The sequence below is a fragment of the Lepus europaeus genome, chromosome 21 (genome assembly GCF_033115175.1).
Source record: "Lepus europaeus isolate LE1 chromosome 21, mLepTim1.pri, whole genome shotgun sequence".
Taxonomy (NCBI): Eukaryota; Metazoa; Chordata; class Mammalia; order Lagomorpha; family Leporidae; genus Lepus; species Lepus europaeus.
The window spans coordinates 17,881,007-18,024,710 of NC_084847.1; the positions used below are offsets into that span (position 1 = coordinate 17,881,007).

At 48.1% G+C, this 143,704-nt stretch overlaps 1 protein-coding gene and 1 pseudogene across 1 annotated transcript; one reads left to right on the forward strand and one right to left on the reverse strand.

The window, feature by feature from the left end:
* The first annotated feature begins 5,420 nt into the window (after positions 1-5,420).
* HS3ST2 (heparan sulfate-glucosamine 3-sulfotransferase 2) lies at positions 5,421-108,580 on the forward strand. The gene is made up of 2 exons (XM_062180045.1): positions 5,421-5,908; positions 107,962-108,580. Exons 1-2 carry the CDS (start codon positions 5,421-5,423, stop codon positions 108,578-108,580), a joined length of 1,107 nt encoding a protein of 368 aa, XP_062036029.1.
* LOC133750437 (peroxiredoxin-like 2C) lies at positions 105,418-106,097 on the reverse strand (annotated as a pseudogene).
* Positions 108,581-143,704: the final 35,124 nt, after the last annotated feature.

A 143,704-nucleotide genomic window follows, 5' to 3' on the forward strand; every position in this document is an offset into this window, starting at 1 on the left:
TTTTCTTAATGGAGAATGGGACTAGGAATGGGAAAGGGAGGAGGAGGTGGGGTGGGAGTGAGGGTGAGTGGGCAGGTAGGATAGGAATAATCACTATATTCCTAAAGTTATGAAATTTGTACTCATTAAAATAAATGGTTTCTTTGGGAAAAAAGACTTGATTAGGTCCAAAGATTAAAGAGAAAGAACATTTCCTTGTTTTATAATTTCAAATTCAAGGTCTTAAATGTAGGATATTAGAATGGGAAGGAAATTCAAGATAATGTTGAGGCAAAATAAAAATAGAGACTCAGAGGGAAAAAAGGAAGAGAAAACAATGTGTTCTGTGAGTGTTACTGTTTATGATCCCAGCTCTCCCACTGCCTTCTTAATTCTGTGAGCTACTGCAAAGTTCCTATCCTGTGTGAGCTATCTCAAACTTCTGTGTTGGTTTATATAACAATAGTCAGTTTTTGTTGCTTGCAATTCAGTAACCCTACTAGGTTAATAAATAAAGAGAAAATGGCAGTTAGGAGTGAGATGACAAATAATTAAGATACAAAGAGAAGCAGAGAAGATGAAGAAAATAGCTGGATCCTGTGACTATCTGAACTTTGAAAGGAATTAAGTCCTTGTCTTTGTGTATCCTTGTGTGTGTTTTTGTTGTTGTTGTTGTTTAAGATTTATTTACTTATTTGAACAGCATAGTTACAGAGAGGCAGAGGCAGAGAGAGAGGTCTTCCATCTGCTGGTTCACTCCCCAGATGGCCACAACAGCCATCCGAAGCCAAGAACTAGAAGCTTCTTCCAGGTCTCCCACATGGGTGCAGGGGCCCAAGGACTTGGGACATTTTTACTGCTTTCCCAGGCCATAGCAGAGAGCCGGATCAGAAGAGGAGCAGCTGGGTCTCGAACCGGCACCCATATGGGATGCCAGCACTGCAGGCGGCGTCTTTACCTGCTACGCCATAGTGCCGGTCTCTCTGCATATCCTTAAAAACAAGTATTGAGCTTGCAATTGCGGTATAACTGTTTTTGTTTTAGTATCAGTGAGGACTCTTTCAGCAGTAAGTGATGAAAAAATAACTAACCAGCTTCCAGGGACCATGCCTAGATGCAGCAGGGCTAGATTTAGGGGCCATGGAAGAGCATCAGGAATCTGAGTCTCCATCTTTTTTGCTTTCCTCTTTTGTTTGGCTTCATTCTCAGTCTCCCTTCTGGATGGCAGAGGTGATGAGTGGGAGATGATCAACTGAATAGGAGTGAAAATAATACTGCAACTTTGGCCGGCACCACAGCTCACATATACATACATTTATATACATAAAATATGCACCTTAAAAGCTTCTGGGACAGCGCCACAGCTCACTAGGCTAATCCTCCACCTGCGGCACTCTAGTCCCGGTCAGGGCACCAGATTCTGTCCAGGTTGCCCCTCTTCCAGTCCAGCTCTCTGCCCAGGAGTGCAGTGGAAGATGGCCCAAGTCCTTGGGCCCTGCACCCGCATGGGAGACCAGGAGAAGCACCTGGCTCCTGGCTTCGGATCAGCGCGGTGCACCGGCCGCGGCGGCCATTGGAGGGTGAACCAATGGCAAATGGAAGACCTTTCTCTCTGTCTCTCTCTCTCACTGTCCACTCTGCCTGTCAAAAAAAGGAAGGAAGGAAGGAAGGAAGGAAGGAAGGAAGGAAGGAAGGAAGGAAGGAAGGAAGGAAGAAAATAATACAGCAACTTCCAAGAAATGTCCTTAAAGAGATGTGGCATGTCTTTCTCTGTCCTTTGCGTCCCTACCAATGGTCAGAATGTGAATATTATACCTGGAGATGACTGAATCATCTCAGAATACATGATGACTTTAGAATAGAGGAAGCACATGGCAAAGCAACAAGACAGACCAAATATCACAGAGCATGCGTACCAGCCCTATACGATCTTCATCTGCACGTTCAGACAATGGAAAAACAAACACATATCTTGTTCCACTGTTACTTAACAAACTACATAATTCTACCTGACACCCTCAAAGGAGAATCATAATGATACTGCAAAACAATAGGTATGGGGGGGGTGATGGGCAGACATGTCCACTGTCTCACTCCCAAAAATTCTATCCAAGTCATGGTTATTATTCTCATGGGAATTTGAAGAGAAGAACCTGCCTGGCACAAGTGTACCTTGAATTTCAGAGTTGATGAATCCAAAGATTTAAAAAAATTTAAAAACTGAGCCAAGCACAGAATTATGAGAAACAACTGTATCCATGATTTTTTTCCTAAGAAAAAAGTACTTCCTAAAAAAAAGTGGAGAGAATTACTCTACATTTAACCCTGCAGTTTTAACAATGGAGTGCAGAAATAACAGGTTCACAATTTGAAAATGGCTGAAAATATATATTAGAACTCACTTCAGCATATTTGTTTTGACATTTTTATTAATAATTTGAGTGGGGAATTAATTAAATTGTAATCAAATGCAAAGATGATGTGATGCCAACAGAATGGTTCAGGCATTGGATGATGGAGTCGTTGAAACACAGAATTACATAACACCAGAACCCCACAAAGCTTCTCAGGTTAATCATAACTCCCATTTTACAGGTAAGAAAACTGGGGCTTAGAGCTGGCAACCCAGTTACCAAAGCACACCTGCAATCAAGGGCAAAACTATGTAACCATCTTTCTACTTTCTCTTTTTGAATAAATGAAAGCTACATCATGACTTGAGATTCAAACAGACATTTGAAAAAAAAACTGGGGCAGTGAACTGATGAGACAAGATGACATTTAATCAGGTCAACTGTGTAAGGACCTACATGTTAGGTCCCAAAAAGCCCACTGTCATGCACAGTATGGGGTAGATGTGCCTTAATCAGCAGTACTTATAAGAAACACTTAGAGATGTTACTTGGGGGCAAGCTTGCGATGTCAGCAGTGGGATGCAGGTGCAAGAGAGAGATAATGTGGCACTACCAGATAGAGCTTAAAGAAGGGAAGGCAGAGTCCTGTTAAAACTTTTTACTCCAGACCAGCAATTCCTCATTCTGTCTCATGTATCAAATTTTAGAAGAGACATAGACAAGTCAGTCCACATTTGGGAAAGAAGCCCAGGACAGAACTATGTGAATAATGGTCAAACAAGTTAGAAAGCTGCAAAGAACTGCAATGAGGAGTTTGATCATGGAGTCAGATTGCCTGGGTTTAATCCTAGCTCTGCCAATTATTTCTGATTATCATAACACCTATCTCCAAAGATAAACAATGTCAAGTGATTAGCATACCATGGTATAAATGAAGCCCTCAAAGGTGTTAGCTACTGTTGGAGTTAAGAAAGCAAAGTGTTACAGAGAGATTGGTAATGAGCTCATAGGTTATGGTGAATATTAAAGGAATCAACACGTGTCAAGTCCTTGTCATGAAGTTGATAGCTGTTATTACTTGCAGTTTGAGGGTTGGTCTAAGGTTTCTAGGGATAGGTCTGGGTTGGAGATAAAAATAGAGGGTGAAGCCAGCATCCCATATGAGCGTCGGTTTGAATTCTGGCTGCTCTGCATCGATCCAGCTCCCTGTTAAGGCATCTGGGAAGGCAGCAGCAGTTGGCTCAAGTACTTGGGCCTCTGCCACCTACTGGGGAGACCCGGATAGAGTCACAGCCCCCACCCCCACCCCCACCTCAACCATTCTGACCACTTGGAGAACGAACCAGTGAATGGACGATCTCTTTCTCTGTCCCTCTGCCTTTGTTTCTGTCACTCTGCCTTTGAAATAAACAACATACATCTTCCAAAACTTAAAAATGCTTTCTGGTTTGGCCTAAGATCTACAGAGCCTTTGGATCAAGTTATGCCCTAAAGAAGAAAGTTGGTTGTAGCTGGTGGCCCTGCAGACATCCCCTGGGGCTCTCACTCTGGCCTCACCTGGGCCCGAGTGACTTGCCAGGGCTGTTGAGGGACAACTCAACTGTGTTCTTGGCCACGGGCACTTAAGCTTGTCCTTATGCTGGGTTCTGATGCAAGATACTAGTGTGGCTCCTCAAGGCAGTGCTGGGGATGCCACTCAAGCCTGCTGGAGAACTGCCCTATGGACAATCACTCAGGAACCATTCAGAGTGGATTCGCTTCTGGAGGAGCCCTTTCTGCCCTTTGCGCCTCCCACTGCCACTGTGTGAAGACGGCCTGGGTATCCTGACCCTTAGGGGTCCTGTGGCACCCTGGACAGCTCCCTGGGGAGCGGTCCACCACCAGGGGGCAGCTTCTGAGGGAGGAACACACCTTGCGCACCCGCGGCTGCTCCAGGGCTCGCTCTCTGGCCAGGAGGAGGGAGAGAACGAGTGACAGGGACGCAGGGGGGGCGGTGGAGGCTTGGGGTGCGCTTGGCGGGTGCGAGCCGCCTGGGTGTGAGTCAGCGCGCGGTGGGGGGGCCGAGGCGCTCGGTGAATAGTCACGGAGTCTCTCACTCACGCTCAGCTCCTCCACCCATCCCGTCCACTGCGTGGCTACCGCGGTCCCGGCTGTGTGCGTCTGTTTCGCGTGATGGCGAGGGGAGGTGGGAGTGTCCCTGTCGGTGCTTCTGTAGCCAGGTTAGGGGCTTTCTCCTCCCCACCCACCGCTGTGCGGGGCGTTGGGGGTGTGTCCAGGTCAGGGCGCGCGTGCGGATGTGTAGGTCAGTGCGGTGGGGCCGAGTCCGGTTTGGATGTTGGCGCAATCTCGACCTGGGTTTCCAGCCCTGGGCGTCTGGAGGCCGGCGTGGTGGCAATGTCCAGCCTCCTGGCGGGGTACACTGTGCGCCTCGGCACCCTCCCCTCGCCGCCCCGGGCTGGCCAAGGCTCTTTAGGGAGCGGCCGGCGTGGGAAAGGGACAGAGGAAGTGTGTCCCCGGGAGGGAAGAGAGACAGGGGGCGCAGGGGGCGGGCCAGGTCCCCGGGCGCGGCGCGGGCTCGGGGGACCCGCGCGGCTGACGTCAGGCGACTCCTTAAATAGAGCCGGCAGCGCGCTCCGCTCGGCATTTCCCGAGGAGCCGGAACGCGGCCGGAGCCAGCGCCACCGTCCGGTCCGCCCGCCACTGGCACAGCCACGCCGCGGCCGAGCGTTCCGTGCGCGGCGCTCCGAGGATCCGGAATGGGGCTTCGGGCGCTGGGCGCGCTCCGGACGCGGCGCACGTAAGAGCCGAGGAGCGCCAGGAGCCGCCCCGCTGCCCGGAGCCCCGTCGCCTAGGACTGGGAGATGTGGGGAATACCGCCGCCTGTTCCCCGAGGAGCCGCCGCCCCCGGGATCCCCGGGTACGGTGCGCGCCCCGGCCAGCAGTGCCCGGAGAAGGCGGCGCGCCCTACGCCTGACCCGCGCGCCCCGGGCAGCGCCGCGCAAGCCCTCTAGGCGACCGCAGGGCCACAGCAGCTCCGCCGCAGGTGCCCCTCGGAAACCATGACCCCCGGCGCGGGCCCATGGAGCCATGGCCTATAGGGTCCTGGGCCGCGCGGGGCCACCTCAGCCGCGGAGGGCGCGCAGGCTGCTCTTCGCCTTCACGCTGTCGCTGTCCTGCACTTACCTGTGCTACAGCTTCCTGTGCTGCTGCGACGTCCTGGGCCGGAGCCGCCTCCTCGGCGCGCCTCGCTGCCTCCGCGGCCCCGGCGTGGGCGGCCAGAAACTTCTCCCGAAGTCCCGCCCTTGCGATCCCCCCGGGCCGACGCCCAGCGAGCCGAGCGCTCCCAGCGCGCCGGCCGCCGCCGCCGTGCCCGCCCCTCGCCTCTCGAGTTCCAACCACTCTGGGTCGCCGAAGCTGGGCACCAAGCGGCTGCCCCAAGCCCTTATCGTGGGCGTGAAGAAGGGGGGCACCCGGGCCGTGCTGGAGTTTATCCGCGTGCACCCGGACGTGCGGGCCTTGGGCACGGAGCCCCACTTCTTCGACAGGAACTACGGCCGCGGGCTGGACTGGTACAGGTAAGCAGCGCACGCCCCGCTGAGCGCGCCGGGTCTCCCACGGCCTTGGAGCTGTCGCCTGCGTTTTCTCTTCCCTGCTGGCCCACTCGTTTGTGTGGACTCACGCCGACTCGTGCGGGAGACTCTGGCAGGATTTACCTGGAACTTCCCGGTGATTAGCCAGACGCCCTTGCGCTGCAAAGGGCGTTCCCTGTAGTCATTGGCATGGCTGGATGGGAAGGCAGAGCCCTCACTGAGCGCTGAAGGGCTGGCTCCGTGACCAGCCTTCCCCGCGTGGAGCAGGGTGTCCGAGGAAGGGGCTGGCCAGAGCACACTGGCATCCCCACCCTAGGTAGGTCCTCCTGCTCCTTGGCACCTGAGGGACCCTGAGAAGCGGAAGTCAAGGCAGAGATCCTTAGGGGCAGGGCTGCGTTTGGATGAGGCCCCTAGTGTTCAGGCCAAATGAGAGCGCAGCCGCCCAGGTCTCCTGATGAGAAAGATCTCTTAGGGAATCCCAGGCCCAGTGCCCAGGTCTCTGCTGCTGTACCTGGGCTGAAATCCCCCGACCCTGGGCCAGTGGTCTTAGTGGGAAGAGACCTGGATTCAAGTCTTGGTTCTGTTGCTTAGTTTGAGCAAGTTCCATACTCTCCCAACCTCTGTTTTCTCATTCATTCCAATGGGCAGCAAAACAGACTTTCATCCTGGTTACCTCCAAGTGCTTTGCTCCAGAGGTGTAGAAAAGACATTTCTCATTGGGTGATGCTTGCAAAACAGTAGCTGGGGAATGGAATGGGGAATCCTGGTGGGCATCTCAGATGAGGGTTGACCAGGGTTCCCTGGGCAGCCAGTCACTCCCTAGTGCCCTTTGCGCCTGAGCTTACCTGAGCTGAGAGTGTCTGGACCCACATTGAGCCTCTGCTCCTCGTGGCACAGCTGCCTCCTGAGCCCTGCATGTGCAGAAGCCTAGGGCAGCTGGCCCGTGGCCATCCCTGCAGGTGGCGACATGTACAGACCACCCAGGACACAGGATGCTCACCACTGACCTGACCCCTAGAAGACGTCCTAGCATCATCTACGTAGTGAGAACTGTGGAGGGACACCACAGGCTAATTCTTAATTTTTGCAGAAGTCAACCCTGTAGGCAGTAGAGGTCATGTGCGTATTGGAGAAAGGCCAATTTCATTGGAAAGAAGACCCCCACTGAGCTTCTTCATGGGGGTCCTGGATTTGCAAGAAGAGAGCACTATAGAGGCTGACTTGGCATCTTTGCTAGGGATCCCCCGCCTGTAGTGGCTGTGGTTTGGGTAAAAGGTGTGGGGCATGCATCCCTCTCAGTAGGCAGGCACACAGGGGATAGGCCTGCGGGTGGCCCCTGCACCGTGATGCCTGGTGAAAGAGTGGTGCACAGTGGTGGGTTTGGTTCTGTGCCAAGGCTGTTGGCCCACCATGCTTTGCAAGCTATAACCCACAGACATCCAATGCAGGTATATGGATGGGAGAAGCAAGCACACTGGACAGCAGAGACTTGTCTGAGTGGGCCCGCCATGGCCACATTCACACGCATGCTGGGGCTTCCTGGACAGAAATGCTGAAGATCATTACAGAACCTTTAGCCAATGTGACGTGCCTTTCAAGTGCAAAGCAGCAAGGCTCTGAGCGTCCAGCTTTTAGATGTTGTGGTCTCCAGTAAACACCTATGCTCTGAACACAGCCCCCACCCCCTTCTCCTCCTTCCACCACCACCAAACAACATAGCTCAGGCTTGCTTCCCAGAGCCCGTGTCATTCAGGGATGGCTGCTTTTTATTTTTAACCTTGGCATGTGTGATTCTAAGCCAGCTTAGCTGTGAACCTTAGAGATGGGAGCCATGTCTTTCTTTCCTTTTTTTTTTTTTTTTTTTTTTTTTAGCACATTTGGATTCTGCTAAAATTCTCAGCTGAGTCTTGGTAGGTTTTATTTAACATCAAGCACGCTGACAGCTCCTGTTCTCTCTCTTTTCCTCCCTACTTTCCTCTTTTGTGTTTCTAAAAGGAAGATTGTCCAGAGGTCTGGTCATAATTGCCTTATCTCCATCACTTGCCTGGGAATGCTGGGAGCCTACAGCATCAGCACAGGGCTGTGTGGTTTGTGTTTCTTGCAGTTACAAATTGACACTCTCAGAGTCAAGGGTTTCAGTTGTGGATTGCCATTTCTGCACAAGTTACAACTGCCCCATTTAGATGCTATTTCCTTAATCTCCAGGACAGTCCTCTGTGTGTATTTTTTTTTAAGATTTATTTATTTATTTGAAAGTCTGGGTTAGGCAGAGAGAGGAGAGGCAGAGAGAAAGAAAGAGGTCTTCCATCTGATGATTCACTCCCTAGTTGGCCGCAATGGCCAGAGCTGCACCGATCCGAAGCCAGGAGCCAGGAGCTTCTTCCAGGTCTCCCAAGTGGTGCAGGGGCCCAAGGACTTGGGCCATCTTCTACTGCTTTCCCAGACCATAGCAGGGAGCTGCATCAGAAGAGGAGCAGCCGGGACTAGAACCAGCGCCCATATGGGATGCCGGCTTTTCAGGCCAGGGCGTTAACCCGCTGTGCCACAGCACCGGCCCCCTCTGTGTGTATTGACCCTTTATTATCACTCCAGTAATGAACATTAGTTGAAGAAATGATTGAGATTTCTGGGATCTGTCTCCTTTTCTTCCGGAATTCCATGAGTCAGGTATGACAGGTGACAGTGTGCTCCTCTGTCTGCCCACGACACTCATTATTTCACGGCTTGCTATCACAAAGCCAGTGTCCACCACATACACGTGGCCAAGGAGCTTTTGTATGCTCCATTGTGCTGGACTGGATCTCCCCAAAGTGTAGCTGCAGAGTTGCTGTTGGTGGCTCTTACTATGATCTGCCTTTGGTAAAGCGATAACTTTCTGGGTCAGGAGATCCAAATCCAGATAGACGATGAAAAAAATCAAAATTTTTACCCTCAACCCAAAGGAGAAATTTCTTCCCATGGGCAGATGGAGACTCAATGTTGAAGGCAAACAATATAGCCAGAAAAATGGCATCAGCCCAGCAGTATGGGACATAGAACTTGTATACACTTTATTGCCTCCAGCCTGAGTTTCCTTTTGGGAACCAGCCCAGCAGGCCACCCTCACAGAGCCCAGCCCTCTGCAGTAGGATCCCTCCCATCCGATACCTTTCTGGACTCAATCTCCAATGCCTCCCTCACCTGAGCAGTTGGCCTGGGGTCTCCTCTCCAAGTTTCCTCGCCAAGGTAGCAGCTGGCCCCACAGGGTAGATAGGACCCACTAGCTACCTGGGCAGGTAGACACAGTGAAACCAGGCTGATGAGGGAACCAGGATAGAACTGTGTCTGAAGAGCAGAGGTGGCCATCAATTGCTGTGTGATTTGAAAACAGGTGGCCTCTGTCGGCCCTGACTGTTTTGTCGTCAAATGGGATCTGTTGTCATTCTCCTGGAAGCATGTTTGAAAGAATAAATGGGACACTGTATGCGGAGGTGACCTGGACATTTCTTTGGCCTGTGGAGATATGGCAGTAATTTATCACCAACACCACTATTACAACTACCACCGCACCGCCAGCGCTCCTGTTGTCACTACTCAAACCATTAGTAAACAGTTTCTGTCCTTGCTGCTGCTACCAAATAGGGCTAAAGAATTACTTGCTAGAAAAATTGTTTTCTACTTTCCTCTTTTTTAAAAGATTTGTTTATTTATTTGAAAGTCAGAGTTAATAGAGAGAGAGGCAGAGAGAGAGAGAGGTCTTACATTCGCTGGTTCACTCCCCAGTTGGCCGCAACGACTGGAGCTCTGCCAATCCCAAGCCAGGAGCCAGGAGCTTCTTCTGGGTCTCCCGCATGGGTGCAGGAGCCCAGGGACTTGGACCATCTTCCACTGCCTTCCCAGGCCATAGTAGAGAGCTGAATTGGAAGTGGAGCAGACGGGACTTGAACCAGTGCCCACATGGGATGCTGGCACTACAGGCGGTGGCTTTACCCACTACACCACAGCACCCTCTCCGCATTTTTCTTTCCTTTCTGCTTCCTTCCCTCCCCCCCTTTCATTCCTTGTGCTTTGTTAAAAGTCACTTCGCCTGTCTGGGTGGCAGTCTGCTCATGTCTGCTCGTGCCTGACCTGCTTTACAGTCTTGTGAAAATCAAGTAAGACAATCGCTGTAAAAACATTTTCCCAAACTTAATGTCATATTCAGGATGTCATTGTGTTACCCAAGCTTGGATGCAAGGCAGGCTAGCCAGTGTCGCCTTTTACAGGGAGGTAGTTGTGCCGTGTCCAGTAGTTTTCACAGTCTCTGGGGAAGCTGAATTTTGTCTCAATTGCTTTCATTTTGCTAGTGTTTCAGGATACCAGGGGCGTGTGTGTGTGTGAGTGTGTGTGTGTGTGTGTGTGTAGAGGCAGTGAATCTTTTCCAAATGTATTAAAATGCCAGCCAGAGCAAGTTAATATGTGATAATTGACTGTGTACTCCGGTGTCCAAATTTTGATAGATGACCCTGTTCTGTATGTTTTAGACTCCACTTCACAACTCCAGTTATTTATTTGTTCAGCATCCATGGTGTTCTGGGTATGATGTAAGGAAAGAAGACACAGTATCTGCCCCAGAGGCAACAATCTAAATAAGAAAGAAAATAAAAAGCACAGAATGAGATCTCTCCCATAAGCAAACTCATTTCAATCAAGGAGTAAGATTCTAATAGCAAAACCAAACACAGGAAGAGCGAACTTCAGGAAGAAATAAAACCAAAGGCAGAAGGCAAATTTCTACAAAGTAGTTAATGCAAAGGCTTCACCTTCTTTTAACCCACTGGTCAAGGTGGGAAGCAGATTGACCTGTGCTCACTGTGCACAGGTGCACGTGTGGTGCAGACCCCAAGAGTGTATGCACACCTGTGATCACAGTGTCTATGCAGACTTGTGCTTGTTAAGGGAGTTTCCCTACCTTCATTCAGAAGAATGTCACACATGCTGATGAAATGCAACCCTTGAGTCCAAAATCCCCCATCCATCTTGTAAGCTCCCCGTCAGCCTCCCAGCACACTGGAGATATCATAGTTAGTTCCAGCACATACACAGTTCTTGTCAGGCATCGTGTAATATTTGGAATGGGCAAGCACAACTGTCGTTGCTCAAGGAGGTTGTTTGGAAGAGCTGGTTTTGCCTTCCCGTGGAGTTTTGAGGGACAGCGCGGGGAAGCTGGAGATGGAAAACAAGCTTTCCCCAAAGCCTTTGGTGTGTGGACGATGAGGTGCAGAAGACCCCCGATAGCCCCAGGGCTGGCTTGTCAGCCAACACTCATTGTTAAGGTTGTTTGAGACGTGATGCTGTGACAATAGCACTGACCAGAGATTCTAGGAGGCAAATTTTCCCCCCACAATTTAACACCTGGATGGTGTCAATGTCAGTGGGAGATGAGGCTTCAGCGACTCCTAGAACCCCTCCTCCCTTGTAGATGCTCTTTGTCTTCCAGATGTGGCCTCCCCAGCCAGCCTGAGCCCTGACCTGGACCTTGTAAAGAGCCAGCGACTCCACGACGAATGCCTGACCCAGCAGCAGGCCTCCCAGACCCTCTGCTGGGGTCCCTTCTGATTGGTCAAGGAGCTGTACTCATTGGAATGCCACCCATGCCATCTCTTTGAAAACATCTCTCTTAAAACTGGGGAAAGTGTGGGACTGATCCTCACCAGGAGGGGACAAGATGCGGGGCGGGGGGTGGGGTTTGCTCTCCATGGGCTGCAGAAGGAGGCCCCCACTGTACCTCCCACATAGGAGGAGGCACATGGCAAGAGCCTCTTAGGCTCTGGGCAGCCACTGCTCAACAGACTGCTGCTCCGTGGCCCGGGTGCTTGGCAGTGCTGCATGTATCTGGAGTGCAGGGCTGTAGGGCAGCCTTCTTCCCTTCGGTGAGACTTCCATGAATCATTTCTGAATGATTGAGTGGCAGAGTGGGTGTGGAGGGGGAGGAAGCACACAAGCTCCCCATTGATCCGGATCCACTGGAGGACTCTGTGTGTGAGGCTCAGCCATTTCTTGTGAGTACGGCCGGAGGGGTCTGAAAGGTCACACAGCCAGCCTAAACCTGTGAGGCTCACCGTTCCCACCAGAGCTAACGCCAGGGCGGGTTAATCCGTTTATTTGTCAAACGCCCACCATTTGCCAGGCTTGGTGCCAGGCTGCCGTAGGCCAGCTCTGCTGCCACTTTGTTCTCCTAATGGGCTGTGCTGATGGCTGAAGTGCTTTGTAGTCTGTGGGCAGCTTGACAGGGTGGGTAAAAGCCACCAGTGAGTGGAAGTAACTTAGCATTTCACAGGTAATTGGTGCCTGTCAAGCTGCACAGCTGGGCTGTTGGCCCAATGCTGTACTCGAAGGGGGCTTTCTCAGTGGGATAATGGGCCAGGTTGAGGGGCTGTGGGCTCTGATGGAGCCTGTTTGGTCAGTGGACAAGGGCCAGACGTGCTGGGTGGGTGACCTGGGATTAGAACATCACATGGATTTCCTGGCACAAGTCAACCAGGCATGTCTTCCCAAGTCGAGGAGCTGACAGTGTTTCCATGGCCACCAGCTCCCATGAGTACACCCCAAGAAGGAAGACCGGGGTGTCTGCTCTGGGTGGACCATTTTCTAGGTGGAGGCAAGCTCCCACATTCTTGGGGGGAGGGGCATGTTTTCCAAATTCCGGACATTCACGCACCATCTTCATGATATTTGCCAAAGCCTGGCATGACTTCTACTATTTTTTTTCTTAATATTAAAAAAAATTAAGTGATAATTCTTTTGAAAGTTTTATTTTTTTATTTATTTCAATTTCATTTGAAAGGCACACACAGAGAGACACAGGTAGAGACAGAGGCAGAGGGATCTTCCATCTACTGGTTCACTCCTCCCACTTCTTGGTCTGGGCCAAGCCAAATCCAGGAGCCTGGGATTCAATGTGGGTCACATGGGTGGCAGGGACCCCAGTATTTGAGCCAGCACTCCCTGCCCCCTCCGTGGTGTGCCTTAGCAGGAGGCTGGATCAGAAGCCGAGCAGGGACTCAGGTGACCCCAGTGATGCCTTAATCACTACACCAAACCCCTGCTTCTACTTTCTTAATATTTTGTTAAAACCAGCTCATTTAACATAATTTTTCATAAAGAGGTGGTTCATTATCCCTTCAATTTGTGTGTTGTAGAATCGATAGTGTATTCATTTCATGCAATTCAAAAGTGTACAAAGGGTATTCAGTGAAAATGGATCCTCTCCTTCCTGCCCTGTCTTTTGGCCCTGATATTTCTCTTCCCAGGAGCAGCCAGGGACACCTGGTTGGGTGCATCCTTCTAAAGGCAGAAGAATTTGTAGGCCTAACACATCCTATGCAAGTACAGTTAAAACAAATTTTTTTTCAAAAGCAACTTTATTTGAAAACCACCCTAAGTGGAAAGCCTTCATCATGCACCATATTTAGAAAGTAACCATAAAAATAGGTAGATCAAAAGCAAAACCATATGATTGAGTTTCTGCTGTACTGTGTGGCTGTGAGTGTTCCAAGCCTGCAGAATCAGACTAACAACAGTTAAAAAAAGAGGGATATTAACATGAAATGTTCTCCTTGATGTAACCAGGAGGAATGATAGTGAAGTGGAAATGATCATAAACTTTCTCAACGTGTGATTCAACAGTACTCAGTAGGTCTGTGTAGCACTGAAATGACCAAGACGGGGAACACATGGGATAGACATGTTGCTGGAGTTTGCAGAAAACCCAGCTTAGGTTTTAATGATGTTTCTAGCTTTTTGGATTCCTTTGATGTGTTAATGATTGGGAGAGACAAGCCAAGAAAAAATCAGAACAAATTTGAGCATTAAGAGGAGGGTTTTCGTTTGCAATATTTAGAAGGGAGTATACCTTCAGAAGAATGGGGTTTCCTAGAGAAAGGATTTAGCAGGCATAGAAAGGAAGAAAAATGAACCCACAGGGTCACTAGGGGTTTCTCATTATTTGCCTGGTGGAAAATCCACAGCCTCCCCACAACTATCGATTATCATATCTACCACAGTGGTTACACATCTGCAGGCGTCTTGGTGCCCCAGATGTCAGAGAGAAGGTTGTTTCCACTAGAGAATCAGTCACTGGTGGGAAAGGATTTCAAGGCTTTTGTTCTGTTTTATTTCAGTGTTCATGTGAGACAGGATGTGCCTTTTTAAAATCTCAGCATGTAGAGTCAGTGTTGTGGTGCAGCGGGTTAAGCGGCTGCTTCTAATGCTGACTCCTGTATCAGAGTGCCGGTTTGAGTCCGGGCTGCTCCACTTCCCCTCAAGCTCTCTGCTGATGCACCTGGGAAAGCAATGGAGGAAGGCTCAAATGCGTGGGCCCCTGTCCCCCACGTAGGAGACCCAGATGGATTTCCAGGATCCTGGCTTCAGTCCGGACCAACTCTGGCCATTGCAGCCTTTGGGGGTGAACCAGTGGATGAAAGATTCTCTCTCTCTCTCTCTCTCTCTCTCTCTCTCTCTCTCTCTCTCTCTCCCCCTCTTTCTCTGTCCTTATGGCTTTCAAATAGATTAAAACAAATCTCAAATGCCAAGTTGCTTTCCTTGCATTCTCTGATACGTGGAATGAGGCGTACACATGGGGCACGCAGTGTCAGTTTTGCTTTTCCGGGCAATTTCATCTCATTGAATCAAGAGCAGAAGACAGTGTAATTTCTTTTATAAATATGTATTTATTTGTTTTCATTTTATTCGAGAAACAAAGAGGCAGAGAGACAGACAGAGGGAAACCTTCCATCCACTTGTTTGTTCTCCAAATGCCTGCAACAGCCAGGGTTGGGACAGGCTGAAGCCAGGAGCTGGGAACTCCATATGGGTCTGCCACTTGAGTGGGAGGAGCCCAAGTAGTTAAGCCATCACCTGCTGCCTCGTAGGGTGTGCATTAGCAGGAAACTCAATCAGAAGTGGAGGAGCCAAGACTCAAACTTGTCAGGTATGAGATGAAGGCATCCCGAGTGGTGTCTTACTTGCTGCACCAAATGCCTGCCCAATGTAGTTTATTGTGTACTTTCTTTTAGTTGTACAAAAGGAGCCCCACCAAGGAATATGGTCCCAAATTCAATTAACATAGGCATGTTGGAGCTTTTCTGTGACAACAAGGCTCCCCCAGCGTTGACTTTGAGTGGGCAGGTAGTCATCAATGTGGATGGGGCAGTGACTCCCTGCCAGTTCAGTTCCCCGTGGCCTCACTGCTTACTGCTGGGCAGAGGAGCCCAGGATCTACCTGGAGGCTGGTGGGGAGATGAGCAGCCATTGAAGCTGTGCCTCATAGAGGAACTGGAATCCCAAAGAAACAACAAAAGAATGGGTCTTGTTGGAGAGAAAGAGAGTAGGGTGTGGATGGATGGACTCACTGGTGGGAAAGCAGGATATGAAAGCTTTGGTAGTCCCCCTTACCCGTGGGGCTACATTCCAAGGGTGTATCTGAGGCTACAGATAGTAATGAGCCCTATGCATTCATGATTTTTCCTATAATCCACACCTGTAATAAAGTTTAACTTACAAATTAGGCCCAGTAAGACATCAACGACAATAGCTAGTAATAAAATAGGACAATTATAACAAATAGTTTAATAAAAGCTATGTGATCTCTCTCTCTCTCTCTCTCTCTCTCTCTCTCTCTCTCAAAATCTTATTATGCTTTCATCTTTTAATTTAAAAGAAGCACTTTACGACTTCTCTTTGGCCTATGTGAATTGCCAGCATCCGTGCTCTTGCACGTTGGGGCCACTATTAAGTACAGTAGGGGTTATTTGAACACAACTGGTGCATTGCTGCAGCAGTCTGATAACTGAGACAGCTACTGAGTGACTCACGGACAGGTGAGGTGTACACTGTGGATTCTCTGGGCAAAAGTAAGATTCCTGTCCCACACAGGGTGTAGCAGGACAGTGTGAGATTCTGTCATACTACTCAAAACGGCATGCCATTTAAAACTTACAAGTTGTTTATTTCTGGAGTTTTCTACGTAGTACTTTCAGATCAGAACTGACCACGGGTAACAGAAATTGCAAAAAAGCGAAGCTATGGGTAACTACCGTAGGAGGAAGGACGCGGTTAAAAGCTCGTACTATGGCATCAGGAGTCTGTTAAATTCTCAGCCCCGCCACCTGGCAGATGTGTCCATCAGCCATCTGCTCTTTGCTTCTCTGTGCTTCTGTTCCCCTAGGTACACACTGAACCTGATCGTATTGACCACCACGTGGGTTTACAGCGAGGATTCGATAAACAATTACACACAGAAGTGCTGCGAACATTTCTGGCACGTGGAAGGTGTTCCGCTAGTGCTCATTGTCATTATTAGCCCTTGACGCCTTCGTCACACCCCGAATGACCTCGCTGCTGAGGACACAGAGGTGGTGAAACTCAGGTCCTGCCTCGTGGTTGGGGGGTGATGAGCGGTTCATGGAAAATGTGTCCACAAGGCAGGTGGGGCTGGCAACCGCAACAGGGACACAAGGGTAGTTGTAAGAGCACAGAGGGAGATGAAATCCAACACGGGGGATTTGGGAAAACTTCCTGGAGAAGGTGGTATGTTATTTGGGTCTTGGTGGGCAGAGGTGCTTTCTTTAGACAAAGACGTTGGACAAAGAGCTGATGAAGACTGTGGCTCTACGGAGATGCTGATTGATGGTAGGCACATTCATTCCACTGTCCCACTTCTGATGACTGTCGAATCACAAAGTAAGGTCGTGCAAGATCATGTGAGCTCTGCATGCATTTATTGACCCTCTGCCATGCGCTGGACACTGTGCTAAGTCCTGAAAAGTGAGCAGGAGACTGAGTGTTTTTCATTTCAAGAGCTGAAGGGGCACACAGCCCTGATGGTAAGAACTGCTAAAGGAGAGAAATCTTCCATCGTTTGTGGGGTCACTGAGGAAGGGACCCCATCAAAGGTGGGCCAGAGAAGTTTCAGGAGAGCTGACCCCCAAACCTTAGGTTGTTTACACTTGCTCTGTCTTCCACCTGGATTGTTTTTCCCCTGGAGCTCTCCAGACCGCGTCACCTTTTTATCATGCAGGTTCCTCAGAGAGTCCTTCATCAGCTCCCTGGTCTCATCTTCTTCATCACTCCCTCCCTCTCCTCACTACCTTGTTTCATTCACTTTCGGCTTCTCTTTGCAATTCGAAAGTATCTTGTTCACTTTTAGTTACTGTCTCTCCATCAGACTGAAAACTCCTTCTTGAGAGCGGGGATCTCATCTCTTTTATTTGTGGCTGCATTTCTAGAGCTCAGAATGGTGCAGTTGATTTCTGTGGAGCACCTGCCGTGTGCCAGGCAGTATTGTAGTCACCGTGGGGAGAGCAGTGAGACAGACAGACAGACAGAAACTCCTGCCCTCAAGGTGCTTACTCGCTATGAGTGGGGAGGAGATGGCCAACAAGCAGGTAAGGAAAACATGTCTATGGCAGAAGCTGATCAGGAGACGTAAAGGGAAGGAGGAGAGATTGGTACTTGGTGGGAGGAGGAGATAGAGATTTTAAATGGGGAGGTTAGGGGAGGCGTCAGTGAGGAAGTGGAATTTTAGCAAAGACCTGAAGGAGTTGAGGGGCAAGCATGCTGTGATCTGAAGGAAGAAGATCCTAGCAGAGGGAAAAACATAAAAACAGGAAGTCTAAGGACAGCAGGGCAGCTGGTGTGATGGAGGGAAACCAAGGGGCCAGCGTGGGTGGAGTACAGTGAGCAAGGAGATGGATGGACCAGGAACCAGACGGAGCAGGACCTTGTAGGTTGTTGCAAGAACTTTGGCTTTTACCCTGAGCACAGGCGGGGGTAGGGGGAGGTATTGGAGGGTTTTGAATGAAGGGGGTCCTATGGTCTGCCTTGCATTTTAAAAGGATCTCTTGGACGGCTGTGGAGGGAAGTAAGGAGGGAAGCAGGAATCTTGCAATGATAGTTGCAGGGGTGAGGGTGGAGGGAAGAGGGAGAGGTGGGCCATTGCTGGGGACCATCCGAAGGTTCAGTTGTGGGATTTGCATGGAGACAAAGTGTGAGAGAGAGGACTCAGGAAAGATGCTGATGGTGGTGAGGATGGTAATGGTGCCACTGCTGCTGCTGGCACTGACGATGGCATCTACCAAGGCCTTGTTATCATTCAGGCCCTCGGAAGTGACAGGCTGAGGTCTGAACCCAACACTTCCCAGTGCAGTGCCTGGACTGCCAGGCCAAAGAAAAGAACACTTTATTCTACTGTAGTCTGAAGCCTTCACACCCAAACAGGTGGGTGATGGCAGAGTCCCCTTTCCGGTGAGATTCTTTTCTGGGGCTCTTTTGCATAATGGCAGAGGTCTTAGGGAGCTCTTTGAGATGTGTTGAAGGCTGAATTAGCTCCGACTCCCACCCAGGAAAGGCACACGTCACTCCAGCCTCATCGATATGCGCGACGGCAAGGTAGCTGCCTTGATGACATTGCCAGATTTAAGGGGCTTGTGTGTGTGGTTTCCGTCAAACAGAATTGAACACCCTAATGCCTTTCTACAAGACAGTTGGGATCACAATCTCCCCTCTTCCCCAGAGCTGCTGAAGCAGGGGGAATTGTTCTCTGCTTTGGCAGCCTCTTTGCCGTGTGTTTCTGCTTTGATGGTTTTAATGAAGATATGAAATCATCTAACAGCTTTCATTTTGTTCGGGCGAGATGGCTTAAAGTGGAGGTAGCATTTCCTAGGATCAATCCCCATTTTCAGAAGTGGTTGGTTAAACTCGCTGCAGTTTATGGCCACTTCTCGCTGAAACAGTGTGGGATATGAATTATTAATTCCATGAAAAATGAGTTAAGTCATTGCAAAGCTCTGTGGTGGCACAATCCTCACTTTAGGTGCCCTTTCTCATATTTTCTCTAGAACAGACATCTCCGTTAGCTAGAAATTCTTGGGAAACCTGGCCAGATCTCTGCACCAGGAGACAGAAAACTCGACTCCATTCAGCTGTTCTTTCCTGCCAGGGTTGTAGAGGAGGAACCAGGCATCCATGGCTCTGGGAGGTTCTTCTAGCAAAGTGATTGACAGGTATCAAATTTGGACGTCATTCAGATGACAACTGTACAAGCAAGGCTGTCTCCAGACCATGAATTTCTGAGCCCCTCTACTCTTTCCTGGTGACCGGTGCCAGAAATGAAAAGTGTGGAGAGGGATAGAGAGACTGAGCTGTTCCGAATGTAGTATTGTGAGCTGGGAGCAGGGGCCAGGACATAGTTTCTATCCCGTGGAGAAGCAATTTAGAGCAATGAAGGAATTAGACTCAATAACCCCGAGGACTCTGTGGGATGTGCATGAAGGAGTGAAGCTGGCTGCAGGACCATAAGAATTAGAGACATTTGGACAAGCCTCATTTAGAGAGTGTACTTGTTCCACTTGGAGGAGACATCCAATAGTCACTTCCAACTGATTTTTTTTTTTTTTTGCCGTTCCTGTATTGTCACATCTCCCAGCTGTTTTGTTCCACCAGAAAAGCCTTAGATATGACATTCTTTCTTTAAAAATGTAAACTCTCAATTTATAATTGTCTCTCACTGATTCACAACTTCTTTGGAACATTTTTAGACCAAGTAGGACAAGTCTGTGGGCTAGGTGTTACCTGGAATCTTTCATGGTACAGGGTAGGCCTTAGAAACAGGCCCTGCTGGCTTATCATCCTGCTTCTTCGGTGTGTTCACTATAGGATAGGTGGCTTCCTGATTCTAAGCCTGGATTTCTTCTGTATGAGAAGAGGAGAGCAAGCTTTCCCGCCTAGTAGGATGTTACAGTGATTCGATGGAGTGAGAAAGTGTCAAGTTTTATCATTACTGTTGTGGGCTCCCCTTCCAGGATGATGTGTTCGGGAGGCGTGTCATCACTAAGCCATGGCCATGCCAGGAAGACAAGAGGCACTCACTGTCACAACGCAGGCCTTTGCCAACATGAGGAAAGCTGTGTTCTCGCCAGCTGACCAATGAGGAAGTAATGAATCTACAGCAAGGGTGACTCACTGTTGGAGAAACCCATCTGATGGCAGATGTGTGGACCCCAAGGAGGGAGCCGGAAATCTCCCTCGTTCTTTGTTGTCATTCAGGAATGGGCCCACAGAATGTAGGATTTTGAGTCTGTGATGCTGTCACTGTTCAATCCTGCTTCTCATGCGGTCCAGTCACTGCCGAGCTCACCAGGCCACCCTCAGAACCGCTCAGAGCCTCCTCCATCTATCTAATTGTTCTCTTGGCTTCAGCTACCTGGGCAGGGTAGAGGCACTCAGAGGTTCATGTTGCATGCACAGGAGGTGATGCCCTGATTGTTGTGCTTAGGTCTGGATGGATGTCCTGCCTGGAGAGTGGGATTATGCTAACAAGGAGAAGCTGAGAGATAAACAGAGGTGAACCGTAAAGATCAGCCTGGATGATTTCTGGTTAGCGGGCTTTGATTGGTAGATGGTACCTGCAGAGTGACAGTGATATTGGGATGGTGGGCAGAGAAAGCTGTAGGGAAAAGAAAGCGATAGAGCAGAGACAGCAGCTGCCCCTCAACTACATACCAAGTGATCTCAGTGACACAATTCCCTTTAAAATAGAGTGATGCTCTGAAGTGAAGGGAAGTCTACAGGGATTGGTTAAATGGGAAGGACTGAGAGCCTGGATGCGTGAGGTGTTGGCAGAGGATCTGGGAGATCATGCAGGCTTTGTCTTGCCTCTGGGTGATCTGTCTGTAAGCTTCCCCAGTCATGGGGCCGTCAAAATTCTTCCTAAAACCTAACACATTGTTTCCCAACCGTCAGTCATCTGTGTACCATCCTCATGGTCTGTTTTTGGGTATATGAAGGTCCTTCAGAAAATTCATGGAAAATGCAACTAAAAGACAAGATTATTTTGGTGCAAAAGTTATTGAAATCCATGCATACATTTTTATCATAGGCATTTTCTGTGAACGTGGGGAGGTTATAAACAAATAACTCTGTTTACTTTATGTCATATTTACGCTTACTCAGACCTTTTACTCAAACACATTTGCTTAAAAATGAAAGTCCTATCCCTATCCTCAATGAGAGTCCTCATCTCATGGCAGTAATGGAAAGTGGTCATAAAAACAAATGCAGGAACTGGCGCTGTGGTGCAGCGGGTTAACACCCTGGCCTGAAGCACAGGCATCCCATATGGGCGCCAGTTCGAGTCCCAGCAGCTCCACTTTTGATCCAGCTCTCTGCTATGGCGTGGGAAAGCAGTAGAAGATGGCCCAAGTCCTTGGGCCCCTGCTCCCATGTGGGAGACCCTGAAGAAACTCCTGGCTCCTGGCTTGGGATTGGCACAGCTCCGGCCATTGCAGTCATCTGGGGAGTGAACCAGCGGATGGAAGACCTCTCTCTCTCTCTCTCTCTCTCTGGCTTTCAAATAAATAAATAAGTCTTTAAAAAAATGCAGTGAGAGCCAAACAGTGCAGTTCCATTCCAGCCAGATACTCTGCCCGTGCCACGTGCAGGAGGCAGCCTCTTTCTGTTGAAGAGGGAGATGAAAAAGTATTAGAGAGGTGTTAGCAACATTTTAGCACCTAAGGCTTTCTCCACAATGTCATCGGAAGACCTGAATAGAATGAAAAAGGAGAGCTAATTGTTTCTTAGTGATGTGATTGGCTGGCCTTTAAAGTTGTGCCATGTACCATCTACATTTTTTTAATCACTAATGGTAAAACGCTGACCTAAACACCTAGGTTGCTCTTGCCTTGATGTCACTGTATCAGTTTTGTCATAACGTGGTTGTCATGGACCATCAACAGCTTGGGAGAGACTGGCTGACATTACAAAGTCTGGGTAGTTTAAAAAGCTGTGATTCCAATTTAAATTGCAAATTGATGGGGGCATCATGGGAAAGCGAATGCAGACGTGAAGAACTGGAGGAAAGGATCCAACATTGCAATATTTTTAGATCTTTTCCCCCATATCAGTTTTGCATAATTTGTATCTGGACTCGACGTTTGATAAGTTCCAATATCTGCTGTCTAATATATGACTGACCTGAGGGCTAGCGCAAACTTTCTTTACAATTCCAATTCAAATCACCTATGTTAAACCTTTGTTTATTGCTCCGTCTAAACACTGTGATTTGGATGAATCTCAAAGGCATTATGCCGAGTGAAAGAAAGGTTATATGCTGTATTTCCATTTATATGACACTCTCAAACAGACAAAACTCAAGCGATGAGGAACAAATCAGTGGTTGCCAGGGCTCAGAGAAGTGGGGAGGGGTGGCCATAAAAAGGCAGATGAAGGAGGCTTTTTTGAGGTGTTCTGTGGAGACTCTTGGGGACCTACCCCCTACCTTGATTGTGGTGGTGGGTACATGAATCTGTACATGTGTTAAAATACATAGAGCAAAACACCAATAAGTCTATTTTACTGTGGAATCTTTTTAAAGATAAAATTAAAGAAGCAAACTTCATTTTAGAAACCATCCCATGATTCTAGAACTCAGCAGCTGATGGACATCCTACATCTCTCAGTGCAGTATGATCGCTAGTGATCAGGCAGAGCCAGCCCTCAAATGCTGGCAGTTCACTGGCTCCCCCAACTTCCATCTTTTTGTAGTTAGAATCAAGGGCGTGGGTGGCATTTAAATATTTCCCAACCCACATCCACATTCCTGGAGGACGTTAAGGTTTGAAGCAAAGGCTGGGCAGTTTCCACTGGAGTCTTAGGTCCAGCCTGTGAGGCCAGGGTCATGGGCGGCATCTCAAAATCAAAGCGACTGTTGGTGGATGAGAAGATCTGGCTGAGGTCCTGGGGAGGGTTTTGGGGAAAGTAGGATGGGAAAGGATGGGTCATCATCCACAGTGGAAGAGCTAGCTAATGATTCTCCCAAACAAAATAATCCAGTCTACTGACAGCACTTATGAGCTTCTGTATCAGTTCATTTTCTGTTCTGGGGATGGGTACTTTATAAAGAAAAGAGGTTTATTCAGCTCACGGCTTGGGAGATTCAGAGTGCAAAGGGCAAGGCATGGGGTAGTTTCATAAACCCCAGGAGAACATCAGGTGCACCTGATGTCAGTCCCTCCAGCATCTCGGAGAACATCAGGTGCACCTGATGTCAGTCCCTCCAGCATCTCGGAGAACATCAGGTGCACCTGATGTCAGTCCCTCCAGCATCTCTTAGTCTGTGCTGGCCTTTCAGGGAAAGATGGTTTATGTTTCTTTTTTTTTTTTTTTAAATCTTTTTTTTTTTTTTTGACAGGCAGAGTGGACAGTGAGAGAGAGAGAGACAGACAGAAAGGTCTTCCTTTTGCCGTTGGTTCACCCTCCAATGGCCGCCGCGGTTGGCGCGCTGCAGCCGGCGCACCGCGCTGATCCGATGGCAGGAGCCAGGTGCTTCTCCTGGTCTCCCATGGGGTGCAGGATGGTTTATGTTTCTTGGCTTGATCGTTCTTCCATGAGCGTTGGTCTCTATGGGTCCTTGTAAATTTAGCTTTGGTTACTCACATTTACCTGTTTCAAAAATAATGACCACACTACATATGGAAACATCTCAGACCTGTTACTGTTATCATTATCTCTAATAGATACTTTTATTTGTTATGGTGATAAGAATAATTCATCTTGGGGCCAGTGCTGTAGCGTAGTAGGCTAAGCTTCCGCCTGCAGTGCCAGCATCCTATATGGGCACCAGTTCAAGTCCCGGCAGTTCCTCTTTGGATCCAGCTCCCTGTTAATGTGCCTGGGAAAGAGTGGAGGATGGCCCAAGTGCTTGGGCCTCTGCATCCGTGTGGGAAACCAAGAAGAAGCGAGATGGAAGACCTTTCTCTCTGTCTCTCCCTCTCTCTGTAACTGCCACTCAAATAAATAAATCTTTTTTAAAAACTGTCTTAAAAAAAGGAAGAAGAAGAAGGCCCAGCGTTATGGAGTAGTGGGTAAAGCCACTGCCTGCAGTGCTGGTATCCCATATGGGCGCCATTTCAAGCCCTGACTGCTCCGCTTCCGATCCAGCTCTCTGCTATGGCCTGAGAAAGCAGTGGAAGATGGCCCAAATGCTTGGGCCCCTGCACCCACATGGGAGACCTGGAGGAGGCTCCTGGCTCCTGGCTTTGGATTGGCACAGCTCCAGCCATTGCGGCCAGTTGGGGAGTGAACCAGTGGATGGAAGATGCCTCCCCCCCCCCGCCCCCCAGCCTCTCCTTCTCTCTCTGTGTAACTCTGACTTTCAAATAAATCTTTAAAAAAATAAGTGCATTGGAGGATGGCCCAAGTGCTTGGGCCCTGCACCCGCATGGGAGACCAAGAGAAGCACCTGGCTCCTGGCTTCGGATCAGCGCGGGGCGCTGGCCGCAGCACGCCGGCTGCAGCGGCCATTGGAGGGTGAACCAACGGTAAAGGAAGATCTTTCTCTCTCTGTCTCTCTCTCTCACTGTCCACTCTGCCTGTCAAAAAAAAAAAAGAAGAAAAGAAGAATAATTCATCTCTAAGTAAATAAATAAGCAAAGATATGCCCTCCTGGTGGAATTGAGCATAGCAGATGAAGAAAGAAAAATAAATACTCATATGAAAAGTCCTCAAGAAATACTGCTCAGTTGAGAAAAATAGCAAAGTGAGGTGGGCTTTGTGGTGCAGCAGGTTAAATAGCTCATGATGCCCACTTCCCATATCTGAATGCCAGTTTAATTCCCGGCCTCTCTGATCCATCTCCCTGCTAATGCCCTTGGGAGGAAGCGGGTGATGGGTCAAGTACTTGGGTCCCTGCCTTTCACGTAGGAGACACAGGTGGGGTCCATGGCTCCTGGCTTCAGCCTTGCCCAGCCCCAGCTGTTGTGAACATTTAGGGAATGAACCAGTGAGTGGAAGTCTCTGCCGCTCCCCCTTTCTTTCTGTTGCTCTGCCTTTTAAATAAATAAATGAATGAATAAACAATTTTTTTAAAAAAGGAAAAATAGCAAAGTGAAATATATATATATATAAATTATATCAAAAGGGGGAAGAAATGATCTATATTTAAATTTTCTTCATCATTCATAAATAAATTCTGAAAGATTATATAAGAAACTAATAATAGCAATTTCTTTGGAGGGGAGGTAAGTGAGTGGGGAACAGAGGTAGGAGAGAGACTTTTCACTGTGTACCTTGTATGCTTTTTGCTCTACGTGACTATATTCTCTGAAAAATTAAATTGGAAATTGTGCATCATGGAAAAATTAGGAAATTGACAAAAGAACTAAAAAGTTATCCAAAATTGTATCACTGTTCTAACTTTGCTTTGCCCTTCCAGGTAAATCATGTACTTTTATATACTATTTTATACTGCTGCAGATCAGTATATACAATATGTATCATAACTTTATATACCGTTTTATAACTTGCAATTTCATTTAACAGTCTGATATGTGTATCTTTCCATGCCAGTAAAGATGCATCTACAGAATCATTTGAGATGCCTGTAGAGCATTTCATTGTGTAGATATAATTTAACTATATTTGATTTTAGTTGTATGACCTATTTAAATAGCCTATTGGTGGACATTTATATTGTCCTTACATTTATTGTTAAAAAACTAAAGGACAGCAACCAGTATTTAGCCCTGATTTTTTCCTCTTAGGATAAATATCTTTCAGGAAATTTTTGTTTAAAAATAAACATGCTAAAAAAGTAGTATCAGAAAGTTTATGTGCAAATGGAATTTAAAGTTAACTTTATTTTGCTGCAAGTAATTAAAAACCATGCCTATTTTCATACTATGCATTTTCATGAGCTTTTGGAATCTCCTGTGCATGGATTTCAACAATTTTGCCCCAAAATAGACTTATCTTTTAACCTCACTCACATGAAGTGTTCAAAGTTTCCCTGTTTTGCCAGCTTCTCCCTGTTTCTCCGACAGTGTGACTGAGGAAGGAATACTTCACCAGCGGAGTCTAAAAAGGATTTTTCTCACAATCTTTTCAACCTCAACTATGAATAACTCACTTGATCCTTGCCAACCTAATGCATAAACACTAGCTCCTTTAAACTTGAAATATTTTATTGATATTTAAAAATATTTATTGTTTGTTTGTTTTCTGGAAGTTTTAGTTCACTATTTCCCTGTTGGATTTTTTTTTTCATTTTTCTCCTTTTAAAATGTTGTGTTTATTTTATTTGGAAGAGAGAAAGAAAGAGAACTCCCTTCCACTGGTTCACCGCCCCACCCAAATGTCTGCAACAGCTGAGCCTGGGCCAGATTGAAACCAGGAACCAAGAACTCAGTCTGGGTCTCCCATTTGCATCCCGGGATCCAACTAGCTAAGCCATCACCTACTGCTTCCCAGGGTGAACATTAGCACCTGTAAGTTGGAGTGGGGGGGTCTCCCACCCAGACACTCCATTATGGAGTCCCAGCGGCAACATTAAACTGAAGGCCATATGTCCGCCACTTCTTTTCATTGTTTTTAAAAGATTTATTTATTTGAAAGGAAAAGTTACAGAGAGGGAGAGAGAGAGGTCTTCTATCTGCTGGTTTACTCCCCAGATAGCCACAATGGCCAGTGCTGGGCCAGGCCAGATCTAGGAGCCAGGAGCTTCTTCCAGATCTCCCAGGTGGACACAGGGGCCCAAGCACTTTGGGCCATCTTCTGCTGCTTTTCCCAGGCACATTAGCAGGGACCTGGATAAGAAGTGGAGCCGCCAGAACTCCAACCGGCCCTTGTATGGGATGCCAGCATTGCGTAGGCGGTGGCTTTATGCCCCGTGCTACACCACTGGCCTGCTTTTACACATTAAGTTAGTATCTTTATATCTGACCAAAGATTTAACAAGTAGTAGCATTGAGCTGTGATTTCTTTTTTTTAAATTTATTTATTTGAAAATTTTTTATTTTTTATTTTTATTTATTTTTTTATTTTTATTTTTTATTTATTTATTTGAAAGTCAGAGTTACATATAAAAAGAATGAGAGGCAGAGAGAGGTCTTCATCCACTGGTTCACTCCTCAATTGGCCGCAATAGCCAGAGCTGTGCTGATGCGAAGCCAGGATCCAGGAGCTTCCTCTGGGTCTCCCATGTGGGTGCAGAGGCCCAAGCACTTGGGCCATCTTCTGCTGCTTTCCCAGGCCATAGCAGAGAGCTGGATGAGAAGTGGAGCAGCCAGGACTTGAACTGGTGCCCATATGGGATGCCAGCACTGCAGGCACTGGCTTGACCTGCTACGCCCCTTGAGCTGTGATTTCAAACCCACCTCTGCCCCCACACTTTGTTCTTGTGATATTAACATCTATCAAAACAATATGTCTGCATAGTAAACAGTGACATGACATCCTAAGGCTCATCACAGAACAGCCCTCTGTCTGAGTTTCCTACATTCTGATTCGTGCTTAATGAAAGCAGCCAATGTTCGATTCTTGGGCTCTCTCTGCTTCTGTGTGCTTCCACATTCCCAAATAACATGTTTAGATTGCTATGTCTTGCATATTGCAAAAAGGATAACCTTGGGAGTTAAAAATTGCACCTGCCAATCACTCAGGGAAAAGAAGAATTTCACAGCCGTGGTTGTATACCGTGTAAAAAATCACAATAATGTGTACTTGTTGAACTACTTGTTGAAACTAGTCAGATGTAGCCAAAGCGAGACTCGGTAGCAACTTGGCTTCTTTCTTAAATGAAGAAAATGAATTGACTAAGGGTTCAGCCCCAAGTGTTAGAGGAGTGATTAAAGCAAGCATAAAAAAATCAAGGACATCGCTTGGAAAAATAGGAAGAGAAATTAGTGAATGGAGGAAAGCAGTAATATTGATTTTTGAAAAGTAAAATTTCTCAGAAAAATCAATTAAAATAGGCAAACATCTATGGTATCTAGTCAGAAAAAAAAAATAGACAAAATTAAGAATGAGAAAGAGGGCAATCACAAGATATTTTCCAAATGTGTAAAGGGCTCAAGTATCTTTACAGTATAGAAAAAGAATGAGATAAAATCTAACTTTTAATACTCATAGAATACTGTCTGTGTGCTAGAGGTATCTTCTTAGCATGTTTTAAAATAATTTGTAGTCTTGGCCGGCGCCGTGCTCACTAGGCTAATCCTCCACCTGCGGCGTCGGCACCCAGGTTCTAGTCCCGGTCGGGGCACCGGATTCTGTCCCGGTTGCTCCTCTTCCAGTCCAGCTCTCTGCTGTGGCCCAGGAGGGCAGTGAATGATGGCCCAAGTCCTTGGGCCCTGCACCCACATGGAGACGAGGAGGAAGCACCTGGCTCCTGGCTTCGGATCAGCGCAGTGCGCCAGCCGTGGCAGCCATTTGGGGGGTGAATCAAAGGAAGGAAGACCTTTCTCTCTGTCTCTCTCTCTCCCTCTCTCACTGTCCACTCTACCTGTCAAAAAAATAAATAATTTGTAGTCTCATAGAGACATGGCATTCTGAGATCTTGTGGGTATCACTTCTCCCAGACACCGCTGATAAATTACAGAAGTGGTGGACAGGCATTGTGGCTCAGTGGGTTACGCTGCCATGTGGGACGCCTGCACTCCACATTGGAGTGCCTAGTTTCAGTACTGGCTACCCTGCTTCTGATCCAGCTCCTGCTATCGCACCTGGGAAGCCACAGCAGATGGCCCAAGTACTTGACTCTGTGCCACCTACATGGGAGTTCCTGGCTTCTGGCTTCAGCCTGGCCCAGACCCAGCTGTTACTGCCATTGGGCAATGATCCGGTGAGTGTAAGATATTCATTCTCTCCCTCTCTCTCCCTCTCTCGCTCTCCCCCCCTCCCTCCTGGCTGGGAGCAAAGGAAAGGGAAGCCCCTAGTGATCACAGAGGAGCATTGAGGGCTGAAGGCCAAGGCCATTACTGAAGGCTTTGCCTCTGTCAGTTACTAAGTTGTGCAACATGTATTCCATTTTTATTCACTGTGGAAATTTATTTTTAAAGGCATACAGATTTCATGTATTTCCTATATACAGATTTAGGGACACAGTGACATTTCCCACCCTACCCTCCCTCTTGCCCACACTCCCACCCTTCCACCTCCTCCCTCTCCTATTCCCCCTCTTATTTTTTTTAAGGGAAAGAGTTTATTGGGGGAAACCCGACAGACCGGAGGGAAGGGGCGAAGAAGGAGAAAGAGGGAGAAGGAGAGCATAAGAGAGAGATACAGAGACAGAGATCAGGAGACAGAGAGAAAGAGAGGCATGTGTTCAGGAACAGGTCATTTTAAAACTTTGCCAGGGTTTGGCAGGGAAGTAGGAGCAGTGAATCCCATTAGGATGGAGGTGGAGCTTGGCACCGATGGTTGGCCATCTGGTTTCCAGCAATGGCCGCAGGGGCTAGAGCCTAGGATAATGTCAGGACTGTGCCATTTTGCTAACATTCCCCCCTGTTGTTTTTTATAAAGCAGAAGTTGTATAGGATTACATTAGCCCCCAAAGTCCAGCAGGGGTAGAGGGACGATGATCTGTCTTTAGAACTACTTCCTGCTGACATGGGGTGACAAGGTACTCTTTGCTGGCATGGGGTGATGTCTCAAGCCGCTGTCTCCTGGGTGGGGAGCCAAGTATATCCCTGTAGCAGCATTTGGTTGACTGCCTATTTGCTGAAGTTCTTGGTTCATTCCATTATCACCTCCTGTAAACACTTAAAAAGACACTGTAGTATAAAGGACAGTGTGAGAACAGCCATCAATGGTCCTAGTAGTGGCAATGGTAGAGGAATTTGGGGGGGGTGGTTCTGGATCCTTGTGAAGACTGTTTGATGGACGTGGTTTAAAGCTGATCCCAACCAAGACCAGCAGAAAAGCCACTCATCTTTTGCAGGTAGAGGGGTCTGTCTGTAGAGAAATTCTGAACAATCATACAACATTAAGTCACGGAGAGGACCATCAATACATACAGGTTGGGAGTAGAGCCACTGATGTACGAGTAGAAGCCATGATTACAAAGGAATAAGGCTCCAAGTGGGTTAGACAGGGTCTAGAACAAAGGACAGAGTCGTGATTAGAGGACCTAAGAAAGGTGCTGTCTAAGCCACGAATAAGTTTTCCAATTGAGAGGCAAATAGAAACTGACAGAAGGGGCCTGATAATAATCTGGTGGGCTTTAAGGCCTTGTCAGTTATGAGGCCCAGACCTATCTATCTTTTCACATGGGGTACATCCTAAGGGAAGTATGAACCTCCTTGGGGAAGGCACCCTGTTGACTTCCATTATCTAACTGGCCTGGGAGGAGAGCTGGCCAGGTAAAGGCAGGTGTAAATTCTAACAGGAAATTTACAGTTCTGCCTGCAATGTTACTGACCCTATTTAGCCATCCCTCTTTAATTTTTACAATGATGATTTACTTTCAGTTTACTTTATATTCATCAGATTAACCATACACTAAGTAAAGAGATCAAAAAGTAGGGAGAAGAATAAAAAACACAGTTCCTCAACAGTAGTGACAAGGGTTGTAAACAATCGAATCTCAAAATGTCAATTGCACTCCTCTTCATTACATTTTAGGTACTCTATTAGTTACCACAGATCAGGGAAAAACATAAGATATTTGTCTTGGCCGGCGCCGCGGCTCACTAGGCTAATCCTCCGCCTTGCGGCGCCGGCACACCGGGTTCTAGTCCCGGTTGGGGCACCGATCCTGTCCCGGTTGCCCCTCTTCCAGGCCAGCTCTCTGCTGTGGCCCGGGAGTGCAGTGGAGGATGGCCCAAGTCCTTGGGCCCTGCACCCCGTGGGAGACCAGGAGAAGCACCTGGCTCCTGCCATCGGATCAGCGCGGTGCGCCGGCCGCAGTGCGCCTACCGCGGCGGCCATTGGAGGGTGAACCAACGGCAAAAAGGAAGACCTTTCTCTCTGTCTCTCTCCCTCTCACTGTCCACTCTGCCTGTCAAAAAAAAAAAAAGATATTTGTCTTGTGGGAGCTGGCTTATTTCACTAAGTATAATGGTTTCCAGTTGCATCCATTTTGTTGCAAAAAACAAGATTTTTTTTTTTACAGCTGAGTAGTATTCCATAGTGTGTGTGTGTGTGTGTATAATTTCTTTGTCCAGTCATCAGTGATGGTCACTTGGGTTGATTCCATATCTTAGCTATTGTGACGTGAGATGCAATGAACATGGGTGTACAGATAACTCCTTCACATGCTGATTTCATTTTGTTTGGGTAAATTCCCAGGAGTGCAATTGTTGGATCCTATGGTAGGTCCACTGCCAGCTTTCTGAGGTATCTCCACACTATCTTCCACAATAGCTATACTAGCTCACATTCCTACCAACAGTGGATTAGGGCACCTTTCCCCCCACATCCTAACCAGCATTTATTGTTTCAATTTTAAATATTGCATTTGGTGGTACACTTGAGCTTCATAACCACATCGACAACCTAAGTCTTCATTGGTTCTAGTCTTCATCTTTTTCCCAGTAATTTATACCTTTCTTTAGTTGTGTGTTTTTATTTCTCACAGTCAGTTGATAGACTTTTATACATAACTTTTTCAAAATTTCTTTATTTGAAAGGCAGAGAGATAGAGACAGAGAAACAGAGATCTCTTATCTGCTGGTTCACTCCCCAGATGCCTGTAACAGCTAAGGCTGAACCAAAAGCCAGGAACCTGGAACTCAATCCAAGTTTCCTGTGTGGATGGCAGGGACCTACGTACTCGAGCCATACCTGCTGTCTCCTGGGGGTGCATTAACAGAAAGCGGGAATCAGAGGTGGGACAGGATACTCCAGAATGGAATGTAGGCATCCCAGTATCTTGGCCACTGTGGCAAATACCTGCTCCATAACGTCTTTGTTTTTCCATTAGTGTTTTCACCTGAGCCCTTGGCAAGTTTAAGAATCTTCCTACTTTACTCAGACATGAGGAGTAATTTAGCTGAATTGTAATTTTTTAGGACAAAATATTTTTAAAGCATCTCTAAAAACATGAATCTCTTCTTGCAGGGCATCTGTGTGTGTGACAGAGAAGGGTGATGTCAGATGAATTCATACTTTTTGTATGCAAGTGAAGTGTTTGTTTTCTTCTCACTACTTAGATGGTTCTATGATTTTCTCTATTATTTAAATTAAAAATCAGTGACTCTGAAGCCAGTCTGCTCTGGGTTCATCTCTGGACTCCTCTACCTATTAGCTGTGTCCCCTTTTTCAATTTAATTAACTGCCTTGCAACTCATTTTCCCATGTGTGAGGCAAGGGTCACAATTATCTTGGCCTCTTAGGGATACTGTGAGGATTTAATGAATTAGAAAGTACTCAGTGCTTGGAAGACCAAGCCCAGAGCAAGGACTATATTGAAACTTTCTACTTTGGCATTATTATGGCTACTTCTGTTAAGCATTTAGGTCTTACTTTGCTTTTATTTTCCTTTGTTCCTATAACTAGTCAAGGATTTCAGCACCCATGAGAGCATTTTCCAAAGGGACTTAGATAATTTGGACAGTAATCCTATCATCTGCTTCCCTGTCTCCTTTTGAAGCACTTGGTAGATGAGTGTCTCTCTTTGCTTGGCAGATCTGTTCATCCCAGGGAGTCACTGATGATCAGTATTTGGTAGGATCTTGGCTCTTTGTGGCTTCTGGTTTTGAGGGCAGCTCCCAGGAAACCCTAAGATTGAAATTTGCACCACTCATCTCCACCACTGATTGTCCCGTAGCTGCCCCTTCTTCCATCTTCTCTTCTTTGAATTCAGGAGTGCTCATGGCTCCTGCTGAAGTCTCCACACATGCACCTGCTGTTACACCATGGGCTTTGACTCACAGACTGATAGGGTCTTTCTTTAGCATGGTCTCATCTTTATTATATCTTGTTTTTTAAAAAAAATTCTTGAAAATCCTGACATGAGTTAAATGCATGCCCAGTTCCAGTTTTCTCCCTTGTTTGTCACTGCCAAAAGAGACTAGGAAAGCTGAGTGGAGGAAGCTGAAGGTGCCGGGAGCCCCTTTAAGCTTATATCATCTTTGAATAATCCCCTTTGACCTCCTGAAAATGCTAAATTTCTTTGCATTGTTTCTCCTGTTTTTTTTTTGTTTGTTTGTTTTGTTTTGTTTTGTTTTTGGTCCTTCCCTCTGACACATTGTTGAGCATTCAGCCTCCTCTTTCCAGAGAAGAGTGTGCATCTGTTGAGAACAGCAGGGCTTGTTCTTTTCTTCCAGAGTTCCTGAGATCAGACTCTCCACAACATGGCACATACATGAGTCTTCTCTGGACTGCATGAGGTATTGGCAGCATTGATTTCCCTAAAAAAACAGCTGGATACAAGAACGTGTGTACTTCTGTAGAATTGGAGGGGTCAACTGGATTTGTGTATCCTAAGTGGAGAACCTGCCATTAACTGGGTGGTTGGTTTTAAGTGATATGGGATGATACACACTCATGTTACATCCCTCAGGTGCATGGTGAAAATGTTATTTCCTTTTCAATTTCTGTTCCCTCATTCTGAGTCAAGGATAAAGGCTCAGCTTGGTGCTATTCGATCTTTAACACCTCTCTAACACATTCATTGGAATTTGATCTTTTAGACTTTTCTGTGCATTTATTTTTACATTGACCTGTGGCAAGAGATACTGATTTTGCATTTATGATTGCAACAATGTTCCAAGGAGAAACTAAAAAGCTAGATATATGTAAGCAAAACAATATGAGTGGAGTATAAAGAAAAGTATAAAATAAACAACAGGCAAGAATTGTTGGAGTTTTGTGTGAAGAGCTAAATTTGCAGGAAATGGATGCAATCATCCTTTGTCAAGCCCAAGAGTCTTGGACAAAAGTCTGCCCGTGCATTTGGGGCTCAGGATGAAATTTTCCGTGGGATTTTGAGGGACCCCTTTTGGATCCCTCTGGAACATGGTTGGAGCTGACCACTGGACACCATCATTCAGGTGCATCCAAGGAGCACTTTGGACAGTTGGGAGAGGCCTCTCTCAGCAGCTGCAGAATGAGCCCTTCAAAATCATAGACAGGCCAGGGCTGTGGCTCACTAGGCTAATCCTCTGCCTGCGGCACCGGCACACCGGGTTCTAGTCCCGGTCAGGGCGCCGGATTCTGTCCTGGTTGCTCCTCTTCCAGGCCAGCTCTCTGCTGTGGCCTGGGAAGGCAGTGGAGGATGGCCCAGGTCCTTGCGCCCTGCACCCGCATGGGAGACCAGGAGAAGCACCTGGCTCCTGGCTTCGGATCAGTGCGGTACACCGGCTGCAGCAGCCATTGCCATTGGGGGATGAACCAACGGCAAAGGAAGACCTTTCTCTCTGTCTCTCTCTCACTGTCCACTCTGCCTGTCAAAAAAAAAAAAAAACAACCACAGACGACAGATTGCCCCCTTGGCTTTGATGTCCTTGTTTAGTGCAGCCCAGGTGTGTTGGAGCTGACTAGTTTGGGCCAGAGTCCTGGCTGGGGAGAAAATCGTTATGAAAAGCTATCGATTAGGTGTCTACAGCTGCTGGAACTCAGCCGCCGACGCTCCTGGAGCCGCATTTGTGAAAGGGCAGGGAATCATGGAGAAGGGCAAGGGTGTGATGGAGTGAGGAGGCAATTTGTCGAGAGGACTGCGGTGCGAGAAGGCAGGCGGCCGCTGGAAGGCAGCTCTTCCTCGTGCAGGGCGGTGGCCAGGGCTGTGCAGCTGTCTTCCAGGTGGTCCTTCCTTCTTGCAACCTGGGAAAGTCTAGGCAATGCTGTTTCTCCTTGAGAAATCCTGCTTGGCTGTCATGACCTTCCGTTTCCTGGCCTTGTAGTCCTGGCTCTGCTGAATGCTGTCCACGGTTTACAGCTACAGACACCCCCACCCCACCGCAGAGTGCACAGAGTTCAGCCTGCACAGCGGTAGCTGACCCTGGCTCCCTTCCCTGTGACCTGTGTTAAACCGTGATTAGTATGGCACATCCCTGCCTTGGCCTTGGCAACCCTGTATGACCCGGTCCCTCTCTGTACGGAGCATCCTTAAACACCTGAGCATTGCTGCTAAACAAAGCAATGGGCTTTGTCTCTGGACTTGTGTCTCCTTGACTTAGAAAAGTGTGTGGCGTGGAAAGCTTGATAAATCTCTGTCGAATGTGCGCACTAGAGTCGGCACCACACGGGCAGGGCAGGACTCAGCATAGCTCACAGGCACCCACTCAAAGCCCATTGGAATATTAACTCACAGTGGCAAATACACGAAAGAATGAAACCTGCTTAAGAAATCTGGAAGGAGCTCTTGACAGGAACAAAAGTATAGGTAGTGAAGGAGGAGTATAACAATGTTCCCGCCTGCCTATAGCTTCAGAATAGTTGTAATTTTGAATGGCCTGTCAATCATATCTGATAAATTAAATCACACCTTAGACTGCTTTTCTCAGCGTTGTTTTCTTCCTAGCACAAAAGCTGCCACATAGGTAACTTCTGTGAGTTATGTGAAATTTCCCTTCCTGGGTAGCTGTAATTTGACTCCCTTTTCTTCAATTCAATGCAGCATTTTGCACCTTTTTTATATCTTGGGATGAACAAGCCCCTCCCCCCTTCACCTAAAGATTTTGATACATCCCCCACCTGCTGCTTTTGCTACTGAGAATGAATGCCTTTTGCTTCTTACTTCCATTTTGTTCATAAATTTCTCCGCCATTATGATGAAAGCTCTATTCCCACACCACCCTCCACAAATCCGTAAATACACACATGTAGCATTTTGTGGGGGAACTCATTTTATTCCAGTGGAAGTTGAGAGCCTGCAAATCCGTGCAATAAGAATGTGATCTTTGCAAAACGCAGTATACGCCTTTTCACGTCACCTTTTGAATGTAAAAGTCAGTAGAAATTTTCAGGAAAAATATTTAAACTCCAAGTTGTGAAAAATTAGACAAAAAGTTGTCTTTAACTACTTTCCTGCAAATGTTAATGACCATGCCAACGTTTAGCTTGTGCAGGAAGCTAGAGCTGTGGTTGCAGCGCACGTGTCATCTTTGACGTTAAATCGATTCTGACTTGGTTTTGATGATGACAAGGCACGTGACTTACAAAGGGAAGTTTAAGCAGATGGACTCCATAGGTAGCCTTGCCTGAGGAGTGTGGCCTTGGGTCAAAGAACCCAAGATGCCTCCAAGACCCTGGAAGTTAAATTCGTTCCGTGTCATTTTCTTTGTACTCATGTTAGGGAGGTCACCTCCAGCCCAGTCTGCACATTCTTTGCTCTGCCAAGAAACTTCCTTATTTCACTACTGTCATCCACTTTTGCAATTTAACCAAAAGGAGCTTCAGAATGGGAATTCTTTGATGGTGTCAGGTGCATCTGAGGGGGGAAAACAAGCTGCTTGCTGCACTGGGAAGTAGAAACAATTTTATCCAACTGCGTGCTAGAGAGAATGACAGAGTTCTCACTCTCCCCATGGCCTGCAGCACCAGTGGCTCTAGAGGAGATGCCAACATTCCACCAGGTGCTCTGCTGGGATTTTTTTCCACTGTTCCAAGCTATGACACAGCTCAGCAGCCTCGCTGACTTTTTTTTTTTTCCTTTCTCAACTGCTCTGTTTATGTTATTACACATTTTATTTATTTATTTATTTATTTACTTACTTGCTTGCTTACTTACTTATTTTCATTTTCTTGGAAAGGGAGAGAGCCAGAGAGAGAGAGAGAGAGAGACAGACAGTGTGCTCATGCACATACCAAGACAGGACGAGGGGTGCAGCAGGGAGAGAGAGAGGGGAAGAGAGAGAGAGAGAGAGAGAGAGAGAGAGAGAGATCTTCCACTCACTGATTCATTCTCTAAATGCCTGCAACCACCATGATGCGCCAGGCCAAAGCCAGGAGCCTGGAACCCAAGCACTTGAGCCGTCACCTTCTGCCTGGCCAGGCGCACGTTAGCAGGAAGCTGGACTCAGAAGCAGAGCCAGGACTGGAAGTCAGGCACCCTGATGTGGGATGTAGCATCTCAAGAGGTAACTTACTAGCTGCCCCAAATAATAGCACCTATGTTGACATTCTTTAGTGATCATCCTTACAGTGTTGACTTAGCCCAGAATTATCCATGTTTTATTTTCTTCCCTAATGATACAAGAACCTTTGCACACTAATGAACATTCATGGAAAATGGAATTAAAAGACAATGATTTTGGTACAAAAACAAATCTTGAAATCTATGCATAGTTCTCTTCTTAATTTGTATTTTTCGTGAATTTTTGAGGACCCCTCAGATGCATGAATTTTGTATTTTTTGGTAGCAAAATAAGCTTACCTTTAAATTTTATTTTCCATGAACTTTTTGAAGTACCCTCATTCTTTAGTTATACCATGTATGTACTAGCCCAATTCAGATTATCATTATTAATGTCTTTTAAAATTGTATTTGTTTATCCTATTTATTTGAGAGTCAGAGAGATAAAGACAGATATAGAGAGTTGGAGAAGGAGAAAGAGAAATAGACACAGAGATAGAAAGAAAGAAAGCTCTCATCCACTGGTTCACTCTCCAAATGCCCACAAGAGCCAGGGCTGGACCAGGCTGAAGCTGGGAGCCAGGAACTCAATCCAGGTCTCCCATGTGGATGGAGGGGACCCAGGTCCTTGAACCATCACCTGCTGCCTCCCTGGTGTGCATTAGCAGGAAGCTAAGCCAAGACTGAAACCCAAGCTCTCCTATATAGGGTACAAGCATCCCATGACGCCTCTTAACCTCGGCGCCAAAGGCCTGCTCCTGTTTTCTAAAAACAACGACCATGTTCTCATTTGTAGTTTCATTCAGAAATTTTCCTTATCATTTTGCTCACTGCTGTTTTTTTCACCTACTTCTCTTCCTGAGTACAGCTTCTTCTTGTAGAGTCATTGGTAGAGTCTGTCCATTTTTTAAAATGAAAACGTCTCTGTTTTCCCTTCTCTTTAAGCGAGTGTTAAGCTCTGCCCAGGATTCTCTGTTGGCAGGTTTTCCCCCTCAGCTCCTGGAAGAGATCATTCCAGCATCTTCTGGACTTTCTTACTGCTATTGAGAAACCTGCTCTGAATCTTAACCATCCACTTCTCCTTTCTGCTTGCTTTTTACGGTATCTCTGCTGTTCTATAATTTCACAACAGGGGATCCACATATGGATTTATTTTATTTATTCATTTATTCTCATTTTTCAAGAATACAATACCTATTGTTTTTAACAATAGTTGCTATGTCATACTGTGTATCTCTTGAGCCTGTAGCTACCTGAAATCTTGCATCCTTTCTACCAACATCCCCACAAACCCTCCCACCTCCGCAACACACACACTGTGTCCTAGCCTCTCATAACCACCATTCTACTTACTGTTATTTTTTTTTAATCAGAAGACAGTTTACTTCCAGATTGTAAGGATTAATGCCTTTTATAAATTCTGGAAAATTCTCAACCATTATCCCTTTGAATATTTTCCCTACTTCTTCCTTCTAGAACCTCTGTTAGGCACATGTTGCCCCCTCTAATGCATTTCTCCCATCTCTTAACATTCGCTCCTGTTTTCCTCCCTTTAATTGTTCTGAGCTGAACAGGAGAAAATTTCCTCTGTATTTTTTCATCTGTTTAAGGGTATGTATTTTTAACAAGAAAAAGATTTAGTTTGGAAAGGTTAGAACTTTCACCACAAAAGTAGAATTGGCCTATTTCTTCTCCCCCACTTCCCTTTTTATTTTATTTTTTTAAGATGTATTTATTTGAGAGGCAGAGTTACAGACAGAGAGTAGGACAGAGAGAAAGAGTTCTTGCATCCACTGGTTCACTCCCCAGATGGCTGCAATGGCTGAAGCTGGGCTGATCTGAAGCCAGGAGCCAGGAGCTTCCCCTGAGTCTCCCACGTGGGTGCAGAGGCCCGAGCACTTGGGCCATCTTCTACTGCTTTCCCAGGCCACTAGCAGAGAGCTGGATGGGAAGTGGAACAGGTAGGACTTGAACAGGCATCCACATGGCTATGTAACCTATTATGCACAGCACTGCCCTCCCCCACCTCCTTTAATGAGCAGTTGTTGTTTTTTTCCATCAGTGTTTCTTTTAATCCCTTCAATTATGTTAAGCATTCTTATTTTATAATTTGTTTAAGTTGCCTTATTATTGCAAGTTTGGGGGAGACCTAGCCCCTTTTTGTCTTGTCCTCTCAGTGTCCATTACGATGGGTCATTTCCTGGAATATTCTGTAAGTTTCAGACTTGGAGCTATATTTGCAGGCTTCTTTGTGCCTGTGAGTGACACGTGTCCTAGAAGCTACTGAGTGCCTTCACATTTGCTTCTGCTGTCCTGGGACAAAGCTTTGTGTTCATTTCTTGCCTTGGTAATCTCTGTACCATGCTAGACACACGCTCAGAGTTTCAGTGTTGTAGACTGAGTTTTCCTCCCAGAGGCCTGAGTAAATACAGAGCTTCCTTTAAGTTGCCCTGAGCTAGTGGGAAGAATTTCTCAAGTTGTTCTGCAAAACAGCAAGAGTCTCTTTCCCCTAACTCACTAGCCGTACGTTCTAGAGCTACACAGCAGAGTGGGCATCTACAGTTCACAGTAATGTGTTAAACCTATGGTTCCAGGCTGGTGCCACGGCTCACTAGGCTAATCCTCCGCCTGTGTCGCCGGCATCCTGGGTTCTAGTCCCAGTTGGGGCTGCCGGATTCTGTCCCGGTTGCTCCTCTTCCAGTCCAGCTCTCTGCTGTGGCCCGGGAGTGCAGTGGAGGATGGCGCAAGTGCTTGGGCCCTGCAACCGCATGGGAGACCAAGAGGAAGTGCCTGGCTCCTGGCTTTGGATCAGTGCAGCGCACCAGCCGTGGCGGCCATTTTGGGGGGGTGAACCAATGGAAGGAAGACCTTTCTCTCTGTCTCTCTCTCTCTCTCTCTCTCTTACTGTCTAACTCTGCCTGTCCAAAAAAAAAAAGAAAGAAAAGAAAAAGAAAAAAAAAAAAAACCTATGGTTCCAAACATAAAGAAAAGGTAAGAAAATGGAAATGCGAAATGTGCTAATTCCTTGATTTAATCAACTTACACTGTATACTTGTGTTGAAATATTGTACTGTACCCCTTAAAAATTTAGTTAAGATGTAAGAATAAATTAAAGAAAAGCAAATAATAAAAATAAATAACTCAAATATTTGGCTAATGAAAAAAACTGTATATTCTGTATGAATTTAACTGTAACTAGAGATACTGAAATTAACGCAATTCGAGATGCCATTCACACCTATTAGATTAGCAAAAATTGGAAAAATGCCACATTGTTGGGGCGATGAGAGGGTCGAGGAACTCTTACACACTGCTAATAGGGAGGTGGACCAGGGCAGTTCTGAAGAGCGATCAGAATTTCTGTCCAATTAAACATATTGGGCCTCAGTGTTCCACTCCTTTGGGCACGCAGCCCAATGACGTCCTCACGAAGCTCTGTAAGAAAAAGACACGGACAAGGGATAATTGTCGCTATGCTGGTGGGCAGGGGGAGATCACCTCCATGTTCATTCCTGGCAAAATGGATTGGTCAGTGCAATGCACAGCATGGAGTTCCTGCAGCACGTAGAACAGAAGTTTAGATGAGCACAAAGCAACATGGATAGATCATAAAGCATAGTGCCTACTGGGAAACACAAGAAAGGAGTGAGATGTTAGCACAATACCATATTTGGGTAGATTTAAACAATATTTCTTTTTATTTGAAAGGCTGAGAGACAGACACAGGGAGATCTTCCATCTGCTGGTTTACTCCCTAAATGCCCACAACAACTGTGGCTGGATCAGTCCAAAGCCAGGGGCTTGGGACTCACTGCAGGTCTCCCATGCAGGAAGCAGGAACCCAAGTGCTGAGCCATCACCTGCTGCCTTCCAGAGTGTGCACTAGCAAGAAGCTAGTTTGGAAGTGGAAGGGCTGGGATTTGAACCAAGCACTCTGATATGAAACATGAGTGCATCAAATAGAGCCACCAGAGGCTTGCTTCTCATTTAACTAAATTTTTTTTTAAAAAATCACATACAAAACAATGGACATTTTACAAGAACAGATTCAAGCCAGAAGATACACATTAGATATGAGTGGATTGCCTGTGGGAGAAGGGAATGAGGAAAAAATGAATACATTGCTTAATAAATATGTAAGACACGAGCACACACCCAGACCAATGATGGTGACAGGCCTTAGAGTTAGGAGTAAAATTAACTCTCAATACCTAATGTTAAAAAAAAAATAAGAAGAGGCCGGCGCCATGGCTCCATAGGCTAATCCTCTGCCTTGCAGCGCCAGCACACGGGGTTCTAGTCCTGGTCGGGGCACCGGATTCTGTCCCGGTTGCCCCTCTTCCAGTTCAGCTCTCTGCTGTGGCCCGGGAGTGCAGTGGAGGATGGCCCAGGTGCTTGGGCCCTGCACCCCATGGGAGACCAGGAGAAGCACCTGGCTCCTGGCTTCGGATCAGCGCGGTGTGCCGGCTGCAGCGCGCCAGCCGCAGCGGCCATTGGAGGGTGAACCAATGGCAAAAGGAAGACCTTTCTCTCTGTCTCTCTCTCTCACTGTCCACTCTGCCTGTCAAAAAAATAAGAAGAAGAAGAAGAAAGAAATATGTGTTCAGTTGAGAGTCTTTCTCCTTGAATTTGTGCCTGATCAGGTCGGCCTTGTGCCTTCTCTGGAGTCCTGGAATTCTTACTTTCTTTGGTGTTCCTCTCCCTCAAGTCACTGGAAAGCTCTTTAATTGCAGTTGGTGTAATCTATCCATTGTCTTGTGGCTGCCACATGAGGCAGTTGAAAGAGCATGGATTTGGGGGCAGGTGAGCCTCTGGCCTTGGTCAGGTCACTTCCTCTTTTTTTTTTAATATTTATTTATTTATTTGAAAGTCAGAGTTACACAGAGAGAGGAGAGGCAGAGAGAGAGAGAGAGAGGTCTTCCACCCAATGGTTCACTACCCAATTGGCTACAAATGGCCAGAGCTGAGCCAACCTGAAGCCAGAAGCCAGAAGCTAGGAGCTTCTTCCTGGTCTCCCATGTGGGTGCAAGGGCCCAAGGACTTTGACCATCTTCTACTGCTTTCCCAGGCCACAGCAGAAAGCTGGATCGGAAGTGGAGCAGCTGGATCTCAAATCGGCACCCATATGGGATGCTGGTGCTTCAGGCCAGGGCTTTAACCCACTGTGCCACAGCACCACCCCCATCACTTCCTCCTTCTCAGTTTCCTCATTTGGAGACAAGCAGAGAGACCTCTGAGAACAGTGACGAGGACCAAATGAGAAGCCATAAACCATGTCCAGGGCAGCACCTGCTAGGGTGTGGATGGTGGGTGTTCTAATGGGTCATGTGTTGGAGGCTTGGGCCCCAGGGTGGTGTGCCCCTTTAAGAAGTGGGACTTTAGGCCGGCGCTGCGGCTCACTAGGCTAATCCTCCACCTGTGGTGCCAGTACCCCGGGTTCTAGTCCCGGTTGGGGCGCCAGTTCTGTCCCGGTTGCTCCTCTTCCAGTCCAGCTCTCTGCTGTGGCCCAGGAAGGCAGTGGAGGATGGCCCAAGTGCTTGGGCCTTACACCCACATGGGAGGCCAGGAGGAGGCACCTGGATCCTGGCTTCAAATCGGCGCAGCGCACCGGCCATAGCGGCCATTTGGTGGGTGAACCAACGGAAGGATGACCTCTCTCTCTGTCTCTTTCACACTGTCTAACTCTGCCTGTCAAAAAAAAAAAAAGTGGGACTTCATGGGAGGTCCCTGAGTCATGGGAGATGCTACCCTTGGAAGTGATCAAGGTCTTTTCTCAGGGGCCCTGCGTTAATTCTTGTTATCAAAGCCTGAGCCTGGCCCCACCCAGCCTCTCTCTGCTCCTCTGCCCCATACATGCTCCCACCATCACCACACACCATGATGTGATGCAGCCAAGCTGGCCCTTGCACGAACTGAGCTGACTGATGTAAGCCCCATGCCCTTGAACTTCCAGCACGGTGATAGACTTAGCCTGCTCTGCGTATCTTGTTATGGTGACAAAAGCTGGCTAATGCAGTGCCTGTTGCAGATCATAAATGCTAGCATCCTTCCCCTGATTGGATTTCCGATAGCCCCCAACTCATTACAGGTGTTCTGTCAAGGTTTTATGAACAGAAGTTAACTGATGTTCACCATAGGTTGCAGCAAAAAAAAGATCATGGCTTTGGCGCTAGCGAAAAAGGAACTTCCATGCAGCAATTTTTAGAAGCGTCAGGTTTGCTTCCGAGTGTGGTTGTGAAATCGCCTCCTTTGAATACCTTTAGAAAGGCATTCTCCACCCGCCTCCGCCATCCCACTCCCTAGCTCCGTTTTCTCTGCCTTCAGTCGCAAGGACTCTGTGACTTCTCACTCACCTTCCTCCCTGCTGGGGTCGTGGAGAAGTACTCTTGGTGTTCAAGTTGATTTCTCTCTCCCTTTTGTTCTCTGCTGTCTGTTAGAGACCAGAACTTAACGTGGGGCTGTGTGATTATCCCCATGCCTGCTGCCAAGTGGAGAAACCCTGACACTGTACCACGGACTGTGGTGATTTCTGGAGGCCTTTAGATTGATTGCATTCATCTTAACAGCGGGTTACACGCGCTGGAAAATTATCCAGCTGCTTTCTAAAATCTTGCATTCAACCTGAGAGTCTTTAATAGCTTTCACATTTTGCACATTCTAAATCCAGCAGATTTTGGACAATGCCACTGACTCGCTGTGCTTTGGGCTGCTGTTTTAACCTCTCTATGCCTTGTTTTTCGCATCTAGGAAAAGGGACTGATCTTTGGCATGGTGTATTTAAACACCCGGAGGGATGGGAAGCATGTAATGGGCTCTAAATAGCAGTTCTAGCAGATGTAGTCTCATTCATCTACAGGAGTCCCAGCTTCCCACCCTTCCCACAGGAAGACATTCATGTTGTCTTCCCCACTGCCAGCCAACAGGAGCTCTCAGACGTATGCGCTCACCTCTTGGAAACAACCCATCCTCTCTCTCTATAAAATAAGCAGGCATTTGCAGCAGTGGTTGGGTTTCTGCTTGGGATTCTTGCATCCTATATAGGAGTGCCTGGGTTTGACTTCCACCTCCACTCCCAACTCCATCTTCCTGCTAGTGCACAGCCTGGGAGACAGTGGTGATGGCTCAAGCGGTTGCATTCCTATAGCCCATGTGGAATCCCTGGATCGGGTTCCAGGTTTCTGAGCATTTGGGGAGTGAGACAGCAGATGAGTAAATAAAAGATAAGTAAATAAAAATATACAAATAAAATAACCCAGCACACTCAGAGATTAAGACTATAAATTAGGGGGGAGACAAATCTATTACTAAAATGTTTGATGTACAGAAATGTTACAGCTCATCTTTTATGTGGAAATGCCATGCACTTTATCATCTGGTTCTCGTTTAGACTGGCTGAATAGGCTAGGTTATACTGCAGTAACATATCAGTGGGTCAGCACAGCAAAGGCATATTTTTTATAGAAAGCTTTTATTTAATAAATATAAATTTCAAAAGTACAACTTTTGGATTATAGTGGTTCTTCCCCCCACACCTGCCCTCCCACCCCAAACCATCCCACCTCCGACTCCCTCTCCTATCCCATTCTTTATTAAGATTCATTTTTAAATTATCTTTGTATACAGAAGATCAACTCTATACTAAGTAAATATTTCAACAAATTGCACCCACACAGACACACAAAGTATAAAGTACTGTTTGAAGACTAATTTAATTGTTAATTTGCATAGTACAACACATTAAGGATAGAGGTCCTACATGTGGAGCAGGTGCACAGTGACTCCTGTTGTTGATTTAACAATTGACACTCTTATTTATGATGTCAGTGATCACCCAAGGCTCTTGCCATGAGCTTCCAAGAATATGGAAACCTCTTGAGTTCACAAACTCCAACATTATTTAGACAGGGCCATAATCAAGTGGAGGTTCTTTCTTCCCTTCAGAGAAAGGTACCTCCTCCTTTGATGGCCTCTTCTTTCCAATGGATCTCACTCACAGAGATCCTTCATTTTAGGTCATTTTTTACACAGTGTCTTGGCTTTCCATGCCTGAAATGCTCTCATGGGCTTTTTAGCCAGATGAATGCCTTAAGGGCTGATTCTGAGGCCAGAGTGCTGTTTAGGGCATTTGTCATTCTATGAGTCTGCTGTGTGGCCTGCTTTCCATGTTGGATCATTCTCTCCTTTTTAATTCTATCTATTATTATTAACAGACACTGGTCTTATTTATGTGATCCCTTTGACACTTAATCCTGTCTTTATTATCAGTTATGAACTTAAACTGATCACTTTAATTAGTAAGATGGCATTGGTACCTGCCAACTTAATGAGATTTGGAGTCCCATGGCAAGTTTTTAGCTTTATCCTTAGGGGTAAGTCTGAGGGAACGTAAAAGGCATATCCTTCAGATATGTAGCTTGTGATACTGTGGTCACTTGGGGACCCCACTGATAGAAGATTGCTCTTGCAATGTGCTTCCGGGGCCAGTGCTGTGGCGCCGCGAGTTAAAGCTCTGGCCTGCAGTGCCAGCATCCCATATGGGCGCTGGTTGGAGTCTCAGCTGCTCCTCTTCCCATCCAGCTTCCTGCTAATGTGCCTTGGAAAATAGCAGAGGATGGCCCAAGTCCTTGGGCCCCTGCACCCATGTGGGAGACCCAGAAGAAACTCCTGGCCCCGACTTTGGATCGGTTCAGCTATGGCTATTGCGGCCCTTTGGGGAGTGAACCAGTGGATGGAATACCTCTCTCTCTGTGTAACTCCCTCTCTCTGTAACTCTTTCAAATACATAAAGTAAATATTTTTAAAAAAAGAAATAAATGTGCTTCCAGGATCGCCATACAGTTCCAAAGGGAAAAGGATCACTAATGCAGTGGATCTTAACATTCCTATCTCGAACAACCTCAGGAGGCAGGGTTGATTCAGAACACAAGCAATGCTATTATGGTCCATTGTTCAGATCTGCTTCCTCTGGCCCGTCCCTGTTCTTGGCTTGTGCTTGATAACCTTACAGCACACAATTCAGCAGAAGAGACAGGATTTCCTCAGATAGTCCATGCAGTCTCCTGGTTGAGTGACATGAGCACCCTGAAGTGTTAACTGTGACCAGGGGAATATATCACATTATTGGCTTGGTGTAGGGCATCCCCACTCCTGGCACTGGTTATGGAAGTATGAGTTTTCCTATTCAACAAAATATAGGATGCCTCAATAAAGTTGAATTTCACATACATAACAAAATTTTTTACTGTAAATAAGTCCCTAATACTGTATGGGACATTCTTACATTAAAAATGCATTGTTTGTCTGAAATTCAAATCTAACTGGATATTCTATATTTTTATTTGATAAAACTGGCAAGCCTAGATGCAAGCCCTTTTCCAAACCACTTGTAGGGAAAGGGAGGCTCCTCCAAGGCCAGATTGGGATTGTGTGGCATGAATCACTATTACTCACTCTGGCAGCTATAGGCTAGTTCGTAAAGAAAAGAGGTTTATTTGGCTCATGATTGTGGAAGTTTACAGTCCAAGATCAGGAGAACCCCCCACTGGTTTGGCCTTTTGGTGATGATGTTCTTGTTTGCAGAGTCTTCAGGTGGGACACAGAATCACATGGCAAGAGACAGAGTGCACCTGTCTGTAGCTGTCTCCTTATAAAGCCACTGACATTCAATCGTGGGGGCTCCTCCCTAATGACCCAATTTAATCCAATCACTTTCTACAGGATCCACCTCTAAACAGCATGATTGGGTTAAGTTTCCATCCTGTTATGACTCTTTTTTTTTTAAAGATTTATTTATTTTATTTGAAATTCAGTTAGAGAGAGAGAGAAGGAGAGGCAGAGAGAGAGAGAGAGAGAGGGCTTCCATCCGCTGGTTCACTCCCCAATTGGCCTCAATGGCCAGAGCTGCACCGATCCGAAGCCAGGAGCCAGGAGCTTCTTCCAGGTCTACCACATGGGTGTAGGGGCCCAAGGACTTGGGACATCTTCTACTGCTTTCCCAGGCCATAGCAGAGAGCTGGATCAGAAGTGGAGCAGCCGGGACTCGAACCAGTGCCCATATGGGATGCTGGCACTGTAGGCAGTGGCCTTACCCGCTTTGCCACAGCACTGGCCCCTGTTATGACTCTTAGGATAAAACTTTGGAGGGTGGGCGCTGAGGCGTAACAGGTAAAGCTGCCACCTACAGTGCCAGCATCCCATATGGGCACCATTTCAAGTCCCAGGTGCTCCACTTCCTATCCATCTTTCTGCTATGGCCTGGGGAAACAGTAGAAGATGGCCCAAGTCCTTGGGTCCTGCACTCACATGGGAGACCTGGAAGAAGCTCCTGGCTCCTGGCTTTGGATCAGCACAGCTCTCTTCTTTGTGACCATCTGGGGAGTGAACCAGAGGATGGAAGATATTCTCTCTCTCTTTCTCTCTCTCTCTCTCTGCCCCCCTCTCTCTCTGCCTCTGCCTCTCTATAACTCTGCCTTTCAAATAAATAAATAAATCTTAAAAAAAAAAGAATAAAACTTTGGGACTAAACTTCTACCTGGGTTTGGGAGTTACTCACTCACTGCTGTACAACGCACAACCTCGAGATTTAGCTGCTTGAGCCAGTGATCTATTATCTCTCATAAAGGGACAGTTCTTGCTGAGCGTCTCTCCTTGAGTTGCAGTCAAATTTCGGCTGTGGTGCATCCTGAGGAAGTTCTACTGGGGAATGGCTAAGATGGCTCAGTCACAGGGCTAGCAGCTACGCTGGCTGTAGGCTCTGAGCTCGGCTGGGGCTGTCAACCAGAGTGACCATGCATGGCCTTTCCATATGGCTTGGGGCTTCTTGCAGCAGGGAAGCTGGGTTCTGAGAAGGAATATATCACAAAAGCGCATATTCTCAGCTGTCCAGGCAGAAGCTGCAAGTCTTCTTGTGGCTTCGTCTCAGAAGTCCCAGCACATCATTTTTTGCCTGGTTAGTCAAGCAAGTTACTGAGGCCAGTCTAGATGCAAGGGAAGAGAATGGGACCTCATCTCTTATGTGAAGTGCAATATGCGTGTCCAGGGAGAGAAGGGGCTACTAGGGCAATCTGGGTGACTGTCAGCCACATACATTTCATGTACATGATGTAATCTAACCCTCACGTCGACTGTATTTGGTAAACACTGGTATAGCTTTGTTTTATGATGAGAAACCCAAGTCTCAGTGGAGATGATGTACTTGCCCCAGATTCAGCAGCTAGTAGAAGAAGACAAGAACTGGAACTCAGCTCTGCTGTTTCCAAGTCAGTGTTACTTTTTCCTCTACTGTAGCCCAGCTGTCTCTGCTTTTGGAGTAACAAAGCTATTACAGCTAAGTTTAAGCACAAAGATGAAAATGTATCCTTTTGAAGGAGGTGGCTCTCAGAGTCTGTATTCTTCTAATTTTCTCACCTCCTCTTTATTGTATCATATTTCCCTGGTCTTCTCTAGGATAAGTCAAGATAAAAGGTGAAGAACTTCTGAGACTAATGTCATTTTAAGCCCATTGTGGTGTTCGTGACTGTGATAGCTTGGCTTAGTATTCTATTAATATTCATCCCCAACTGTCTTCCATAGGGGCATCGTGTTGCCTTACTCCAATAATGTTGGCTTTGGCTTTGTGACATACTTCATCCGTAAGGGTGTTAGCTGATCTGACATGATCAAAGGCTGGGAATGTGCGTTGTGTAGCTGGACTCACTCTCTTGTGCTTCTGTACTCACTCATGAGAAGAATCTGCTCCAGGTGTCCAACTGGTTTGAAAAGGATGAGAGACACATGAAACAGTCCTGGGCCCAAACTGAAGCTTAGACCTCAGGCCAGCTGAGCCCAGTTCGAGCTCAGCCTAAACCACGGTTCTCAGCCAACAGTGATTTTACCTCTCAGAGAACATTTGGTTATGTCTGGAGGCATTTTTGGTTGTCAAAACTAGGAGCTATGGGCTTCAAGTGGCTAGTGCTTCAAGGATGTTGCTAAACATCCTACCAAGATGACAGTCCCACGAAGAAGAATTGTCTGGCCCCAAACAACAATAGCTGTGAGACTGAGAGACCCTACTTGTAGACACATGAGCAAACGTAGGCTTGTAGTGCAGTCTTATTGTGGCACATACATACATAAATAAATGGCACTTATAATGGCAAATGTGAAAGGCATGTTTTATGAGACAAGCTCAATAAATTATCCCCACCTCGCCCCAGTCTCCTTGCTGGCTCTGCTCCTAGACATCTCCTCCGGCAAAGCACAGCACCAAAGGTCAGCTCAGATTCTTCCTGGTCCTTAGTAGCTTCAGAGAGGAAGGCAACACCTTAGACCCCTAAGAGCCCTTCATCATTCCCCCAGGATCCATGTCATCCTCTTTCTTGCCCTCTGACGCCCTCCGTGACTCGCTGCCTCGCAGGGCGTGCACCACCCTGCCCCGTCACATTCAATTTAAAGACTTGTCTCCAGCTGGTTGTTCGTGCTGGTTTTCTCCTGCAGAAAAGCTCAGCCTTTTTCTCTCATCATTCCAGGCCAGACTCTCCAGCCCCCTGAGACCCCAAACCCTCGATGGCAACCTATCCCCTCCAGAGAGCCCAATTCATCCTGTGCTTTCTCAGAAAAGATGAAAATAGTCCTTTGGGTCCTTCACAAAATCCCCCCATCCCTTCGGATCTTCTTACGTGGTCTTAGTTCACAAACTGAAAAAAGAATCCAGTTCTGACTAATCTGCATGAAAGAATTTATAGAAACATTTTGTATCTATGAACATGCAATTTCATTTTATATCAGTTTGCTTTTTTTCACCCACTTTGGAGGCTCTTTTAAAACTGAGCTATAATTTTGCACATAGGAAAATTCATGGATCTGAAGGGCATAGCTTGATAAGTTATTTTACATCTTTATACACCTGTGTAACCACTACTCATTTCAAGATCTACAACATTCTACCACCCTAGCAAGTCCCCTTGTGGCACATTCCATGCAATCAGTACCCCGAGAAAGGTAAACCCTAAACCACTAAAGAGTTGCTTTGCCTGTTCTTGGACTCTCAAAGAGGTAGACTCATGCAGTCTATCTCACAGGATGTACTCGGTTGTGTCTAGCTTCTTTCCGTCAACACGTTGAAATTCATCCATTGTTGTTGGGTATGTCAATTAGAAGGTTCTGAATGACTTCTTCCCCAGAGAGGAGGAAAAATTGGTAGCATTTCTACCCCCTGCTATTTCATGAAGCCATGCATGGTAAAAGAGAAAATTAAGGACTTCTTGGAAAGATAGTAGTTTTCACCCAAGCATCTACATCTTCCCCCTCCACATCCTCTCACGCCCCAACTCAACCGACTCTGCATCGGTTCTTAGATGTAGGTTGATCATTCCAATCCCAAAATCCAAGATCCAAGACTTTCTGAGGACTGATATGATGCCACAGGTGAAAAATTCCACACCTGACTTCATGGATGAACTGTAGTTAAAATGCAGGTGCACTAAAACCATTGTATAAAATTACCTTCAGTCTATGTGTATAAAGTGTATATGAAACATAAATGGATTTGGTGTTTAGACTTGGGTCTTGTCCCCCAAGATAGCTCATTAAGAATGGGCAAATGTTCCAAAACCAGAAGAAATCCAAAGCATGAAACACTTCTGGTGTCAAGCACTGTAGATAAGGAATACTCAACCGGCACGAAGAGTAGCTTCGCCTGAATAGTGAAAACATCATAGAGTTTCTGATAGCCCAGTACAGGTGAAGCCAGACTGGGCTGAAGGTATCATGGACAGCAGCCTCACTCTCTCTAATCTGGCTGAAGCATAAACAGCTCTGGGACAGGCAGAGACACCCGAAGCAGAAGACAGCTGGTGGCTGGGCTTCATTTGAGACTGGAAGGCTGCCGTGAGCAAACTCTGTTGTTGGCATCTCCCCAGCACTGGCAGCCAAAACAAACAAAGACCCACTGCGACACGGTGTCCTCAGGGGCCAGTTGTCTGGTCAAGCACACACTTAGTGCTCTGAGCAGGTTGGCGCATGTGGAGTCAATTTTGGTGATTTGTCTTTTCATCGAAGAGCATCCATTTCATCCAACTTTTAACTCTATGAGCATGGACCCACGTGGTCTCATAACTGTATTTTGAACCAGCTGATGGCTGGATGGAATATGATTTTAATAGTGTTTGATGTGGGGACCGGCACTGTGATATAGTGAGCTAAGCCTCTGCTGGCGTTGGCATCCCATGTGGGCACCTGTTCATGTCCTGGCTGCTCCTCTTCCAATCCAGCTCTCCTCTATGTCCTGGGAAAGCAATGGAGGATGGCTCAAATGCTTGGGCTCCTGCACTCACATGGGAGATCCAGAAAAAGCTCCTGGCTCCTGGCTTTGGATCGACCCAGCTCTGGCCATTGTGACCATTTGGGGAGTGAAACTCCTCCCTCTCTCTGTAATGCTACTTCTCAAATAAATAAAGACTTTTAAAAAATAATAAATAAATAAGTAGTGTTGGATGTGGATAGTGAACTTGCTGAGCCCTTCCCGTCTCTGCCCATGGGGGAACAGCAACATGGTTGGGTGCAGAGGACTGGGATGTAGGCTTCTAGAACCCCAGAACTTGACATGGTCTTCAATGCTTAACACCACGGAGGTGAAGTTTGAGGCCAGAATGACCTTTTTATTCCCTTTAAGTAAGCTTTTTCCCCTGTGTATTTATAGAAGTCTTTGCCTTGAAGTTAACACCTTACCAGAACACTTGCTATGGATTTTTTTCTAATATAATTTGTACTCTTTTAAAATACAGATTGAAGTTTTCCTTTAATCCAGCAACTTTTTCTCATATTGAATATCACTTTGTTTTGGTATATTATTCACAGGTATACATTTTCTTGTTTTATGTGAAAGAGTGCTCCCATCCACTGGTTCACTCCCCAGATATCCCCAACAGCCAGGTCTGGGCCAGTTGGAAGCTGGGATTCAATTCAGGTCTCCTGTGTGGGTGAAAGGGACCCAATTACTTGAGCCATCATCTGCTGCCTCCCGGGGTGCACATTAGCAAGAAGCAGACTCAGGAGCAGAGCTAGGACTTGAACCCAGCAACTCTGATGTGGGCCATGGGTGTCCCAAGGAGCATCTTGACTGTTAGGTCAAACCCCTGCCCCTCAGGAATGCATTTTCCATGTGCTCCATCACACTGTCACCACTGTCTCCCATCTCTCACCATTTCATCTCCATCCTTTGCATCCTGCAGAACTTTCTCAAGTGTCCCCATCACGAACGAGATGCTCTTCTGCCTTGTTCACTTAGCTGTTGCGGTATCAAGTGCATTTGTGAGTAGTTTAATTTCTTCTGGCTTCTAAGCCATAATCAATTCCATCTCTTCTTCCCATCTCGTGTGTTTGAGTTTCAAGGATTCTGCATTTTAAAAAATTGTTTTTGAAAGTACAAAGCACATTGCTATTGGAACTGACTTCTATTTCCTACAGTAAATCGTTCTCAAAGCACATTTTTCCTCTGCCTGTTTTCTGACACAGACATTTTTCATAGGCTTCACTGTTTTTTTTCTCTTTTTAGTGTTTCTAATTGATGAGAGTTCCAGACAGGGCTGGCGCTTCCTTCCAGGCAGGGGGCAACGGCTTCTTCTGATGATTTCCCCCACGTGGAACTTGAGCTGGAGGATTCCACACCAGTTCAGGGATTGAGAGAGGGAAGGTGGGGTCACAAGCGATCCCAGCCCTGGGCTGGGACGTCGCCAACTCCAGCAAGCCCATTGTGGCAGGCCTCACATTCTCCAAGTGTGCAGACCTTGTCCCATCTGGCAGCTTCCAGCCACGTCCACTGCCTTGGGAAAGTCCCCCTTCCCAGCCACCGCCCCCGTGACTCTGCTGCTTTCTGGAAGTTCTCCACCCCGCCCCCAACGCTTGAGCTCGGGGAGACCCAGCAGCAGAGGGGTCTCTGCTCTTCTCCCGCCTCCAAGGTTCCCCTCAAAATCAGGCGCTGCTTAGAGGCTTGGGACTCTCCTGTATGCAAATAACTTAAAAAACAAACCCAGACGGGCACAAGCAAAATGGGAATATATTTTCTCTCGTATAGCAGGGGGTGGTTCTGGCTCCTGGGCTATCAGCAACAACACATTCATTCATGTTTCTCCCTCTCTCTTTCTCCATTCATCATTGACTTGATTCTCAGCATCCTGTTGGTGGTGTAGTACCTGCTGCAGCCTCAGCCCTGTATCCTCCCATTCCAAGTGTAACACAGAGTGCATTTCCCTTACCCCCACGTTCCCAGAAAAAGCCTGGCTGTGACTCATTGGCTCTGGTGGGGCCACGTGCTCCTCCTCGAACAATTTATCACACGGAGAGGTGGGATATTCTGCCGGATTTAGGCACGGGTCATATGCTCACATTTCTTTAGGATTTGGATTTGCCTGCACCCAAATCCTGAAAAGAAATGTTGGAGTATACTCCTGCTGTATGAGGATGAATGGTGGCACGAGGAATGAATGTGTATTATAGAAGACTCCTCCACTTGATTCTGCAAGAGCACCCTGCTTCCTAAGCATGTTCAGCTGTGAACCGACTTAGAGGACTGTCGTGTAAGGTTGGGTCGGGTGTGTGCTACAGAACCACGCTCACCCAAGGGGTCCCAAGTCCCATCATAGGCGCTAGGGATTTGCATACCTTTTCCAGTTTTCTAGCTGCTGGAAGTAGCGTTTTGAGGAAGGTGCCCCTTTTGCCGGTTGTATAATGGCACCACGTAGACTGGGGCTAAGCAGTAGTCGTCTCACGATGCTTTTGCTCGGTGGTATGGTCGGTGGTATGCTCGGCAGGTGCCATGCCTTTTCCTGAGCCGCAGGTCCTGATGCAGTTTCTTCAGATTGTAAGTTTCTAAGTCCTCAGTATTCTGGCATATCACATGAAGAGAGGCAACTTCATCTCATCAACAATGCTTTGTTCACTGGAATATGAAGACACTTCAGGAAGTTCGTGGAGGGTTGGTTGTGTGGCGCTGTGCTTGGGATGCCCGAATCCCCTATCAGAGTGCCTGGTCCGAGTACCGGCTCCTCCACTTCCAATTCAGCTTCCTATTACTGTGCTCCCTGGGAAAGCAGCAGAAGATGGCTCAAGTACTTGGGCCCCTGCCACCCATGTGGGAGACCCAGGTGGAGTTCTCATCTCCTGGCTTTGGCCTGGCCCAGCACTGGCTTTTGAAGGCATTTGGGGAGTGAACCAGCAGATAGAAGATATCTCTCTCTCTCTCTCTGTCTCTATCTTCTTTTGTCTTTCAAATATAATTAAAATAATTCTTTTAAAGGAGAAAAGACAATCCTATAGCTTGGCATCTATTGTGATATTCTACTATGGAAATGCCCAATACTGGCTTATTGTTTTTTTTAAAAAAATCATGGAAAATGAAATGAAAAGATAAATTTATTTGGGTGCAAAATAAAGTTGAAGTTTATGCTTAGAAAGGTCTTCAAAAATTTTCAAAAATGTTTATTATGAAAAAAAATGTGTCTGGCTTTAAAAATTTCTTTACGCCAAAATAAATTGATCTTTCTCTTTTCCTTGAACTTTTGGAAGTACCCCCATGTAGAATACATGAAGCACTGTCCTAGATGTTTTCTATACAGATGCTCTTTGGTTTACGTGGGAATTCCATCCCTATTTGACCCATTGTACGTTGAAAATATCTTAAGTCAAAAATGCACTTGGGACCGGTGCTGTGGTGTAGTGGGTAAAGCCGCAGCCTGCAGTTCATCCCATATGGGTGCTGGTTCGGGACTGCTCCACTGCTGATCCAGCTCTCTGCTATGGCCTGGGAAAGCAGTAGAAGATGGCCCAAGTCCTTGGGGCCCTGCACCCACCATGGGAGACCTGGAAGAAGTTCCTGGTGTCTCCTGGTTTCTGATCAGCGCAGCTTTGGCTGTTGTGGCCATCTGGGGAGTGAACCAGTGGATGAAAGATCTCTCTCTCTCTCTCTCTCTCTCTCTCTCTCTCTCTCTGTCTCTTTCTGCCTCTGCCTCTTTGTAACTCTGCCTTTCAAATAAATAAAGAAAATCTTTACAAATGAAAAGCACTGACTCCACCCCAAACCCTACTGAACATTCTCACTGAGCAATGGGCTGTGGGGCCTTCCATGTTCCGCCCATGGCCGCGGGGCTAACCGGGAGCAGCATCATTGCCATTGCCCAGCATGTTGCAAGAGGACTGACCGCACATGACCAGCCTGAGAGAAGAGCAAAATTCAAAGCTCAGTTTCTACTGAACACGCGTCACCTTCGCATCATCATCGCATTGTGGAGTCATAAGTGGAACCGCCCTATGCTGGGACCGTCTTCACACCACGCTCTTGAATTCCTGCCACGACCCCAGAGGCGCCATGGCTGTCACCCCCGTTTTATAAATGAGAAGCAGGAGGCGCAGGGAGGCTGAGTGAGGCTTTGTTACAAAGAAGAATCGGATCTCATTTCCGTGACGGTATATGGGATTTCCTGGTGCTCCGTGTAGTGATGAAAATGATGTCATCAGCACCCACAGTTATCATTTTGTATACACAAAAAGTAGAAACTGTTTCACAGGATATTTCTTGTGTCTTTCCACACATAGTATCCAGCCACCATCTTTTTTCTTCAAGCCAGAGGGCTGCTGATGGTTTCTTAAAAAAAAAAAAAAATCTTCCTTGTTATTTCCACCATAGCCTCTTGATGAGTCTTTGAGATGATTTTAAAGCATAAACAGTGGAAAATGCATTAATATAATTTCCTTTTTAGCCCCATTTCAAAATGAAAGGGAAATGTGTTTGGGGAAAAATTCACTTACATGTTTGGCCAAGTGCCCAAACTCTGAAAAGAGCCTGACCCACAGAACAAAGTTTAACTCTCTAAATAAAAGCCCCATACCTCAGATTCTGTGCCAGGGAGAGCTCTTACAGTGACTGGTTTGCTAATGATAGCCCAGACATCAATAATGGAATGTGAAAGACAATCTTCTAATCAATTTTTTTTCCTGCTGGTTTAGATTAAAGCACAGAAAATGCCCAAATACTCCATCTGCTTCCTCTAAGATTTCTGGTAGGCTGGAGCCCAATTATGGCTGCCTTATCCATTTTTAATAATCTACTTATGATCATGCAAACACAGGGTGTGATTATACCCACATCAGCTTCTGTTTCAGAGCTTCCATTTCCATTCATAATTAATAAGCCGCTCGGTGCCTCGGAGGGGGCTGAAGGAGACAGTCTTCAGCAGGACGGCTTTTTTAGTTGTTGTTCATTCATTCACTTTACAAACCAGCCCTGATGTCTACCAAGTGCCAGGCGCCTTGCTAGACACCAGAGATGAAAGAACACAGGCTCTTGGACCTTCCAGGAGGATACAGAGCGCCGCTTGTTTCTGAACCAGGCATTCAGCTGCTGAGCCAACTAAGATGCTTTTCATTCCCAAATGATGAAGTATGGGATAATTAGATCTCTGTTATTACAAATATAATTTCAGAAAGGTCTATTTTGGAACCCATTTGTTTTGTTTGAGAGAATGTGAGATATTCTGGGGGTGAGGGCTGCTATTAAATTTAGTAAGGAGGTTGGAATAGAAAGAGCCAGACGTAAAACCAAACAGCCTCAGATTCGAGTCCTTGCTTTGCACTGTGTCACCTTCAACAAGTCCCTTCACCTTTCTGAATATTTCTGCAGCGTAGGATGAGGCACACAGCGCCCTTCCTGGCATTCTGGGGGATCGTGTTCATGAACTCACTGTATGGATTCCAAAACACTACACCAGTGTAATAAAGAATATGCAGTCTTGAGGGCCAGAAATGGGGCAAAACTACTTTGTCCTTATTTTTCTGATCCTGTTTCCTTGCACAACTCCTCAGGCAAATGTTACGCATGCTGTGGAAAGATCAGAGCCTTCATATTAGAGACCAGTATGAAGTATCTTTGCAATACTCACAGTACAAGTTATTGCTCCTATTTGCAAACAATGAAAACTGCTGCTAATAATTCTTAGCACAGAGGGGATACTTTGAGAAAGATATTGGGACTTGCCAATTTGCAGAAGGCTAGCAAACTGAATTTAGTACATGTTCTGTTATTATTTGCTGCAGATGTAATTGAATCAATAATTTACTACTCATTCTCATTTTCAGTCTTATGGCCTCCAGTCTTCCTTGCATCTTTGATGGGACTTGGGTTAAGAATCCACCAGGCTGCACCCTTCCCGTTCCAAAGTTTTCCTCTCTGGGTTGGAGTGGTCCTCTCCTGCCCTGGTTGGCTTCTTAGCCCACTTTAAACGAAGCCCCCATCTCTACATTCAAAATTCCAACTGCTAGCTTGAAAGAAAATTCCAGCAATCTGTAACCTATGATTTATAGCTGAATGAAACCTACAGACATTAATCTCCAGCAGTAACTGAACAGCACCAAATGAGGGTGGCAGGCCATAAATGCTGTATTTCTGAGGCGGGAGAGAGTCACTTTGATCTGATCTGGTGCAGGAGGGTTTCTCAAAGGAAGTGGTGTTGGAACTGAGACCTGGTAAAGAGGTAGGATCCAGGCAGGGAGTGAGTGAGTGGCAGTGGGTGAAGGCAGAGTGGGAGAGCCCTAACCACAGGTGCTGCAGCTGCACCTGACCTGCTCCCAGCTGATGGCCAGCCACACTGCTCTCTCTCTCTAACACCTTGGTACTCGCTATTTCCCCAGGTAGCCAAGTGGTTTGCTCCCCAATTGCAAATCTCTGCTTGGAGGTCAGAGAGACCCTCCCTGCCTGCTCTATGGAACATTGCAACTGCCCTGACCTGTGCACACAGCAGAATGCCCGTTTTATTCCCATACTTCCTTTTTCTTTATACATTCTTCGGAGGGGGTCTGTCTCCCCCTCTAGGCAGGTGTTCATCTGTTTTCTTCACTGCTGCAGCCCCCAGCACCTGGAACCATTTCAGGCTATTGTAGATCCCCAAGAAATCTTTCTGGAAGAAATGAATGAAATAGCCACAGTCGTGTATGGTTAAGTTACACATGCAAGCAACATGATATATGAAATATCATATATATTATATGTATTTATATAATATTAACATATTAAAATAGAAATACATCTCAAATATAGAGAAATGTGTATAGAAATATATGAAAATGATACATAACTATATATTCATATACAAGTACATTTATTTGACTACATGTATTTTATGTGAAAATTTATATAAACTATTAAAATATACTTAGTATTTAATGATATGTTAATAATAATTGATGTATATTAAATATACTTATTCACACAAACACATGTCATGTGTCATAGTCCTGATGTATGATTTGTTTTCTGGACTTCGGAGCCGTAGCCACTCTGAGGGTCTGCAGACTTCCAGCTGTTCCCTGACCCTGGTCTGCACTTAGAGCCCAGGGACAGCTGCCCTGGTTGTGACTGAACCAGACCTGAACCCAGCTGGCCACTGGTGCACACAGCAGGGAGACCCTGTGTCTGCTGGGGAGGTGGCTGTTGCTTCTGAGGGGCCTGGAGGGCCAGAGCTGGGCCCTGCGGTGGCAGTGGGTAGTCGAGGTGACAGAGCTGCAGGTGTCTCCATCCCCAGGACCTGCAGCCTTGGTCCTGTGCTGTCCTCTGAGTGCTAAGTGGTGCCCTGTCCGGAAATACTGGCACTCAGACTCCCAGAGCACTGTACCCAAAGGAAGATGATTGGCAGTCCAGAGGCAAGGAGGGAGCATTGTTGTAGGAGTCACAGATGAATGGAATTTAAAACAATGAAGTACAAGCCTCTTGACTGTTGCTTCCAAGATGTCACATAGCACAAGCCGTTGCAGACCGAGCCCTTGCTCGCCACATACCAGCCTCTGTTTCTTGCACCTGCCAAGCTGCCTTCCTGCCTCAGGGCCTTTGCACCTGTTTCCTGGAGTGCTCTACTCCCCAGTCTTGGCTTCCCCTCATCATCCAAACCTGAGCCTCCTATATTCTCCTGGAGAGACTGTCCCTGCCTAAAATAACTGCCTCGGCCTGTTCCCTTCCTTCACAGAAAGAAGTAAATACACTTGTTAGATGTTCACTGCCCGCCTCCATGCCCACCCTGAGCCCTGGGAGAGAGGGTGTGTTTTCTCTGGCTCATTTACCAGTCTCCCTGCCTGGTGCGGCCCCCTGTCTGGAATCGGTACTCAGCACACATTTGTCAAATGAATATATGAATGAGTGCACCAATGGGCCAGCGAGGCATTCCTGTTCTAGGATCTAAAGACAGCCGTGTGGGTGTGTGTCTCGTTCTCTAGGCAGGCTTCTCCTCGGTCTCTCTGAGGAAAAGCAGCAGCAGAGGTCGCAAACTGGCTGACCATGGGCTAGATGGAGCCTGTGGCGTTGTTGCAAGGCTTTGATTGGCCTCCCGTGGTGCTTTCAAAGCAGGCTAACCAGGCACCTAGTGTATTTGCAGTCCCAGCTGTTCGGCATCAATTGTCTGATACCATCCTCGCTCATCTGACACAGTTCTGGAATCCGCATGGGGGTGGCAGCATTTGCAGCCTGGTCCTGGACTGTTGGATGGTTTGGACTCAGAGCAAACCTGCAGTGGCTTCTGCTGCGCTCCTTGGGGTTCTGTTTGCAGAAGCCTGGCTGGAGAGCCAGACATCCCCTCTGGGACTCAGCCAGGCTGCCTGGGTCAGGGTACGTCTGTGACCTCCCCAGGCTCAGTGGATTTTCGGGGTATGGCTGGTGGCTTTCATCTCTGCAGAGAAATTAAGCCCGGTTGACAGCCTGGAAGGAAGAAGAATGGGGCAGAGGATAAAGGCTTGAAATATCTCCCACAGGGATGTAGGAGGCAGCACCTGCGAGCAGAAACCAGGTGTGTTTGGCTCACCATTAGTGTTCTCGGCGTCTCGCGCAGCTTACAATACAGTGGATGCTAAGGAAACCCACCCAAACTTGAACACACCTGCAAAGACTGTTCTTCTCAATGAAGTCACATTTACAAGTTCTAGAGGCTAGGATCTGATTTCCTGGGGGAGCTGTTATTCATCTAACTACATCCAATTGTGTCCCTGGCACTAAAAATAGCAAATGACCTATAGGAATTCTAGGGGTGAGCGTTTGGTGCAGCAGTTAAGCTACTTTTTGGGATACCTGCATTCCATAAGGGAGTGCCTGGGTTCAGCTCCCAGCGGTTCCACTTGGGATCCAGCTCCCTGCTAACGTGCACCGTGGGAGGCAGCAGCTGATGGCTCAAGTGCTTAGGTCCCTGTCACCCGTGTGGGAGACCAGGCTGGAGTTCTGGGCTCCTGGCTTTGATCTAGCCCAACCCTGGCTTTGCGGGGTGCGTCTGAGGATGCTCCCGAGTCCTGCCTTCTGAGATGTGACGTCAGCGGACGTTATTCCTGGTTGGTCCCCACTCATGGATGTGCTCACAGAGATGGCCATCTTACTCACTGCTGTCATTCCACACATGTCTGTGAGTCAGAGCCCCTCTTCCTCCAAGAAGCCCTCCCAAATCTCAGACCTCCCAGCCTAGGAGCCTTGTGAAGGAGCCAATTTTTGGGTGCCCTTAAAATCCTCAGCTCCTGCCAAGCACCTCTGATTCAGCAAACTGTCTTTGCTTGCGAGACACAAGCAAGTGCTTAGACGTCCCGGCAGTGAGAGCGCCAGTGTGGCCCTTTTAGCTCGAGCCATGGTTCTCCAGGTCATCCAAGGAGCTATTGGTGCCACACTTCCATCTCATCCTCTGAAGCCCTCAACACGCAGTGTGCAGTGTTCCTTCCCATGCTGAGTTGGGCAGGTTCCTCCCTGGAAACCCCTGGGCTGGAGCTTATGCGGCCAGCCTAACCTCCAATGCACAGGAAAGACTCTTAGTCAGTAGGTAGGGTGGAAACTGACGTCTCAAGGCAACGTACAGACTTCAAACCCACAAACACAGAGGGCCTGGCTGCCATCCAACACGCTGCCCTTCAGTGGAGGCCGCTGCAACATGGGCAGCGTGACCTTTATGCTGCTTCTGGAGACGGTGACGTGATGGATGCCTGGCCCCCGCTGACTGTCTTAATCAAGGATCATCTGGTTACAAATAGCAGAAACACATTCCAATTCGATAAAGCAGAAAGAAGGGATTTGTTATGAAGCTACAAGGACATTTCACAGAACCAAGTATAGGAAGTGTGGCAGGAAGGACTCTGTGAGGAGCGGTAGCCAGGAACCAAGTCAATAATTAGCCATTTGAGCAAATGGCCGACATGAACAGGCATCTCTGGGTCTCAGCCCCGAGTTCCCAGGGGAGATTAGCTTGAGCCAAGTGTCCGTGGCTGGTCCAGCCTAGCTGAAGGTGGGGTGGGTAATTCAGCATGAATGTGGCTGCGGAGACTGTTGCTGCAGGTGGAGGGGCTGCTCACACACGGGGAGATTCAGACGGAGCAGACAACCCGGACAGAGCTCTCCGAGAGACAGAAATCACAAACTGACGAGTGTCCTAGGAACATGGTCCCCAAGACACCGAGAGGAACAAATAAAAGCCTGAGTGCTCCAGTGTTGTTTCTTTGAAAAGACAAAATAGTCATGATCCTGGCTAGACAAGAAGATAAAGAAAGAAAACTCAAGTGCACAATAGCAGAAAGAGAAAACAGCAGAGTTTTAAATGAATATTACTTTTATTAAAAGGTGCAGCCTCATTTACGAAGGTGGTTTTCTGGAAAAGAAATTGACTCGAGAACAGGTAGAAAAACAGAAAATAGTCTAACAACCATGGGAGTATTTAAAAAATAATGCTGCCTCCCCCCAAAAGCTGGTAAACCAAAAAGATTTTATGTATGAGTTCAATCAAACCTTCAAGGAATGAGGCTCTTGATGCTGTTCCAGACATATAAAAAAAAGAGTATTTCCCTATTTATTTTACTAGCAAGTAACTGGATTCCCCTGATAACATACCCTGAATACTGATGCAGAAAACCTGAGTACCGTAGAAGCAAATAGTATTCAGTTAAATGGGTAAAGAGAAATACATCTTTAGAGAATTTGGGAGGTGAGGAGAAACGCATTGTCACCAACTGGAATTTCTCCCAAAAAGGCCAAGAATGTTGTGTGACTAGAATACAGTTAAAACACCGTAGTAACTCCATGGAGGAGAAAACACACAATCAATTGGGTGGCTTAAAGTAGGCTTTGATGAAATCAGCAGTCGTTTCTGAAAACAAAATACTGAATCAGGACCAGAGCAGAGTCTTTCATGTGGTGAAAAATATTAGCCCATGAAGAATGTTAGCCTGCGCCGGCGCCGCAGCTCACTAGGCTAATCCTCCGCCTTGCGGCGCCGGCACACCGGGTTCTAGTCCCGGTCGGGGCACCGATCCTGTCCCGGTTGCCCCTCTTCCAGGCCAGCTCTCTGCTGTGGCCCGGGAAGGCAGTGGAGGATGGCCCAAGTGCTTGGGCCCTGCACCCCATGGGAGACCAGGAGAAGCACCTGGCTCCTGCCATCGGATCAGCACGGTGCGCCGGCCGCAGCGCACTACCGCGGCGGCCATTGGAGGGTGAACCAACGGCAAAAAGGAAGACCTTTCTCTCTGTCTCTCTCTCACTGTCCACTCTGCCTGTCAAAAAAAAAAAAAAAAAGAATGTTAGCCTGCCCCACTCCTGGCCCTGTGCTTAGGGCCTCAGGTAACACCACTGCAACCAGGTAGCTTTGTTCTGGAAAGGACAGCCAATGCAACAAGACAAGAAAAAAGAACAGACTCAAATCCTGGAGAGATGATGATTAGCAGGTGACGGTGTTGTCTATTGGCAAAACCAAGGAAAAGGCCACCGACAAACTGTTAGAATGAGTAGAGGTTGGCAGAGGGGAAATTGTATACACACACACACACACACTCACAGTGCAAGGCAGGGAAGGGCTTACAAGAAGACCAAGAATGTTAAATATTTAAACATATGAAAGAATCCTCATGAAGAACACTATGAAACTTTCCTAGCTAATGTAAACAGAAGACCTGAATGAGCAGAGAGTATGGCAAGCATCTAGAGGTCAATTCTCTTTGAAATTAACCTATTTTTTATTCAAGTAAATGGAAATCCCCATTACACAGAAACTGTTACTTCTAAAGTTCATCTAGAGATTGGAGAAATACTGGAGAACATTTTGAACGTGAAGAGTAAGATTATTAAAATATAAGCTTATGATAATTATAAATATTACAGTACTAGATGAAAGATGAATGGAATAGACTGGGAAATCCATAAAAAGTATTTGATTTAATGTAGAGTAAGATGGCATTTGAATCACCAGGAAAGACTCATTCAACAAACACTGCTATATTTATAGAATAATTCTTCCTTCATAATATACCAAAATAAGTCTCAAAATTATGCAGATTTACATTTGAAAAATACAGCTGGGGTGGGGCAGGTGTTTGACAGTTAAGATGCTGTTTGAGACACCTGCATCAGAGTGCCTGAGTTCAGGTCCCGGCTCTGCTCCATCCCAGCCTTCTGCTAATGCACACCCTGAGAGGCAGCAGGTGATGGCTCAAATACTTGGGTCCCTGCCATCCAATGGAGGAGACCTAGACTAAGTTCAAGGCTCCTGGCTTTGGCCAGGCCCAAGAAAGAATCAGTTGATAGAAGATTCTCTCTCTCTCTCTCTCTCTCTCTCTCTCTCTCTCTCTGCCTCCCAACCCCTGTACCCTTAAATAAATAAGATTTTTAAAATATATTTTTTAAAGATTTATTTTATTTATTTGAAAGACAAAGTTACAGAGAGAGGTAGAGACAGAGAGAGAGGTCTTCCATCCACTGGTTCACTCCCCAGATGGCTGCAACGGCTGGAGCTGCGCTGGTCAGAAGCCAGGAGCCGGGAGCTTCTTCCAGGTCTCCCATGCGGGTGCAGGGGCCCAAGGACCTGGGCCATCTTCCACTGCTCTCCCAGGCCCTAGCAGAGAGCTGGATCAGAAGAGGAGGAGTCTGGACTAGAACCGGTACCCATATGGGATGCTGGCACTTCAGGCCAGGGCTTTAACCCACTGTGCTACAGCACCGGCCCCTTAAATAAATAAGATTTTTTTAAAAAGAAAGAAACCCATTTTATAGCTAAGGAATGGTGCAGATTTTCTAAGTTTGTCACCTAAGACAGAAAAAAAATAAAGGAAAACACTAAGTAATTGGGCAAAATAAAAATGTAAAACATTTTTACATTTAAAACAATCATAAAGACAAAAGCCAACAGTAAAAAGGACCATGGGACAGGCCACACATCAAGTCCAGGTTTGAATATTTTTAAATGTAAAAATCTATTATGTATAAATAAGAAAGAAATACCATAATTGCAAACTGGGCAGTGAGTGTGAACAAGTGATGTTTAAAAGCAGAATTCGGGGCCGGCACTATGGCTCACTTGGTTAATCCTCTGCCTGCGGCGCCGGCATCCCATATAGGTGCCTGGTTCTAGTCCCAGCTGCTCCTCTTCCAGTCCAGCTCTCTGCTGTGGCCCGGGAGGGCAATGGAGGATGGCCCAAGTGCTTGGGCCCTGCACCCACATGGGAGACCGGGAGGAAGCACCTGGCTCCTGGCTTTGGATTGGTGTAGCTCCGGCTGTAGTGACCATTTTGGGGGTGAACCAATGGAAAGAAGACCTTTCTTTATGTCTGTCTCTCTCTCACACTGTCTAACTCTGTCAAATAAATAAAAAAAAAAAAGAAAAGAAAAGAAAAGAAATAGCAGAATTCAAGGGCCTGGTTTTGTGGCACAGGGAGTTAAGCTGCCTCCTGTGATACTGCCAGCATCCCATAACTGAGCACCCATATCCGAGTCCCAGCATGTGGGAGAACCAGATGGAGTTCTGGGCTCCCAGCTTTGACTTGGCCCATCGGCAGCCATTGTGGCCATCTGGGGAGTGAGTCAGTAGATGGAAGGCCCCTCTCTCTGTTCCTCCCTCTCTCTCTCTGTCAATCTGCCTCTCAAATAAATACATACATTTTTAAAGAAGCAAATGGACAATCAACAAATGAAGTTGGTGTGGTCAGTGTCAATGGGTACAACTGTGTTGGAAGGAAATTTAACTGTTAGAGTCTCCCCTGAACCCAAAATCTGCTTTTTGAAAACAAGGAAATAAACTGTATGTGCATATTTAACTTCGAGGTTTGTTTGTTTGTAGGATTTATTTTATTTACTTGAGAAGCACAGTTAGAGAGAGAGAGGCACCAAAGCCAGGAGCCAGGAACTTCTCCAGGATCTCCCATTTGGATGCAGGGGCCCAAGCACTTAGGCCATCCTCCACTGCTTTCCCAGGAACATTAGCAGGGAGCTGGATTGGAAGTGGAGCAGCCAGGTCTTGAACCAGTGCCCATATGGGATGCCAGTGCCAGCTTTAACATGCTACGCCACAGCGCCAGCTCCTCAAGACTTTTTTTTAAAGGATAATTTATATAGTTTTGTTTGAATTATTTAGAAATGCAAACAAATACATATTTGATATAGGAGATAATACAGAATACAACTGTTGAAAAAGACGAAATAAATGAATGTAAACTATTAACACCTAATATTGTTCATCCTATGCAAGTGTGAAATGCTACAGAATGAGACCTTCATTGGGTTTGATTTTTAAAGAGTAGTATACATGCCCAAATCCCACGTGCAAATGGGAACATGGAAAGTCTGTTAAGATAATGGAACACACGGTTAGTAGTGCTTATCTCTGCCTGGTGGGAGTCTATGTTTATTTTTTCTCCTTTCTCTTCTCCAATGGGTTACATCAGCCAGAAAGTGCCAAGTCAGGAGATATTTAAAAGTCAATGACAGTTAAGTTTCAGATCCATTTCGGAGCTTGGGCCCTGCCCAGGACTGTTGTCAATTGATTTGTTTCTTTTTGGAGTTAATTTTGCTGCGGCAGCAGTCTGAGGTCCCCTGAGCTGGGGGCGCCTGTTTAACTCCCAGTCCTCTGTGTCCCTCGCCAGATTTATTCAGCAGTTTATCTAGTGCTTTTCCTAATTGAATAAAGCTCATAATTTCATTTTGAAAATACATGGGCCCATTAGTGTCAGTAATTAAACATTAACAAGTATGAAGATGGCCCATTAATGAAATAGCCGCTTCAGGAGGCTCCGCCGGCAGAGTCTGCAGGGGAATCATTCGCAAACGCTGTCCCTTGTGGACGCGGGATGGACCTGGTTGTGAAGCCTGTACTGAAGTTAGCATTTTCCTAACAGGTATATTCAACAGCAAGGACTGCCAAAGGGCTTTATGTTCCTAGAACAGCCCAGAATTCCAGGGAAGTGCAGGAGGAGGTCTTTAACATCAGCCCTTGGAGGCAAGAGCGACTTCTGGCTGAGGACACACCTTTGCGTAGAAGGCCTGCCCTTACAGGTTCAAGGCCTGGCTTTAGTTAGCATCAGACAGCATGAGTTCCAGTCCAGCCTGGCCACTGTCTAGCTCTGTCATCTTGGGCAGGTTATTGCAGATTGCTTAGCTGGCCCAAGACTCATTTCTTTGATTCACGATGGTACAACAAGGAGCTGGCATTGTGGCACAGCGGGTTAAGCCGCTGCTTGTGACACAAGCGTTCTGTATCTGAGTTCCGAGTTGAGTTCTGGCTGCTTTGCTTCTGATCCAGTTTCCTGCCAGTGTGTGCCTGGGAGGGCAGCAGCAGATGGTCCAAGTGTCTGGGCTCTTGCCATCCACATGGGAGGCCTGGATGGAATTCTTGACTACTGGCTTTGGCTGGGCTCATTCCTGACTGTTGTGGCCATTTGGAGAGTAAACCAGAGGATGAAAGATTCTCTCTCTCTCTCTCTCTCTCTCTCTGCCCTCCAAATTAATTAATTAAAAAAAATTATAGAGACAGTCTTGTATAAAACCTCAAGATTTTCAACCTCCTAATAATGTAGGCCCTGGGAGCAGAAGGAGCCCTCTGACGTCACCTGTAATCTGGCCCAGGTTGAAAGCAAACCTCGGAGTCTGCATCTTGTGTGGGCTGCTGACTCTCAAAAAAAATTGTATTTTTTCATCTTTATATCTAATGTTCACCTGGTATGAAATGTTATGAAAAATGTATCCTTGATTATTTTGTTTTTAATCAGTTTTAACAGAATCCTTGTACCTTATTGAGGGGTGGAGTGCACTGTCTCAGCCATGTGTAAAGTGTAAATGCTGCAGGCCCATTTTCTTACCTGTTTCTTTGTGTGTGGAGCCCATCAACCCCTCTCCTCCAGTACAAGGATACAGGATGTGATATGTCATGAATGATGGCCATGCCACTGTGCAGTGGAGCACTTGACCTTGTTTCTTCTGTCTGGCTGTGCCCTGGAACTGTTCATCCGACCACCCTCCATCCCCCTCCCCCCAGCCTCTATAATCACTCTCCTAAGCTCAGGTGGACATTTTTTTAAAAAAATTTCTACATATGAGAGATAGCATGCAATATTTATCTTTCCATGTCTGATGTTTCATTTAACATAATGACTGCCAGCTACTTCGGGAACTGTGCACCTGCGTTTCTCCCGCCTGGAACACTGGCTCCTCACCTCCCTTATGTCTCAACTCAGACATCCACTATGGATTGAAGGGTTTCGGCCACCTCTGCAGAATCTTAACCTCCCTGAATCTTCCTTCCCCACTCCCCTATTTTATTGCTTCCTGCTTAGGACTTGCAACAATCTATGACAGTTTCATTGTTAGATTCTTGGTTTATTCTTGTTTACATTCAGTCTCTTACAACAGCGCAACCTCCCCTAGGGCAGAGATTTTGTTTCTTCCATTCTATGTTTCTCTGAGCTCAGGAGAGTACCTAGTACAGAGAGGATGATTGATAAATATTTGATGAATGAATGAACCTGGCCCAGTGCCCTGCCATCCACAGGGATCTGGGACCAGGGGAGCAATGTCCCAAGGAAGCTAGCAAGACTCCGAGAGCAGCCGCTGGTGGTGCCTGCATGGCAGCCGGAAAGCTGTGTGGCTCAGGCGCTGACGCTGGCAGGGACAAGGAGTCACTTCCAGGCCAGGGCGGACTCACCTGGAAGGTGTGAGCTAGGCTGCAAGGGCCCACTGGGGAAGGGACGGCTTACAAGCCTTTCTTTGGGTGCCAGTGTGACAAGTATGGATGGTTCCTTGCGTCTGTGGACAGTGTTTCCTGTTGTTGCAAACAAGATCTGGATACTTGAGAAGCCAAGAGCATAGCAAACACCCTGATTTGAAAATTTCAGAACTTGGCGTGTAAACCTGCTGTCTGCACAGAAGGGGGACAATCTTGAGATTTGTCAACATAGCCCTGGGATGTCAAAATGCAGCCCTAGAGATAAACCCAAGTAAAAGACTATTTAATAATCTACCCTTCACTTTTTTTTTTTTTTTTTGGACAGGCAGAGTGGACAGTGAGAGAGAGAGACAGAGAGAAAGGTCATCCTTTTTTGTTGGTTCACCCCGCAATGGCCGCTGCGGCCAGTGCACTGCACTGATCCACAGGCAGGAGCCAGGTGCTTCTCCTGGTCTCCCATGCAGGTGCAGGGCCCAATCACTTGGGCCATCCTCCACTGCACTCCCTGGCCACAGCAGAGAGCTGGACTGGAAGAGGAGCAACTGGGACAGAATCCAGCGCCCCAACCAGGACTAGAACCTGGAGTGCCGGCACCACAGGCAGAGGATTAGCCTATTGAGCCATGGCACCGGCCTCCTTCACTTCTCATATCAACCCTAAAGAGGAGTATTCCAGACTTCTTTTCCAGGAAACACATCCTGATTTTTATTGTCACTTTACCCTGAGTTTTATCTCCTATATCAAATACAGCAAATGCTACTCTTGGGCAATATTTGGCCCAGAGCAGTTTTATTTGGCTCATCCGGCATTGCAAGAAAAAAAATTATTTGGTGCCAATTTAAAATCAAAATGCTCCAAAAGATTACATTTCTGGCTTATCTTGGAAAATAGGCAAATTGGGCAACCCTAGACCCATATTCCTGCTTGGTAGCCATCAGATGGGGAAAAACTGGTTTTTCTTTTTAAATGAAACTCAGGCACGGTTTTGTCCTCCATCAGCTCCATCCAGCCCACTCCCCTCATCTGTGTGAATACGGCTAAGATGTGGAAGATGAGCAGAGAGCAGCCCTGAGCCCCTGGGTACAAGATTCTCCCAGCATCATCCCAACGAGCCCTAAGCAAGCTTCCCTCCTACTGAGGGCCTTTGTGTTGGTTAATGGGGAAGAGCTGTTTATTCAAAGGGAGGTTAAAAATTTCATGGAAAGTAGAATTTAAAAATAAATTTTTCTTGGTGCAAGAGATTGTAAATCCATGCATAAATTTTTCCCCAAATGTTTTGAAGACCTCTCACATAATGACTTCCAGACTTTCTGTCAGTAATACTGAGCTCTCTGGCTAAAAGTGTGGGCCCTGTGGCCAGAAAATCCTGCTAATTTCGAGCTCGACCACTCCCCAGCTGTGTGACCGTGAACAAGTCTCTTAACTTTCCCAGGCCTCAGCTTCCTCCCGTAGGAAGTGGAGGTGACACCGTTTCTGCCCCATTGGGTTCCATCTGAGGATTGGATTGCTTAGGCAAAGCCTTCAGAAAAGTACGTGGCGTGCAAACAGTGGCCAAAAGCGTTTGCTGGGAAGAGGATGCTGTGGCGTCAAGGAAACAGTTGAATTTTGAGCTAGCAAAGTGGAAGTCAAAGCCTGGCTCTTCTCTGAGCTCAGCTTTAGCGGATGTGGAAGCAGAACTCATTCCATGGAGACAAAAGAACTTCCCAATCACCAAGACCAGAGTCTAGAACACAGCATACATTAGTTTTTATTTATTTATTTGAGAGGAGGCGGGTTCACTTCCCAGTTGCCCACAATGGCTAAGGTTGGGTCAAGACTGAAACCAAGAGCCGGGAACTCAACCCAGGTCTCCTTCATGGGCGGCAGGAACCTAAATACTTGAGCCGTTGCTGCTGCATCCCAAGATGTGCATTAGCAGGAAGATGGAATAGGGAACAGAGGTGAGACTTGAACCAGCACTCCAGTATGGGATGTCAGCTTCCAACTGGTGGTGTTAGCACTGCACTTTCTAAGGCCTGTGTTAGCAGGAAGCTGAAATTGGCAACCAGAGCTTGGAATCAAACCCGCTCCAACATGGGATGTGGGCATCTTAACGAGTGTCTTACCCATCAGACCAAATGCCCACCCCAGTGTACACTTAAATCTTATTTCACTTTAATGGTAAGTTTCTTGGGCCATTTTCTCTTGACCTCTGCTCGTACCCAATTAAATCAGTTGTGTGACAGATAACATAGAGTCGAAGAGAGAACACAGTGGGAGATGGCCTTTTGTTCCTAGCACAGATAATTGTGAATACATAGTCACTTTCTTTCTTCTGCAACCTTTTTCAAGTGACCATTCTGGAATACTCTGGACAGAAACTTGTTTAGCTTAATTAAGCCTAGTTAGTCTACTCTAGCAGTCTGACAACACAAAATCCGTGTGTTTCAGGCTGCTTTGGTTGTGTAACAAACTACTCCCCAAATGTGGGGGCCCCATGCAGCAAGCGTTGATTAAGCCCAACAACTCTACCTGTTGGCAACTTAGCCTGAGGTCATCTGGGCAATTCTGGTCTGAACCAGGTTTAACTGAGGTTGGCTGGGTTCACACATGCACCAACCACTAGTTGACTAGGGCTGGCTGATGTGTGGTGACTCTGTCCAGCATATCTAAGGGGACAGGGGCCCCATGTGGTCTCCCTTCCTCCAGCAGGGCATCTGGGCAGGCCCAATGTCAGCCACAAGGTTCCAGAAGCTTTGAGGCACAAGAGCTTTTCAAGTGCGTGTCACATTTGCTACGGTCTTATTGGACAAAGCAAGTCTCATAGCCAGGTTTTGAGTCAGTGGGGAGGACATTAACTGAAGGACTTAATAGAGGATGGGGAGTCACTGTAGCCATTTTTGTGAACCACGGACCACAAGCTAAGCTAGAAAACTGCTTCTCACCTTCCACCCTGGAGGTATTAGTCACAGCGAGGCCTGTACTCTTCTCTCCCCAAGCCCGATTCATAGGGATCCTTATTCAGTCTCCTAATCCATGCTCTGCAGCATGGCCTGACTTGACCAGAGGAGCTTGGGCAATGGGCCCACACGGCTGAGTCTGTGTCTCTTGGATGCCAAACTGTGCCAGGGCCATATGCTGTCTGGGAGAAGGGATTATTCACTGAGAGCATCATTGCTCAGAACTGGGCGAGCATCTGCTGGGGCAGGAACCTGTCACAGTCAAGACAAGACCTGGGACCCAAAGTACCTCCAGGCTGCAATAAGTGGAACCAGCAGAACCAATGACAAATCTCCTGGTTGTCCCCAGATTTCTGGATCTTGTGTCTCTTGGCCACTAGCGCCAAAGAGGAATGGTGCTTCCGAGTCCCTGAGATCCTGAGAAGAGACTCACCAGGGTTTAAACCCCAAGACGTTATCAGAATCTGCCTGGTGCTTCTATGCAGAGGGGAGACAGAGTGGCCTCCATTACCCTTCCTGGCTCCGCCAGGGCTAGGTTGTTGCAGGAGAAAGGACTCTGACCTGTAGCTGAGTGTGTGGAGACTCATGGTCAATACTGACTCACATCCAAGAAAGGGAGTGGGAGGCCAAGGCTGCAGAAGCCCACCCTAAAGGGGCAGTCCTCATAGCATCCACATTGATGCAGAGAGCATGCACTATGGATGCCAGGCGCCATATTGAACACTTAAGTCCTGCAAGGTTGGCATTTGTATTGTTGCTACCTTTTAAAAAGGGAAATTGCAACGCAGGGAGATGAAGTCACCTGTGCTGGCTCATGGAGAGGGGAATGGTCACGCTATAGGCTATCTGTGTCATTCCAGGCCCAACACTTGTAATCACTAAACCAGGATGCCTAAGGTGGGCAGGGAGGGGGAGTGGCATGGTCATGAGGGGTGAAGGGAGAGCTAGGAAAGCTGCAATTAGAAAGAGAGGGGAGCGAGGATGAACGATTACTATGGTGTGATTCTTGCGTAAGGTAGACCCCTTTGAAGGGGCTGGGGTCCTGGAGCTTTGGTGTAGGGAATTAGGCTTGTCTTGGAGGGAAAACAAAAATCAGCCTTTGTGAAGCCCATGGTCTGTCCGTGCAGCAGGCTGGCCCAGGTTCCCTGCCTCCTGGCCTCCACAGACTTCCAACGCCTCACCGTGTGCTGAGAGCTGGGACGAGGAAGAGGGCAATGCGTAATATCGCATCCCTTTCTTCCCTTCACAAGTTCAAAACCAGTGAGTGAAGAGTCAGGAAAGCAGTGATGGATATTCGTCAGCTCTATCACTGGGGAACATCGACTTTTCCTGTAGTCAGTGGGACCTGTGTTAGGTTGCCGAGTTATGCCTGGTCCCCAACATGGCTGGGCCACTGCTTTCAGGAGCTGAACCAGCCAGCCGGTGCCACTCCATCTACACAGACCGCGTGGGTTCTGGTTACACATACAACCTCAGTGCTCCGTCACAGTCAACCCAGATAGTCCCAGACTCAGGCTCTATCTTCTGAGCAAACAGCCAGTCAGTGTGATTGTTTCTTTGGATTCCAGCAGACTGTGCCGTGTGTTTCAGCGCCTTCTTGGCCACCTTTGGTGCCTTCAGATACCTAACACCCTGCTGGCAGGACTGCTGATGCAGGGAGCTCTGCTGGCTCCGGAACCAGGACAGAGCTCCCTGGGGGAAGATGATTGAACTCCTCTGTGGACTGTGTTCTTGCTGTGTGTACTGAGCATCCTGCACCTTGCTCCTGGGTGGGTGAAGGCAGATGGTGGATGAGTGTGGGTGGGAGGGAGGTTGAGCGCGCTCTGCTGGATTGGCAGCCCGGTTGGGAATCAACCCCAGGGATCTGACATTGAGTGCACATGGCCCGAGTGAGCTGGCCCCATTTTCCGTGAGATTAGCTGTGTCCAAGGCATGGTGAAGGAAGGAGAGGAGCCCAGAGCTAATGAGCTGAGTTCGTGGCAGCATTAATGCGGCTGCACACCCAGCAGGCACTGCTATCCATCAGTCTGTCAGCCTCTCCAGGGGCCGCTGGAGTGTAAATTAATCTGGAGGTAGCAACTCCATTGCCAAATTCTTCCTCCAAATATGTTTGTGTCTGAAATCTTTCCCTGGCCTTTCAGAGAGGGGAAGGCAGCCACTTCTGTTTTCTGTCATCAAAGCCTGAGGACTTTTCATGACCGTGAACCCCATGCAGGACACAGGGGCCACTGGCCTTGGAGGGAGACCTGTGATTGCCCTGGACTGGATGAGACGTGGTCAGGAAGAGCAATGAGCCTCTGCAGGTCCACAAAGCCCCATGCAGCACAGAGCCCAGACTCTGGGGCTATTTGAGGACACTCTGCCAAGCTAAGTATTAGGGAGTAATCAGAGACGTGAGGAGAGCCTCGACTTTTCTGAGTTCCTCTATCTTGATGTATCTGCTTCCCCTAAAACTGTGGAAAGAAGTCTTGACGTCACAATGTGTAGACTGAGTGTGTTGATTTTGCCAGCCTGGCATCCACTCCCCTCTTTGGCTAGAAGCAGATCTTGATTTTTGTTTAGGAAGCACCTGTGTGCTGTGCGGTTCTGGTTGTATAAGTGTTTAAGGCTGCTCTCCTCCTGCACATGTCCTGAGCTGGTCAATCAGGGAATGCCATGCCCTTGGACTTTGTGATTTTTTTTCAGGGATGGCATGAGAGTCAAACTGGGTCAAGCCAAAATTCCCTAAAATTTGCTACAGGGAGGGAACTCTGTTAGGAAAAGTCTCCTCCTATGGGATCTCAAACTGTGATTCTGTTACCCAGTTGCCAGTGGACACATTTGCTAGTCACATGGAGGGAGCAGTGTACAGAGTAAAGCTAACACAGAAGACAGCAGAGCTAAGTGAAGACAGAGAACTTCGAGGCCCCGGTTTGACTCCCAGATCCAAAGCATTTGACTCAGTGAATCATTGGACTTCCAACGTGTCCGTGACAATAAATCCCCTCACTGTTGGAGCTGAGTTTCTGTCACTTGCAGCCAAGGGTCTGACCTCAGCTCAAACCCTAGCTCTGCCATCAACTAGTTCTGTGATCTTGCAAAAGAACTTATCATGTCTAAAATCATTTTCCTCATTTGAAGAACAGAGATAATATTGGCGCATGTCTTGTGGGGCCGAGGGGAGGTTAAGAACATCTGACTATTTCTTGACATTAGACAGGTGCTCAGTGAAATGCTGGTGCCTGTTCCCTCCCTTCCCTGAGGCAGAGGGAGACTTGAGAGCCACACTCCACCCCTCACTGGGTGGTGTAGACACTGGCGCCACTGGGAGGAGACATGGGAGATCCACATGAACACAGCAAGCTCCAAGTGCTGCCCTCAGGGCTTGCTTCTTACACTGTCTCTCTGTTTTGGTCCCCATCTCCTCTCAATCACCAGACTCCTCCATTTCCCTACAGAAGGTACCAGAATGTCCCGCCATGTTGGAATGGCAAGGAGCAAAGGAAAGAGAGAACATTGAGGCTACAGGAAGCTGACTTCATAGGAACAGGTGATGTTAACGACAGGCTCCTAACTTCTCAGCTGATGGAACAGAAAGGCTTCCAGTGACCTGCAGAAGCTAAAGGATACACTTCATAGCATCTGAGAAACGTATGCCAAAGGTTTTTAGATAATTGGAATTTCTAACATGGCAAGCATTGTGATGCAGTGAGTTAAGCTGCCTCTTCGAATGCCTGCCTCTCATCTGGGAATGCCTGGGTCAAATCCCACTTCCACTTCCAATCCAGATCCTGCGAACGTATCTCAAAAGGCAGTAGATGATGACTCAAGTTCTTGTGTCCGGGTTAGCCATGTGGGAGACCTAGATGGAGTTCCAGACTCCTGCCCCAGCTGTCGCAGCCATTTGGGGAGCGAACCAGCAGATGAAAGAAGAAAGATCTCTCTCCCTCTCTCTCTCTCTCTCCCTCTCGCTCTCACTCTCACTTTCGCTCTAGCTCTTGCTCTTGCTCCAACTTTCAGATAAACAAGCAAACAAACATTGCAATTGTGAGATTGGGAAAGGCAAGAACTTTGGGTTCTCTTCTCCCATCATCACTCAAGTGCCTGGCATTTAACAGGTTCTTAAAGAAAAGGAAAGAAGCAAATGCCAGCGGCCTAGGCACATGGACTACAAACTGGGTGCAGCATCAGCATTTTATTTAATCTTAATCATGTTTTTTTTTTCTTTTTCTTTTTTTTTTTTTTTTGTAGTTGTTGATGTTGTTTGAAAAACATTTGCCAACATTTTATAACTGGGAAATTTCACATAAAAATGTTTATCTCTGATTTTACATCTAAAAAAAATAGCATATGCAGGATTTCCTAAGAGAGTCCTGGGGATCAACATGGTGGTGAACTTGGCTGTGTTAAGATTCCCAGACCGCAGCAACGCTCCTGCAATCCATATGCTCCATCTGGGGAAGATTCAGACCACTTAATAGCGCTTGTAGAATATTATAAGCTGCAACCAGACACCAAGTCCTGAGCACATCGACCCCTGAGAATCACAGGATGAAAGAAAATGAGAGCAAAGAAACTCAAATAATGTCCTGTTAGCAACTGCGCCCAGACCATCAGCTTGTCAACTCAACCTGGAGGGTTGACAACACTCTCACAGAGAGAGCCTGACAAATTGGAGAGACCAGGAATGAAAGGAAATGAAAAAGAATTACTGGTCCAAGGAGCACAAGTTGAAGGAATAGGAGCTGTTTTGCCAGGACAAGAGAGTTATCTAAGATAGACGTTGGTGTTTGAAAAGCTGTTATGTGGAAGAGAAATGGAGTCTGCTCAGTGTAGGATGAAGGAGAAGTTCAGGAAATCACAATCAACATTATCAAAAAAAATAAAGTGAGCTGTCTTATAGAGTCACTAGAGTGCCTGGGATAACCACTGAACTGATTTTTTTGTTTGTTTGTGGGGTTTTTTTCTTTTTGGCTTGAGGATAAAATATTAGATGATGGCTGAATTGTATACTTCCCTTTTGTTGAGGTTAGGAATTAATTATGCCTCTCTTCACTTCCTGGTTCTGAACTAAATTTAAAAATAGAAGCAGGTGGACATTTCATTTCTACTTGTATTCTGATTAAGCTAGGTTGAAGAACGCCTCTTGATTCCAAAGCCCACAGGAGCCATTCCACAGTTACCTTTTTCCCGCAGATCTGGTTTCAGAATCAGCCTGCATTCTTATTTTTTACAGAGATCAATTTTCAGTTAATTTTTATACTCATAAGATTAACCCTGCACCAAGTAGAGAGTTCACTGTTGTTGCCTCTTTAACTTAAAGTTCTGTGAGAGGGTTTGGAAGAAGACAACCTTTCTTCATTTTGGTTTCTTTAAGCCTACAGTACAAGAAAATCCTCTAGGCGCCAATCCAATTCATTGTCCCAGAAAATGGAATGAGAGAAGCAGAGAAGACACTGGGAAGAATGGAATGTTGAATTGGAGAGTGCTGGTCTCAAATCTCACTCTCTGCTTGAATGGCCTCACTCTGTGCCCTAGATGTTTACCCCAGATTCTCCTCGCCTGGGTGCTCCCTAGAGGAATTCCAAGATTCCTGATGGATCTTGGGCACAGCACTAAGTGGAAGGCCTAGAGCAGTGGCCTGGTTCGCTCTCATTGGTCATTGGTTGCTGAAAGGCTGGGAGTCAGAGATTTCATCAGACCATCTTGGCCAGCCTCTCTTCAAGGGTCAGGCCATCAAAATCAGCTTTTATTTCCTAGCTTCTGCACGGGAACCCAGGCTCCCTCACACCCCAAGACTGAGAGCGAAATGTACATCACTTACAGGGGGTGCAGTTCGCTTGCCGATTGTCTTCTACACAAAGTAGTCTCGGAGGCTCATTTGCTTCTCCCTCAAAATCCTCTCCAGGCAGCCACGGATTCTGCTTTATAGCTCGAGTTAGATGCACAATTAAACCCAAAGCAGCCTGTTTATGGATATGAGATGCCAAATTTCCCTGCAAAACATAGCAAAGTACCAGATGCTTTGCGACAATAAACAAATTGAAATACAGCTTTTTGTTTCTCTCTCTGGTGCTAATAGGCAGAAAATCTTTCTTGGGAAGTACAACTTTGGGATGGGGCTGTATAAGATGAGAGTGTGTTCACATCACTCCATTGGACACTGGGTTTAGATGACCTACTTTTGAAGATCCACATTGGCCCAAATCCCACTTTAAGACCCTAACTTTGCCAGCCCTTCAATGGGTGAACTTGCTCCTGCAAATCCTTCCATTTCCCACTGTCTTAGTCTGTTCAGGATGCTAAAGCATAATATCATAAACTTAGAGACCTCTAAAGACATCCATTTATTCTAAAGATCAAGGCACCAGAAATTTGGTACTGGTGATAGACAGTTGTCATCTCACTGTGTCCCCACACGACAAAGAGTCTGCCAGATCTGATAAATACATGGGCTACTTTTCAAGAACTTCTTTGGCTTGCCTACAACATTTGATGCTACTGACTGCTTGCTTCTTTGGGAAACAATACTGTGCTTTGGTTTCTTCAAAGTGTTAGATAGGATATAGATTTAAATGCATTAACACTGACTTAATCGAGACAGTCTTGCATGCCCTGGAGCAGAGTTAGGAGCCACCTCGTCACCTGCTCTCTTTGCACCTTGAATGAGTTTCTACCTTTAGCATGTCTCATGGATTGGTAGCCATCTGTTTCCTCGGTTTAATTATGAGCTCCTAAATTAAGGCCAAAATTTTCCAGCACCAAGGACAGTGCACCACACAAACAAGTTAGTGTCTCAATGTTGAATGATTGACCAAACTGTGCAATAACCATTGTTTCATGAAAACGGAGATGAACCTCTATTCTTTTATTTTCTAGATACACATAGATGCATCTACCTGAACATTCACAAGCAAACACTTGGACACACACATGTGCTTCCCAAAAATAGACAAAGGAGAACAATAGAAGCTTTTGACTCAAACACCTTGGCAAATTTACAACCAAAATCCAAGTCAGTTGCAATGATAGTAATTAGAAACAGAGGTTGGGTAGGCATCACTGCATTGCTTACATACAGGGCATTGTGCTAGCACTTTATTTATCACTTTATTCCTATTTAATCCTCATGTATCACTTTCTCCATTTCATATGTCTGAAAGCAGACTCAGAGTTTAAATGAATTGCTCAGTGTATCCCAATTTTTAAAAAATTTATTCAGAAGACAGAGAGACAGAGACAGACAAGCAGAGAGAGACACAGAACCTATCCACAGTTTACTCCTCAAATGCCCGCAATAGCTACAGTGGGGCCAAGCCAAAGCCAGGGGCTAGGAGCTCAATCCAGGCTTCCCACATAGGTGGCAGGAATCCAACAACTCAAACCATCACCTGCTGCCTCCCCGGCTCTACATTAGCAGCAAGCTGGAGTCAAGAACAGAACTGGGACTTGAATCCAGGTACTCCATAAAGAATGCAGGTGTCCCAACCAGTCCCAAGCTGTCCTCAACAGGTTTTATTTTGCAAAATCACAATTGGTAGGTAGAGTGAGACCTGACATTTTGGAAATTGTTAAATTTCTGGGAAATAATAGACTCTTGACAAAATACTTATTTAACAGTAAATTGAAAAATAGCAGTGGGCTTTTGGAGCAGTGGGTAGGATGCTGCTTGGGATGCCTGCTGTAGGATTCTATAGGATGCCTCCTATAGCTGAGCACCTGGTTTTAAGTCCCCTTTGTCTTGATTCCAGCTCCCTACTAATGCACGTCTTGGAACGCAGCAGGGATGACTCAATTGCTTGGGCCCCTGCCACGCACATGGGAAACCTGGATTGAATTCCTTGGGGCTCCTGGCTTCAGCCTGGCCTAGGTCCTGCTGTTGCAGGTATTTGAGGAGTGGATCGGCAGATGAAAGATCTCTGTTTATTTATTTGAAAGGCAGAATTAGAGAGGGAAAGAGAGTCTTCCATCCACTGGTTTACTCCTCAAATGGCTGCAATGGCTGAAGCCTAGAGCCTGGAAATCCGTGCAGGTCTCCCATGTGAGTGGTAGGGGCCCAGGGACTTGGGCCATCTTCTGCTACTTTCCCGGGTGCATCAGCAGTGAGCTGGATTAGAAGAGGAGCATCTGGAACTCACAACAGGCAGCCATATGGGATGCTGGTGTTTCCAGGCAGAGTGGATAGTGAGAGAGAGAGACAGAGAGAAAGGTCTTCCTTTGCCGTTGGTTCACCCTCTAATGGCCACTACGGCAGGCGCGTCTCGCTGATCCGAAGCCAGGAGCCAGGTGCTTCTCCTGGTCTCCCGTGCAGGTGCAGGGCCCAAGCACTTGGGCCATCCTCCACTGCACTCCTGGGCCATAGCAGAGAGCTGGCCTGGAAGAGGGGCAACCGGGATAGAATCTGGCGCCCCAACCTGGACTAGAACCCAGTGTGCCGGCGCCGCAAGGCAGAGGATTAGCCTGTTAAGCCACGGCGCAGGCCCCCTAAATACATTTTTAAAGTGAAAATAAAACACTAAATTGCTGCCCTTGGAACAATGAGAATCCTTAGGATTAATTTCAAAATATAACAGTTAAATGGCGACTACCTTCTTAGACTCTAAGATTCTTGATACAATAATGAAAATCCATGTAGCCTTCCTGACAATCTCATACAATCAGAAAAAAAAATACCTGCTATCTTTCCTTCTACCTCCTTTCTAGTCAGAAAATTCCTTTTCATACAAGTGGTTAGAATTAAATAATAGTGTTACATTTGTGTGATGGCCTTTCCTTTGAAAAAATGCATCCATATGAAAGATCCCATTGATAATCACAATAATAACCGGAGTTTTCTAAAGGAATTTTCTTCTTTAAGGAGCATTGCTTTATTTTTTTTTCTTTGAAATCATTGAATATTTTTAGTCCTAATAGGATCAAACTTTTAAACAGTTTTCTCACGTGTTCCTTTCATGAGCATTTAATAAGCATGTTATTTCCAAGCTTCACACAGAGGCCATGGATGTGCTTTGTGACTGCCATCTTTCTGGGTGTTGAGTTTCTTAAAGAGATCTCAGCTACATGCACTCCCTGCACCGGGAGACCTCTCTGATTGCCTTCTTGAGGACATCTGTGCTCTGTCTTCTAAGCATACATCTTGGTTGTTGTATTAATTGAGGACCTACCACACACCAGGCACTGTGCAAAGTACGGTTTCTCGTGTACAGTTCTCATCCATCCTCACACCATTGGCCCCACTGAACAGATGAGAGAATTGAAAGAATTTAAATAATATACTCAGGGTTGCTCAGTTAAGAGGTGAGGAAGAAGAATTCAAGGCCATTCAGACCAACTCCCGAGTGTGTAGGTTTAACCACTGAGCTTGTGCCTCCTGCCTTGAAAGGGCTATCAAACTGACCTACTGCGTGAGAAATGCCTTCTCTTGGGTGTAGGGAAATGGTTGGCTTCATTGAAGGACTCCAGCGACTCCCCAGGCACTCAGCGGCTTGTTGGAGGCACTGGTAGGTAGGAGAAATCGCCTGTGTTCCATAGAAATGGGCCAGGGTTTGCTGACATGTTTAGTTAATCCACATGGAGATTGCTGATGAGGATTCTAGTTAATTAGTTGTGGAATTTTTAAAACCGAGCAGATGTGCCATGGTGAAATGCATTTTCCTGCTCAGCCCCGGGGGAAGGCGGTGGGCATGTTCTGTGGCAGTGTGTGCTTACATATCTTGATTGAGCATTCAGCTGAATGTTTCGCAAGACTCAGGTATCCTGGCTTTGTGCCAGCATGGATGATTGCATTCTGCTTCAGTTCTTCCTGCAGCCTCACACAGGTACAAGGGTAATAAGAATTACAGCTAACAAGTGTCTGCTATGTGCCGGGACAGCCTGGAAAGTTTCCACGCAATGTCTCCACTCCTTTCCACAATCATGCAGAGTAAGTTTAATTATATCCCCTTTAATGGGGGAAACTGAGGCTCAGAATGAGGCTAAATGACTCACCTGAGGCTATGTGGTAGTGAGTAGCAAAACAGAGGTTTAGATTTTCCTCTACCAAACTCTTCCTTTGGGGCCAGTGTTGTAGCACAGAGGGTTAAGCTACTGCTATGCCAAATCCCATATTGAAGTGCTGGTTTGAGTCCTGGCTGCTCCGCTTCTAATCCAGCTTCCTGTCAATACACCTGGGAAGACAGTGGATGATGGCCCAAGTGCCTGGGGCCCTATCAGAGACCTGGATGGAGTTCCTGGCTCCTGATTTCAACTGTCCCTGCCCTGGCTTTACTGCCATTTGGAGAGTGAACCAGTGGATGGAAGATTCTCTCTCTCTCTCTCTCTCTCTCTCTCTCTTTGATGTTTTACCTTTCAAGTAAATAAATAAATAAATCTTCATACTCTTCATCTGAAAAAATATACTGGACGTGAAAAGTCAAAGAGTGCTAAAAGGGTGTGATTTGTATTTCAACGGATTCAAATGAGAAAGGATTAATTAATTAGTATGAAAATGAGGAGGACAAAAGATTTAACTTATACTTCTTTGATATCTCCACGCATGTGAATATTTTGCCAAGTTCATACCTTTCAGGAATTATGTCTTATAATAAAAATGAGTTTGCTTCCAGCCCCTGGCCTGCCCAGTGGCCCACTACAATGATCTCATGTATCATCTCCAGAGTCTACACATCTACACCTCATTTTCTCTTTGAAGTGGGGTTCTAAATTGTTTGACAGAAATGGGCTCCTGCTCTGTACTGGAGTTTCCTGTTTAGAATTTATAAGAGCGTTGGGGGTGAAATAGGGAAAGGTTTTGTATTAATATCAAACAAAGAATAGTTTTTGTACACATCAAGAATTTCTATACACACACACACACACACATGCACACAGAGAAACAGGATATCAGCACCTCAGGGTGTGAATTCTGTTTGTCTTGAGGCTGTCCAGATACCCACACACACATGGGCCCATTGTCATGGGTGCAAGGTATTTTCTAACTTTTTTCGACCTACCAATGTGCTACCAACATTGTCCCTGTGTCTCAAAACCTCTATTGGATGTTATAAGTAACCCCCTTTACAAAACATGGCATTTCATTAAATGTGCATCCTGTCATTTAATCAACATTAATATTGGGTACATTTAAGTTGTTTCCATTGTTTCACCACTTTAAATAAATAATACTGTGTTGAGTATCGTTATTTTATATAGTTCTATGACTATCTTTATATTTTGATAACATAAATACATAAATATGTAAATGTATTTATAAATAAATTTGGTAGAATATAAAGATATTTATAAGTTCTAGATAAGTTCTAGAGGATACCTTCCATAAAATTTAAACTTTTTTATAATCCTAGCACTGTATAACAATGATATTTTCTTTTTAAAAATAAATATTATTAATTTTATATTTATTTGACAGGCAGAGTGACAGAGAGAGGGAAAGAGAGAGAGAGAGAAAGAGAGAGATTCCATCTGCTTGTCCACTCTCCAAATGGTTGGGGATAGTACAGGCCAAAGCCAGGAGCCAGGAACTCCATCGGGTCTCCCACACGGATGGCAGGGTCCCTGTCACTAGGACCATCCTCTGCTGCCTTCCCAGGCACATTAGCAAGGAGCTGGATCAGAAACAGAGCAACTGGGGCCCCAACTGGCACTCAGATATGGGATGCCAGCGTAGCAAGGGGCAGCTTAACCCACTGTGCCATGAAGCCGGCCCAGGAGGGCATGTTTACATGCCATGGGCAACACTGAATACTTTTTAACGTTGTGTAAATTCAAAATGCTATCTTATTTGCATTTCATTTGTATTTCTTGGCTAGCTAATGAATTTAAATGTTTTGCCAATTTTGTGTCTTCTTTCAGGAATTGTATATCTTTTCCCATAGTTTTTTCTCAGTATCTTTTTCTTATTGATTTATAAAAGCCCTATGAGAAAACATTAAATATCTGTAGATTATGTATGGAACACAATTTGTCTTTTGAATTTTCTTTCTCTTTATGGTGATCATTTTATCTTCTATGATGTTAAAATTTTTCTTTGGTCACATCTAAAGTCTTTCTTTGCTTTATTCTGATGACCTCATGGTAACAAAGTTTTCCCAGTAATAAAGAATATACACATATGTGCTGATATTTTCATTCTTCATTTTTAGTTATTTCATCCCTCTTTTTTTGAGTGGTTTTAATTTTTAGTTTTTAAAACTTTTATTTAATAAATATAAATTTCAAAAGTACAATTTTTGGATTATAGTGGTTCTTCCCCCCATAACCACCCTCCCACCTGCAAACTTTCCCATCTCCTACTCCCTCTCCCATCCCATTCTTGATTAAGATTAATTTTTAATTATCTTTATATACAGAAGATCAACTTAGTATATACTAAGTAAAGATTTCAACAGTTTGCACCCACACAGGCACACAAAGTACAAAGTACTGTTTGAGTACTAGTTTTACCATTAATTCGCATAGTACAACACATTAAGGACAGAAGTCCTACATGGGGAGCAGGTGCACAGTGACTCCCGTTGTTGATTTAACAATTGACACTCTTATTTATGATGTCAGTAATCACCCAAGGCTCTTGTCATGAGCTGCCAAGGCTATGGAAGCCTCTTGAGTTCACAAACTCGACCTTATTTAGACAAGGCCATAATCAAAGTGGAAGTTCTCCCTTCAGAAAAAGGTACCTCCTTTTTTAATGGCCTGTTCTTTCTGCTGAGATCTCACTCACAGAGATCTTTCATTTAGGTCATTTTTTTCTGCCACAGTGTCTTGGCTTTCCATGCATGAAAAGCTCTAGTGGGCTTTTTAGCCAGCTCTGAATGCTTTAAGGGCTGATTCTGAGGCCAGAGTGCTGTTTAGGGTATCTGCCATTCTGAGTCTGCTGTGTATCCTGCTTCCCATGTTGGATCATTCTCTCCTTTTTAATTCTTCAGTTAGTATTAGCAGACACTGGTCTTATTTATGTTATCCCTTTGACACTTAATCATTATCTTTATGATCACTTATGAACTTAAACTGATCACTTTAATTAGTAAGATGGCATTGGTACATGCCAACTTAATGGGATTTGGAATCCCATGGCACGTTTCTAGCTCTACCATTAATGGTAAGTCTGAGTGAGCATGTTCTGAACTGTACATCTCCTCTCTCTCTTATTCCCACTCTTATTTTTAACAGGGATCACTTTTCAGTTAAATTTAAACACCTAAGAATAATTGTGTGTTAATTAAAGAGCTCAACCAATGGTATTAAGTAGAACAAGAAAATACTAAAAAGAATAAAATAGTAAGCTGTTCCTCCACAGTCAGGACAAGGGCTGATCAAGTCATTGTTTCCCATAGTGTCCATTTCACTTCTACAGGTTTCCTTTTAGCTGCTCAGTTAGATGTCACCAATCAGGGAGAACATATATTTGTCCCTTTGGGACTGGCTTATTTCACTCAGCATGATGTTTTCCAGATTCCCCCATTTTGTTGTAAATGACAAGATTTCATTTTCTTTTACCACTGTATTCTTCTATAGAGTACATATCCCATAATTTCTTTACCAAGTCTTCTGTTGATGGGCATTTAGGTTGATTCCATGTCTTAGCTATTGTGAATTGAGCTGCAATAAACATTGAGGTGTAGATAGCTCTTTTATTTGCCAATTTATTTTCCTTTGGGTAAATTCTGAGGAGTGGGATGGCTGAGTCATGTGGGAGGGCTATATTCAGGTTTCTGATGAATCTCCAAACTGTCTTCCATAGTGGCTTTACCAGTTTGCATTCCCACCAACAGTGGATTAGTGTGCCTTTTTCCCCACATCCTCTAAAGCATCTGTTGTTAGTTGATTTCTGTATGTAGTCCATTCTGACCAGGGTGAGGTGAAACCTCATTGTGGTTTTGATTTGCATTTCCCTGATGGCTAGTGATCCCGAACATTTTTTCATGTGTCTGTTGGCTGTCTGGTTTTTCTCTTTTGAAAAATGTCTATTTAGGTCCTTGGCCCATCTCTTAAGTGGGTTGTTTGTTTTGTTGTTGTGGAGTTTCTTGATCTCTTTGTAGATTCTGGTTATTAATCCTTTATCAGTTGCATAATTTGCAAATATTTTTTCCCATTCTGTCGGTTGCCTCTTCACTTTCCTGACTGTATTTTGCAGTATAGACACTTCTCAATTTGATGTAATCCCAATTGTTAATTCTGGCTTTGACTGCCTGTGCCTCTGGGGTCTTTTCCAAGAAGTCTTTGCCTGTGCCTATATTGCAGGGTTTCTCCGATGTTCTCTAATAATTTGATGGTGTCGGGTCATAGATTTAGATCTTTAATCCATGTTGAGTGGTTTTTTGTGTAAGGTGTAAGGTAGGGGTCTTGCTTCATGCTTCTACACGTGGAAACCCAGTTTTCCCAGCACCATTTGTTGAATAGACTGTCCTTGCTCCAGAAATTGGTTTTAGGTCCTTGATCAAATATAAGGTGGCTGTAGATGTTTGGATTGATTTCTGGTGTTTCTATTTTGTTCCATTGGTCTATCCATCTGTTTCCGTACCAGTACGATGCTGTTTTGCATCTCATCCCTCTTAATTTAACATTGGAATAGGGTGTGAGTGAGAAAAATTAATTCCATTTCCGCTAAACTTATTATATAATTATCGCAGCAAAGTCCAAACAATCCATAATCTCCAAATAATCTGAAATGCCATCCTGATCGTGTTGTTTTCCCACCTCACTGTGCTGGTGTGAGTTTGTGATTCTGCAGTTGGTTCTGTTAATCCACTTACCTGCTCCTGAGCCAGAACCACACCGTCTGGATTACTACAACTTTATAATATATATTAATATGGGATATTGCGATTTCCCCCCTCATTCTTCCATGTAGCAAAATGCATTGGCTCTTTTTATTAATTTATGAGTCCCATAGAAACTTTGTAATTATTATGTCAAATTCACTTTTTAAAATCCTTTTGGTATTTGGATTGGAATTGCATTTGATTTGTAAATTAATTGGAGGAAAATTGATGTCTTGCTAATATTAGAATCTCCCATCTCTCCATTCGTTACAGTTCTAATGGAGTTGTCCATAAGCTATAGAACAATACTAACTATTGACTGCATTCGTGAGCATCCTTGTCCTACTTGGCTTTCATGAGCCTCAAAGCCTGGAGATAAGGTAGACAGGCATGGGAGACAAATCTCTTGAGTTTATATCGTGACTTCACTGTGTAGTATCTTTGGTCCTTGGGCAGGTTGCTTCTCTGTGCTCAAGTCCTTTAAGTGAATAATAAGGCTTTAAAGCCATAGGAATACCTGCCTGGTGACATTGTGGTAAGGTTTAAATGAGAGAACTCATGTAAAAGCATGTAGAGCTATGTCTGACACAGGCTCTCAATAACTTAACTGTTGGTGTTATTTCATCCTTCAATAGCTAGTGCCTGGGGTTGAGATGGATGTTCTGTTTCATGCAAAAGATGCAGTCTTCCTGCCTTTTCAAGGTTATTTTTTTCTTAATTAGTAATGGATGTCAAATTTACTAAGTGCCATTTCAGAATCGGTTGAGATGATCATTTTTTTTTTCCTTTGACCTATTTCTGCACTGAATTATAGCTCGAGATGCAATGGAATGGTATTGATCTCTACGGGGCTTATAGATTTGCTTTTCGTAAGTAGGATGCACCATCTTGACTAGTTAGTTTTTGGGAGATGGATCCTCCACTTGTTAGTCGGAATTGATCCACCTGTTTGCCAGCTTCTGGCAGGTCTACCCCCCACTTTACTTTTGTTTTAAGATTTACTTATTTATTTGAAAGCCAGATGAAGATCTTCTATCCTATGGTTCACTCTGCAAATGCTTATAGCAGCCAAGGCTGACTTAAGGTGAAGCCAGAGCCCAGAACTCAATCTGGGTCTCCCACATGGGTGGCAGGGACCCAAGTACTTGAGCCAACATCTGCCACGTTTCAGGGCACATGTTAGCAAGAAGCTGGAATCAGAAGCAGAGCCAGGACTTGAACCAGACGTTCCAAATAGGAGATGCCGGCACCCAAGTAGCATCTTAACCATTGTGCCAAAAGCTGGTCCTAGACTGGGCTTGATTTTAGGACGAGCAATTCTTATTGTTGTCATTTCAAAAAATTAGGTTGTTTGGACTATTTCCAGTGATTTTTAAAATAGTAGTACAATCCATCTTCTATACTTTTGTCATCTTGCTCTCAAAGTTTTGCTGGTTTTTTTTTTTTTCTGCTGCTTTTCTAGCCTATCACTTTTGTTGTATGACCAGCATTTTGATTTTATATTTTGCAGTATTTGGGAGATCTGTGTCTTGTTTTTAATCCTTCACTTTCCATTCTCCTAATGAAGTCAGTGAGTAGACAGCCTTTTTAGGATGGAGTCTGCGCACAGTAGTCCCCACTTATCTGTGGGAAGACGATGCATGATCCCTGCCCCCACAGTCAATGCCTGAAATTGTAGATAGTACTGAGCCCTATGTATAATATGCTTTTTCTATACATATAGAACTATGTAACATTTAATCTCTATAAGAGGTACAGTAAGAGATTAACAACAGTAACTAATAATAAAAGAGGAGAGTTGTAACATAATACCATAATAAAAGTTATTTCAATTTTATGGGCTGTTTATTTCTATGATTTTTTTTTTTTGACAGGCAGAGTTAGACAGTGAGAGAGAGAGACAGAGAGAAAGGTCTTCCTTCCCTTGGTTTACCCACTAAATGGCTGCCACGGCCGGCACGCTGCGCTGATCTGAAGCCAGCAGCCAGGTGCTTCCTCCTGGTCTCCCATGCAGATGCAGGGCCCAAGGGCGTAGGCCATCCTCCACTGCCTTCCTGGACCACAGCAGAGAGCTGGACTGGAAGAGGAGCAACCGGGACAGAACCTGGGGTGCCAGCGCCGCAGGCGGAGGATTAGTCTAGTGAGCCACAGCACCAGCCTTATTTCTATGATTTTTTTTTAAAGATTAATTTATTTATTTGAAAGTCGGAGTTACACAGAGAGAAAAGGAGAGGCAGAGAGAGAGAGAGAGGTCTTCCATCTGCTGGTTCACTCCCCAATTGGCCGCAATGGCTGGAGCTGAACCAATCTGAAGCCGGGAGCCAGGAGCCTCTTCCTGGTCTCCCCCGTGAGTACAGGGGCCCAAGGACTTGGGCCATTTCTTGCTGCCTTCCCAGGTCATAGCAGAGAACTGGATCAGAAGCGGAACAGCCAGGACTTGAACCAGCGCCTGTATGGGATGCTGGCACTACAGGTGGCAGCTTTACCCTCTCTACACCACAGTGCCGGCCCCATCTATGATTTTTCAATAAATGCTTTTGTCTCACACTTGAGTACAAGTAACTGAAGCCTCAGAAGGTGAAACCACGGGGAGCGGGGAGTGTCTATCCTTTTCCTCCTCTCCTTCCTTCCATGTCTTCCTCTGTGGACAGCTTTTCAGCTTTTGTCCATGTAACCTGGGATTTTCGGATTTGATTTATCAATTAATTTTGTATCACTTTAAATTAATAATGCTGTTATTGGGCACTGAAGGCATTACTGGTTGGGGCTCGTGCTCTGCTTGACCCCAATCACTGTCCCTTTAATTGCAATTCTGCATTCCTGAGCTCTTTCACAGCAGCACCCAGGCAATTGTTTTCATTTGCAAGAGACTTTTGAGAGATCAAGACACAAAGTTTTCCAAAATGTTGCATGCTTAGAATGCTTTTCTTTCACCTTCACAAGTAAACTGGCTAAATAAGTATTGGCAGTCACAACTTTTTTCTTCTGAAAAATTCTGCAAATGGTAATCTCTGTTTTTCTAGCACTCAGTGCTGCTTCAAAGACCTTGTCTGCCTTGAATGTGTAGAAAAACTGTTTTGTTTGCTTTCTCCATCCTGGGTACCTGTAATACTCTTAGAACTTTTATACTTTACCCATCATGTAAAGTATTATCTCTGGTACATTCGTGTATGGATGATGGATGGGTGATTGGATGGATGGATGGATGGAAGAATGGGTGGGTGGGTGGATGAGTGGATGGATGGATGGATGTGTGGATGAATGGATGTGTGAATGGATGGATGGATGGATGTGTGAATGGATGGATGGATGGATGTGTGAATGGATGGATGGATGGATGGATGTGTGGATGAATGGATGTGTGAATGGATAGATGTGTGGATGGGTGGATGGATGTGTGGATGAATGGATGTGTGAATGGATAGATGTGTGGATGGATGGATGGATGTGTGGATGAATGGATGGATGGATGTATATGTGGATGGATGGATGAGTGGGTAGGTGGATGGATGTATGGATAAACGGAAGTGTGAATGAATGGAAGGATGGATGGGTGGATGTTTGGATGGATGGATAGATGGATGGATGGGTAGATGGATGGATGGATGGATGTGTGAATGAATGGATGGATGGGTAGATGGATAGATGTGTGGATGGATGGATGGATGTGTGGATGAATGGATGTGTGAATGGATGGATGGATAGATGTGTGAATGGATGGATGGATGGATGTGTGAATGGATGGATGGATGGATGGATGTATATGTGGATGGATGGATGAGTGGGTAGGTGGATGGATGTATGGATAAACGGAAGTGTGAATGAATGGAAGGATGGATGGGTGGATGTTTGGATGGATGGATAGATGGATGGATGGGTAGATGGATGGATGAATGGATTGGGTGGATGGATTCATGGGTGTGGGTGCCTTTCCCCCAAGTCAGTCTGTTGACATCCTCAGGAAGGGATGATGCCTTCCTCGCCGTCTGTGGCATCATTCTACCCACATCATAACCATCAATGCATCTGGAAATCTCTTTCATGAAATCTCAGCCTATTGTTCTGTCCAATGTGTTTTGGATTTCTTCTTCGATAACGTCAGCAAAGTACACCTTGCCTGTAACTATCCCTTCTGTGTCTCCTTCTCTCATATCAGTTCTCTTGGAGACCTTTACTGTAAAAATCTAAAACCGGGTTCAAGTTTGTTTTGAATTGTAAATTCTGCCTCACTAATTCTGCTCTTCCCAGGTCTTCATGTAGTGTAACCATGCATTTGAGACTCTCTGTAGCACTGTTTTCACTCATTCTTCTTATCCTATTCTCACCTCATCCTAGTGTCTTTTCATCTCAGCCCATGCTCACCTCTTGACCCCTCCAGGGTTCCATCATTTCACTCGCTCTCCATCTTCGCAGCTTCAATGAAGTGTTTTCCATTTTCCCATTGTCTCCTGTGCCAAACCAGAGGCCCTGGGGGAGCAGCTGCTGCCTCTGCTTCATTTACAGTTGTGACCTCAGTGCTTAGCTGACAAAAAAAAAGGTGCTTATTTATTGTTTATTGAATGAATGTATAGCCACATTATCATAGCTTGGATTCCCTTGGGCTGTACCAACATTGGGATCTTTTTTTAAAAAAAAAGATTTATTTAAAAGTTAATGCAGGAGAGAAAGAGAGAGAGAGAAAAGAGAGAGAGAGATATCTTCCATCTGCTAGTTCATTACCCAAATGGCTGCAACAACCAAAGATGGGCCAGGCCTAAGCAAGAAGCCAGCAACTCTCTATCCTGGTCCCCCAGGGAGGTGACAGGAGCCCAAGTACTTGGGCACCTGCGCTTTTCACAGGTGCACTAGCAGGAAGCTGGATTGGAAGTGGAGCAGCCAAGGCTCAAACCGCCACTCATATGGGATGCCGGATCACAAGCAGCAGCTTAACTCATTGCCCTGTGACACTAACCCCCCAACATTGTTTTGAGACGGAGGCTCCCCCATGTTAGTCACTGCAGGGCAGTCTTTTTACCAGTACCACCATTTGTGCTATTATTTATTGAATATTTGTTTTAGATCTGTTCATATTTTCTACCTTCGCTGTGTATTCAAGTCTCGTTCTAAGTGATAAAATCTGTTCAATAAAGGGGATGTCCTAGTTTCAGTTTTCTAAAATATATTAAACACATAACTGCAAAATTGCATGTCATCCATGAAGCACTGTGCACCACAGACAATAAGTAAATGCTCTGGGATATCCTTTCTGAAGATCTTCGACCACCACTTTTCCTGCAGGAGCCTGTGTCTTCCTGATTTAGGCTTTGATCCCCTCCCATCTTATTCATTTTACAAGCAAAATATTTGGTGGGTATGATTCACCCTCTCACGCCCGCCTGTGACAAGGTGGCACAGTGACAGGGACTGAGATGCCACAGCCAGCAAGGCAGGCATCACCCCCTCCCTGTCAACAGACTGACTTGGGGGAAAGACAAAAAATAAACAAACAAACAGATGTACAAGATGATTACAGATTGTGCTTTGAGCCATGAGGGAAAGAAACCATGGAGTCTGGTGAGTGACAGTTCAGAGCGGTGGCGTTCGATCTGACATCGAAAGAAGGGCCAGGCATTCCAGATGGGAAGAGTCAGGCCCAGGCATTCCAGATGCAAAGAGCAGAGTCCTAGAGACAGGAGAGGACTAGGGGCTTCAAGCATGCCTGCTGGTTTATCTTGCTAGGATTCTTGAATGCATTCCAGATCTGACACGCTGAGCTAAAGCCCAAACAAGTATGTGGATTTGTATCCCATAGGCGGGTCTTGGACGTGGCAGAAGTATTGGTGACCTAACAACCACGCATGTGGCTTTGGGCGCATTCCAGGCCTGGGTGATACTTGAATAAATGGCTTTTCAGGGCACGTCCATATGCACTTTCCACTTCTCTTCTTGCTCCCTGTGTGATCTGAATGCCAACTCCCGGAATTCTTTGCAACCATTGCTTTTAACTTGTTCTTATACAATGACAATAAGGAACCCTTATTGCTCATTTGTTTTTCCCAGGAGCCAACAGGTTGGAGTGTTCGCTCCAACAGCTGCAGTGGGATCACCTTCCACTAGAGGGCACTGCTGTGCTGTTGGAAGTGGGGTAGGCTTGTGGAACTCAGCCCAACAAAATCCTCAATACCCCTGGGAACTCTGGAGTTTGTAAAGCTTGGTTTTTAAAAATAAACTCATTAACTCATCCAGGCATTGCGGTTGGAGACTTTGCAAGTGCCTGGGAAGCATTCAGAACTGGTAGAGGCTGACTGGTCCTTAGAGGAGCTGGCTGTAGGTGCACACGGTAGCAGTGGAAAAGAGTTTTGTGGACAACGTACTGTGGAGGTGAAGGTGCTCAGACCAGGGGCTGGCATCAGAAGCCCACTCAGCCTGGTGCTGGCCGGTGTGGAAAATTTCATGTGCTTGACAGACTGGTGAGCACATTCAGTTCTTGGGGGGGGGGGGGCATTAGGTTGCCAGTAGATTTCATTTTCACATGTTCAACCTTTGCATGCCTTATTTAAAAAAAAAAAAAGATGCATTTATTTATTTGAAAGTCAAAGTTACACAGAGAGGAAGAGGGAGGGGGAGGGGAGGGGAGAGGGAGAGGGAGAGGGAGAGGGAGAGGGAGAGGGAGAGGGAGAGGGAGAGGGAGAGGGAGAGGGAGAGGGAGAGGGAGAGGTCTTCCACCCACTGCTTCACTCCCCAATTGGTCGAAAGGGCTGGAGCTGTGCTGATCCAAAGCCAGGAGCCAGGAACTTCTTCCAGGTCTCCCATGCAGGTGCAGGGGCTCAAGCACTTGGGCCATCCTCCACTGCTTTCCCAGGCCATAGCAGAGAGCTGGATCAGAAGTGGAGCAGCTCATATGGGACGCCCATATGGGATGCCGGCACTGCAGGTGGCGACTTTATCCATTATGCCACAGCACTGGCCCCTCGGTTCTAAGGCTTTCTGTATTCTCTGTAGAGTTGGGAGTGAGCTCCTCTGCTGACAGTGGCAGGAACAGGCAGGGTTGGTCATCTGCAGAGAACGGGAGAGGTCTGAGTTGGCCAGTGTGCAGGGCGGGAGAACCAGGTGGCCAGAGTAACACGGCAGACCTGCCAGCGGTGTTGGCCATCAGCTACTGCTGTGGAGGAAGAGAATGCCAGCTTGGGCGTTCTCCAGCGGCAGGTGTAGAGAAATGAAAGTCAGGCTCTCCTGGGATGTGGGTATTGCTGGGGCAACTGGTGGATGCTGGGGTCAGTAATGGAGACAAGAAGATAAATCGTAAACCAAAGCCAAGGGGAAAAATATATATGGAGACCAAGAGATGATTCTCAAGGCCAAAGAGAAATAGCTCTCAGGAAGTAGGAAGTGGAATGGTTGGTGCCGCGGCTCACTAGGCTAATCCTCCGCCTGCGGAGCTGGCACCCCGGGTTCTAGTCCCGGTTGGGGCTCCGGATTCTGTCCTGGTTGCCCCTCTTCCAGGCCAGACCTCTGCTATGGCCCGGGAGTGCAGTGGAGGATGGCCCAAGTGCTTGGGCCCTGCACCTGCATGGGAGACCAGGAGGAAGCTCCTGGCTCCTGGCTTCGGATCAGCGCAGCTCTGGCCATTGCAGCCAACTGGGGAGCGAACCAGCAGAAGGAAGACCTCTCTCTCTCTGTCTCTACCTTTCTCTGTAACTCTTTCAAATAAATAAAATAAATCTTTAAAAAAAAAAAAAAAGACTGGGACCAAAGGTGAGATTGGCGTTTCTGTGTTTGCTTGGAGACAGCTGCTTCGGAGGCCGACGGGCTGGGAACCAGGCTGAATGTGGAGTGAGGAAGTGGAGCCATTGGGCTTGGTTTCCAGAGTTCTGGCTGGGGCATAAAGGAGATCCACGGGACTGAAGCAAGGGGTCGTGGAGGGACAGATGACCGGCACCATGAAAATGAGGAAGACTTGGGTGGGGGGAGGCCACGTAGAGGAAGAGGAGCCCACTAGTGAGTGGGCACAGTGCTTTGTGGCTTCCGGGGGACTCTGCCGTGTTTCTCTCTCTGAGGGCTCACTCACAGCTGCAGGCGAGGTCAGCACCATCATCCCCGACTCAGGCAGGTGAGGGACCCAATACGGAAGTTCTCAGACTCGAATCCCAGTGTCCTGGGTTCAAATCCACAGTCCCTCACCCAGCATCAATTAGATGATCCTGTTCAAGGCAGCGAACCTTCGCTGAACTCGTGCTGTGTGCCGCTGAGGCCAGGGCTGCCTGCAGGAAGACGTTGCCCCTCAGAGCGTGAGCCAGGGACCAGCAGGCCAGCATCCCCGTGGAGCCCGTCAGAGAGGCAGGCTTGTAGGCTGCTTCCTAGACCGACAGAATCAGAATCTACGTTGCTCCAAGGCGCACAGCTACCACAAGTGTCCAAGCACTGGCTTAAGGTCAGGACTCCCAGGAGAAAGGGAGGGAGGCCGAGTAGCTGCACCCAGACTGAGAAAGGAGAGACAGCCGGAGTGGTCCCCATTCTGTCCTTATGCTCAGCCACAGGCGGAACCCAAGACGTTGAGGTCCAGTTGCCTGGAACGTTCTCAGAGCCACACAGGCAGCAGCAAAAGCATGCACTCGAATCGACACCCGGCATGCACTCGGCACCCAGCGTGTGTCTCCCTGGCCGCTTCCGCAGCAAGCTTCCCGGGGGAAGGAGCTCTCCATTCCCAGCCCCCGCACCCTCGCCTCCCACCCACACCTCAGACGCTGCCGCTGCGAACAAGCTTCCTCTCCCTCCCCCAACGACTGCAGCTCTCCTCTTCCCGAAGAACATCAATGGAGGCTTGTAAAAATAGCTTTTGCATTAGATAATCTGGTTTAATTTTTTTTATTTTTAGCCAATACATAAAAATATTAGCTATTTTTTTTTAAATGACAAAGAATGCATGCTCATGGCAAAGGGACAAAAAATTCCAATGATTGCAGAAAGCAAAAGGTGGAAAAGTTCCACTGCACATTACAATCCATCCCAGGCCCTGCACGGTCCCCAGAGGCCAGCCCTGTTACCAGTTCCCTAGGTGGCCTTAATTCACTATGTATCTCTCTTTTTTTTTTTTTTTTTTTTTTTGACAGGCAGAGTGGACAGTGAGAGAGAGAGAGAGAGAGAGAGAGAGAGAAAGGTCTTCCTTTTCCGTTGTTTCACCCCCCAATGGCCGCTGCGGCCAGTGCGCTGCGGCCGGTATACCGTGCTGGTCTGAAGCCAGGAGCCAGGTGCTGTTCCTGGTCTCCCATGGGGTGCAGGGCCCAAGCACTTGGGCCATCCTCCACTGCACTCCCGGGCCACAGCAGAGAGCTGGACTGGAAGAGGGGCAACTGAGATAGAATCCGGCGCCCCGACTGGGACTAGAACCCAGGGTGCTGGCACCATAGGCGGAGGATTAGCCTATTGAGCTGCGGTGCCGGCCCGCTGTGTATCCTTTCGAGAAGGCTCAGGCACATACCCACTAGCACATGCGTGCATGTATGTAAATACATGTATGTAAATAGGATCATATTAAACTTACTGTCCTGCAACTTGCTTTTCTTCCACTTAATAATGTATCCTGGACTCCTTTCTGTGTCAATGTTTAAGTCTCTGCCTCGTTTTTTACCAGTCACATCATCATCTATTGTATGGCCTCCTTGTAGTTTATTTAACCTGCCACCTACATGGTGCCTTGGTCCTGGTCTTTTTAGATTATAAACTATTTCCATGGTTAGCTTTATTCTAACTGCTGTCGCAAACCAGCCTTAAAAAAAAAGTTTCTTTCTTGTTCCCCCTGCAGTCAGTCCAAGGGTTGTTTCTTAGTTGTGGGTGGTCTTCCATGTCCCTTCTGTGACCTGTTGGGCCTGCCCCATTCTAAGGTCACAGAGACCCCTAGACTAGCGCATTGCAGGACCCTTACCTGGGTGCAGCGGGTGCTGGGAAGTGTAGTTCCTGACTGGCAGCTCCCCTGCAGGAAGAGGGGAGTGCCATGGAGAGCGAGGACCAGGTGTCTTTCATAGACGCCTCTCCATTTCTTCCACAAACGCTGCAACAAACAGCCTTGCACGTGTGTCTTCACACACGTGTGCAAATACATTTCCAGAAGTGGAATCGCTGGTTTAAAGGACTGTGTCTTTTTGAGATAATATGTAATGTTGACTTACCCTTCTACCAATAGTAGAAGAGTATTGGTTCATCTTGCACATAATAACTGTTACAATCTTTAAACACATGTCCCACCCTGTAGGTGAGTGGTATTATGGCATCGTGGCTTTAGTTTGCATTTTGAGAAACACTGTCTTCCCTTCTGTTTGTAGATATTTTTCTACTGACTCCTCCCCCATGGTCCATGTCCTTTTTCTCCACCACTAATTGATTTGCAAGAAGTCCAGAAAATAATAAATACTTTCAAAAAAAAAAAATGAACTCATTACTTCGGGTCTGTGGCATCCATGCTGCAAGTATTTTTCCAATTAGTCATTTTCTTTTTATTCATGGTATTTTTCCATCGCAGAGACTTTTTTACGTCGCCTTAACTTTTCAATCTTCCCCTTCATGATTTCTGTCTCATGCCTAGAAAGGCTGTCCTTGTGCCAAGTTGAATTTTTATATTCTCACGTTTCCTTCCAGTGCTAGAATCACACTTGAATCCAGACTCTGTAAGCGTCTGCGTTGCTTTGCGGATTTACTTTAGTTCTCTGTGTCCTAGTTTTCTCCTCCCCAAACCAGGAACAGCGAAAGTGCCCACTTGTAGGGTTGCTGTGAAGACACACGAGACGGTTCATACACAGAGCTTAGAACAGTACTTGGCTTGCAGACACTGCACAAGGAATGCCAACAATCAGCTAGTTTCGACCCCATGACCGGGGGCTACTGTCTGCTACCTGCCCTTCTACGACTAGCAGGAGGCAGGGCTCAAACTCCCGACTCTTTGGTTCCGAATCCTGTACACATAACCAGTCGTGAAAGTAGCAAGAAGACTTCAAGATATTCATGGACAAAGAAAACTGAAAGGTAACTTGAAGGGCAAGCATTTGGCCTAGAGTTAAGCCTCCAGCTGAGACACCAGTGCACCTTGTATCAGAGTGCCCGGATGTGGGTCCTGGCTCCAGCCTCCTGACTCCGGCTCCTTGCTAATGCACACCCTGGCAGGCAGCAGTGAGGGGTCAAGTTGCTGGGTCCCTGCCTCCCATGGGGGAGACCTGGATGGAGTTCCTGGCTCACAAGCATTTGGGAAGTGAACCAGTGGGATGGCAGCTTGCTTGCTCTCTCTTTCTCTCTCTCTCTCCCCCTCTCAAAGAAGCAAAAATATAAATATTTTTAAATAGATAAGTTTATTTTGATGCAAAAAAAAAAAAAGTGCAGTCTAAAAATACAAGGAGTCTTCAAAAAGCTCATGGCAGGTACACATTAGAAAACCGTGCATGGCTTTGTTTTGTTGTTGTTTTGGTTTTTAAAGCTTATCTTCAATTCCACTTTTCACGGGCTTTTTGAAGCCCCCTCGTACCATGCCCAGAGGGTCCCTTCCTTTGTCAACTCCACCTGTCACACAGCAAGACTCAGGACAAAGCCCACAGTGCACAAGGTATACATGAAAGAATGGGCTTTCCTGAGAACACCTGCAAGCCACGGTCACCAAAGAGGCAGGAAGATAGGGCTTCCCTGTTCTCTCACCTCCACACTGAGGGCCCTTCGAGGGGTGTCTGCCCCAGGGAGGGAGTTTGCTCCTACCTACGCCACCATCAGCTTCTCTCACAGTGCAGGGGTGCACAGCCTTGCTCGTCGGGGATAATGATTGAGTTTAGGTGCCAGCTGTTTACAGGAGTTATCTGGAAAAGCTTCCCAGCAACTGGGGGCCTAGAGGAGCGATGGGAAACCAGGTTCAGGCAAGGCCCCTTCCTGCCCCAGGAAGAGGCCGCCAGTCCTTAGGGAAGCTGAGCTCAGGTGCAGCCCCTCGCCTGGGGGGATGGATGTTACCCACCCAAGTCGTGGGTCCACTTTGTGTGGAGTAGAAAGCAAAACCTCCACCTGAAGTCATTGTCACACAAAGTGATTTATCTGCAGCCAATAAGGAGACCATGGGGAATCGTTTCCAAAACCACGGCTCCGCAAGCAAAGGAAGGTGGTTATGTTTTCCCTTAGGGAAAATGAGCATGCAAGAGGGGAAGTCCTTGTCATCACCAAGAGTGGGCACAAGCTCACCCACGCGCAGTTTAGAAAGATGCCCCTGGCCAGCACCATGGCTCACTAAGCTAATCCTCCACCTGCAGCGCCGGCACTCCGGGTTCTAGTCCCGGTTGGGGCTCCAGTTCTGTCCTGCTTGCTTCTCTTCCAGTCCAGCTCTCTGCTGTGGCCCAGGAAGGCAGTGGAGGATGGCGCAGGTCCTTGGGCCCTGCACCCACATGGGAGACCAAGAGAAAGCACCTGGCTCCTGGCTTCGGATCGGCGCAGTGCGCCGGCTGTAGCAACCATTTGGGGGGTGAACCAACAGAAGGAAGACCTCTCTCTCTCTCTCTCTCTCTCTCTCTCACTGTCTAACTTTGCCTGTCAAAAAAAAAAAAATGAAAAGAAAAGAAAGATGCCCCAACACTCAGCATATACGCAGAGTGGGCAAATTTAGCAGCAAATGGAATCTTCCAGAGCATCCTATAATCATTGCAATTGTCCTGTGTGAGTTTCCAGTGACAGTCCACCAGATACGCCCAGCATGGCTCTGTGTGAACCAGGGGCTCAAAGATATGAGGGGACCTCACAAAGTGCGTGGAAAATCCTCATGCTCCTTTAACTCAGTTAGTCCATGAACATGCGGAAATACCTCGTATAATTGCTCTCTCTTCAGAGAGCCTTGGGATGCCCAGAGAGTATTTGGATTTGTTCTCTCTTTCTGGTAATCCGATTTCCCACTTAGAGTGATAAGATGTAGACTTTGGGGATGAGAAAGAGAGACACACCTCCACCCGTACACACAATAGGATCTGTCTCCTTGCTCCCAGATTAGAGTCTTATCTCTGTTTTTCTTTCTCTGACAAATATGTTCTGAAACTCTGTTGAGTGCCAGCTCTCTTCTTGGAGCTGAGAATGTAGCAGCAAACAAGAGAGACCACCACCTTCATCTTGGAGTTTACAATCCACTAGGGGCAGGGAGGGACAGCCACCATGTAGATAGATAGATGATTGATTGATAGATAGATAGATACACACACACACACACACACATATATATATATATAATATCAGATAATAATGTTTTATCCATGCAGTTAAGATGCTGGGTAAGATGCCCTCATTCCACATCAGAGCACCTGAGTTTGCTACCCGGCTCTGGCTCCTGATTCCAGCTTCCTACTAATGCAGACCTGGGAGGCAGCAGTGACGGTTGGGTTTCTGCCACCTACAAGGGAGACCTGGATTGGGTTCTTGGCTATCAGCTTTGGCCTTGCCTCCTTGCTCAGCTCTGGCCACTGTGGGCATCTGGGGAGTAAACCAGCAGATGGGAGCTTGCTCGCTCTCTATCTGTAAAATCATATACATAGATAATTAATATTAATTATATTAACATATATGTGTTAAGTAGACGCCACTGTAAACCCACTGAACAGGAGTGTACAGAGGAGAGGCATGGGCACTTTTTTCTCTAAGGTGTACTCTGGTTGATATCCATGAGAAATTATGTGGAAGAATATAGTGTTAAAAAATATGCAGTCTGCAACAGTGTTCTCACCCAGGGAGCATTTTATTTGTTTGAGAGAGAAAGAGAGAGAAATCTTTGATCTACTGATTGACTCCCCTAATACCAGCAATAGCTGAGATGGTCCAGGCTGAAGCCAGGAGCCCAGCACTCCATCAAGGTCTTCCATGTGGGTGACAGTGACCCAACTACTTGAGTCATAGCCTGCTGCCTCCCAGGGTGTACACAGGCAGGAAGCTAGAGTTGGAAATGGAGCCAGAACTTGAACCCAGCCGCTCTGACACGGGATGCGGGCATCCCAAACAGCATCCTAACTGCTGCTCCAAATGCCAGCCAACATCCAGGGAGCCTCAAAATCGCAGTACCTGGGCCTCGGGTCCAGACTTTCTGATCTCGTTAGTCTGACATGAGACCCAGACACTGGCCTTGCTCCAAAAGCCCTGACATGATCCCAACTTACGGCTTGATTTCACCCGCCTCCATCTTCCAGCCACACTGCAGGGCTTTGTGCAGATAGCAAAGCTGAACTGTAATGATGTGTGTTCCTTTAACTCTCCTTTTCCATCCTGAATGTGGAGGTTCTGGTAGAAGCAGAGCTGGGGCTCTCCCCAGTGAGTGAGCCAGAGCACCCGTGGCCATGACGAAATCTTAAAATCAACAGAAAAGCTCCCTCCAGGATTATCTGCCAAATCTCTCCTTGGCCCACGGCTGGGAAACCAGGGAAACGCCCAGCTCCATAAACCCACATCAAGAACCTCTGCAGACTCCAGAACTCCTAAGCAAGCAGCTAGCTCTGACACTGGATCTCTGATCCACTTATTGAGCACCTACTGTGTGCCAGAAATTGTGCCAGGTGGACGAAGTGAATGAGTCACGTGTCCAAATTGCTCATGATGAAGGTGGACATGGAGCCAATCATGAACACACAAAGGGATGAGTGAGTAAGTTTGCGGAGGAAAATGGTGAGTTGATTGCTGATGTGAGGTGTCCAGGTTACGGAGAGTCAGGCACTCTGGGCTAGAACATAGGATGTTATTGTGGGAGCTACGGTTATGGTTTGTGAGTCAGCACTTCCCAGGTGGTGTTTAAAGGCTGTGGAAGCAATGGGATCATCCGGTAGGATCATGAGTGAGAGGAGAACGAGATCGGCCCCTGGGAATTATCTGGATTGGTTTGGAGAAAGTTGGAGGTTTGCAAAGGGGATGCAGGGCTTTGGAGCGTAATTGGATTGGACAGGTCATTGGCTTCAGTTAGAACTTAAAAATGTTAATGAAGACCTTGTGCCGTAGACTCTGGTAGGCTCTAGAGACAGAGCTGCAACTGAGACACAGCCTGCTGTGCCCTCAGGGAGTTTATCATTAAGTGAGGTGAGTGTAGCATCCTCAGAGGACCAGAAACAGCCACATAGCAAATGAGATTCTAGAATTCTTGGGTTGCAAGCGACAGAAATCAACTCTGCCTAACTTAAAATACCAGTACTGTATTGGAAGGTGGTTTAGCCCTCAAGGAATCCACAGAAAGCCAAGGAACCGTGTCCAGGAAAGGCCAAGAACGAGGATCGACGAAGGGATTGTGTGCCAGAAACTGAGGGGGAATCCCTTACAGCTCCTGCCTCTGGCTGGAGGAGCCTCGTTGTCAGTGTTTTTGACACCTGTTCAGTCCCTTTGTCATAAAGTCGGGCACTTACTGGCTTTACTTTCATCAGCCTGTCAACATTTCCTCCAAAGAGGGAGTGGTAGTTCTTCCAGGAAAAACTGGGAGGCTGTTACCCAGTGTAGGGAAAACTGTTGGCAAGTGAGTTAAAAAAGCAGATGGGAAGTGAGCCCCATCCGTGCGGGTTAGATCACCCTTTCAGTCATTGTTGCTGAGTTAAAGAGGAAGGAGATAGACGCTTAAGAGAGTTACAGGCTGAGAGGAACGGTCAGCTGCTTGTTAGCCACTGGAAACAAGCAAGTAAAATGTGGACAGTGACATGAAGGAAGGTGGGCCTCGAGGCAGAGGCCAGGGCGTGCCCCCACCTCCGTGCCTGGGGCAGGGCGGTGAACGCGGGAACTTCCGGAAGTCCGTGCAAGGGCGGGTGAGAGTGCCGTTTGAGTCCTGGCTGCTCTGCTTCTGATCCAGTTTCCTGCTCACGCTCACAGTGGGAGGCAGCAGATGATGGCTCAAGGGCTTGGGCCCCTGCCCTCCCCCCACTTGGGAGCCTCCAGTGGGGGTCTGGGCTCCTGGATTCAGCCTGTCCCAGTCCTAACTGTTGTAGGCATTTGGGACGTGAACCAGCACATGGAAGATCCATCTCTCCCTCTCTCTGCTTTTCTGCTTTTCAAATAAATAAATGGAACTTTTTGAAAGTTCATGAAAAATATGAATTAAAAGATGTTTAAATTTCTTTTTGAGATTTTATTTATTTGAAAGGCAGAGTTACAGATAGAGAGAGAGAGAGACAGAGAAAGGTCTTCCATCCAATGGTTCACTCCTCAAATGGCCGCAACAACCAGAGCTGGGCCAATCCGAAGCCAGGAGCCAAGAGTTTCTTCTGGATCTCCCACATGGGTGCTGGGACCCAAGCACTTGGGCCATCTTCCACTGCTTTCCCAGGCCATAGCAGAGAGCTGAATCGAAGAAGAGCAGCCGGGACTTGAACTGGCATCCATAGGGGATGCTGGTGCTGCGGGCGGAGGCTTAGCCCACTATGCCACAACACCAGCCCCTACAAAAATATTTTAAATCCATGCACAGGTTTTTCATAACACATATTCTTCATGAATGTTTTGAACACCCCATTATATACATGGATTTCCAATTTTTCCCCACCAAAATACACTTATCTTTTAATTCCATTTTTCCATGAAGTTTTAAAACTCATTTCATCTAGGCCAGCGCCACGGCTCAATAGGCTAATCCTCCACCTGCGGCACCAGCACCCCGGGTTCTAGTCCTGGTCAGGGCACCAGATTCTGTCCTGGTTACTCCTCTTCTAGTCCAGCTCTCTGCTATGGCCCGAGAGTGCAGTGGAGGATGGCCCAGGTGCTTGGGCCCTGCACCCCATGGGAGACCAGGAGGAAGCACCTGACTCCTGGCTTCGGGTCAGCACAGTGCACAGCGGCCATTGGAGGGTGAACCAACAGAAAAGGAAGACCTTTCTCTCTGTCTCTCTCTCTCACTGTCCACTCTGCCTGTCCAAAAAAAAAAAAAAAACTCATTTCATCTGCACAGTCTTTGCATGTTATCATCCTAGGCCTCCAGCACTACATTCCAGCAACCTAAGGAGAAGTAAATATGCAAGGGTTTTCTTTGGCGGGATAGAGAAATTTGAGGTCATGATATGACGTCAGTGGTGGAATTCTCTATTTGGTTCTTCTATCTTCCTTAGTGGTTGTCGTTTGGTTTTGCAACTGATATGTCAATTAGAAGGGTGGAGTTTCATTTGGGTGCATAGGTGGGGGGAATGATGTGACACTCTGGAGATCTCTAGAATGGATCAGAATTTTCCAAACTTGTAACAGAGAGAGGGGTGAATTGATCCTCTGGGCAAAAGTTCATGCTCAATAGTAAAATAAGCTCAGGAATTGGTACATCTTGCATTCCTCTGTGGGTATTCTTGCACCCATTACAGAACATGGCAAAGAAATCTGTGTAAGGGCTGGTCAAGTGAAAAGTTCTTTGTCTTGGGGAAGACTTTTACATCAATAACCCCATAGAGTGAAAATCCTTAAACAAACGTATGGAGTTCCATCCACTCTCATCATTCACTCCAACTCCTAATTATAATGTGTGCCAAGGTCATAAAGCTGTAGAGCCAGATCTCTACGAAAACCGAATCAAAGAATTCTACTCAGGTGCACTTGTGATTGTTTGCTTATAATGATATCCTAGTAAAACTACTGACCTACTCAGTACTAATAAATACTACTAAAACTTTCAACCCACTGTGGTCCATGTAGACCTTGGGCACAGAAACAAATTAGCAATCGTATCATTTCAGTTTGACAGTGAATTTGGAAGTTCAAGGGACTAGTGGGAGGGTTTTCAGCAAAGGTAGTGGGGAAAGGGAAATGACACAGGTGGGCAGATGCGCCTCCCACATGCCTTGGTCTCTAAGACTTAGCAGGAGGAATTCAGAATGGCACAAGGACCAGTTTCAAGATGGAGGAGAGGAAGGTTGAAGGAGCTGGGCGTGCCGGCTCGCACCTTTCTAGCATAACAGAGATGAGTTGTGTGTCAAGGGTGGGCAGTCGGAGTAAGGTTGGGAGCTCATGGTGATAATCTGGAACATTTACCATGAAGAAGGATGGGTGGACCTGGAAAGAAAAATATAAGATTAATGAGCAGTGCTGAGGGCTCAGCTAAAGCTAGAATTAATAAATTCGTACAGAATTCGTTTGTGAGGGCCAGCAATTTTCTCCACTGCTTGACAACATGAGGATAGAATTAGAAAGGATGGGGGCCAGCACTGTGGTGTAGCAGTTGAAGACGCTGCCTGTGATGCTGCCATCCCATATGAGCACTGATTTGAGTCGCCGCCGCTCCTCTTCCATCCAGCCCTGTGCTAATGTGCTTGGGAAAGCAGCTGCAGATGGCCCAAGTGCTTGGGCCCTTGCCATTTGGGGAGTGATCCAGTGGATGGAAGCTCTCTGGCTCTCTCTGTTTCTCTCTCTGCATTCTCATGGCTCCCTCTCTCTGTATTTCTGCCTTTCAAATAAATAAAATAAAATAAATAGAAAGAATCAGAAAGGGTGAAAGGTTGGAAGGATTCCTCGTTAGAGACCGTCCTGGCTGACCCTGGGAGGCAGTGGTGATGCCTCAAGTGACTTGGGTTCCTGCTCCCAACTCTCTCTGCCTCTCTCTCTCTCTCTGCCTCTCAAATTGATTAAAAAGTTTTCAAAGTTCCTCATGTAGCTCTAATGGGCAGCCAACACACACACAAACTAGTTTAAGGGTTAAAAACAAAAATGGACCTTTATTAAGAAACAGGGACTGAGAGCTGTCAAGGCCTGAAAGATTTGCCACCAGGAAGGAGACGTCACCACCTCCCACCAGCATCCCTTACAACCGTGAGCAGAGCCAAGAGATGGAAAACCAGGCACAGAGAGGCTGCGCTCCCTGGCTCTGCCTGGGTTCTCAAGCAGGCTGGGGTCCTGGGCGCCTTCAAGCCTACACAAAGGCTTCAGAAGCTGTCAGAACTCATTTCTAAAACAGTTGCTGTTCCTGCAAAACAAACCTTCCCCCACCCCCCAGAGAAGGTTTTCTTAATGTCTCTGGAGAAAGATCGTTTGCCAGAACAATATTCAATGGCTTCCTTTTTGGTTCTGAATATGTAAAATACACATTAACATTTTCAAGCTGTATAAAAGGTTATATAATAAAAATGATTCTAATTTCCTAGTTCTGTACCCACCTCAAGTTCTCCCCTCAGAAGCAACTACTTAGACTGGTTTCTTGTGTATCCTTCCCACCATATACATGCTGTATCTTGCCCTTTTCCCATTTAAAGCTAATACAATCAGAGGCGGGCATTTGGCGCAGTGGCTAAGATGCCTTTGGGGTGGGGGGGAGGTGCCTGCATCCCCTGCTGGATTGCCTGGATTGGAGTCCAGGCTCTGCTTCCATTCCCAGCTTCCCATTAATGTGCATCCTGGTAGGCAACAGCGATGACTTGAGTATTGGAAACCTGCCTTACACAGGGGAGACCTGGATTGAGTTACCGGCTTCTGGTTCCAGCCTGGCCCAGTGGATGGAAGAGCTCACTCTCTCTCTCTGTCTCTCTCTCTCTCTCTCTCTGTCTTGCTTCCATTCAAGTAAAAATAAAATAAAGTTGACAATTCAATGTTTAAAAAATATTTAAGAAAAATAAAAGAAATACAATCGTCCCTCAGTATTCTTGAAGGGTTAGTTCCTGGACACCCCCACAGGCACAAACATTCACAGATGCTCTGGTCCTCTGTATAAAATGGCACGGTAGTTACATAGAATCTACACAGTCCTCCAATTACTCTTTTTTTTTGGAGGCTGTTTATTTTTATTTACTTGAAAGGCAAAGTAACACACAGAAAGGGAGAGAGGGAAAGAGAGAGAGAGTTTGAAGGGAGGAGGTGGTGGGAGCTGACCAGGACCTTGGTTGTCTATAGAGAACTTAATAATTAAACTGAATCAAATCATTCAATTTTTTTTTTAGCTTTTACAGTTTTATTTTATGTATCTATAAACTGTTTTATGTAAAACTGTTAAAAGCCATAAAATTAAAAACACACACCACATTTCTGACATCTGACACTTCTTGGCACATAATCCAAGCAGTAAGTAGGAGTTTCATCACAGGGATGCTACAGCTGGTGTGACAGCCTCCACTGCCCAGGGTCCATCTGCAGGCAATGGACTGCTGCTCGGTCACACATGCACGACTGAAGGTCTGTTTGTGAAGGTCACTGGCCGCGCGCCCACCAGCTGCAGGACAGAGTTTATGGGCTTGTGATCCAGCCTGTTTCTATCCAGGTGCGTGAAATGGATGTTGTTACCTGGACCTAAAATGAGGGTCCCGCCTTGCTGAGCTGGGTCGCCTTGAAAATCAAACAGAGGCCCGGTCACTGCCCGCCACAGGCTCCGGAGGCTTCCCGAGAGGAGGCTGGACTTTATGTGGGGGCTCCGTCCTGAGGAGGCAATTTCTTCACCCTCTTTTCATCCCCAGTCTTTTATAAATCTCTCTCTCAGGATCAACATAGATTTCATGGGAATACCCAGTCAGTTTGCAGAAAGGCTCAATATGATGGTAGGATGACTGTCCAATCACTATAAGGGTGACATCTGCTTCCCGTAAGAAACTCTGGGGGACTTTGGCCAGATCCTCGACGTATTCCTTGCAGACGTAGCACAGGAAATGCCGCACGAAGAGCACCATGGCCCGCCGGTCCCGGAACAGGGAGCCCAACGGCACCCGCCTCCCGTGCGTCCAGCACTGGCAGCTCCACCACGGCGGCCGCCAGAGGCTGCCCGCACTCGGGACCGGTCGGGACTGGCGCCAGGGCTGTGCCGCCGAGGACCTGCCGCATGACCGGGGCAGGGGCGGCCATAGCCAGCGGACTTTGAGGACCAGGGAGCAGTCCACTCCCGGGCGGGGCACGGTGGCGCCAAATCATTCTATTTTTTTAAAAAATATATTTTATTTTTTTGAAAGATGGAGTTACAGAGAGAGAGAGAGGTCTTCCATCCACTGGTTCACTCCCCAAATGGCTGCAATGCCAGAGCTGAGCTGATCCAAAGCCAGGAGCTTTTTCTGGGTCTCCCACGTGGGTGCCGGGGCTCAAGGACTTGGGCCATTGTCTACTGCTTTCCCAGGCATATTAGCAGGGAGCTGGATGGAAAGTGGAGCATCCAGGATTCGAACCAGGGTCCATATGGGATGCTGCAGCTGCAGGCTGGGGTTTTAACCGGCTGCACCACAGTGCTGCCCCTCATGCTACTTTTTAAAAATTTAGTTATTTATTTTTATTCATTTGGAAGAGAGAAAGAAATCTTCCATCCCCACTGGTTTACTTCCCAGTGTGAAGTAAATGCCCACAACAGCTGGGGCTGGGCCAGGCTAACGCCTGGGTCCTGGAAACCCACTCGGCTCTCCCTGTGGGTGGAAGGGACCCAAGTATTCGAGCCGTCATCTGCTGCCTCCTGGAGTGCACGTTAGCGGGAAGGGGGTGAGCTGGGACTCCAGTCAAACACTCCAATGTGGGATGCAGCCCTCCGAAGCGGCTACTTAACTGCTGGGCCAAATGCCCAAGCCCAGAGATTGTAAATCCTCTCCACACTACTGAGAACGCCTGGTACCATGTAAGTGCTGTGTGAACACTTGTGCAGTGCTGTTTCGGAAAAAATGACAAAAATAAAAAGTCTATACATGTTCAGCACAGATGCTATTTTAAAAATGTTTTTAAAGTTTTATTTATTTGAAAGAGAGAGAGAGAAAGAGGGAGAGAGAGAAATCAGTCTTCCATCCACTGGTTCACTCCCTAAATGGCAACAACAGGCAGGGCCAGGCAGGAGCCAGGAACTCCATTTGGATTCCCTATGGGGGTGGCAAGTGCCCTAGTACTTGGGACCTCTTTTGCTGCTTTCCCAGGTGCATAAGCAGGGAGCTGGATCAGAAATAGAGCAGCCAGGACTCAAACTCTGATATAGATACCAGGCAGCAGCAGCAGCAGCTTAACCCACTGTACCCCAACACCAGTCCCTTAAAACTGTTTTTGGGGGCAGGCGCTGTGGCGCAGCAGGTTAACGTCCTGGCCTGAAGTGCCAGCATCTCATATGGACGCCGGTTCAAGACCCAGCTGCTCCACTTCCGATCCAGCTCTCTGCTATGGCCTGGGATAGCAGTAGAAGATGGCCTAAGTCCTTGGGCCCCTACACCCACGTGGGAGACCAGGAAGAAGCTCCTGGCTCTTGGCTTTGGATCGGCGCAGCTCCTGCTATTGCAGCCAATTGGGGAGGGAACCAGCAGAGGGAAGACCTCTCTCTCTCTCTCTCTCTCTCTCTCTCTCTCTCTGCCTATCCTCTCTCTGTGTCACTCTGACTTTCAAATAAATAAATACATCTTTTTTAAAAAAACTCTTTTTAATTGGTGAATGGTTGACTACTCCAGTACGGAACCCACACATACTGTGTTGAACATCATTCCATGTCCATACACACAGATCCATTCATTGGCTGTTCCACAATCTGTGTGACCTGTACTGACGGATGTTTAGGTTGTTTCCTGTCTTAAAGCAAACCTGTTACAGAATATTTTTGAGTTAAAAAGAGTTAAAGCGGGTTCCTGACCAGGAGAGCCCCAAATGCGACCGAGGGAATCTCCAGGGGTCACCGGGGGAGGGAGATGCTGTCATGGTGCCCAAGACCTGAGACCTGATGATTTTATTGCTTGTGCCTCTCCCGGCCCCTCCCCAGGAGCCTCATGCCCAGGACCCTGGACACCCAGATCACCCTGGAGAAGACCCCCAGCTATTTCGTCACTCAAGAGGCCCCCCGCCGCATCTTCAACATGTCACGGGACACCAAGCTCATCGTGGTGGTGCGGAACCCCGTGACCCGCGCCATCTCCGACTACACCCAGACGCTGTCCAAGAAGCCGGACATCCCTACCTTCGAGGGCCTCTCCTTCCGCAACCGCACGCTGGGGCTGGTGGACGTGTCGTGGAATGCCATCCGCATCGGCATGTACGCGCTGCACCTGCAGAGCTGGCTGCAGTACTTCCCGCTGGCTCAGATCCACTTCGTCAGCGGCGAGCGGCTCATCACCGACCCGGCCGGCGAGATGGGGCGCGTCCAGGACTTCCTGGGCATTAAGAGGTTCATCACGGACAAGCACTTCTACTTCAATAAGACCAAAGGATTCCCTTGCCTGAAAAAAACCGAGTCCAGCCTGCTGCCCCGTTGCCTGGGCAAATCGAAAGGACGGGCTCACGTTCAGATCGATCCTGAAGTGATAGACCAGCTCCGGGAATTTTATAGACCTTATAATATTAAATTTTATGAGACAGTCGGGCAGGACTTCAGGTGGGAGTGAGCCGCCAGGATGCTCCGGCTCCCCGGCTCATCTCTTCTGGGAGATTGGCTCTCGGAGCCTGTGATCCTTGTCTCCAGCCAACCAAGGCTCCAGCCCCCTTTCCCACCTTGAGTTCCATCCTCTTGGAACTGGGAAGCCAGTAACGGCCACGAGACCAGGGGGGAGGTCCCTGTCACGAGCTCTCATCAGTGTGTCCAGGCAAACCTGGTCTGTTCCCGGCCTGACCTGTCACTTCCAGAATCCTACTCCCTTCTGCCCCCACCCAGGCCTTGGGGAGTTGCTTTAAGAAGAGTGACAGGTGTTCTCAGTGGTGAATGTTCTGTTGCCGTGCACATAGCAGTCTGTCCCTGTCCCTGTCCACCCAGGAGTGGGGTTGTCAATTCCAAGTGGCACCTGCCTTCCCTCTGAGCTTAATGGCCCCCCACAGTCGCCCTGGGTGGTGGGCTGGGAGGCCGTCCTCATCCTCCCCTAGGATCCTAGCAGCTCACTGAGAGATTACAGGGCTAGATGCAAGCCCCTGGCTACTCCTGGGGGACAGACCCTCTGAGGCTAAGACAAACCAGTGATTTCTCAGCTGAGCTTGAAGGACACTACCTTTCAGAGACACTTTGTGACTCTCCCCCAGGCCCTGTGGACGAAAGCACATAATTAATTCTGCTGTTACGGGTACTTTCCTCACGCGAGCTTTCACGTTCAGCATGCAGCCCAATCATGCTTGTCCCTGTGAAATAAACACGACTGGGCTTTTGTCTGGAAGTCGGCTCTGCAGCCCGAGTCATTCATTCCTTCAGTTCATCTGGGTGCCCGCTGGCCGGGGGTGGAGGGGTGGGTGGGGGCGGAGTCGGGGAGTGGGCGTGCATTGTGCCCCCCAGGGAGAAGCAGGGGGCAGAGGTGGGGAAAGAGGTTCTTGCTGGCAGACATGGGGGGCAGAAAGAGCACGTGGCGACCTCGGGGGGGATGACCCCTTTCCAGAACGTTCAGTCTGCCTGCCAGTTCCGGGCTTAGAGGCTGCGATTAGATGGGTCAGACTAAAGGCCCAAGGGCTCAAGGGACATCTGATATCTCTGTGCTTGGCCAGCATAACGTTGGGAAATCACTGTGCCAACAGCTTAGCAACTGGCCTCATCCACATAAATGTATGGCTCTCCAGCTTCTTGGTTTTTTAACAAGTGCAAACCTGGCTATACCGAGCCTGACTCCGGCTTGGCAACCCTTGGCTGCTACCCTTGCCCGGGGCTTCTCCAGTGTCCCGACTCCCATCGAGCCCTGATTTACATCATCTGCCTGGCCCGGTAGGCGTATGGGTTTCCAATCCTGCCTCGAGAGAAAGCCCCGATGCTCTAACGAGGTGCCCACGATGACCCCAGTCTGCAGGCTCCGGCTCATCTCCTGCCTCTCCTCGTTCATCCTCTGCTCCCAGCCTGGACTCCTTCCAGGCTCCCTGCCCTCGCCCGTGCTCCCTTGCCTGGAATGTTTCTCACACTCCCACGTCATCTCCAGCAAATAGAAACCCACGTCCTCCCTAAGACTTCACACAAGTGTCGCTTGCTTATTATGTGTGAAGCTGGCCCCGGTTCAGCTATCTGCCTGCCATTCGTCTTCACTTGGTAGTTTGTACGTAAATCGGTAACAGCTTTAATCACGTCAGATTATAATTCTTGGTAAGTGTGCCTCCACTGGAGCCCATGCACTCTTCAAGGGTTCAAGAGACTGTGCCTTCCACTGGCGCCGCGGCTTAACAGGCTAATCCTCCACCTTGCGGCGCCAGCACACCGGGTTCTAGTCCCGGTTGGGGCGCCGGATTCTGTCCCGGTTGCCCCTCTTCCAGGCCAGCTCTCTGCTGTGGCCCGGGAGTGCAGTGGAGGATGGCCCAAGTGCTTGGGCCCTGCACCCCATGGGAGACCAGGAGAAGCACCTGGCTCCTGCCTTCGGATCAGCGTGGTGCACCAGCTGCAGCGTGCCGGCCACGGCGGCCATTGGAGGGTGAACCAACGGCAAAGGAAGACCTTTCTCTCTGTCTCTCTCTCTCACTGTCCACTCTGCCTGTCAAAAATTCCTGGTGAGCACACAGGAAAAGTCTGATAGATGAACTTAGGAGTGGGTGGATGGCTCCTGGGAGGCCTTGGGAATGTGGACCATGGTGTCCATGGAACTACATGTCTGAGACCTGCTCCCAGGTTGCACCGTTGGCAGGTGACTGGGGAAGATGGCAGAAGCTCTCAAGGCCTCTCTGCCGTTGTCTGCTCTGCCAGGCATGGGTGAAAGGTCTGGAAATCAGAATCTCACAAGGATAGAGGACAAGGTGCCAGCGCTGTGGCACAGCGGGTTAACGCCCTGGCCTGAAGCGCCGGCATCCCATATGGGCTCCAGTTCGAGACCCAGCTGTTCCTCTTCCAGTCCAGCTCTCTGCTGTGGCCTAGGAAAGCAATAGAGGATGGCCCAAGTGCTTGGGCCCCTGCAACCGCGTGGGAGACCCGGAAGAAGTTCCTGGCTCCTGGCTTTGGATCGGCACAGCTCCGGCCACTGCGGCCAAATGGGGAGTAAACCAGCAGATGGAAGACCTTTCTCTCTCTCTCTCTCTCTCTCTCACTCTCTCCTTCTCTCTCTCTCTCTCTCTCTCTCTGCCTCTCCTCTCTCTGTGTAACTTTCAAATAAATAAATAAATCTTTATTAAAAAAAAGAAAAGGATAGAGGACAAAAGTCAAAAACACTAGTTCTGTGTCCCAGTCCCTCTCCCTAACTCAAGCACCTTCCAGGTTGTCAAATGCCTGGGCCAGAGCTGTCCCGAAGTCAGGTCCAGGAGTCTTCACCTCTGTGCTCCTCCCATGAGGATGGAGAAGTGACATGGAGGGAAAGGGGAGTTGTTACCATCTGGCCGCCAGGGCCTGCACCTGTGGCATCCAGAATGATGGGTTGTGCCTGGACATGACTAATTAGCCCTTCTAGGTCACCCACCCAAAATAGTTGGTGTCTTGGAATCCCAGGCCATGAGGTGGCCATGAGCACACACAGGAAGCACCGGGAAAAAGTTGGTGAAATGGGGAAGACTCCTGGGAACTGATGCAGATTCGGGGTTTTGAGCGCATTGCTGCAGGTTGGGTGCTCTGTGTTTACAAGCCTTTCCAACTGCCTGGGCTAAGTAGTCTCCTCCTACTAACGAATAGGTATGAGTCCTTTGTAATTAGTGCATTAATCATTCTATGCAAATGAAAGATGCTGAAGTACCTTCCACATTCCAATTTAAGCGAGTGAAACCTGGAGTACAAGCTCAGCAAACTCTGATTTTTAATCCAGTACAAATGGACCCTTTCACCCAGGCTGCCCAAGGCAGACTTGCACAGGATCCAAATTAGCACAGTTGAAATAGATGAAGTTTGACTATTCGATCTGAGTTGAAGAGGCTCCTCGGGGCGTGTGTGTGTGTGTGTGTGTGTGTTTAGATTGCTGAAACAGAATCCCCAAATGGCAGTGCCTTGGAAGACCAAAGTGTGTCTCTCCGACTGACAGCCAGGGTGGGACACCAGAGACGCGAACCCTCGCTCTCTCCTGCTCACAATTCCAGATGGTTCACCCCATGTCTGCCTTGCACTCAGCACGAAGAGAGTGTTGAAATAAATGGAGACCACCCAAAGGAGAACAAGCAGGGCTATTGATTCAGCGCTTGCAAGGGCAGGGAGTCTGGTGCTTGGCAGAGGCTCAAAGGCAGGCAGAAGAGCGGGACAGCTCTGTAGTGGAGAAGAGAAAGCTGCTTCTGCTGTGCCCTAATGGGAGATCATTGGCGCAGGGAAGCCGGTGCCAGGCTAATTAGAAGTGGGGCTTCTTCTGTGGTTGGTTTCGGCTCTGCTTGACTTTCTTCGTTGAGCTGGGAGCAGCGACAAAAATGGGGAAGCTGCTGGTCATTGAGGGACCCCTAGCTGTCCTGGCCAGGTGCTGCAGAGGTCGGGGGTCAGAGTTCCATTGCCCTGTGGTCTGCCCATTGTCTGTTCATGCACTCACTGTCCCCAGAGCAAAAGCGGGCCCTGGAAGAACACACCCCTTCCGTCTGAGGCTTCTTCACTGTAAGTGGTGCCCCCTACGGTTGTGCAAAGGTACTACTTCACTCACAACCTCTTTGGTGGAACTCAGTCCCTGGGTCGCACTGAGAGGCAAGGGAATCTGGAAAACTTAATGTTGAGTTTGGGAAATTTGGGGCTCAGCTGAAAGTAGGCCCCTTCTGTAGCAGCTGGGGAGAGTGTATAGTGAGGATGGCTGTCTGTCTGTCATCCACCCTGCAAAGGGTCTGGGTAGGTTTGTTTCTCACTGTGGCTCCACGAGGGTCCTATGTGAGTATGCAGACTGTGTCCACCCCTGCTGTCTTTCACCTGTCTCTGTCTAAAGACACCATGGTATAGAGGCAAACACAACTTCGGGAGCCCCGTAAGCTTGCGTGTGAGTGATCTGTCTGCTAGCCCCTTGCTGTATGACCTTGGACGAATTATTTAACTTCCCCCAGTTTTATCATCAGTAAATCTGGATACAAATTATACCTATGATAAGGATTTGTTGTCAGGATTCAGAGAGAAAACGCTTGCCTGACACATAGTAGGTGTTCAGTTTGTACTCCCTTCCTTCTCACTGGCATCAGACTCTGCTGTGGCTCCCGTGCTCCTGTTAGCTCACATCAGCTGCAGCTCTGTGAGAACCAAGCCCAGAGAAATTTCCTCCACTCACCCTCTTCCCGTGCGCCTTGAAATCAAGTCACAACCCAGGTTTAAGTGGCTCCGTCTAAATCGGCTCAGCCTCAGCTCTGGGCTACAGAGTCTCTTGCCAAATAACCCCCCCCACCCCTTACCCTCAGGGTAAGATCATCACTCACTCGGGATTTTCCAGCACAGATCCTGGGAGTCGTTGTCCTGGAGCAATGATCAACACAGCCTATTTCACACTCAGTGGCGTCCACATTGCAATGATGAATCCCTGGGTGTCCTTCCTGCCCCTGTTCCAAAGGTGCCCCTGTGTTGCGCTCCTGATGGCCCGGTGTGCTCCAACATTGCCATACCTATCACTCAAACGCCAGCCGAGTCCTCCTGGCCGGCTGACCCTTGGGATCACAGCGCCCTCCTTCCCATCATCCAGTTCCCAAAGCAGCCCTCTCCCTCCCGCCGTCACTCTCAGTCTCATCACTGCCCTCCTCCCATGATCTCACTAGCCTGTGCTGGACAGGACGCATTAGTCCATTTGGCTGCGGCCGGTCTCCTCTGTGGGGCTGCAAGCTCCCTGGGAGCAGGACCACGTCCACCTCCCTCGGGACACCAGTGCCCCACACACAGCACGTCCTCGGTCATTATTTGGATCAGCTCATTAACGACTGTAGCTCGCTCAACCATGAATGCCAGCCTTTTGATGGTTGCATAACCCCAAGAAAAGGCCCCATTCTCAGGCTCTGTCTCCTGCTTGAGGCTCTCCTGGCTGTCCTGGGGTCCTTAGGATTTGTGAGAGTTAGAAAAAGGCTCTTCCTCTGGGGGAGAAATGAGAAAAGGGGCAGCAAAGGACTGTTGGGGCCAAGCGCAGTGGATGGGGGGCCGATCACACGTGAGACCCCCTCTCTCCTTCCCCCAGCTGACATATGTGCGCTCAGCACAGTGGCCCCGATGGCCACTCCTCCCCCGGGACTCCCTGTCCACAGACGCTCCCAGTGTTGGCACCCAGGCGCTTCTGGCTCCAGACACACAAGCTTCCGGTCTTCCAGCTCCGTGGCCTGTCTGGGAGGAGCTCCTCCATCCCCACTGGAGTAGTGATGCTTGGTGATTGCCCGCACTCCACATTCCGTCCGTCCGGTACGTGTGTGTCTCTGGGGATGCACACTTACATGTGGGCCTGTGTCTTCCTGCGTGCGTCCGTCTGTGTCTTTACTACATCCTCAAACACCCATGTGAACACTTAAAACTCTTCAGCACAGGGACTAGCGTTGTGGCGCAGCACGTTAAGCTGCTGCCTGTGAGGCCTGCGTCCCATAGGAGCACCAGTTCAAGTCCTGGCTGCTCCACTTCTGATCCAGTGCCCTGCTCATGTACCTGGGAAAGCAGTGCAAAATGGCCCAAGTACGGCCACCCATGTGGAAGACCAGGACAACGTTCCAGGCTCTCTCCCTTCCTCCCTCCTTCTCTCTCCCTCTCCCTCTCTGTCTGTAACTCTGCCTCTCAAATAAATTTTTTGAAAAATGGGCATACAATACCAGTGAACACTTTTGAGTGTGAGTTCAAACACTTCGTGTGAATTAATTCGTCTGATCCTCATAAAACCTCTAGGATGTCAGTGCAATTATGTTTTTTAAAGATTTGCTTTTTGATTGGCAGAGTTACAGAGAGAGAGAGAGAGAGAGAGAGAGAGAGAGAATCTTCCATCCCCTGCTTCACTCCCAAATGACTGCATCAGCCAGAGCTGTGCTGATCCGAAGCCAGGAGCCAGGAGCTTCCTCCCGGTCTCCCACGCGGGTGCAGGGGTCAAGCACTTGGGCCATCTTCCAGTGCTTTCCCAGTCTATAACAGAGAGCTGGATCAGAAGTGGAGCAGCCGGGACTTGAACCAGCGTTCTTATGGGATGCCAGCACTGCAGGCGGTGGCTTAACCCACTATGCCACAGCGCCGCTCCCTGGATGCCCATTTTGAGTTGAGAAAACTGAGGCTGAAAAGGAGCGGAGTCAATTTCTCAGGTTCACATGAGCAGTTGAGCCAGGCCTCTCTCACGGCCACAACCCTGGGCAGTATTCAGGAGGAAGTCACACAAGAGACACAGAAGAGGGTGCGGCAATGCAGTGACTGAAGCGAACGCAGGCGGCCAAGGTGAGGGAAACCTGACTTCGTGGGGAAGGAGGCTGAGCGCCCTCCTGCCCCTCCCCTACCGAGAGCGAATCTCAGCGCCTTTTGGGTAAAGTGCAGCTGGCATCCGAGACACCACAGTTCCAATGACCTCATGGTCCCCAGGCAAAACATGGAGGCCCTGTGGTCTGTTCCTCCAACTTGTTCAAGGACCTACTAGATAAAATACCAAAAATATAAAATAAAATAAAAAAATAAAGCAACCGCCGGGACCCCATTCATTCGGCCTGTGGTCACCAGACACGTGGGTGCACTGGCCAGGCGCGTGGTTGCACGGCAGCACCCGTCCCCATGGAGCTCCCAGACTGTGAGGATGAGGGTCATCTAAGCGAATAATTGATGTATAAGGTAATAAGCTGATGCCTCATGAGGAGGGGCGAGGGAGGGGAGTTAGGAGAGGAGGAGGTGACCGTGGGTCAGGCACAATCTCCGTCTTTGGGAGAAAGATATCCCATGCTGGTCTGCAAAGCCCACTGAGGGCACGCTGGGACCATGGGGAGGGCAGCTGGGATGGAGGGTTAAAGGCACCTAACTCTGGTCCTGGGCTCGACCCTGGGGCCGCTGACAGCACGCTGCAGTCCAGGGGCTACTGTCGGCTCATCCACAGGTCCGAAGTGCAGATCCCCACTGGTGGGGTCAGACGGGCTGCTGGCTGGCTTGCTCACCTTCCCAGGCAGACGTGTGCAGCCTCCTCGACCTCCCACCCCACCTCCCAGTGCCCAGCACCCGAGAGCTGAAGACCCAACTCCAGCTAATAATACAGGCCCCCGAGGGGCTTCTCACACAGTGATGATAAACTTGACCTTCGGTTTCCAGATAAACCTGGAGAACATGTTGCTTCTATCACTTGGGGATAAAAGGCAAACGTGAAAACCTCAGCCTCCAGGTAAACTTATAACAAATGTTATCCCAGTTTCCTAGTGTTAAAATGAAACCATCTAGGAACCATCCTCACCATTGGCTTTTACCGACAGTAGCGATGGAAACATTAAGATTCTCTCAAATTAAAGAAGCCTGGATTTGGACGGTCCAGAGTGGGTTCAACAGCTCTGTTAGATGATCAGGAATACAGACTCCTTCTGTCTGTCTTAGTCCATCCTCAGGTTCCAAGATAGCTGCTGGGCTCCAACCACCCCATCTATGTTCCAGTCCAAAAAAAAAATGAAAATAAAGAAGCCCCCACCTACTGCCCCCCAAAACACCCCACAAGCAAACAAAAGCCCAAATATTCCTCTGTCAGTCCCCCTTTGTGGTAATGGCTCAGATATTCTACCCACTAGCTTATGCTTATGCCAACTCTAGTTGCAAATGAGGCCAGAAAACGTAGGCTTTTAGCCGAACTCTTGGCCTCCCTGACAACCCAAGATTTTGATACCGAAGGAAAAGGAGTAAAACGGATATTGGGAAGATAACGAACAGCCCGTGTTTCAGTGACACTCCACCAGTCTGGAAAACTGTCGCTTAACTAGCATTTTCCAATCCATCTTCAAAATGACTCCAGCACCTTGCCGGTGTGAAGCCTCCCATGGTCTCCCTCCCCCTTTCTCTTCACTTCTCAAGGTGAACACCCAGCCCCTCCCCCCCATCCCCAGCATGTGAAGGTGTCAGGGGGCAGTGGAGGAGAGGCTTCTCATGGCAGCACCTGCCAATTCCCCCGGTGTAAAGCCGACCGCCACGGCCAGCTTCCAGCTACCAGGGTGGCGTCAACAGGTGCACAGTCAGCTCTCAGGAGCTGCATTATGGCTCCTGCCCCGGCTTCCCTGGCCAGGAAACCCCTGAGGGTAGGCATCAGAGCCCCTGGCGTTGTGTAACACACTTGTGAGCCTATGTGCTTGGACTTAACCTCAACTCTGGACCCTGGGCCCCGAGGAGGAGGGAGTTCTGGCCCCTTCCCTGCAGTCTCTGCTGCACGGGAGGACACAGGCATCAAGGTGCCAGTCTGGAATCTGAGACCAGACTCACATCAGATTCCCCCCGCCCCCCCCACCCGCCCCAAGCCTCCAGCCCTGAGAAGTGAGTTTCGGCATTACCCAGTCTGGGGTATTTTGTTACTGCAGCACCAATGGACTAAGATGGAAGGTAAACTAGGTAGCACTTTTCAAAAAATTTGCTTTGTTATTTGTGTGCGTGCGTGCGTGCATGCGTGCGTGTGTGTGTGTGTGGGAGAGAGAGATAGAGAGAGAGAGAGAGAATGCCCACAATGGCTGGGCCTAGGCCAGAGCCAAAGCCAAGAGACAAGTCAGGTCTCCCTGGTGGGTGGCAGGGACCCACCTGCTTGAGCCACCGCTTGCTGCCTCCCAGGGTGCACGTGAGAAGAGGAGCTGGAATCAGGAGCGGAGCTGGGACTTGAACCCCCTGCTCGGATGCAGGATGCTAGGGTCCTAATCAGCGTCCTAGCCCCTAGACCCAGTGCCTGCCCCCAGACCTGTTGACTTTTTTTTTTTAAAGATTTTATTTATTTTATTTGAGAGGTAGAGTTACAGACCGTGAGAGGAAGAGACAGAGAGAGAGGTCTTCCTTCCATTGGTTCACTCCCCAAATGGCCATTACGGCCGGCTGGAGCTGCGCCGACCTGAAGCCAGGAACCAGGAACTTCTTCCAGGTCTCCCATGTGGGTGCAGGGGCCCAAGGACTTGGGCCATCTTCTATTGCTTTCCCGGGCCACAGCAGAGAGCTGGGCTGGAAGAGGAGCAGCAGGGACTAGAACTGATGTCCTTATGGGAATCCGGCACCACAGGTGGAAGATTAACCTAGTGCGCCATGATGCTGGCCCCAGGCCTGTCCACTGTACAACGAAATCCCGGAGCCAGGACCAGACCTGGAGTGGAAAGTGCCAACGGAAAAGTGTGCAGGCCTGAAAGGCTTCTGGTAATTTCTTAAATCTTACACCAACCTCCCTCCGGCTTGCTGGGGGCGGGGCATGACGTCCACACCTTCCTCAGACACGGGTGTCTCATGGGCACGCACCCAGCGAGCACGTGAGTGACCGGCATTTAACTCACTGCCGGCTGTGCACCTCCAAGGGCTGGAGATGAGCCTGTGTGACTGACACACGTCCGGCTGCCACGCGGCCCGCCCGGAACGTGAGCGGCTCCACGCAGGTAATTGGATCACGGCTGAGTGACACGCAGTCCTCCCCACCACACCCCAGCTGGAGCTTGTCTGAGGAGCATCAGTCTGACTGGCAGTGGCGCTGGCAGCCGCCATGCATCCGTGGGCCTGAGAAGGGGTCTGTTTCTCTTTGTGCGAGAGGGAAAGATGCGCTTGGAGTTGGACAACGGCTACATCTGAGCTCCCAAGTCCACTCTAAGCCGTTATCCGAGACCAGCACGGCCCCTGCAGCTCACCCAACCCGAGTGAACTTGGTCCTACTGGAGTTCGGCTCTGGTCTCCTCACACTCTTAAGGCCATCAGGGGACTGGACCCTCTCTCTAGAGGCCACAGCTGCTTGGCGCCCTTGGACAGGGGCACAGCAAGGGAACTCCGGGGTCACACGAAGAAGCAGAGAAGAAATCACATCAGAGGCGAGGTATTTGGGGCACAAAAACATTTTGTCCGGGCTTCAATTTTTCACCTGCCTTTGAATAATAATAGTGTGACTTATACACTGATTTAAGGGAATAAAGTGCTTTCACAAACCGTATATCACCTTCTCTTTTAATAGCTAAGATTTTTATTCCTATTGTGCAGAGGTAACAAATTGAGACTAGTGATTTTTTTTTTTTTTTCGTAAGTGACTGAGGCCACACAGCCAGGGCTAAAGTCTTCTTCTAACTCTAAATCCTTGTCTTTTTTGATGAAAAGATTTATGTTGCCAGACAAAAATTCCAAATGTCTTATTTTAATAACACACCAGGCGAGCGCCGTGGCTCAATAGGCTAATCCTCTGCCTTGCAGCGCCGGCACACCAGGTTCTAGTCCCAGTCGGGGCACCGGATTCTGTCCCGGTTGCCCCTCTTCCAGGCCAGCTCTCTGCTGTGGCCCGGGAGTGCAGTGGAGGATGGCCCAAGTGCTTGGGCCCTGCACCCCATGGGAGACCAGGAGAAGCACCTGGCTCCTGCCTTCGGATCAGCGTGGTGCGCCAGCCGCGGCGGCTGTTGGAGGGTGAACCAACGGCAAAGGAAGACCTTTCTCTCTCTGTCTCTCTCTCTCACTGTCCACTCTGCCAAAAAAAAAAAAAAAAAAAAACCACACACACACCATTAATGAAGCTTGTTCGTCTGGGAACGCAGAACAGACACCGGATCGGGTTGCGGCAGCATCCTTGAAGTCCAGAGATTATCTGAGACGTGGAGATGACAGTGTGCCATTGGACGTTACCTCCTGGTGTTTTGTTTGTGTCAACAAGCAGAAAGGGGCAGAGAAGGTAGACTTGCCCAAGCCTGCTCCCCAAGACGACACTGACGTTTGAGGAGTGGAATTTCCGTGCCAGCGGTCAACCCAAAATTCCGGATATAAAGCTTAGTCTATGGGAAGGTGGAGGAGCCGGCATTGCGGCTCAGAATGTTAAGCCAGCACCCATGACGCCTGCATCCCATATGAGTGCCGGTTCCAGACCTGGATGCTCTGCTTCCAATCCAGAGCCCCCCAAGAAGCTCCTGGGAGAGCAGAGGCAGATGGCGCAAATGTTTGGGCCCTGCCACCCATGTGGGAGACCCCAGTGGAGTTCCAGGTTCCTGGCTTTGGATTGGCCCAGCCCTGGCTGTTGCGGCAGATGGAATACCTTTCTGTCTGTGTGTCACTCTTTCAAATAAATTAAAAAAAAAAAAACTTTTTAAAGAAAGAGGAAGGTAGAATCACATCAAGGAATGTTATAATGGTGATTGAGCTCAAAGGTAGCTCTGAGTTTCCTGACAGTTGAGGCAAAGAGGGGAGTTGCTAGGTGATGTGCCGAGGTGAGCTCATGGTGTGACCTCCAAGGAGATGCAATTGATTTCCTGAGAGAGACCTCTGCCTCACAGGTGCTGCTCAGCACAATGTGTTCTAGGTAAGTACTTTCACAGGAAACCCTGGGCTAACCCACATACTACTGTTTTCTATAGAAAATAGTGAGGCCGGCGTCATGGCTCAATAGGCTAATCCTCCGCCTGCGGCGCCGGCACACCAGGTTCTAGTCCCGGGTGGGGCGCCGGATTCTGTCCCAGTTGCCCCTCTTCCAGGCCAGCTCTCTGCTGTGGCCAGGGAGTGCAGTGGAGGATGGCCCAAGTGCTTGGGCCCTGCACCCGCATGGGAGACCAGGAGAAGCACCTGGCTCCTGGCTCCTGGCTTCAGATCAGCGCGATGCGCCGGCCGCAGCGGCCACTGGAGGGTGAACCAACAGCAAAGGAAGACCTTTCTCTCTGTCTCTCTCTCTCTCACTATCCACTCTGCCTGTCAAAAAGAAAAGAAAAGAAAATAATGACAGGGGCCAATGCTGTGGCTCAGCAGGTTAAAGCCATAGGCGTCTGACGCTGGCATCCCATTTGAACACCAGCTCGAGTCCCAGCTGCTTTACTTCCAATCCAGCTCCTGCTAATGTGCCTGAAAAAGCAGCAGAAGACGGTCCAAGTGCCTGGGCCCCTGCACCCACATGGGAGACCTGGAAGAAGCTCCTGGCTTCAGCCTGGCCCAGCTCTGGTCATTGCAGTCATTTGGGGAGTGAACCAGCAGATGGAAGATCTCTCTGTCTCTTCTCCTCTCTCTCTCTCTGTAACTCTGCCTCTCAAATAAATAAATCTTTTTTTAAAAAAAGAAAATAATGACAAATATGAATTAGTAAGAACACAACATATTGGTTCTATTAAGATGTCTCCATGGAGAATCAAAGTGAAGTATAAGAATTGTAAGTTAGGGGGCCCAGACTGATGGAGGGATAAAAGCCTGGGGAATTCTGAGAGGTAAACACAATCGTTTTCTCCTTCCCAGGGCCTCTATCATCTGATTTTGACACTAGCTATAGGCAGATGATTGTCCACTAACAACACTAGGGAGTATGTGAAAGACAAATACTCTGTGACTTCATGGGAAAGAACATTTATTGAATAAAGAAACCAGACAGATCGCCAGCAAAATGATCTTTTCTGATGAAAACAGCTGAAAGTTTGATTATTCCACAAACAGGAGGGTTACTGGTGTACCTACTGACATAAGCCAAGACTGCATTTCCCTAAGTGGTTTTTAGTTAATTAAACGATTCCACAGGTGCACTGCTGAATCTCCAAATTACCATCATGGCTCTATCCTTGAAGATTCTGAGGTTAGAAAGTTCAGCTCGTGGCACCAATGCCTGCCACAGCTCAGGCAGCCCACGATTTTCTTGACAAATAAAAAATTTTTTAATTGCTTATTCTCACTTTTTATTTAAAAGGCAGAGAGACAGACAGTGAATTCTTCCAACTGCTGGTTCACTCACCAGACGAGCTGGGCCAGGCCAAAGCCAGGAGCCCAGAACTCCATCTGGGTCTCCCACGTGGGTAACATGGATGCCAAGCACTTGACCATCACCTGCTGTCTCCCAGGGTGTTCATTAAGACAGCTGGACTGGAAGTGGATCCTGGATTTGAACCAGGCACTCTGACATAGGATACGGGTGACCCTGGTGGTGATTAACCCCTGAACCCAATGCCAGCCCCCGACTCCCCACAACGATAGTTTTAACAACCTGAGTTTATAAAGTTTGGGTGTATTTTTTAAAAAATCACATTATCTGGGTAACTATATGAGCTCCTATATTTTATGCAGTGATATTATTTACATCAGCGTGAATCGTCTGCATCAGACTTTTGTTCCACGATCTAACAGTTCTTCCTCAGGTTGTCTGGAAAGCCCCACCTTACAAATCCGGGTGTGGTGACTTCACTTCCCCCAAGTCCTGTTTCAGGGACATCAGGACAGAGTGCCTTTCTGGGTGTCGGTGGAAAAGGAGTGGAGGCTTGTACTGTGAGTCCGCACGGCCAAGAATCAGGATTAAATCTATGTCAAATTTCTTTGCCTTCTCTGTGCTAAATTTCTTTGCCTTTTTTCTGTTACCGAGTCCATCCGGCGACCTATATAAACATCCCAAATTAGCATCGATTCAGCTCCACTTCAGGCTGTGCAAACAGTACATCACGGTTCAAAAGAAAGTAATTTGGAGAATGTCTTTTAATATAGACTTTATAAGGATTCAACTGTAAGCTAGCTCCATCTTTTCTGAGGTTTTTTTTTTTTTTTTTAAGTCGGGGAGCTGTCACCCTTTCTAGAAACATATTTGGAAACCATTTTTGATTTTGAGTACAAATGTATAGCAATTAACCTTTTGAGAAAATTTGGCCCCAAAGAGCTGCAGGTAGCTGAGTGAATGAACCTTTAGGGTAGAACAATTTGATGTTTTTCATTCGGATGCTAAGATTTTTTTTGTCAAATCCAGGTTTTCTCTCTAGCATAATTTACTTTAAGTTAATTCTACCTGGCGCCATTTAGCTAACGGGTTTAGCTGTTTCCACGTTGCTCTCTGGATGCCATGATTATACACCTGGACATGCGAAGGATTGAGGGGTGCTGGCCTCCCTGTTTGCTATGGCAGGTAGGGATGCTTCTACTTCATCCAAAGACTGCGTCACATTGTTGAAAGATACAGTCTCATTCTATAAAAGAGAATTTGTTATCCTGCCCTCTTGGGTTCTCACAGTGAGTTTAGGAAAGTGAGAGAGAGAGACAGAACAAGCGAATTAAAAGCCTTGGATCAATAGTACTAAGATCAGATGACTGGACCCATAAATGATTTATATATATGAAGTCAAAGCCAATACGATGTCAAAGGTCTTGGCTTATGTGTTCTAACCACCCTCTATTGAGTGAAACCGAATCAACAGTCCAAGCTCCGAACTCAAGGTCCTGTCTGTCGTGGAGAGTGTTGGGACCAACCAGCCTGATCTTTAGTTTATGAAGATGAAATGTGGCATTGGGACTTCAGGGAATCTTCTTTTTGTTTCTTTTCATTTTATTTAAAAGCCAGAGAAACACAGACGGAGGGAGACTGGGATGGGGCGAGACCTTCTATCTGCTGGTTCAACCCCCCAAACAACTGCAACAGCTGGGGCTGGGCCGAGCCAAAGCCAGGAACCCAGAGCTCAGTCTGGGTCTCCCACACGGGTGGAAGGAGCCCAAGCCCTTGAGACATTACCTGTTGCCTCTCAGGGTGTGCATTAGCAGGAAGTTGAATCAGAAGCGGGAGCACTAAAACCTTGCACTCTATTATGGGATGTGGCGTCCCAAAGGGCGCCACGTGCCTGCCCCTGCAGAGACATTTACTTGGGTCAGACATTTGAATATCATCTTTACAGTCCTTCCGCATCTACACACTACTTGGCCTATTGTCTTTAAATCATCTCTTTTTTATTTACTTCAATTATTTTATAAGGAAACTTTGTGTTTCTGTCACAGATGGAGAGTCAGTTCCTTGTACTAATTAATTAAAACACCAAAGCATAACTATTTCTGTACCTGGTTTCCGAGAGAAGGGATTTTTACCACTGTTAGACTCTCACCTATGCTTTCTCCATGACGGGTGGGTACAGTCCTAGGTCCACATTTCCTGAGAAACAGGGATATGGCTACTTTATCAGTCCAGTCTTTCTTTCTTCTTTCTTCTCCACTTAGATTAGAATCTGCAGAAGCTGAGCTGTTCCTCCGGGCTGCACCTCCCCTCAAGAGAGCTGTCCATCAACCCAGCTGGTGGACAAGCTGCAAAGGGAGTTAGGAAGGTCCCTTGGTGCTAACAAAATCAGATCTCAGCCTGCCTTTCACCGTAGTAAGAACGTGATCATAATCTCCCAGCTGCCTTGCACTTTTGTCAGTTTCTCAATCAGTTTAGAGTCCCAGTGGGGAAAAATGTGGTTGTACTTTATTGGGACTCTCGAATCTCAATATATATTCATATTTTTAAAAATGATCAAGGCTCTATCCAAAACCCTCTCGCCTTCCCTCCAGGAGACATTCAGGGCGTGGGAAGTTACAGATGCTGGTCCTTTCTGGCTGGAACCAATCAGAGTTTGAGTTTACCCTGATGCACTCAATCCCAAGTTCATTATGATGATTTCCAATGCTTGAGGCACTCAACACTGAGAGCAAAACCCAAAGCACTCTAGCGACCCAAATAATCTTCTCAGGTGAAGAGGCTGGTTGGAATGCCCACCTCCCATAACGGGGTGCATGGGTTCAACGTCAGCTCCGGCTTCTGACTCCAGCTTCCTGCTAATGTGAATCTCGGGAGACAGCAGTGATGGCTCAAGTGATAGGGTCCCTGCCACCCACATGGAAGACATGGATTGAGTTCCTGGCTCCTGGCTTCAGCCTGGCCCAGTCTCAGCCACTGCAGGTATTTAGGGTGTGGATCAACAGATGGAAGTTCTCTCTCCGTGTATCTGTCTCTGTCTCTAAGTTTAAAAAACTTAAATTAAAAACCAGTGAAACATTGGCTGTGACCAATGAGGCTAGAGTCTAGCCCCATATAACCAGGGTGGCCTTCCCAGTTTGAGACAATGTAAAACCCTCCAGACTCTTGTTATTCAATGTTTTTTATTTGACAGGCAGAGTTAGACAGTGAGAGAGAGAGAGACAGAGAGAAAGGTCTTCCTTTTCCATTGGTTCACCCTCCAATGGCCGCTACGGCCGGTGCACTGCAGCCGGAGCGCTGCGCCGATCTGAAGCCAGGAACCAGGTGCTTCTTCCTGGTCTCCCATGCGGGTTCAGGGCCCAAGCACTTGGGCCATCCTCCACTGCCTTCCCGGGCCATAGCAGAGAGCTGGACTGGAAGAGGGGCAACCGGGATAGAATCTGGCGCCCCAACCTGGACTAGAACCCGGGGTGCCAGTGCCATAGGCTGAGGATTAGCCAAGTGAGCCGCCGTGCCGGCCATATGCAATATTATTGTAATCATATAAACTCATTCTGTTCATTTCTTTCCCCCATAAAATAATCACAGAAATAGAAATAAAAATGGGTGGATGGGGCTGGTGTTGTGGGGCATTGGGTTAAGCTACCATCTGTGATGCTGGCATCCCATATGGGCACCAGTTTGAGTCCCAGCTGCTCCACTTTCAATGCAGCTCCCTGCTAATGTGCCTGGGAAAGCAGAGGAAGATGGCCTACGTGCTTGGGCCCTTGTACTCACGTGGGTGACCTAGGTGAAGCCTTAACTCCTGGTTTTGGCCTGGCTCAGTCCTGGCCATTTTGGCCATTTGGGGACTGAACCAGCAGATGGAAGGTATTTCTCTCTCTCTCTCTCTCTCTCTCTCTCTCTCTCTTTCACTCTCTCTCTCCCTCCCCCTCCCCAACTAACAAATAAATTTTTTTTCTTTTTTTTTTAACTTTTATTTAATGAATATAAATTTCCAGTGTACAGCTTATGGATTACAATGGCTTCCCCCTCCCACAACTTCCCTCCCACCTGCAACCCTCCCCTCTCCCGCTCCCTCTCCCCTTCCATTCACATCAAGATTCATTTTCAATTCTCTTTATATACAGATCAATTTAGTATAAAGATTTCAATAGTTTGCACCTACATAGAAACACAAAGTGAAACATACTGTTTGAGTACTAGTTATAGCATTAAATCACAATGTACAGCACATTAAGGACAGAGATCCCACATGAGGAGCAAGTGCACAGTGACTCCTGTTGTTGACCCAACAAATTGACACTCTAGTTTATGGTGCCAGTAACCACCCTAGGCTCTCGTCATGAGTTGCCAAGGCTATGGAAGCCTTCCAAGTTTGCCGACTCTGATCATATTTAGACAAGGTCATAAAAGACAGGGTGAGGATAGTAACCAATGATCCTAAGAGTGGCATTTACCAGGTTAGAACAATTATACAGCATTAAGTGGGGAAGAGGACCACAGGTTGGGAGTAGAGCCATTGGAGGTAGAGTAGAGGTTATGATTATGAAGGAATAAGGCCCAAGTGCGCTAGACAGGGTCTAGAACAAAGGACAGAGTCATTATTAGAGGAGCTAAGAAAGGTGCTGTCTAAGCTACAATTAAGTTTTCTGATTGAGAGGCTAATAGAACCTGACAGAAGGGGCTTGATAATAATCTGGTGGGCTTTAGGCCTTGTAAATTCAGAGGCCCAGACCTATCTATCTCTTCACGTGGGGTATATCCTAAGGGAGGTGTGAACCTCCTAGGGGAAGGCACTCTGTTGACTTTCATTACTTGGCTGGCCTGGGAGGAGAGCTGGCCAGGTAAAGGCAGGGGGCATCTCTAACAAGAAATTTACAGTTCTGCCTGCAATGTTGCTGACCCTACTTGGCTGTCCCCTCAGCTGCAGTGGTCACTTTGGAAGTTGGGCTGAGTGAAGGGCTTTTCAGCTTAGAGCCAATAAGATCTGTGGCTCTGACCTGGGCATCCAAATAAATCTTTTTTTTTAAATGGATGGATCGGGGTGACCTCCAGCATTATCAAGAGACAGGGTAGCCAGCCAGTGACAAGCCAGGGCAAAATGAAGGAACCCCACAAAGAATCCTGAGCTCAGAGTGACGGAGACCGGGCAGCACACAGGCCATGGGCAACATGGGCAGCACTGGCACTGACCCGCGGAGCTGCTGGCCCTCACAGTCGCCCCAGACAGCAGCCAAGCCACGCGGAGGCACTTCCGCCGTGCGCCCCAAACGAGGGCATTTGGAGCAGAGAGAGGGCCTTGCCCTCCTCGCTTCTGCTGCCAGAACAAAGCCAGAAAGGAAACTGCTCTGCCCAGCAGGAAACGGTGCTGACTCCCCCCGGAAACTCACTTCCTACCCAGGCAGACAACCCAAACCCTGCTCCAGTAAAGGGAGTGCCAAAAATACGCACGTTCTCCTCTGCCCTCACTGGGAGACAAAAACACGGAGCGAGGACCCACCTGCTCTCCGACAGACCCATTTGTTAAAACCCAGCGTGGACAACAGGATCTGCCTCTGTCGAGGCGCCCAAGGAAAGAACATTTATAGGGAAAAGGAAAAAAAAAATGAAGAGACGATCCAGGAGTTTAAAAAGAGATTGTGCTAAAATGTCTTGTGAAATGTAAGCCAAGAAAGAGGAAGAGGCTTTTTATAATTTATTCTGAGTCCATGTTTTCTCGAGATTGGAAAAGAAACCGCATTTATAAAGAGAAAACAAGAGGTACTGGTTTGCAGCCTAGGTCGAAAGGACAGATTTTGGAGTGAGATAACCCAGGTTCCAATTTTGCCTCTGCCATTTTTTTTTTTTTTTTCAGCTGTGTGAGTGGATCAAATTCGTCTCTCTGTGCCTTGGTTTCGTCCTCTGTACGAAGGGCTGGTAGTGATAGCTGTCACTTCACAGAATTGTAGGGGACATTAAATGTGATAGCATATGTCAAATGTTTGGTAAAACAGTTGGTAGTCTTACATACTCTTTTATGTCTGTTTAAAAAAAAAAAAAGCATGATCAGAATAGGCATTTAGTGTAGTGGTTAAGCCGCCCATGTCCCACATCGGAATGGCTGGGTTCCTGTCCCAGCTCTGGCTCCTGACTCCAGCTTCTTGCTGGCTCAGACTCTGGGAAGCAGTCGTGAGGCTCAAGTAATTGGGTTCCTTCCACTCTTGGGAAAAACCTCAGTGGAGTTCTAGCTCATACCTTTGGACTCAGCCCAGTGCTGGCCATTACAGGACATCTGGGGCGTGAACCAGCAGGTGGGGGCTCTTGGTCTGTCTCTGTTTGTCGCTATATCTCTCAAACTAATAAATAATGCAAAGAGAGAGAGAGAGAGAAACACCATTATAGTATATAATTCAACTTTTAAAAAAATTATCAGATTTCAAAATGCAATGGACTACTTTTTGCTCTTTAGAGGGTGAATCTGGCCTCTTTGTTTATTTCTTCCTCAAATGCCATTGAAATTATAAAAATCAAAAAGCTATGATAACCCAGAAAAGAGAGAAAGGTACTAGCGCTAGACAGGAAGCTCTGGGGAATTCTGGGAGGACAGGAAGTGGCAGCAGACAGACTGACAGGCAGCTCCACCCTGGCTGCGTACCCCACACCATGCCTGGGTGCACAGAGTCCCTGGTAGAGCTGCACAGCCACCGCCCCGGCTCCTTGGCCAGCACTCCCCCCACCCCCGCCAACTCCCAGATGTGCCGTCTGCAAAGGAGGAATGGAGACAAAGGCAGCTGCATCTCACAGACTGATGAAGAGTGAAATAAGCTCTTTAGAGAGCGCCCGAGAGTCTTTCCTGGGATCCGTGGTGGAGGCGGATTTTTTTCTTCGTAAACAGGGACAGTTGACAGGCGCTCCACAACGTGCATGTGTGTGTCCATGAGCACCCACCTGTGTGCGCGTATATGCGTGTTGTGGGTTCTACATGAGAAGCTGCCTGGCTCAGAGTGTGGCCTTAGTGAGACTGTGTATTTAGAGTCTCTGGCCGGCGCCGTGGCTCAACAGGCTAATCCTCCGCCTAGCAGCGCCGGCACACCGGGTTCTAGTCCCGGTCAGGGCGCCAGATTCTGTCCCAGTTGCTCCTCTTCCAGGCCAGCTCTCTGCTATGGCCCGGGAAGGCAGTGGAGGATGGCCCAAGTGCTTGGGCCCTGCACCCCACGGGAGACCAGGAGAAACACCTGGCTCCTGCCTTCAGATCAGCGAGATATGCGCTGTCTGCAGCGGCCATTGCGGGGTGAACCAACGGCAAAGGAAGACCTTTCTCTCTGTCTCTCTCTCTCTCTCACTATCCACTCTGCCTGTCAAAAATAAAAAAAAAAAAATAGAGTCTCTGGCGGTCGGGCTCTGGTACAGTGGTTAAGATGCCACTTTGGAGGGCTGGCGCTGTGGTGTAGTGAATAAAGCTGCCACCTGTGGTGCCAGTATCCCAGATGGGCACCGGTTCAAGTCCTGGGAAAGCAGTAGAGGATGGCCCAGGTGCTTGGGCCCCTGCACCCAGGTGGAAGACCCAGAAGAAGATCCTCGCTCCTGGTTTTGGATCAGCTCTGCTTTAGCCATTGTAGCCATCTGGGGAGTGAACCAGCAGATGGAAGACCTCTCTCTCTCTCTCTCTCTCTCTCTCTCTCTCTGCCTCTGCCTCTCAAATAAATAAATCTTTTAAAAAAAAATTGCTACTTGAGATGGCTGCACTGTACTGGAATGCTTGGGTTGGAATCCCGGCTCTTGCTAACGCTCACCCTGGGAGACCCAGCGTTGAGTCTCAGGCTCCTGCCTTTGACCTGGCCCAGTCCCAGTTGTGGTGGGCATTTGGAGGAGTGAACAGTGGATCTCTCTCTCTCCCTCTCTCCTCTCTCCCCATCTCTCTTTCCCTGCCTCTGTCTCTCCCCATGGCTATTTGTGAAAGGGTGTTTGTTGGGAATCGGGCTGGGAGAGTGTTGAAGAGCCCGCCCCAGAGTCAATACTCTGGGGTTTAAATCAAGTCTCTACCTTCACCAGCTCCATGACCTTCAGCAAGTTACCTGGAACCCCTCTGCGCCTCGCTCATAAACGGGATAATGTTGTTTCTCGCCCACAAGGTGATACGAGGACAAAACGAAAACACACGGAGCTCCCTGAGGTTTTGCCGGGTCTGTAGAAATAGCACTCAGCTATTGTGGGTGATGAGGCACACGTGTGGCTCTGTGCACGCGTGCACCTGTTGACATGCATGTATTCATAAAGTAGGCTTTCAAGCAGCCAGATACGTTCCTGTCTATGGAAAGGGAAGGTGATAAACTTGGGGAGTGGATGTTGTCATTCACGGCAGAATGTGTGGTCCAAGCTGCTGAGCGGGCATCTTCACTCCCCCCGGGCCTACAGCTCTCCCCGAGAGCAAGAGGACTCAGAGAGAGACACTGTTGCTTGTTAAGAATTTCCATAATCCTCGGTATCAGCTACTAAGCCTACTCCACACAAGCAATAATAATTTATAGTTGCAGTTAATGGGCTGTTTTATAGGAACCCACAATTATAATTGGATGTCAAGTGTTGTGAATCTCAGCGGATGGAAAGCGACAACCACTGGGGCCTGGTGTTTAATTTTTTAATGTGATTATTAAATTTCCCATCTCCTTGCTCCGGTATCTTCTCTCCATGTGGCCTCCAGCTGTGGCCCCACTCTGTCAGTGCTGGCTTCTCTGGCCCAGAATCTTGAAATTTACTTCTATAAGCCTGTCTCTGGCCTGCGAGGCTTTTGAGTGGGCACGGCTATGGGGATGGAGACTACCTTCCATTCAAGCAGGAAATCTCAACCTGGTACAGGGCCCAGCGTAACAAATGCCTGTTTGGTAACCAGACACAGAACTGACTTTGGAGTCCATCGACCTAGATGAGCAGCCCTCGTCTGCCACTCAGCTGTGCGACCTTGAACGTGTCCCTTCCCCACCGTTGGCTCCAAGGAGAAAGCAGAACAGTGACGACCTGGCACGGAATATTGGTTTTGTTTTTCTTCCTCCAAGGGCAAGGTCTCCGAGGAGGGGATTAGAAACTTTCTATTTTTTTCCTATCCGCCACTGAGTTCAGAGTCCGCTGAGGGTTTCAGGTTCCTGGAGCCCTTGTAAACCACCAAATCCACTTTGCCATCCGGAAGTCTATGGTGCACCTTTCTGGGGTGGACTCTCCAGAGCCTTCCGCACCAGGTATCTCTCGCCCCTGTGGTGCTGTGTAAGCCACACGCCACCAGTGGAATGCAGCAGTCGGCATCTATGGCTGCCCCTAAGTCCCCATCTGCTGAGCTGTGCTTGCTGTCAGCTGGGGTCCTGGCCCTACTCCATGGTGTTTCTCATCCTTCTGCAGGCTAGCCTGGGCTAGTAGTTCAGAGTTCGGGCTAGCCTGAGCTAGTAGTTCAGAGTTCAGGCTAGCCTGGGCTAGTAGAGTTCAGGCTAGCCTGGGCTAGTAGTCAGAGTTCAGGCTAGCCTGGGCTAGTAGTTCACATGGTAGTGGCAGGATTCCAGGAGACTGCGTGGAAGCCTGTGAGAGCCCCCGAGATCTGGTCTCAGCACGGACAGAGCTTCCCTTCCATGGGGAGTCAGAAGAGCAGCCCAGCTTCCCAGGGTGGGGACGTAAATTCTGCCTCTCGATGCAGTAACTTCGTAGTCACCTTACAGAGGAAAGGGGAGAGTGACGGTCACCTTTGGGTATCCACCTGCCACACCTTCTCTGTCCTCTGTGAGTCTTTTTGGTTTGGGGAAGGTAGCTAAGAGGCTGGAGACAAACATCAGAGTCCTAACCCCAGAAGTTCAGTCTCCTCGTCTAGAAAGTCAGGTCAAAAGTAGGCACTGGGGGCCAGCGCTGTGGCGCAGTAGTATAATCTTCCACCTGTGGTGCCGGTTCTAGTCCTGGCTGCTCCTCTTCCAATCCAGCTCTCTGGTATGGCCTAGGAAAGCAGTAGAAGATGGCCCAAATGCTTGGGCCCCTGCACCCATGTGGGAGACCAGGAAGAAGCGCCTGGCTCCTGGCTTCGGATCGGTGCAGCTCTAGCCATTGCGGCCGTTGGTGAGGGTGAACCAATGGAAGGAAGACCTTTATCTCTGTCTCTACCTCTCTCTGTCTGTAACTCTACTTCTCAAATAAATGAATAAAATCTTTAAAAAAAAAAAAAGTAGGCACTGCTTGGGCAGGTGTTTGGCTAAGCCATTGGCTGGGATGCCCGCATCCCACATCAGAGTGCTTGGGCTAAGTCCCGACTCCACTGTGACTCCAGCTCCCTGCTAATGCAGCCTGAGGAGCAGCAGATGAGGGCCCAAGTGCTTGGGTCCCTGGAAGACCTGGATCCAGTTTCTGATCAAGTTTCAGCCTGGCCCAGCCCAGGCCATTGTGGGCATTTGGGGAGTGAACCAGCAGATGGGAATTCCTTCTCTTACTCTCTCTCTCTAATAAATAAAAATTTTCAAATAGTAAGAATATCTGATCCCCTATCCTATTTCCATTACTCCTTTGGGGCTCGCCTAACCCCCTGGTGTTAGTAAGGGCAGGATGAAAAATCTAAGCAGCAGATTGCCAAGATCCTTATCTGGAGGTGGGCCTGAGCCGACCTCCCTGCAGAGGTAAGGACTGACTCTTTGTAGTACATCTCGGGTCCCCGGTCAGCCTGACAACAGGATCTGACGCCAAGTACAGAGCCACAGAACACCAGGAGGATGGTCTTTCACTATTTCCCGGGAAAACATTTCTCCAGGCGACTATGCAGGTGGTGCCAAGGGCAAATCAAAGCAGAGGAGCAACTGCACAATTTATCACGCACGCCGTTTCCTACCATACTCTGTGGGAGAAGCCACAGGTAGGCACCGTGCCTGGCTCTTTCTCATAAGGTAATTTTTATACACAACACAAATGTTTTCCCTCTTGCCCTCAGCTATGTCAGCCTTCCCCCGAGGTGGTGCTAACTAGGCCACTCACAACTCTTTCTCTAATTACTGTTTATTTCATTTGCATTTTCTCATTATAATGTTATTATCCTAAAGTGAGGGTCCTATTACCAGGGCAACCAGAAGTGGTGTCTGCCAGGATTCAGTCAAATTCTACTGGGTTAAACATCTACTCTTGGGGTCAAAGAACAACAACAACAAGAAATCCCACAGTTCTGCCTGCCTCCTTCCCTTATTTTGTCTTTCTACAAACAAGACTTAGCTGATGGCTCCGGCTTTTCCTGAACATGCTCACCTCATTAGTTTTGCTTTTACTTACCAGGCCAATTCCTTATCTCCTCCCACAAGTACAGTCCTCTTCGATCAATACCACCTGCTCCAAACCTACTCCCTGGGGCTGGGGTGGTGTTAAGCAGATAATGCAGGTGAGCCTGGTGCTCCGTACAGAGCAGCTCAAGGAAGACGAAACGCCAGCACTACCACTAGCAGGGACATCAGTGTCACCAGGAGTCTGTCACCCCTGGGCTCTTTGCATTGTTATTTGCATATTCTCCATCCTCTTTTCAAGACCAAACAACAACCTCTTTCACCCCAGCTTCTTCCATCTTCTCTGCCGTGCTCCAATCCCAAACCAGGTAAACTGAGGTCAACAAGCTGCTGCTTACTGGCCAAGAAGCTTCTGGGCCAAGTCCAGAGAAGCAGGGAGAAGACCTTCTCCCTCTCCGCCCCCTGCGTTTCCTCTGCTGACTCCTGGTGCAAGCAGAGGCTAGCACCGAGGGGACAGGTGCTCGCGGGCAGGTCCTGCTGGGTTTTGCTTCAGAGCTAAGGTGATGAGGCCGGCAGCTGGCAGGAGGCGACCATGACACAAACTCTCGCTGGCAGAGCTGTAGCTGGGCAGTCAGTGGAGTGGAAAGGAAAGCAGACCCACGCCTCACTTTATCAGGCATTATTTACACAAAAGAAGGTGTGATGGCGCTCACAGCATCGTCAGGCACGGATTACTTCCTTCACCGGGAACGCAGACACCCGAGAGAAGCAGCTCCTGCACAACTCGCCGAGGACACCCTGGAAACTGGCAGAGCCCTCTCTGGGTCAGCTGTAAACTCCGCCCTCAGCCCCCTGCATCACTTCCCCTCCCACCCAGTCCTCCAAGCCAGGAGTGTGTGGTCGGTCCCATCTCCTTCTCCCACTGCACTTAGCACGAACTTCGCTTTGGTTTCCTGGGGCATCTTTTTGCTCAGCCCAGGTCATTCTGTCATGGAGTTGGGATCATACACAGTGGCCCAGGCATGGCAGGCAGGATCATTGAGATCAGCTACGCCCCAGGGTTCCATCTGTGTAGTGCCGTTTCCACTCCCAGCATGAAACACGGGAGTCTTCGGCGAGACTGGAGACCCAGGTTCCTGCCAAGACCCACTTCTCCCTGGGATCTTTCTGCCTCCCCATTGTTCCAAGGACCCACTGGCCTCTCTCTCCTACCCCAGCCCAGGGATGTCTCTCTTAGTCTGATGTTCTAAGTCCGCCAAGCCGCACAGCCTCCTCCCACAAACGTGTCCTCCATGTGTTTAAGTTTTCAGCAAAAAAGACAGAAGTCCCCAGGGATGTCCCTGCCTGCTGCCCTGACACATTCCTCCCCAGGGGCAGGCACCAAGCCAGCCACCTGCCGGGATGGGAGGAAGGAAAAGGGGAGAAAATACAAATGAGTGGCTCCCAACAGTATTCAGAGAGCAGCCTTCAAGAAATTCCAGCTGTAGTTCTGTCTACCCAGAATGCCGTGGTCTTGAAGATGTCCATTCGCCCGCCAGCCGCTGGCTGCATCAGCTTGCTCCTGCGGGTGCTGAGAGGGGTGACGGACGAGTCTTTGGCAGTGAGAGCCCTGGGGTTTGTTGCCTTCATCTTTTCCCCTGGGGTTTCAGAGACTCCCCCCTTTGAAGACTAAAAGCGTCCTATTGTATATCCTGAAATGCAACCGTGACCCTAAGTGACCATTGCCAGACTTGGCATCTAATCAGCCACTCTGCCAAGGACCTGGCTCTGCGCTACAGCCTGTGGGGGCTCCAAGTGTCATTCCTTTCTTTCACCCATTGGTTGACATCACTTGCATGGTTCCCCTCTGTCCTGGGCTCGTATGTCCTGGACAGTGAATGTGACAGCCAAGACGTCTTGTGGGAATAACATATTAGGGGATGAAGACGTAAGACTAACAAGCAGATAAATGGGTGATGGGAAGAAGATAAAGTGGAGTAGGGGGTGGGGAATGATGGGGACCCCCATTTTCCACAGGCTGGTCAGGGGAGGTGTCTCTGGCAGGTGACTTTCCAGGGAGATAAGGATGATCAGGAGGAGGGCGTTAGGAGCAGGGACAGTGGCCCCGGGGCCTTGCCGGAGTCACGGGAAGAAAGCCAGGGTGGTTGAGGACAAGGAGAGGAGAGGAAGCCAGTGAGACATAAAAGACCAGAGCCTGCGAAGCACCGGTCACAGCGGGAACCCCAGCTCTTTTCTAAGCACCACCAGAAACCAGAACCGTGCAAGAGTTGCAATCAGGGGAGTAACAGCTGCATTCCAAACCCACATCTCAGACTCAGGTGGGCAGAATGGTCCCATGGGGGGGGGGGGGGGAATGTGCCTCAGGAGAAGATAAGCGGATGCATCCATGGCAGCCCGGGACAGAGCCAAGCACAACGCCTTGTGGGATCTTGTAGGGGTCCCTGAGGCCACCACTCAGGACCCTGGCGCAGTAGACCAGGGAGAAGGGGACACGCACAGGCTTAGTCTCAGTTCTCTGTGGAGACTGGGTAATTTAGGAAGCGTAAGGGTTCATGGAGCCCGCAAGTGCAGGAGCATGGAGCCAGCCTGCGGCGAGGACACTGCTGTGCATCACAGCGAGTGCAAGCTGCTGGCTGGGGTCTCCCAGACACAGTCACGGACCCCCCCCCCCCCGCCCCGCATTCGTGACCTCATCTCACCCCCATGGCCTCCCAAAGGCCTCACCTCCCAGTGCCATTCACATTCGGGGATTAAGCGTCCAACCCAGGAACTCCAGGAAACAGACACTGAAATCATAGCACAGGTCCTATTTTGCAGGTGGGGACAGCAGTCCTGCTGAAATACAAGGTGTTAGGGACAACGAAAAGAAAGGGACCGAGCATGATCAAGACGTTGTTCTTGTTCTAGGGAAGTTCACAATAGAAGACAAAAGCCCCCTCCCCACCCCCACACAAAGCAGAGACCAAAGCCTGGCTCCTTCACCCTCACAGGTTTCTATTACTGTCAGCACCCCAACCCCCGCCCCACGCACCTGTCTTGGCAGTAGGAAAATCCTGCAAAACACTTCATGCCCATCAAACACCAAGGATCAATCTTGTATTACTTGGCCTTGGAACTTTCTAGAAAAATGAATGCTCCCTAGTTGCCTGCTCAGGACGAGTCAGAGCTTAGGTTTTTAACCTTGTGGTCTCTTGCGTGGAGACAGATTTGCATAAATTTCTTTTTTTAAAGTTTATTTATTTGAAAGGCAGAGTGGCAGAGGTGGAGGGGAGGGGAGAGAGAGAAAGAGAAAGAGAGAGATAGAGAGAGAGAGAGAGATCATCCACCCGCTGGTCCAGTCTCCAAATGCCCCCAACAGCCAAGGCTGGTGCAGACGGAAGCCAGGAGCCAGGGCCCCATGCGTGTCTCCTGCGTGGGTGGCAGGGGCTCCGGTAGTTGAGCCATCGCCGGCTTTGTCCCGGGATGCACAGTAGCAGGAAGCTGGATGGGAAACGGAGCGGTGGGGCCTGGAGCCAGGTACTCTGATAGAGGAGGCAGCTGTGCAAAGCAGCTGGCTTACCCGCTGCAGGCTTACCCGGCTGCACTCCAGCGCCCGCCCCCGCACAAGTCCCCGGTGGCTCATCAGAGCCTGCAGATGAGATATCTCCCAAGTGCACCGCCCTCCTCTGAACAATGAGAAGATAGGCACAGGGATGGACAAATACACGGGCCAACCTCTCCTGGGCGACGCCTACGTGCAAGCTCAGCAGAGTCTTCCTTCTGACGGGAAGCTGACAGGGGAGGTAGAACCCACTGTGTTTTTAAGGCCAGCATACAGCAAGCCCCAAGGTCAGCCACGGCCGGCAAGGTGTCATGCTGAAAACGGCCTAGTGATGGATCAGCCAGCGTTTGGGGCTATCGGGGCTCGGCAGCAAAGACGACTGTGGTCCACTCACTGGCCGTGTCTGCGTGACTGTGGGGCCGGCAGCGATCCGTGTGCGTGCCCAGCTTGCAGCACCAGCGATTGTGGAGGTGCCAGTTACTTAACAGCTTCATTTTGCACGTGGGGAAACTGAAGTGACTGTCCTCAAGTCCCCAGGAGAGAGGCGGAGCGTGTCGTCACACCTAAGCTGCCGATGACAGCAGCCCCCTGCCGGTCCCTTGGGCACAAAGGGGATCAGGAGGCTGGCTTCGGGCTGGGCCCCTACAGCCCCAGGATCAGAGCTCCATTTCTGCCAGCCAGGTCTCTCCCCGGCCCGATAGTCGGGAGCACTGCGGTCCAGTGCCTCCGCCCGGGGGGCCCGTTCCGCCGCCACGCCACGCCACGCCACGCCAAGCCCCGCACGGCAGGAGCGGGCCAGCAAATAGCCCTGAGCTGCGGGGCGGGGGCTCAGCCATTGATCGGCACTCCCTGCAGCCGGAGCGGCCGAGAGATGCAACCAGCTCCGAGGTCACAGCTCACAGGCGCTTTTACGCCGCCCATAAACCCCGTTTAAAGGGCTGCGTTCCTGGGGTGGGGAGAAGGGGGGGATGGGGAAAGCAACGGAAGCCGCGGGCCCACAGGCCCTGGAGGTGCCTTTGATGGTGCCCATGGGGCTTCAGACCCTAAAAAGCCTGTGCTGCCCCCCGCGCGCGCGTTCAGGGAAGGTGAGGGGCGCAATAGGCCGCAAGGCCCAGCCCGCACCTGCCCGCCCCTCTCTCTCGGTCGGGGTGGGGTCGGGTAGGGCTCTGCTGGGGAGAGCCTGAGGCTCGGGGACCCTGAGCGACTTGCGAGGTCTCACAGCTGCTAAGCAGCAAAACCTGGATTGAAACTCGGAGAGCCCCGCTCCCCAGCCAAGGTGACCCCGCAGCATCGCCGCTGTGGGTAGGCCACGGCCCCCCAGAGCCGGCTGCATAGGTGTCCCGCGCCGGGCTCTCAACCACAATGGAAGTGGAAAGTCCTTGGGCCACTCCGCCCTGCCCACTGCGGCCCGCCTGTTCACCTACCGCCACCTACGGGTGGAGTCGGTCACTGCCGCCTTGGGGCCGCCGCTGAATTAATTTCTTGAGTGCACAGAGGTTGATTGATTTCCTGCGCTGTGCCAAGGAGCGCGGAATTGGGCTGCAGGGACGCGAGACGCCTACAGTCAAGCGGAGGAGGGAGACAGACATTTAAGTAGGCAATTGTTTTTAAAATTTTTTTAGAGAGACAGAATAAACTCCCACCCACTGGTTCACTCCCCAAATGCCCACCATGGCCCCTGGGTTTGGTCCAGGACTCCTGTGTGGGTGGCAGGAATCCATAGGGAAGGACAGAGGGCTGCCTGGAGGAGGGGCCACCTGAGAGAAGATCTGCAGTTGGAGTAGAAACTATCCAAGCAAAGAGGCTGGACAGGTGTGTGCCAGGCAGAGGGCGCAGTGTGGAGAAAAGACCCAGGGGTGAGCCCGGGTCATCAGTTCCAGGAGGAATCAGGACAAGTTTCCTGGGATGACAAAGTGAGAGAAGCCAGCGGGAGGGGCCCCTGTGTGCCGTCCTCCCGTGGACCTCCGGGGTTGTCTCTCATGTGCACGGTGGTGAGCAAGAAGAGCTTCCAGCCAAGACTTCCGCCTTCCTCACGGGAAGCCCTCTGGAGGGAGGATCGGCACCCCTGGCTGCCTTTACCATCACCCCAGTGGGCCGCAGGCACCCACTGTCCTCCTGGGGCAGGCCCAGAGGGAAGGGATCTGCCCCAAGCTGCTCTCACTTTGCCAAAATTTCCCCAACAGCGTCAAGCTGCTTCCAAGGCTGCTCCCGAGACCAGGGGACCCCTGCAGCCCAGATCCCCAGTTCAGCGGCTCCGCCTTGGAAAATCCCTGCGCTCACTCTAGGCTTCAGCTCTGCCCTAGGAGAAGCAGCTCCTCCCCTCACTGGTCTCCCCCTTCTCTGCCTGCAGCCCCGTTGCACGCCAGCCTGGGTTTTCCAAGACTTCATTCCATCAACCGCCCCATCTCTCTTGAGTCTGCACTGTGTTTTCAACTTCTGCCTCTGCCAGGAGACTCGAGTTTCCCAAAGTCAACAAAAACCCTTTCCTTCATCCCCTTCTTCCCCCCACCCCGACCCCCGCCCCTTCCCTCCACCGCTCGCCTTTTCTCCATGACCACTCCTGAAGCACTGGCAGCATGCTAGTTCCATGTGGCTCTGTGTGCCTGAGCTCTGTTGGCTTCTCCGGCAACCAGGTGAATTTCGATCATTGTCCTGGTACAGGTGGGGGAGCGCAAGCCCAGGGGAGGGAGAAACACCTTGCGCAGTCCCACCCCTGGCCCGGAAACCTGCCCCTAACCACTCTACCCCACTGCTGTTGTTTGCCTTAAAAGGCCCCCCGCCCAGGGCAGCCACCTGTCATAGCCCTTGCAGGCCTCCTGGTCTACTGGAAACATTTGATAAATGGTCATTGACTGAAAGAATGTTCAAATGCTTCTACGACTTCTTGCCAGCTTGTCTAAGAACCTTTTCTGCAAAGTTTTAGAATGTAGTCAGAAATACATTTGGTGGTATGTATCATTGTGTCTCATGATCCCGGAATGACTTTATGAATTAAATGTCTTGGAAAATAAAATAGAGTGGCATTCAACACAATCCTGTCCCCATCGATCTCACGTCTTCGTCCTCGCTGTGAAAATGCGGAAGAACGCCGGCTCACACGGGAGCGGATAGTGACTGCAGATGACTTTGGTTTAGCTCAGGGAGTCTGCTCAGACACGCACAGCGCAAAACAAACAAACAAGAAATCAAGAGGGGGATCTGTAAATCCCATACAAAGTGCTGCGGGCCTGACAGTCGTTAGCAGTAGAAATAGGTACACCTGAGAAAGATCACTCATCAGCCAGAAGAGGCGACAAAAGACAGCCCCCGGAATGAAAGGGCCCAAATGTGGGGAATGTTTCAGAGACGTAAAAAAAAAAAAATTAAGTAGAAAATGCCTCTAAGCAAACTGAAGAAAACATCCTTTGTTTAGGATCAGGGGTGGGGGACCTTTTTTTTTTTCCCCCTGCCACAGGCTATTTGAACATTTATGACGTCATTTATGAGCTGTGCAAAATGACCAACTTAAAAATGAGCCCGCTGCGCGTGGATTGAATTTCGAGTCCTGCCTGTGGTTGCCCAGAGCAGATGGTTTGCAGGTCCAGGGGTTGGCCATGCCCCAGCCCCAGCAGGTGGACAGGCAACCAGGTGAACTGGCGTTAGATGAATTAGCTGGGTTAAATCAGGAATGGGCTGGATCCGCCCGCAGATCTCGGAGACTTCCGACCATGGAGGCTATCTCTCGTTCACGCCACGTTCCCTGCACAGGTGGACTGGGCCTTGGCTTTGTGTCCTGTTTCTCCCAGGACCCGGGCTGATGGCACAGCCTCTGTTTCAAATACTCCTGGGACAGGAGACGCCGTGCACCTGCTCTCCGTGGTTAGGTGATGGAGATGTGGCGTGGGTCCCTGTCTCTGTGTGCGATTTGCAGGGTCGCTCTTCGCGATCTGCTTAGTCACTACAGGCAATTCTGCTGTCTACAGGTAGAAGGACCTCTTGTGTCAGGGGAAACCTGCCCTCTAATCTTTCTCACGTCAAATGATCTTGCCACATTCCTCAAGATGCATGCGACAAACCCCCTCAAATACCAGTGACTTCAACAAGAGAAAAACTGCTGGACTCCTTAGCCCATCACTTCACGGTACAATATGGCTGCTTGTGCAGAACCATTTCAGCCACATTCCAGGCAGCCAGAGGATGAGGAGGAGGAAGGAAGGATGGGCTACTTACCTCTTAGGGAGACTTCTTTGAACACTTCCTCTTACATCTCATTGACCACAACTTAATCTCCTCGCCATACCCAGTGGCAAAAGACAACAGAAGATAGTATTGCATTCCAAGGGCCAGTGAGGCCCCCACTACATATCAACATTTTGCTACCAAAGAGGAAAGAGTGGGCCAGCGGCCCCACTGCTCCCTGTTCTGCGGCCATCACAGGGCAGACACCCCTAGGTTCTCCACCCATTCCCATTGGCCCACGGGGCACTGCCCTGTCTGGCTACATCAGCCTTCGGGCCAAGACATCTCCCCTTCCTCCTCCTCCCTCACCCCATAGCTCATTTCTCAGCTTGCTGCTCTCCGTGCCCGGATGGGAGCCACATCCGACAACAAGAGGTGTTTTGTCTGGATCACACAGTGAGGCACTTATTATGTTTCCAACATTTAAAAATCTGGCTGCTGCACCAGGGGATCAAGATCACTGGATACTCTTTGGAAAGTTGACTGGGGGCTGGCATTGTGGCACAGCATGTTAAGCCGCCACCACCCGTAACCCCTGTGGATGCCGGTTCAAGTCTCAGCTGCTCTGCTTTAGATCCAGCTCCCTGCCAACGTGCCTAGGAAAGCAGTGGCTGATGGCTCACATACTCGGGCCCCTGCCACTCACTTGAGAGACTCGGATGGAGTTCTGAGCTCCTGGCTTCAGCCTGACTCGGCTGTTGTGGCCCTGTGAGAGTGAACCAGCGGATGGAAGATCTCATCTCTCCTTCTCCCTCTCTCTCTGTAGGTCTTTCAAATAAATAAAATAAATCTCTTTTTAAAAAGAATATGGTGCTATAATTTATTCCTCTGACTACTTCTCCCCCACAGGGTCTCTTACGTGGCCAGCCCTCTGCAGGTGCTCTGCCAGCACTTGACATTGAACTTGAGAAAAAGGAAAGAGCAGCAAACTTGACATAAGTCACACCCTTTAATCCTCACCATTGCCCTGCCCGGAAGGTATTGGGAGCCTTGCTTTACAGTCGCAGAAGCTGAAGTGCAAAAGTGTTTACAACAGGTGCACTTGAACGCAATCACTCCCTAGCCCACCGCACCTGCAGCCCAAGGGATCCCCCCTCTGCTGTCTCCAGCTCCACCTCTCAACCACCAAGCCCTGCCCCCAGCCCCATCCTTTCCAGCGTCCCGGTGTGTGCTTACAGAACACAGGGCTGGCTCCGCCAGCTTCCTGTTGCAGCCCTCGGACTCCGTTCGCGAGCACCATTCTAATTGAACTGTTATTCACCAGCCACAGCTTGGCAATTAATCAAGCTTCTCCCAGACAGGGCCTGCGTTCCCTTCCTTCCATGGAGAGAGACAGAGAGAAAAAGGAAGGCAAACCCCAGCCCTCATTCCCAGGGCAACGGACCCCGCACTTGTGCTGGTTTCCCTGTTTCCGTGTGCTCCCAAGACGCCCTGCGCTGCGTCATTTCCAAAGGAGGCTGCTAGATTGAGGTGTAATCACAGCCCCTTCTGGCTCATTCCCTAGACTCCTGGCCTCATTAGAAATCCCCTCCTTGCCTGCTTCGTGCCTCTGGCTTACACGGAATCGCTGGCCTCTGCTCTCCCGCCTGCCAGAATCTCATTTACTTTTTTCTTAATGTAACATTTATTGTTGCTTCCCCCCTGCTCTTTGATTAAAGAAGGAATACACATCCATTGCAGAAAAATTGGAAAATGTGACAAATCACAAAGAAGAGAATAAAACTCCATCATCATGTCATCGGCTAGAAATAAGCACGGTGGGTAGATGGAGGTACCAACGCTGCTTGACTTTTCCAAAATATAGCTTGAGTGCAAATTGCCCATGAGATGTCAAAAATGCCTTGTCCAGAAACTCGAAAGGTAAGTCCAAACAGGGGCAGAGCCGCCACCTAGCGTCATTCTGGGGGACACCATTTATTTGTCATCCGTGGGAATGGTGCCTACTGCAGTTGTGCAGTGCATCGCCTGGGCATCCGTGCTTGGCAGAGGTGTGCAGGGCCAGGGAAGAGCACACGAAGCAAGTGGTGAGCAAACGACAGGGCCAGGGCAGCTCCTGAGAATGGTCACGAGGTAGGAATGTGGGGCTCCAGGTGCTGGGATCTTGGGATTCATTTTCCAAAGAGGACCTGGAAACAAACCAGCCTGCATCTGTCAACAGTGAGTCATTTCAGGTTCTCCTTTGAGACAAAGAGAGAGAGGGAGGGAGGGAGGGAGGGAGAGAGAGAGAGAGAGAGAGAGAAGAGAGAGAGAGAACTGAACTCATCCATCTGCTGATGCCTGCAATGGTCAGGAGACCAAAAGCCAGGAGCAGGGAGGTCAGGCCAGGTCTCCCACATGGCTGGCAAGGGACTCAACTACTTCAGCCACTGCTGCTGCTTCCCAGGGTCCAAGTTAGAAGGGCTCTGGAGCTGGAGCCTGAAGTCAAACCCAGGTGTTCTGGTAAGAGCTTACGAGCATCCTAACCAGAATCTTAACCCCCAGACAAGACGCCTGCTCCCCACACATTTTTAACAGTGCCTATCAGGAACGTTAGTTTGGGGAAGAGAAGAAAAGCTGGTTAGTTGTGTTTTCTATATGCTTGAATTGCATCCGTCGTTGAGCTTGTTTCAGTAGCATCTGTCACGTTTATAATTCAAATGTTTAGGCATCAAACTGTAGCACGCCCACAAGAGCCCACGTGTCCGTCTTCAACTAGACACTCTCTCTGAAAATCGTCACCTGTTGATAACAGAGAATCATCATAGACCTCCCTTTTGGCCCTTGACCACTTGCATTACTCCGAAGATTATCTCTAGTTTAAATTAATGCAGATGTTGTTTCAAGACAGAAATTCTCATCTCATCAGGGAACTATCCCTTTAATCCAGCTTCACCTGAATTGTTAAGAAACATCATGGTTAACTATTGTCAGAAGCTTCCTACAAAATCAAACACTAGGATATCA

What these genes read in the sequence shown, in the direction of transcription:
- HS3ST2 (XM_062180045.1), top strand. Translation starts at nt 5,421, where the DNA reads ATGGCCTATAGGGTCCTGGGCCGCGCGGGGCCACCTCAGCCGCGGAGG. An exon ending in CGCGGGCTGGACTGGTACAG is followed by an intron (nt 5,909 to 107,961) that starts GTAAGCAGCGCA and finishes GCCCCTCCCCAG; the next exon opens with GAGCCTCATGCCCAGGACCC.